This window comes from Acomys russatus, chromosome X (genome assembly GCF_903995435.1).
Source record: "Acomys russatus chromosome X, mAcoRus1.1, whole genome shotgun sequence".
Lineage (NCBI taxonomy): Eukaryota > Metazoa > Chordata > Mammalia > Rodentia > Muridae > Acomys > Acomys russatus.
This window is the reverse complement of record NC_067169.1, coordinates 77,597,962-77,742,140: the sequence shown is the minus strand read 5'-3', so window position 1 is coordinate 77,742,140 and position 144,179 is coordinate 77,597,962. Positions and strand designations below refer to the sequence as shown.

The following is a 144,179-nucleotide window of genomic DNA, read 5'->3' as shown; positions in this document are numbered from 1 at the left end:
TAAGAAAGGGCTTTCCACCAGATTCTGATTGTGAACCAAAGCTAGTCCAGATGTTAAGATGGCTCAGTGGGTAAAGGTGCTTGTCACTGAGTCTGATGATCCACACGGTAGGAGAGAACTAAATCCCACAAGTTATTCACTGACCTCCACGTGAGTTGTAAGCATGTATCTTGAAGGACACACATGCACACCTACTCCCACACACAATAAGCAAATTAAAATGTAAAAAAATGTTTTTAAAATACACTTTTTCATAGAAAAGAATAAAACTCCAAGGCAAATCGTGAGGAGATGGGTCCAGAGCCTCAGAGAAGGGCTTACATAGTTCTTTTTTTATTTAAAAATTTTTATTTATTATAAATTTTCACATTACATTCTGATTGTTATCCCCTGCTCATATTTTCCCATTCCCACCCTCCCTCCCTCTTCAGATCTCTTCCCCTCTCCTAGACCTCTGGCAGGTAGGGTCTTCCTCCTCCACTGTCTGACCTCAGCCTATCAATTCTCATCTCCCTCAGCCTATCAATTCTCATCTGTATAGACTGCATCCCCTTCCTTTGTATCCCCAGGGGGCTGCCCCATCAAGGGGAAGTGATCAAATTGCAGGCACCAGAGTTCCTGTCAGAGGCAGTCTCCTGCTCTCCCCTACCTTCCTGATGCACCAACCAAGGAATTTACAAGCAGAGAACCTAGAACCTCTGTTCTTTCATGCATAGTTCTTTCATGAGAATAGAGTACACACTGGTGAATCATATTCCTTGGGAGGACCTAGAGATCACTCCACATTTAAAAAACGCCCTGAGACAAGACAAGCATTGGTATCATTGAAACCCCAAACCATGTTTTCTCTGTAGACTGATGCTGCTAGAAGGGTATACTGTCATGTAAGTAGGTTTCCTGGTAATGGGAATGAGAAAATTCTAGAACACTGAAGATGAGTGGACGTTCTGAATAGCTAGAAGCAAAGTTTTCATACTTGTTTAGCTGGGTTGAAAGTTGGAATGAAGCTAGAAGGGCCTGGCCTACAGGACTTATCTAAATGGCTCATGGGCTATGGTATTATTTAGAACAAGACAAAAAAGGGACAATCTAAAAGATCAGCAGAAACATAGATATATGAGCAAACTAAATATAAGTACTTGTCCAGAGTGGAGGAAATCCAGCTCCAGTGGGAAAATACAATCTCTTGTCCCATTTACAGATCTAGGCCAAGTTTCCTTTCCTGTTCTAGAATAGTTTGACTGAAGAAGATGCTGGGTTTCTATGAAAGAAAAAAAACCCTGATTAATGAAACCAAGGGTATATAATGATTACTGTATTCATATAAGTAAATGTTATATAAATGTACACCTCTGAATATACTAAAACTCTGAATGAAGAATATAGGTTTACATTGATATCTAGGGATTCAAAGCATACTGGTACTGCTCCATTAGGAAAAGGACATGTGGTAAAGAGAAATTATAGGAGAAACGTAGCCAAGTTACTATCTAGTTTTAGATGTGGTGCCAGGTTGAGTTAACATAATCTTGATTACGTGGACTGCAGCCATGTATCTGGCGATGCATTCCTTTCTCAAATTCATCATATTTCCTCTTGCTAAGGAAATAGACCACCATGGTGGAGATGTTGTCTCCCAGGTCGACTCTCATCAACTAAGAGCAGTCTGAAACTGGAGTGGATGGTAGCTTCCAAGGTAGATCAGACTCATGAGCACACATGTGGAGTTTACTTATTTATTGAGTAACTCACTGAACGAAAGAAAGAGGTACAAGATGCATATAGATGGAATGGGGACCAACACATTGTCTTTTTTCATGGTGCAGAAGACAATCAGTATATGGGTGCATTTGCATGATACCCTGCACCTACTATTATTCTGTTCTTTAACGTGGTATGTCTTTAGATCCTAGGTAAATATTACAGTATCCCTGGAACCAATGCCTTGTAGGCTGATTGGAATAACTTTCTTCTCAGAAATGAGCCCTGTTACCTAGATTTGAGGAAAGCAATGTTGACACATACATTCAGACAACAAAGCTTCTGAAACCCAAAAGAGATAATCTATAAAACTGGTGTCATTTGTACAAAGATAGTATAGGGAAGAGGTAAGCATTTGGGTTTAAAAGTCACTTCTACCTTTTATTGTGTGGTCTCTAACAAAGTTTTCTATGTGATGCCTTCTCTACTGCCAATATAGAGGACTATGATATCTCATAATATATTATACATGTATAAAATTATATAAATAAACATATAATATATAATGTTAAACAATATATGTAAAACTTACAATATAGTGCCTTAATAAGTTTTATTAATGATAATGGGGGTTTGAGAGTGTACTCATCAGAACAAGGAAGTGGCCAACCTCAAACTGTTAAGAAGCATATTTAAAGAATACAAGGGAAAATGGCATGGATCTTAACAGAAGGAGGAAGAGGTTTGTTTGTTTGTTTGTTTGTTTGTTTTGACACAACAATGGAAGTGGAAGAGTAGAAGGAAGATGCTAGTTGAGAGGAGCCTCTTGTACTTCAGGCACTGGGGACTTGGCTCTGTGCTATGTCACAGGGAAGTGTCACACCAGCATTCTAAAATCACTTCAGGACAATGCACCTCCATTTCCTTAGGTTTGTTGCTGGGAGGTTCCAAAGCAATGGATCAGCTTTCAGAGTGCTTCTGATCCTGGAGAAGAGATATATAATTGTTTGAGGGGTTGCAGAAGGACACTATCTCAAAAAAAATCCACAAAGCAAATTAAAAAACTAAGAGAACAAAAAAGTATGTTTCAATAATTATATCTCATTTCTTTCTGTATGTCTCTGTCCTTTTTCTCACTCTCTTGCTCCAGTTCTCTCTCACTTTCTTTATCTCTGTCTGTCACTGTCTGTCTGTCTGTCTGTCTGTCTCTCTCTCTCTCTTTCTCTCTCTCTCTCTCTTCTCTTCTCTGTGTGCCCTTATATCTCTGTCTCCATCTTGCATAGTCTTGTTCTCCATCCTCCTCTTTTCTCTTGATCAGGTTACCTACTTGACTACTTTCCATCTCTTTTCTATTGTTTTAAAGATTTTATTTATAATTATTTGTATGTGTGGGCAGATGGGGTACGTGTGCACATATACAATTCCTGTGAAAGCTAGAGGAGAGCAATGAATATTCTATATAATTTAAGTTTAAAGTAGTTGTGAGCTTCCCAATGTTAGTGTTGAGAACCAAACTGAATAATGTTAAAGAAAAAAAAAGATTAAGGGATATAATGCCAGAAATCAGACAGTATAGCCTGGAGAGGTAGTTTAGTGGGTAAAGTGCTTGTGGTACAAGCATGTGGGTCTGAGGTCATATCCCCACAACACACATAAAAGCTAAGCACGGCAGCGTGTGCTTGAATCTCCAGTGCTGACAGGCAGAGACAGGTGGATCCTGGCACTCACTTGCCAAGCAGCTCAGCAAAAATGGAGCGCAGCAGAGAAATGACCAAAGAATAAATCCCATTGTCAACCTTTAGTCTCCACACAGGAGATGTACACACACACACACACACACACACACACACACACACGAGAGAGAGAGAGAGAGAGAGAGAGAGAGAGAGAGAGAGAGAGAGAGACTGAGACAGAGACAGAGAGACAGACAGAGAGAGCATGCATGAACATCCAAAAAGTGAATAGTCACCTGACACACATTGCAGGTGGAGACCTTACCCTCTTAGAGTTGCCTAGCCACCAATTCAGCAAAGGTTAAAAAAAAAAAAAAAGCTTCCTGCAGGGCTTGATGGCTCACACTTTCAATTCCAGCAGTCTTCAGGTACAGGCGATTTCTGTGAGTTTGAGACTACCCTGATCTATATGGAGCATTCCAAGCTAACCAAAGTAACATAATGAGACCCTGTCTCAAAAACAAAAACAAAAACCAGTTTCTTACCACGGCTCCAGTCAAATGCCAGATTTGAGAGATTTTCCCATAGTGTGTACCTACTCCAGTATTCCTGTCTGAGTTAGTCCAGTTAGATTTCATTGTGTTTTTGAGTCTCTCTTCTGGTTTTTGTTTTCTCTTTGGTTTCTGTCCTTCCTCTGCCCTATGCACCCATCACATGGCTGTTCTCTCTCTTCTCTTCTCTCCATTTCTCCTTCTCCCCTCCCCAAATCCACTTTCCATCCCCCTCTTCCTCTGCTCTGTAGATAATCAGACACTTAGAGTAGGTTCTAAATTTTCTGAAAATTTTAAGGGCTTAGTTCCAATTTTCTGCAGTTGCTCTCCCTCTGCAGTGGGATCAGAGCATTTCATAGTTGGGTCTGGATTCTTACCTACCTCTCCACTGTGTAAATATTCACTTATTTCTTTGCTGCTGAAACTACTGTTTGTTTGTCATCATCCACCTCAAAAGGACAATTGCTCTCCAGCTATTCCTTGTTAGTTACCCAGAAGATGAAGCACCCAGTTAGTGACTGTCTTTTGCCATCTTCTGAATCAGTTCAATGTTCTATGGAATCAAAACTATGGCACTGAATAATAAGAGTTATGCCCAAGGAAATGTGGGCTGATGTGACATTTGCCTCTTGTAAATGTAGTTTTTATTTCCTCAGATGAGAGCCACACCCAGGCTTTACTAATACATGGGTTGGGCTGATTTAAAAACATTTATATCTGAGTATTCCTAGGCCTAGGCTTGGAAACTTCTAGCCACCACACAATCTAATCTTCTGTAAGTCCAGACCATCAAAGCTTCAACTTCTAGCCTCTGTCTGCTAACCTAGGCCTAGAATGTTTTCAGCCTCTGATACTTACTGCTGGATAAATTCACCGTTTCCAGGTCTTTCTGAACTCTAGCTGGATGGTTCAATTCAACTGTTCTGGCTCAAAACTCCTCTACAAGCTGATTGATTCAAACTGGCTTCTCTTAGCTTCTCATTGAATTGTTCTGCTTGGAAAAACTGCCTCTAAACTCCATGAACTTACTGAACTGGCTGCACTGAACTCAACCAAATTTCCAAACTGCACCAAATTGTACTGTATCGACTACACAATCTTTACTGTATTCCTGTACTGTACTCTCTTCCATTCTCTGTACTATCTGTTCCCTACTCCTTCCTTGCACTGCTCTTAAGTAGCCTGTCCTTCCTGTCTGTTCTCATGAGAGTTGGGTGGATCCTATCTCTGACTCATTCTATCAAATCTCTCATTCCTTTGTCTGACCCTCAATTAAATATCATTGCTTGGGACTAAAGGTGTGTAGTAAATTCTAGCCAGAGAGATTAAGGGTGTATATTCCAGACAGATCATACTGTAATCCAGAGCATGTCTGCATTCCAGCCCGATCACATAGATCCTGAAGGTTTTCTGAGGTGATTCCTTGAGAAAGCAGTCATGTTACCGGATTAAAATTCCTCTACAGCCTCCTCAACATTTGGCCTCTTAGAGCCTCACAATCAATACCTTCATCCTTCCAGCAGAGACCTTATCATAGGAACTAGGAAATGGCAAAGCCAAAAGAAGAAAATTGTCCCCACCACATCCTTCCTTTTAATCTCAGTAGTAGATTGTGTAAGGTAAGGAAGGTGCAGTGTTTGCCTAATGGTTGCTCCTGAACTGCTCAGCGTGCTAATACAGTCATCAGGAAATTTCAGACCCATGCCACCATGACTAGAAGGATCCACACCTTTTATATTATCTAGCTCTGCCACACAAGGCTTCCAGCCAGTTGCAGCCTCACATCAAAATAAAACCCCATAAATTATTCATTTGCCACACATTTGCCCATTTTTTTTCCTTGTCCACTATTATAGAAAACTATATTCGAGAACATGAACTTTTCAGAGTGCAGATAAATGCTAAAGCCCCATAGGCTGGTGTCCATGGTTGTTGGTTGTTGGAGGTTGGTCTGATGTATTTTGATGCTAATTATTGCTTGCTGTCTCTGTGACTCACCTTCCCTAAGAGCCTAACCTGTTTGACCAATAAGAGGCTATCACACCTGGGCAAGGCCTATAGGATAGTCCTGGCTAAGGTTCCAGGGCTTCGGGAGACAGAGAGGATGTTGGGGGAAGAGAAACCAGAGGAAAGGAGAGGAGAAAGAGGCTGCATCATCAGGGGCTAAGTGGAGGAGAAGCACATAACCGACATGGACAGAGACTTGGCCCAGATAAAGAACATTAGCAAGTATTTGGGATTATGGATGGGAGGTAGCCTAATAGAAATTATTAGAAGCAGATGGCATGGGATTGGAACAGGTATTCCATACCTGCCCCACTAAGAGAAGTAGTTTAGGGGATTAATATTTGCCCTGGCCCAGGGTAACTAAGGCTATTTTAAAATATAACAGGTATCTGTGTCTTGATTGATTGCTAGTGGGTTAGAAAATACTTCCATAATAATAATTATAGGCCTAATAATAAGCATTATTAGACCCTACTGGTAAAATAACTGCAACAGTTGGTCATATAGAAAGTTGTGTGCCATTTGCTAGGAGCTGTGGCTAAAAGAGAGATAAAAGGAAAGAAATGAGACTCGGAGATTTTCCTAATTCCTCTCTCCCCTGTATCACCCTTTCTCTCCTATCTAGTGTTAGGGCATGAAACCAGGGGAATAAAGGGTGGGAAAAATAAGAACTCAGAAAGTAGCAAAGGCCAGCTGCAGAGATAAGTCAGGGAAGACTTAAGAGAAGGAGTTGAGGGGATGACATAAGAGAAAACAAATGTTTTAATTTAAAAATAAGAAAATCCTATCATGCTTATGACCCACACACTTCTACTGGAGGCATCTCAACAACCCTGAAAACACAAGAGGATAAAAAGGGAAACTCACATGCAGGCAAATTTAAATCTGCGAGGAGATGAGATGACTCCTTTATATTAATGTGGAAACTTGTTCCAATTTCAAAGGATTAAGACTTTTCTTTTTTTTAATCAATTCTTAGATTGCTTATCTCCAATCAATCATATAGTCAAATCTCTGCATCTCTGCCTCTGTGTTTGTGTCTCAGTCTCTGAAGACAAAAGAACAAAAGTAGATTTCTCCATTCTCCCTTAAAATTCTGCACTTCCCAGGAACTCTTATCTCCACTAAACTAGGACGACTGTCCCCAAATTGCAACGGGTGCTTTGTCACCAAGGTCACAACATTCTTATTTTTCTCTAAATTTGTACAAAATAGCCAACATACTGATAGTGACTCTTTTTATTATTTCTTTTTAAAATATATTTTATTAATTTATTCATATTACATCTCAATTGTTATCCCATCCCCTGTACCCTCCCATTCCTCCCTCCCTCCCATTTTCCCCTTACTCCTCTCCCCTATGACTGTGACTGAGGGGGACCTCTTCCCCCTGTATATGCTCATAGGGTATTAAGTCTCTTCTTGGTAGCCTGCTATACTTTGAGTGCCACCAGGTCTCCCGCTCCAGGGGACATGGTCAAATATGGGGTGCTAGAGTTTGTGTGAAAGTCAGTCCCCATTCTCCACTCAACTGTGGAGAATGTCCTGTCCATTGGCTAGATCTGGGTAGGGGTTTGAAGTTTACTGCACGTATTGTCCTTGGCTGGTGCCATAGTTTGAGCAGGACCCCTGGGCTCAGATCTGCCCATCACAATGTTCTTCTTGTAGGTTTCTAGGACCCTCTGGATCCTTCTATTTCCCCATTCTCCCATGCTTCTCTCACCTAAAGTCCCAATAAATGTCCTCTCCTCTTACCTACTTTCCTGGTAAGGGAAGACTTTCATGGGACATGCCCCTTGGGCTAGTGTCCAGATACACCATTTGACTCTTTCTGCTTCTGGGTGAACTCACTCAATATAATCATTTCTAGTTCAATCCATTTGTCCACAAATTTCGGCAATTCCTTGTTTTGAATAGATGAGTAGTATTCCATAGAGTAAATGTACCACAGTTTCTTTATCCATTCTTCTACTGAGTGATACTTTGGCTGTTTCCATGTTCCACTCCTTGGAATATATCCAGAAGATGCTCCAGCACACAACAAGAACATTTGCTCACCCATGTTCATAGCAGCCTTATTCATAAAAGCCAGAACTGATAGTGACTTTCAATGTGCTTTCTTTTGGCAACTCTGTCACGCAACAGCAAAGTCGGGCCAATTTCCCACAGTCCAGAAAAGTCTACTGGATACAAATTCAAGGTCTTTATATTCACAATAAACTAACAAGAAAGTGCTACTTCCATCTAACATATTTTCCGGTGTATAAAACAACTGGGCATATAAGATGACCCCCATCTTTGCCAATTAAAATACAGAGTTTGGGATATACTCACCATGTAAGACTACCCCTCTTCCAATGCACACTTTCCTTGTGCAGCAGTCTTGGGCATGTGTCTAATTACAGGCAGGGCACAGACAGCCAGGCACTTTAGTAAACACTAGCAGACAGCCACTGCTAGCCTTCACTCCCCCTTTAAAGGGTACTCCACACTCAACCCAAAGATGTGCAGCCCTCTAATTCCAATGGGCAGGTTCTGGTGGAGAGCCAATCCACTCTCACATTCTCCTCCTTGAGACACAGGAAGATGTGGGCAGCTTGCTCCTCCCTTCTTCATACTCCCCACACAGAGCAGGGGAATCAGCCACAGCACCCCCAACTATAAGCACCAGACATATGAAGCAAGGGGAAGCAAGCTGCAGGTAAGTCCTCTCCCTATGAGATGACTCCCAACTTTGGCACAGATTTTTCGGGGTTACAAAGTTCTCTTATACTATACCACAAAATATGGTACTTCCTGCCTCCCTCTTAGATGTAGAACCCCATTAGGTGTCAAAATTCTGCAGCAAAGTGGCCCCTTTGGGCTAACCTGTCTTCCAGATAAGGACAATGACATTTTGATTTTTCCCAGAGGAGCGATATCAAACTTCATGTGTAAGATAATGAAACACCCAAGAATGTGGTGAGCCTTGTAGCTACAAAATTTGGAACTCAGGGGGATCCTTGAGATTCAACAGCAGCAACTACATTATGCTTAATAGTCTGGGAATCATTAACAATCATGAATATTTTAAGCAGTTATAAAGCTGTTATGATCATGCCAAAAATCTACAAAGTAAAGCATGTTAGGGCATAATATATAATCCTGTGCTATGAAGGTGAAATTGGAAAGAGGATTGTAGCGCCTACTCTCTCAACTACTTCCTGCTGGTTAGTGTCCTTGGGTTCCACGGGGCACATCCAAGCTTCCTTTCAGGGATATCTCCAACTTCCTCTCTTCAAACTGCATCAACAGCAAACCAGGAACAGCAGGAAGGATCACCAACATTCCTTTTCATTCTTGGAGCATCCCTGGCTCTCTCTCCCGGCTCTGGCATGTATACCCTCTCAGAGTCCTCAGAATTAAACTATCTGCAGCTGGCAAAGATCACGCACTGCCAGAGCACAAGACTATCATAGTTAACAGCTGTGGACAAACTAAAGCAGCCCCATATCCCACACCTGGGATTAAAGCAAAAACGTGTTTATATCACATAACTGAGTTTTTAAAATAACTAAAATGTCTACTACAGAGGATACACAATGAGAAGAAAGGAAGGTAAAATGGAGGGAAGAGATAAATCTTGTGGCTGCGGGGATGACTTTGGCATCTGAGGAGAGGCTGTGGAAGCTGCTCCATCTTTTGAAACTTGAGTAAGTGTGAAAACTTAATGTGAACGCGTTAGAAAACACTTGAATCTTAAAGCTGCCAAGTATCCCATGCTTGTTTTCCTTGGATCTCAAGAAACACCTGCAATGATAATATAGGTTATGAACGTTAGTTTCATTTTCCTGAAGAGAATGGAGATCTGTGAAATAAAAGCTAGTAAGGCATTGGTCATTCATGTAGTCAGCAGGTAGCTGAGAGCCTGGCCCGATGTTGGCTACCTACTGATAGATCTGAGGAGCTTTGTACTGGGGCTTGTGGGATGGGTTGAATGATCCAGGAAAGCTACTACCAGTATCCTGCGCAACCTGAGGTCGGCTGTTAGGCAAACCCTGTGACTTGAATCCCAGATGTGATCTGTCACAGGATGTTCCAAGAAGGGCCATGGTCACACTGGATTTCCTCAGAGGCATGATGTGGAAAAGCCCTTATCTTGGACCCAAGACTGGAAAACCTTATTTCCAAGATGATGGGTGCAAGACACGCAAAGGCATTGCTTCATTAGTGTATGTGCCTGAGTTCTCAGTAGGAGAAGCAATGAGAAATGACTTTCAATATGTCTGACTTAAGCCTCACCAGGCCCCTAATGCTATGCTTCAACATCTAAAAAAGATTTATGTTCATTTGTATCCACGAGTGAGTACCAGCATGGGTTATGTGCACCCATGTCCTCTTCGGATAACCACAGCACCTACAAGACAGCATCAGGCACCCTGGAATGGCAGTTGTGAGCTGAGAACTGAATGTTTGTCTTCTGTGCAAGTAGCAAATAATGTTAACCACTGGGCCATCTCTCCAGTCCCCATGTCCCAACATTTAAAGATCCATCTGGGCCCCGGGGGCCCTCTGAGTCGCATCCCTAAGGGGTGAGCTTCACTCCAGCTCCCAGGCTCCATCCCCTGGGACCCCACCCCCATCTGCAGTCCAGGAGACCTGAAACCACCAGGGAACAACAGAGCCTGCCAGCAGAGGTGCAGTCTGCCCCTGGCCATCTGTGCCAGGTCCTCAATCAGCATCCCCATAATCTTTCACGCACCTCCTGCTTTCCATGGCACAGGTTGCTGCTTCCCAAGGAACTGCACAGCCAGCTGCCATTTTGTAATATGGACCCTCAGAGTATAACGTCTCTGAATTGACTCTGGAATATTCCCCAGGGATCTATTTGTTGAATCTTTGTTGTCAAGGTAACATCTTTGGGGAGATGCTATAACTTTGTGAGAGGCCCCCATGCCATCAGACCTGCACCTCTGAAGGGATGGATCTAGGGAACGCTGTCCTGTCTCTTTTAGGCTCTGCTCCCTAACCATAAGAGGGCAGACATTGCTCTATTGTGCACCCAAACCAAATGATGCGAAACCCAAAACAGCAGAGCCAAACAGTCCAGGACTGGAGGTCTCAACACTAGGAACAAAACTGTCCCTTTTCTCCTTATAAGCCGATACTCTTTTAGACTTGGGTATTTCTTCCTGCAGCAGAAACCTCACCTGCAAAGTCTTCTTTAGACCTATTGGGGTTGTCAGAATAACCAAATTCTGTATGCTCTCCACACAGCTGTGGAGGATATGCTGTCCATTGGCTAGATCTGGACAGGGGTTCTCTGTTTACTGCATGCATTGTCCTTGGTTGGTACAGCAGTTTAGGCAGACCTCCCCACCCCAGAGTCCATATCCGCCAGCCTTGATTGTCTTCTTGCAGGTTTCTAGGGCCCTCTGCATTCTTCTATTTCTCCCTTACCTCTCTCACCGAGAGTCCCAATAGGAAGTCCCAGTATCTTTCCCAATCTCCTGCTAAGTGAAGAATTTCGGGGGACATCCATGTTGTGCTAGTGTCTAATTAGAAGTGAGTATATACCAAGTGTTTCTTTCTGGGTCTGGGTGGACTCATTCAGGATGATCATTTCTGGTTCTATCCATTTGCCTGCAAATTTCAGGATTTCCTTGTTTTTAATAGCTGAGAAGTATTCCATAGTGTAAATGTACCACAGTTTCTTCATCTGCTCTTCGAATGAGGGACATCTAGGTTGTTTCCAGGTTCTGGCTATTACAAATAAGGCTGCTATGGACATGGTTGAGCATATTTTAAAAGATAATCTGCCTATGTCCTCAGTGGCCTGGAACTTGCAACAGACATCCAGCTGGACTCAGATTCACAGATATATGCCTATTTATGCATCGTGGGTATTGCAATTAAGAGTGTGTAGAACCGTGCCCGCTTAAACTGGATTTTTAAGGAATTATTATATGTTGATTTCTTTTTCTTTTTCTTTTTTTGGTGTGTAGAATCTAAACCCTGTGTTTGTATACGCTAGCTCAACAGAGTCTCTGCTACTGAGTAACACTGCCATCCCAGAATATTTTCGTTGTTGTTATTGTTGTTGTTGTTGTTTTCTGAGTCCATGCCAGGGGAGATTTCTATCACCCAGTACATCCCCAGCACCTGGGTTTTTCTTTGGAGCTTTCTGAGCTTTAGCTACTTTGTATCGTAGTGCCACCTAGTGGCGCCGTCCTGAAGTGCAGCCAGACGACAACAGCGACTCAGGAAGGAAGGAAGTTCACATTTTTGAGGGACATTGGTGGACTCTAGGGGGTAAAAATTAACTTCATTTTCTGTATCAAATAAAAAGTTCTGTGCTGCTGGAAGTGAAAAGTCTCGTCTGTTGCTTTTCTGTTGCGAGATCTCTGCGTAGAGATCCACAGAAATGAGAGTGAGTGAGTTCCTGACAGTTTTTGACTTAAAACCACAGCTCTCATCTTAAAGGGAACAAGAGATACTTCATGCTGGAGCCATTGTGAGTGACCATGGCCTGGAAACACAGATTTAGGTTACCCCAAACTCCATGGTCCAACGGAGAAACAGGTTCTCATTTTTAAGTTTACAGCACAAAGATAGTCGTAAGTCAAGGCGAATTTAAACTGCCTTGGTGGGCACAACAGAGAAGCAGATACATTGAGAAGGGAGAAGGCTTTGTATAGGTCTAAGACGCGGCCCCCCCCCCCCCCCCCCCCGTGACATCCTTCGCCCTTGCGTGGGGGGGCAGCTAGTGCTCTGCCAAGTTGGTAGATTCTAAGAGGTTTTGCTTATTCTCACGGAGGATAACTCTAAGCTAATAGCTTCTGGAAGCTTTTGTTCTAAGCGATGTAAGTTCCGATAGATAATGGGGAAAGGAATGCCTGTTTCTGGAGGCTAAAACCAGCCCAGGATAAAGTAAATGGCGTCTGAACCTACGGAATTGCGCTGTCTCCACAGTACTGAAATCCCAATGGCCCCAGTGCTCTCTGTGAACGTGGAGGCTCCCCCCCCCCCCCCTCAGGAGTCTTGTGTTCATGGCCACACACAGCTTCTTATCAGGAGTTTTCTTTCTCAGTCGCCATAGCTGTGTTAGCTCTTCCCACGGCCATATTTACGTAAGACTGTGCTCACCTGGCACCATTTTAAATGTTGTCAAATTTTCAGGTTTGAGTTTTATGTCAGCAGAGCGACCCAGAGGGATGAATTTGTTTTTTTGATTGTTTGTTTTTGTCTGTTTATGGTTTGTTGGTTGGTTTGGTTTGGATTGGTTTTGTTTGGGTTTGGGTTTTCAAGACAGGGTTTCCCAGTGTAGCCTTGGCTGTCCTAGACTTGCTCTATAGACCAGGCTGGCCTCAAACTCACAGAGATCCACCTGCCTCTGCCTCCCTAGTGCTGGGGTTACAGGTGTGGGCCAGAGAGCCCAGGTTGACAGAGATAAGCTAATGTCTGTCACAGCAGTGCTCAAATGATAGAGCTGTAGTTTCATTGCCATACTTTCTATTGTCTACAATGATATATCCTGTTAGCACTTGTCTACAATGGGATCTTGCAGGTGTTCTTTCAAAATCATAGAATCTGTATTTTATATTAATGCATTACATTGGAGAGCCCAATGACAAAGTATATTTCCAACAAGACAATGAGGTAGTGTCTGCTTTCCCTCACACTGGAGGCCATGAGAAGCACTGCTGCCCTGACATGCTAGAAATCATCTTCAAGTAGATTGTCTATAATCTACTCTCAAGCCATGCCTAGGATCCCATCCTGTGGGTAGGACAACCACTTATAACGCCCATTCTTTAGATAGTTCCGACAATGTACAGCGAGGGGCTACCATCCTTTCGGGTCTGTGCACTCTGACAGAGCAGAGTCCACACTGTTGCTGGAACATGTGGGGGACCCTTGTGCTGGATGCCAAGGGCTACTGGAGAAATTGGAGTCCCCCGTTTTCAGTTCTTAGTCTTGTTAATAAATTAATTGAGAAATGGAGCAAGAAGGAAGCTCAGGGACAATTTTTATTCGGCCTTGAGACAAGAAGCTCCAGGGTAGACAGGCGTTGGGTATAACAGGAGGAAGCTAGAGAAACGGGGGGGGGGGGAAGAGCCATGTTGTCTGTAGGCAGTGATATGGCAAAGGGGGTCGGGACAGCCTCGGAGAAGCAGAGAGAAAGCCCGGGGCACTGGAGAAAGCATGCTTAGACCCCAGAGAGCCTTAGAAAGCAGAACATAGGCAGGTTCCACTGTCTGACCAGGTTCTGCAGTGCTGTGGGAGGAAGGCCCTGTGAGCACCTGCATTGTCCAGGGTGGGCTTTCTGAGAAGGACAGGTGCATCCTAGCATTATGCAAATAACTCTTCTCCCAATCTCCTTAGCATTGCTTCCCAAAAATCTGCGTGCTGGATAGGCTGCCCCTTTGCCAGGTGACTGACAAGCCCAGGTGAACTAACTCTTGAGGGCCTCTGTGGTTGTGTGTTACATTCCTTCTTTAGAGCGCTTTACACTGTTGGGTTGCCAGCCACAGCCAGAGGTGGATTTCATTCTTTCAGTCAGAAGGGAAAACAGCCTCCCTTAAAGAGCTTCAGAACAGTTCCGGTATCCATCCCCAAAGGCCTCCAGGGCTCCTGTCACAATGCACCCTTGGGAGTCCCTAAAATCCTTCAAGAGGTGGGTTAATAATGGGGAATGGATACAGGACAATGTTACCATGGAAACCCAGATCCATGTTCAGAGGTGTTCTCCAGCAGGGACCGTGTGTAAACTGGAACCCCAGTCCTGTCTGCCCATGTCCTTCAAGCAGGGACGCTAACTTAGGAGGAGGAGAGAAGCTAGCTTTCTCTTGTGGCATCCCTGGTCAGAAAGCCAAGTAAACTTCCCACTCACTTGGAACGTGGGGTGGACTGGGTGTGTTTCCTTCCACATTTCTCAAGTCTCCCTCCCTCGATGTTGGGAGCCAGTGGAAGAACTCCAACAGGGCACTGACCTGTAAGCAGACACTGAAGCAGAGCCCATGGAGGACCCTTGCTCATTACATTCCTCCTCAATGCTTGCTCATCCGGGCTTCTGACACCACAGAGAAGCACCTGCCCAGGGGCGACGTCTCTCAGAGAGACCAGGGCTCTTCCACACCAATCATTAACCAAGATACTGCATCCACAGACTTGCCCTCACTCAGATGGAGGCATTTTGTCAACGGAAGTTTGACTTCGAAGGTTAATGTAGCCCATGTCAAGATGACAGATAAACAAACCTACACCGAACACGTTAGATTTAAAGTTATTTTTCTTACCTATTTTTTAGTTGTGCACACACATTTGGCGGTGAGATGACCCTCTACAGGAGTTGGTTGACTTGGAGATCAAAACATATGGGTCCAGGGCATTGAAAGCAGGTTATCAGCCTTAGGGGCGGTGACTTTGCACACTGAGCCACCTCTTGCAACATTCTTATAGGTTTTAAGAGGTTTAAGGTAGCACCAGCTGGGTGCAGTGGCACACGCCTGTAATCCCAGCACTCAAGGAGGCAGAGGCAGGTGGATCTCTGTGATTTCAAGGCAAGCCTGGTCTAAAAACTGAGTCCAGGTCGGCCAAGACTATACAGAGAAACCATGTTTCAAAACAAGTAACAACAACAATAAAACCTCAAAAAACAAGATGAAGTAGAAGAAGAAGAGGAGGAGGAGGAGGAAGAGCTGGAGGATGGGGAGATAGGGGAGGAGATGGAGGAGGAGGAGGGTAAGTGTACCTTCATTTGGAAGACAGTATAGACCTCTCTGGTTTGTCAATGGATAGTAAAGTTCAAGTTATTTATGATGAATTAAGATAATCACTTATGTTTCCATTTGTTATTAGGTCATGTAGTGGTCTGCTTTGTAAACCTGAAGTGTCTGGATTTTACTTCTCAGCCTAAACTTTCAGAATTAAGGTTCAAAAGTGCCAAATCTTGAATATACCACTCAAAGTGATCATGTCAGTATTCGTAGTCCTGTTGGGCCTGACTGAGAGAATTACTTTGGAAAGTCAAAAAAGCAAAAACAAAAACAAGCAAACAAAACAGAAAAGCAATAGCCTTGACACCCGTCTATCATCAGTGTTGAATAGGCAAGTCAGGAATACTTTGAATGAGCCAGGCAGAGTAATTTTAGAGTGATGTGAACTTTAAAGATGCAATAAGATGGGGGCAGAAGGCCCGGCTCAGTGGCGAGGAGCACTTGCTGCTCTATTCAAAGACTTGGGTTTGGTGCTCAGCACACACAAGAGTATTCACAGCTACCTGCAACTCCGCTGACACCTGTTCTGGCTGGCCCCCGTGGGTATGCGGGGGCAAGTGTGCATAAACAAACATGCAGGCAAATCTAGACAATAAATTAGTCTAGAAAAATTCACTAAAATGATGAGGCTAAACATGCATTCATCAGTCACTTTGGGGAATTCTAGAGGCTAAAATTGTGGTTTAGCTTAGGGGGTCACCGTGGTGGCTTAAACAAAAGTTAATGCCACGTGACTATTTCCAGGTAAGCATCCTGGAGTGACTGATGTGGACTTCCTTCCAGAAAGCCACCAATGAGCAAGTTCTTCCGTCTTGTGTGCCTTAGTAGTAGCCCTGTAAGCAAGAGGCAAGAGGCCTATCTCAGAGACTGGTGTGACCACACTTTGTGCGCTTCTCCCAAAAGACCTGTTGGAGGTCATATCAAGCCTTGAGGTTTGTGTCGTCTTCTGATGTGACTCTCTGTGGTATTTTGAGAGCAGATACCACCTTACACCCCTGGAAACCCTCTGCTCACTGGAGTCACTCAAAGTGGGCTGGAAGGAGCCAGAGCCATTAGCTCTTCCCTTTGGTGTCTATGGAATGTGCCTGTGGATACGTCTGGGAAGGACTATTGCTTCAGCCATCAGCTTTGCAGCCTACATGAAGCCAGTTAGCACAGGCACAGGCACAAAAATGTCAGATTAAAAAGTGAATTCATTCAGAGTGCACTGTCAAACAGTGAAAGGAGATGCCAACAGGATGTCTCCCTAGGAACCACCAAGATAGCCTAGGATTAGTACTTCTTGAGCCTTCACAAGTTACAACAGAGTTCTCTAAATAAAATTAACTCAAATTAACATCTTAGTAAAAACGTTAATCACCATCTCACAATAAAATCCATGCCCTCGTGTTTATTCGAACACCACCCAGCAGAAATAGCATCAACTGGCACGTCTTAGGGGCTCAGGATAAGTACAAACAGCCTTCATACTGCAAACATGGAGTTAAAGATTAAGCCTGTGTGCACACAGATGCCAAACCAAGCTACAGAGAAAAGCAAGCAACATGAGTGTGCTGTCAACAAAATCAGAGTGTCCTGTCACAGAAACAGCTGTCCAGGAAATGGAAAAGGCCTTCAAAGGGACAGGCATTGCACATATATGATTTTTCACGCATTGATACCAAGAGCACAAAATAAACTGGGGTCCATATGGCATGGAGTAGGGGCCAGGGGAGTGCAGTGTTATGATAAGCAATGGAGAAGCCCATTGGCAGAGGAAGATGAAAATGCTGCCTGGCCTGTACAGCAAAGGAGCTGTGTGGGCAGAGGCCAAGAAATACAAAGAGGAGTGGGGTGCCATGTCCATCACGGATAGTGGCCGAGTGTTTTGGAGCATGTGGTGTTTGCCCACTCACTAGCCCACTCCCACGAGAGTGTTCCCCTCCTACACAAGTGGTCCCTATTTCTATCTGTAGCCAGGTGTCCCTGGTCCATTTCTGTGGACCCAGACACAGGAACCTGAAAGCTTCATCTTCCAAACTGGGGCACAACTGCGCCAACTAGAACGGTGTGGTCAGGAGCTCTCCAGATCATAAACACAAAAACTGAGTTGCATTTCACAAAGGGGGCCAAATCAAAAGCCCAAGAGCATGATTCTGGTAGCAGCTCATCTGAGAGAGTCATTATGTTTGCTGTGGAAGAAAGAGAGGGGCGAGGACAGAGTGGGTGTGGGCAGAAGGATGGGGTGAGGAGGAAAGGAGGCAAGAAGGAAGTGAAAGAAAAGCTGAAAAGGAGAGGAGAGGAAACAGAAAAGAAAAGCGAATCTCGCACCCCCGCCCCTCAGGCCCCAGCCAGAGCCAACTCCGGAATTACTACATGCAATTCACAGAGAGTTTGTGGCAGGGGGCCCTACCCAGCCAGGATGTTTGTTCTCTACCTTCTAAGGCTGCTCTGGAATCTGGAGACAGACTCTGCGTGATTTGCAGGCTTCTGAGTGAAATCGGGTCACCTGGTTATAAGCCAAGCTGTTTGCTTTTTGTCCAAGCCATGTAACTCCCCTTTGAGTCCTATAGATTCACTTAGCAGAGCCATCCTTCAGAAGCGGGACACATTCAGTATCCAAACCTTACCAAGGATAAACAAAACTTGGCCAGGGAAGCTGATATTTTTACGGGTTGTGTGTAAATGGCTGAACAAATGTTCAAAATGAAAGACCCATATTTATGGAATCAACACAATAGCACAATTTCAATCAAAGGAAGTAGTGACCAGGGACCTAATAAAAGCTATACTTCCTTTTCAAAGTTCAATAAGAAGATTATACACACATAGCCTTTGACTGTCATTCCTACTTCAGGACGTAAAATCACTTACTGCAATAGTGAGCTTGTCTGAGGAGGAAGGAGCGAAGCTCTGATCTGTGGCAGTAGGAGAATGTCTTTGGAAGCCATTTGTTTCTGTGTTTTTAAGAAGGATGGTGGTATTTGGTTTCCCCTTTGGCCCATGGCCTTCGTAGTCTCAGGTTCTTGGACCCTCAAGCACTGACAGCCATGGCTGGGTTCCATTTTATGGAGCGGACATTAATTCCAACTAGAGAGGGGTCGGTTGCTCCCACAATGTTTCTGCCACTATCACACCAATGTGTCATGCAAACAGATTGCTATTGTAGATTTCAGGGTGGTGGTTCCACTTCTCCTCTGGTAGCGTGAAGAGTAACTTCCAGTACCATGAACATTATCGAGAAGGCTGAAGGCTCTTGTTACTCACCTGTTTGACTTCTTTGTGTTTAATGAGATATGTAAGTATTGTCTTCAGTAATAGAGCCTTACTGTGAGGTTGTGGAGCGCAATCGGTAGCCTTGGAATAGCCTGGGTTGCTTCTCATTCCCTCTGACCAACAACTTAAGTAGACACAATCCATTCCTGGCACTGGAAGTTTCATTCGGTGTTAAGACATTGCCTCTACCATTATTTGGTGACTCCATTTAAATTTCTTTCCTGTATGTATGTATTGTAGGAAACTCCTGCAGTAGTAGGTTTCCAAATGAGTCCTCAAATGACCCTTAGTGTTAGTTTTCCCCACTGTGGCCCCATTAATTCCCCCTCTGCCTTTAATCCTCCGGCTCCAGCGTCATCCTGTCTCTCCAGGATGCTAGTTCCCCTCGCTTGGGAGATTGGAAGGGTGACACTTGATCAGTGTTAGTTGCCGTGTGTGTGTGTGTGTGTGTGTGTGTGTGTGTGTGTGTGTGTGTGTGTTCCTGACCATTCTGATGAAGGTGCATGTCTCATGTCTTTTACAGAACCTACAACTCCAGGTGCAGAGCACAGCAGTCACCATCAGTTCTTTCAGAGAAAGCCTGTGGAATTTTATCTCCAGATGACCATGTAGGAAATCAGTTCCTCCTCTCATTACGTTAGTGGTGACCATGTTTTAGTCAGCGGACTTAACCGGTGCCTTCATTTTGTTGCATTCAAACCGCCCTCAGATGGCCCTGCATAAACTTAATTTCATGTGACTTTCGTGGTCTGTAAGTGAGCAAGAGTGGAAGACCCTTCAGCCAGGAAGATCCAGAGGTCCCACTGCCCAGCACCTCAATGACTTCAGGGTCTTAACCATTACGTGGACTTGTTAGGTGTGTATCACGTACCAGAGCAGACCTGAAGGCAATTAAGTAAGACGTTCTCCCATGTAATGAGCACCTCAAGGGGAAAATCCCGGAGGGGGCGATCTAAACATGTGTTTCTGGTCCGGGGACAGGTGGGGTCAGGGAAGCAGGAAATACTGAGCTGTTGGAAACATCAGGAGATGGTTCTCTAGCGGGAGACTCAAGGTAACGAGCAGAAACGCTGCCCACTGCCCTTTCCCCGAATGGCTTGTAGATCTCCTGGGCATGGGCATACCCTCCAGGACAAGGTAGCAGGCCTACAGATGTCAAGAATGGCACAAAATTGCCCTAAAATGTAGGTGAGCGCACTGGTTTCTTTGGCCATTACAGCTCTGTGGCACCTTCACATCTAGGTGAGCCTTGATGTCACAGCCACACCCGTAAGGTCAGACCTTCTGGCCAGTCTACCATCCCAGGTGTAGCTCTGTGGCTTAACTGACCTTCCACTTGTCCTCCATGTGTCCTCCAGGCTGACACATATGGCCACGATCTAAGCTCTGAGCAGCCACTCCCATTTCCTTGCCTATAGCTGGACATTGCGCCTAGAGGACAGACCCTGTCCCATTCAGGAGAGCCTTCTCTACTCCCCGTTCTCAAAGGTCCTGTTGTTCTCCTCCTCCCCATCTGCCATTCCAGTCACCATCAATTTGTTGGATCAAAGGAATTCTCTTAGTTATATTCTTGCAGAGGAGCTCTGAGCATTCGCTTTACTCTTAGTGCAAGTGCTTTGCCTGCAGGTTCCTACCCGAGTCCAGCAGTGCTAACAGCTGCCTGGGCTGCTGAAAACAGCTTCAAGATGTAAATGGTGAGAGATCTGACCACATACACAAAATATCTGGGCAGTGCAAATTGGTGTGGAAAGATAGGAGAGAGAGGGAGGGAGAGATGGGGGAGAGAGAGAGGGAGAGAGAGGGAGGGAAAGAGGGAGAGAGAGACAGGCAGGCAGGCAGACAGACAGACAGAGACAGAGACGGAGAGAGACAGAGAGAGACTCAGAGAGAGAGACAGAGATCCAGAAAGACATGCCCCTTCTCAGAGGCCTCAGCATGTGCTATGAATAATTGCCAAGGAAACAGCACTGAGATTTCATTGGAGACATTGATTCCTGTAACTTTCCCAAAAAGCAGAGTATGTGTGTGTGATCTGTGTGTGTGTGCATATGTATGTGGTCATGTGTAAAGATGGTTGCAGAGGTACAGTTTTCTGAAATATGCCTGTTAGTAGGAGCCCCTGGCATGTGAGGGCTTCTCTCTTCATGAGTGCGTCATGAGGGGGCGGGCAGAAGACACTATGCAAACTGTGAGGAATGGAGTCCAAAGATCCTCCTTGAAGCTATAGACCACTCACATTAGTGACTGGTGAAATTGACCATCTTGATTACCAGCAGCAGGAGGGCCTCTCTGGTGACATATTCATCATATGGTAGGCCGCACATTCCTTTACCTCAGAGCTTGGCTTGCAATGCTGAGAACATGAATGCTTCTCTGCATCATTACATCAGGGAGGAGAAGGACACATGTGGAGAGTCTAGTTGCTTGAAGGACCTGGAGGAAAACTGATTGTTTCAGAAGTGAGGGGTCAGGCCACCAATGATACTTAGTGCATCTCACACAAAGGGCTGGTGGTTTGGCATGTGGTCTTATGGGTGCAGGTCAAGCTCACACAGCCCCACAGAGCACCTCATAGGTAGAGTTGCCTGGTGTGTCCTGTGAGGCTCAGGCCTGTAATATTCCTCAGGCTTCAGGGTATCTGGCATTAGATCCCACATCACAATGCCTGAAATTTTAAATGCCTGGGCCCAGGAATTAAACTCAGGGCCTTGCAGATGCCAGGCTTTACCACTGACCTACACCAGAAGCCTTGATGTGACCTTTTCATTTGGAGAATGAAATTCTACATAAGAAGGACAGGTCAGAGCCCTTTCAATATTTACCTGGAAGCCTAGATGCCCTCAGTAGACTTTCTTGCCTCCAAATGGTTAGTAATTGCAGTGTGTGCATGCCTGCATGCATGTGTGCATACGCATGTGTGTGTGCATGTGTGCCTGCCTGCATGCCTGTGTGCATACATATTCACACATGTGTGTTTGTGTAAGTGTCTATGTGTGTGTGTATGCATCCTGGTGTGTGTGGGGTGTGTGTGTGTACCTTTAACCCTTGGGCTAGGTGAAGAGTAACATTGGTAGCAAACTGTGTGGACTCCCATGTCTGCCCTGGTCTCATATACATTGCAGCTCCCCTCCCTACTCAGATAGTGATTGCTGGAGGAGACTGTGGCACTTGCAGTGTCTTCTTGCCTCACTGTGATCGTTCACTGGCTCCAAAGTCCTGAATAAGATCTGGAGTGGAAAATGGTAGTGTGTGCTGAAGGTTTCTATTCTGACCTGGCAGGGTTGTGGGAAGTCCAGCAAGGGCGGGATATGCACGTGGCCTGAGACCTCACCTCCTCCATGCCTGTTGGTACAAGAGTAATAAGGTTTCACACTCTGGTGGACCCTGGACCCTGGCAACTGCCTGCGCACATGAGGAATCCACACTTCCCTGTGTCCTGCAGAAAGGGGCTGAGGTGTCCCAGGTGGCACCTCTCACACCTCCCGTAACCAATTAATATAAATTAATACGTGTTCATGTCGCAGGAACAAGGACACAGTGCTCAGAGGCCAGCCCGATTCTAGGGCTCACCTCCTTGTACCGTCATCTCCCCCTTCCATTTAAGTCTGCTGCGTAGCTAAGGCACACTCACTCTGGTCCACGTACGTTTTTCTTTTTCAGTCATACACCGTGGCCACAGTACCGGATCCAAGAAGGTCACAGAGTCAGCGGTGTGAGCATTGAGAACTCAGCACTTTTAATCCCAGGACCCTGACCCCAATTGGGTATATGGCCAGGAGGATGGCCCTGAACCCTGGGCCCAGCCTCTCCCAGGACAAGGACAGAGAGAGTTCTGAAGTGAGTGTCTCTTAAGCTCTTAAGCCTGAGGTGACTCACAGCTACCCTTGCAGAATTGGCTTCAGGCAGAAGGGCTCCAGAGCCATGTGGGACATTCCAAGAATTCCTTAGGGAGAGCAAGGCCTTCTCAAACTGTAAAAGGCAGTGGTGAGAAACATCCCTGCTAGCCTGAATGCTAACTGGAAGGCTCACAGTAAGCCTCTCTTCAGGGACCTCACATTCTGAACACGCAGCTGTTGGACACGAGGTCCTCATAGAGCCAGCTCTGACTAGGGCCTCTTTCTCAGAGACTTTGCCTGCCCCCTGATTCTCATCTTCTTGTGCTTTCTGTGCCCCTTGCCCTCTTGCTGCCTCATGCCAGGTCGGCCAAAGAGCAGCATCCCAATGGCTCCCTCCCCAGTCCGGGACACTGAAATCACGACTCGCATTATCTGATGTGAGTCAGTGAACAGAGTAATCCAGACAGCAGGAATTAAGCCACCCTTGGGGCTTGCTTGGTTCTCCTTTGCTGACATTGTCTCTTGTTGGCTGTCAGAGTGAACGGATCACTGCCCCAAACTCAACAGGTCCCTGTGGGGTTTCATTGACCATGAACACCTAGTGAGAACTCTCAGTCTTCCTGACTGCTTTTTCTATATGCCCATTGCTATCCTTACAGTGGATCCAAGGTGCAGGTTCTGCTTCATCCAGTTGACCCACTGTTGAAGCAGCTCTCCTCCTCCTCTTCTGCATCCTCCTATTTATCCTTAGTCAAGTAAAGAGATGCACTAGGATGTGCCAGACTCAACCAGAGAATCCCCGTGATGCAAAGGCGGCCATGCTCACGTTAATTTATTTCTCTGTCTGGCCTGGAGGCAACTTGAGCCATCTGCGGCCTTCTTTGATGCTCACTTTCGTCTTTCAGGTTTGGTCTGCTGTGGTTCTAGGGCAGATGGACACTGACTGCATTTCAAGGAATAAGGCTGCAGTAGGTGAGTCTGGCGGGTCATTATATGGGCCCCGTCCAGCCTAGCCTTCAAAGGTTTTTCCTTTCCACCAAAGACAGGAGCACCACTAGATGCTGGGATGCCCCAAGCCCTGGAGCTAGCCCTATGCAGTGCCAATCCGGTGTCCGTGTCTCCATGGAGTAGGTGGGCTAATAGAGTTTGAAAGGGGATGAAACTCTGTTTCCTTAAATGTCTGCATTTTCTGAGGAGCCATCCACTTGACCTTACTTGGAGAAAACAGAATGTTTGCCGTTATGGATGGGACGGAGTAAGGGACACAGGCAGTTCTCTGTTCCATAATCCACATTTTTTTATTGTGTGAGTGTGCGCATGTTGTGTGTATCTGGCTGTATGTGCTTGTGTAAGGGAGGGGCCTCAGCAAACAAATGTGCATGCTAGAGGAGGATGTTGGGAGTCTTCCTCTATCCATCTCTACCTTCTCTTCTGAGACAGGGTCACTCACTGAATCTCAGGCCTTCCATTTCAGCTGGGCTGTCTGGCCAACAAACTTCCAAGATCTGCCTCTCTCCCTGCACTAAGGCTGAGGTCACAGGTAACCTTAGCCATGCCTAAATTTTGTATGGAAGCATCTCGCTTCCACAGCAAGCACTCTGCCCACCGAGGCCTCTCTACATCATGCTGAGATCTATTTAAAGATTTTTTCCCTTGGTTCCCAAGTAAAAATACCATGGAGCATAGTGCCTACTTGAATTGAGAAGCACAGCCACTTGTGAGCACACAGAACATTTTCCCAGGGCTTAAGCCCTGGACATTTCCTTGGGATTCCAGCACAAGTGGTTGGTATTGCTGGTACCAAGACAACAACAACAAAAAATAGCACAGCCTTTAGGAGGTATCAGATGAGCCTGGGACCTTCTGCATAAACAGAGGTTGAAGGGTGGGGAAATCTGGCTTCTGGGGTCACAGAGGGACAGGAACAGGCAGACAGAGAAATGCTGGACAGGAGCAGGCCGACCGAGAACCACTGGACGTCCTGAATCCTCTAGACGCTCTTCAGGAACCATGGGCGGGGCTTATCCCATTTGAAGATGGAGAAGATGGAGGCAGTCTGGTGATTACCCAAGTCCAGGTAATACAGACCTTGCGTCTAGCTCTACTCTTCTCCATTTTCCATGCTGGGGGACGATATGGCCCTCACTATGAGAGAGGGATGGAGTTAGCAGGGCTCAGGGACTCGTGACTAGGAGGCCCACAGGATCTGTAGCTTTATTTGTAGGAGCCTCCAGGAGTTCTCGCTGTGGTTACAGCCTGTGTGAATCTAAAGACACTGCCGAGTTCTAGGCACTTGAGTTTCAAAGCCTAGTTCCATGGCTCTCCAGATGGCTCCTTGCGAGGACTATGGCAGGGCTAGATGGCCGAACAGGACAGGCTCAGACACAGCTCTGCTCGGTGTTTGCCACCCCTCTGAGTTGTGTCTTGCAGGATGGGGCTCACTCTGACTTCAGCATCCAGCATGTCTTACATTTGGAATCTCTCAGGAAGATGAACTTGGCACTAGTTGGCTGCAGTCATCCGTATGCTGGGCTGAGACTCCTCCATGTGGCCCTTCCCCAGCCCCAATTGCTTTGGCCCCAGGAGAAGTGCCCAATCATCCCTCCCCGGGGTCTGCCCGGGCCAGTCTCTGACTGCATGCTCCCACCTGAAGGTCTGGCAGCTCTCAGATGGACCCTTCCCCACGCCTGTTTACTGCCTGTGGCTATCGGGTCAGCAGAGCCTCTGGTGCCTCAAGGCCAATCTGGTTCCGGGGACCTCCCACATGGGCCACTTTTGTGCATGTTCCCATGCTGAACCATCCTAAGGAGCCTGTCTGGTTTAACCCATTGTCTTCAAATCTGATCCCCTGGTGATGCTTCACTTATAGGTGAGACTCCCTGGGGAACCCACACTTCTGTGTGAGATTTGCTTCCGCAGCTGAACTTGCAGGCGAGTGTCCCCTGTGCCCCCCAACCTCTCATACTTCAGTGGGAGCATCCCTGGGGCACCTTGACACCCAGATGGGACTCCCTAGTGGAAAGGCACTTTGAGCTGGGCCTGCTTATGTTATCAACTGGGGCTGCTGTCTGTGCAAATGAAGGGTCTTGGTGGTTCTGATCAAGACACGGGCCTAGATACACAGGGAGGTCTGTGCTTGCAATGCTCAGTACCTTGTGAAAAGGAAGGGTGTGCTGGAATGATTCCCAGGCCTATCGTTGACCTATCCTGGCATGTTCTCCCCCTGTGGCCTGGGTAGAGTATAGTTCCAGACTGTTCTAGAGTTCTGAAGGCTTCTGGTGGCAAAGTTACAGTGCAAGCTGTTTGTAACAACCCTTGCTGTAGCATTGCCTTCTAGTGAGAAAGCAACCCGCTCCACTTGCTGTGTCACTGCCTCAGGGTTTGTGTACAGTGTCCAGTGGAACCCACTCGAACATGAAGGCAGTCTTGCTGGCTGTTTGGTTGTCATCCCTTTACTGAAGACAGCCAGGCCATACAGGGAAAGTCTAACAGCTGCTAGTTAGGAAGCCAATTTTCTCTGCCTTCTTATTTGTTGGCGTATTTAAAGAAAAAGGAGGTATTTCTTAAAGGCAGAGTTTACAATGATGGCCTATTGTTGATGTTAACTGTGATTTATACATTAGGTAAACTCCTGCACCAGTGCCCAGGAGTAATTGGTGCCTTCAAATACCTGAATGGGGATGGGAGACTAGCAACATGGTTAATATATATATATATATATATATATATATATATATATATATATATATATATATATATATATATATATATATATATACACACACATATATACACACACATATATATACACACACAATGAAATTCACTTTTCTTTCAGAGTTCTAGACTGACTGTATTACTTAAAAATTCATATAGAGGGAGCCAAAGACAGGCCAATATCTATGAGTTTGAGGCCAGCCTGTTGAACAAAATGAATCCAGGACAGCCAAGGCTACACAGAGAAACCCTGTCTCAAAAAATAGCCCCCAAAAATCATATACTTAAGCATTAATTTCCACCGTGGTTGTTTTGTGGGACATGGCAGTTGGTGATCTTTACGTGAGGTCACAGAGGCAGGAAGCTGGTCTGTTGGAGTCACTGTTTCTAGTGAGTAGGATCCTGGGAGCCCTCTTTCCATATACCCTGCCCTCTTGCCCTCCAAGTGAGAACACAGTAGGAGGATGGGCATTCACTAGCAAGGAAGACAGAACTTACATACATCACTATAACTCTGCCTTTCCGAAGGTGTGGGGGCGGGTAACTGTGTGACTTGACCCCATTGGTTCTGTCTTTTTTTCACACACCCTTTAGGGTGACATTGCCTAGAGCAGATGTCTTTCCTTTGCGGCATTCCTCAGCGATGGTCAATGGAGGAAGTGACCACAGGCTGAGGGTCTGTTCACATGCGGGCTGCGGGTCTGTTCCCAGGCAGTAGCATATTCACCTTTTGACCTGTGTAAGTAACGCTTCTATGGCAGATGATCCACACTTCAAGGAAACTCTTTTCATTTTTCAGTGTTCTCATTAATTCACTTCATTTTGATGGGGTGGCTGTGAGCATAGGTTGGGCCCATACAAATTGAAGCCTGGGACACCATATGCCGTCGCCTGTGTTCTCCTGGTTCCTGGCCTATAGGTGACCCTGTACTCAGAGAAACCCGACCCTGCTACGCCTCAAAGGTTCCCAGTGCTGCTTTGTACCCAGGCTGGCACTGCGGTGGGACAGTGACTACAACACTTCACACAGTTGCACCTCAGGGGCACACACGTCTGCCACCTGCCCTGGTCAGAGGTCCGCTCGCCAGCCCTGAACATGAGAGGAGGCTGCCAGGCCCCCAGGCCACTACCCACAGGCACAGCGTGGTTGAGAAGCGGCTACGGCCACATATCTCACTTAGGTTTCTGCCACTGTTTAGAGCTCCATGGCCAGAAGCAGCCTGGGGTGGAAAGGGTTTCCTTCACCTTACACTTCCTGGTTAGGGTACATCAGCAGGGGAGTCAGGACAGGCACTCCAGCAAAGTAGGAACCTGGGGGCAGGAACTAAAGCAGAGGCTGTGGGTGAATGCTGCTCATTGGCTTGCTCAGCCTGTTTTCTGCTAAAGCCCAGGACCAGCTAGCCAGGGGTAGAAACACGCACAGGGCAATGGGCCCTCCCACATCAGACATGAAGGAAGAAAATGTCCCACAGCATTGCCCACAGTCTGATCTTATGGAAGCATCTCCTCCATTGAAGTTCCTTCCTCTCTGATGATTCTACCTCATGTCAGGGTGTCAGAAAACTAAGCAGAAGACAGTAGCAGAATTCTTGAAATTTCTGTGTAGGATCTGCCCAAGAAAGTGCTTAATCTGCAGGTGCCTGTGCCTTCACCTCACATGAAGGTGCCAGGCATGGATGGACACCCCTGAATGGGCTACTACTGTGAAACCAAGCAGTAGAGAAAAGGAGAAAGTCTTGGGGCCAGGCAGTGGAGGCCCATGCCTTGAATCCTAGCACTGAAGATGCAGAGGCAGGCAGAACTCTGAGTTTGAAACCAGCGTTATCTACAGAACAAACTCCAGAACAGCTAGGGCTACACAGAGAAGCCCTGTTTCCAAAAACAAACAAACAAACAAACAAATCAACAAGAGTGAAAAAGAGAGAGAAAGACAGATGGGCTTCATTGCACTGGGGACAGTGAGGGTGCCACAAAATGTTGGGAGAGTAAGAATGTCCCATACACCTGGCCACACCTCTCTGAACTTTGTAGGCTAGAACTTTGTTCCTGTTGTGTTAGGGGTGGGAGCTGAGAAAACTCACGGTAGACAAAGAAGCTTAAAAGGAAGGCTTTATTTTCTGAGTGCAGGGAGATGGCCAGTTCGGGATCTGAACCATGTCACCGAAGGGACATTGTACAATATTTTTTAAGGATGGGAAAGCAAAGCGAGGGAGCTATCCACTGTCCAATCATGTTTTGACTCAAGGGGTTCGGCAACGGGGTGTCCCTCAATCAGGACAGGAGTAGGTGCCTGGGCCTGGGAACCTGAACTTGGTTGACCCTGCCAGGAAGATGGGGAAGTTGTCCTTGAGTACCAGGCCTGCTCAGGATGTGGGCAGAAGCAACAGTAAGGAGGGAATGCATGGGAAGCGAAGCATTGACAACGTAGTAGCAATTTTTATCTTAACTTCACGGGCCAATGCACGTTTTTCCTGTAACTAGGGAGAGTGCAGCGTAGGGGGCTTCCAGCAGAATTGGAGTGGCGTGGAGATGCTCCAGGCCCTTCATCCCTATGGCTGAGGAGAGTCTGAAGACAACGTGACAGTACTTAGAGTAAGTTTCTTTTGCCCATTCCCAACACTCCTGTAAGGCTGAGCACTGGCAGATGGTCCACGCCATATGTAACACAGTCCACACCCCACAAAGTGCCTCAAGACCACAGGTCCCCATAAACAATGAGTCTCAGTCCTCCCTGTTTGGAGGACACCTGGCCCTTCCTCGTGCCTTCCTTCAAACTCACGGATTCTGGGGCCACAGGCTTATGCTGTCAGGCATGGAACCTAGGCTGCTTGCCTGGAGGAGGCCCTAACAGGAAGTGACATTGGTCTCACTGGCTGACCCTCCCAGGCCCTTACCCGTGTCCCACATGGGCTGCTGACTGACCGTATTCCCTCGCCACTGCTCCCTACATTGTGGCCAGTAAACACAGGCCAAATTAGGGGCCCAGGGGATGATGGACTCAGGGGTGCTGTCGCCAGGGACAGACACAGCTTGCAGGCTGAAGAATAGATGCACAGAGGGTCGCGGGATGACCTCAGGACACAGATGCAGGCCTCTGGGTGACACTACCTGATGACAGCCTCTAGCATTCCTGAAGTCCTAGGGGAGGCCCTCTCTGGCACTGGTGCATTCTTTGGTGGTGGACGCCCTGTGTACCTCAACTTCAGGTAAGCCCAGCTGGCTGCCTGCATTCTCAGATGAGAACCCGCGGTGCTCCTGGTCTCCTAAGTGAGAATCCCTGGTGTACTGTTCTTCTGCAGTAGACTCACGGTGCTCCTTCCCCGGAGTAAGAACACTGTATCCCCTGCACTTACAGTGAGTCTCCTGGGATCCTCTGCATTTCCGGGTGGGTCCGTCGTGGCTGTGCAGGCCCCAGCTAGACCCATGCCTACCCCTTTAAGATGAGCGGGCTTAGCAGCCCCATGAGCATTAGCAGTTTCTAGGACATGCTCCTCATCTGCTAAGGCAGCTTTACTACCATTCATGGGTTATTTGACCCCCAAGGAGGGGCTAACCCCTGCACCTGACTCCCATAAGGCAGACTGCAGCACTTGCAGTTCCTGGTGAGAATGACCCCACCGAGGACTTGGAATCCCAAGGGAGATTTCTGGGTGCACATACATTTCAAAGCTCCTGTCCTGGGTGTGTCTGCACTCCTGAGTCCCTGCAACACACCTATTGATCACTGAGTCCCACTGGAAAACACATACACGCACACACACACACACACACACACACACGCACACGCACACGCACACACACGCACACACACACACATACACACACACACTTCCACAGGAGACTTCCTGGTGAGCTCCTCTTCCTGATGAACCCTCTGCTGACTCGACGTTGTCACATGACAGTCTCTTTGTCATATGAACGTTGGCAACTGATGACTCCTGGTGCACGTGCACTATGGCATATGACAGCCCAGTGCATCTTTACTTTATGGGAAGTGACCCTGGCGTACCTCCACTCCCAGCACCTTCTCCCTAGTGAACACGGACCTTCAGGAAGAGGGCATCCTGCCACTGCACCCCCAGCTGAGTCTGTGCTAAGTCTCTCACCTTATGCTGGCATGTCCTGCTGCACCACAGCACTCTGCTGCGGGTCTCCCTGTAGTAAACACACTTTCTGCGAGGCTTCCTGAAGCACCTGTACTTCCATGGAGGCTTCCTGGTCCACTTGCACCTGCAGGCAGGAAACCCCATGGCAGCTGCACTTCCTCGCATCCTGCCCTTCAAAGCAGGACTCCCAACTGCATCTGGAATCTCAGGTCAGATTCCACGGGGCGCTTCTGATTCCTGATTAGAGTCATCCGTGCATCAGAACCCCCCCCCCCCGCCCCGTGCCTCTCTGATGCCCCTGCACTCCTGCTGCTGAATTTTGGTGCCCAGGACAACACATGACTCACCTTGGCCCACCTCATCTTTCCTGGGAAAATCCTCTGGTGGGTATGCATTTCCAGGTGAGATTACCTGGTTTCTAGCTGAGCCTTACTGCCATTAATAGATGCCTATCTGAGCATGCACTTCTAAGCCTCACTCCCTTGTGTTCCAGGCCTCTGAAATCAGCCACCCTGTTGCTCCTGCCTTTCCAGGTGGGCTTCCTAGTTGCCTTGAGCTTGCAAATGAATCCTGCTGCCATACCTGTGGGCTATAGAGTTTTCAGATGACACACTGGTGCATCCTCAGGTCTGCTTGACGCGCGCACTCCTCCAGGTGAGCAACCTTCGTGCTGATGAACTCCTAGATGAAATAGCATGCTGCCGCTTAACACACAGGAGAGACTCGCATGGTGCAAATGCAGTTCACCCTAGTATGCCAGCTTCCCAGAGACTGTGCGGCCCAGGAGACCTCCAGGTCACACTCCCATGCCTGCTTTCTCACAGGAGTCTCTCTAAACCTTCTTCGGATCAGTTTGAGATTCTCAAATGTACAGCCACTGCCAGATGTGACCTCCTGCTGCATCTAATCGCTGCCTCCCTGGGGCACTTGCACTCTCAGATGAGGCCCCTGTTGCACCAATACCTCCACGTGGAACTTCCTGGGGTACTTGACCCCAGAGGTGAGAATAACTGACGCACCTGGTGTTTGAGTTGGGGATTCTTGGTGCATCTGAAACTCCCAGTAACTCTCTCTGGACTCACAAGGAGTGCATCTATTCAAACCCATGTGATCTCACCTCGGGTGCATCTGTCCCTCCAGCTGAGCCTGTCTCTGCCCGTGCACTCCCAAGTAAGTCACCCTGGAACACCTAACAGGTCACCTCAACCGTGGTGCTGCTTCTGCGACTTGCAGGTGACACTCCTTGATATACCTGCTTGTGCTAATGGGGACAACTGGCCCTTGTGCATCCAAGTGCAATTGCCTGGTGCCCATGCACTGCTGGGCGACACAGCCTGCTACATCTTCCCACGGATGTGAGAGCTGGTGGTACACCTGCTCTGTGGGTGAGGCACACTGGTGAAAATGCATGCATGGGATGGACTGCTGCAACTGTACACACGTGCACTTCCTCCTGGATTCTGAATTTGTAAGTGAGCAGCTTATGCACCTGACGCCTGTGTGATACTCCGGCTACCTGAGTTATGATGGCTTCACCTGAACTTCCAGCTGACTCTCTTTGCTGCATCTGACCCACCCTCCACTTACGCTCTCTGGAGAAGATGACCCAACAGGTGAGCAACTGTAATAGATACAAACAGAACATGTGGTCATTACGTCCTCTCTGAGCTTTATCTCTCTTTGGTGTGAGTAAATTACAGTATTGTTTTGTGTTACCTTCATCTACACTGTTTGCCATGCAGCCTTTCCGGTCTCTGTGTCTGTCTCTGTCTCTGTCTCTCTTACTCCCTCCTTCCTTCCTTCTGAAAGAGAGTTAAAAATGAGACATACTGTGCCTTTGTACCCCTTTCTGATGCCTCTGCAAAATATGTTCATGTTGCTATCTAACTCCTAGGAAACACAACAGGGCTGTGGTATTCATGAACTCACAAAATACATGGCTGCCTGCACAAACTGAAGCTACTCAGCACTCCAGCCCCGAAGGAGGGGGACACTCTTTAGTCCCACCACTAGCTGAGGAGCTGTCAGCAGTTGCTTATGGATGCTGGGGGAGGTAGAGTCAATTATCCTCAGGGTGGAGGCCCTGGCAAAGCTGTCTATGCTCCAGGGGACAGCCCTACCCCCTTGGAATTTGCAGGGCAGTTACTAGTGGGACTCAGAGGATTGTAAAAAGAAAAGGAGAGGGGGACAGGAGATATGGGGAGGGGTGTTGGCAATGTGGTTGGAAGGGGTCGAAGAAGGTAGTAAGGGGTATGTGTGACCAAAGTGCAGTGTATTAAATTCTCAAATAATAAACTTGTAGGTTAAATCTCCCTGTAGAATAATATGTGCTGGGCATGGCAGTACATGACTATTATCGCAATCCCAGCGCTCTGAAAGCGAGGGCAGGAAGACTGTGTGTTAAAGCCACCTTGGGCTACATAATGAAGCCCTGTCTTAGAAGACAAAGAAGAAGAAGAAAGATCCACTCTACATATGTGTGCTTTGCTCGTGGTTTTTCTTTTCTCCACTTCCAGGACTGCAATGGCGAACACAGTGGTTGACAGCGCCTGGCCTCTTTTTGCCACTCCATGCAATCTTTAACTTTTCCTCCTTTCCCCCTCTCTTTCAAACTGAATGGTTTGCAATACCCTTCACCTGTTAAGTCCAGTAGCTCTTTGGTTCTCCTTTGTGGATATACAAGTCTTGGCTTCCTGAGTGGTATGCAAACACTTCACCACTAGGCTCCAGCAGCCTCAGCGATCCCTGGAATTGCAGTCTGATCAGCAGCTCATAAGGTGATGGTGAACTTCCCTGTGGAATTCTCATCTTGTTCCTTTTAGAATATTGCAAGCGTCTGCTGACAGTGTCTACCCAGATATGCACTGTGGCCACCTGGCCTTCTGGTTTCTGTACACTTACTAGGCCTCACAGTGAACCTCTGGGTAGCTCTTTCTTTTCTGTGTTTCTCTTGCTCCCACCTGGCTACTGTGTATCTGTTGACAGACAGGTCCCCTCCCCTGGTGTGTTTCGCAGTTTACTGATTCTCTACATTCAAAATGTTTGTCACAGGAGGTGACGCTGCTCTCTACTGTGCAGCATCTGCCCTGACTGCTGACTGAGCTTGGTTCTCCACAGGTTCATTTTTAAGGCTGGTTGGGATGGATGCGTAGTGTCCCCTCCTCTGGAGGCTCTCGGTCTCCTCTTCCTGCTCAACCTCCTGGTTGTGTGCCCACAACTGCCACGATGTGTCCTCTTTGCTGCCTGAGGTGCAGGCAGCCCTCAGCACTGAGGAGCATCAGGGGCTGTTCTCTGGAAGCCCAAAAATGGCTTCCAGTAAAATGAAGAATTAATATGCAACAATCTTGTTAATCAGCTACTTACCCAATGACAACCTGGAGACACCAGATATATTTATAGCGTAAGAATAGGACAACTGGCCATTAAAAATCTATGCTGATGCTCCGTTGCCATTTCTCCCCCAGCCAAAATCCCTGTAATATTTGCATTTTTGGTTTTCTCTGAGGTTGGCTCTTTTCTCATCAATCCTCCTGGACTCTCTCATGGCAGAATTTCACTTTCTCTTCCTTCCCCACGCCTCCCTGGAAATGATGCCCAGCGCTATTCTCTCCAGTGCCCAGCTACTGGCTGGCCAGCTTTTTTTGGCAAAGCAGACAATGAACTGTGAACATGTTTGCACAAACTTGATACAGGAGATTCTTAGAATAAACCTTACAGTGGGGGACTGAAGCCAGATAGTGGGATAGAGAAATCAGCATTGAATAAACAGGGTAAACTGTACACAGTGTGTGTGATAACATTGTGCCAGCAGCGTCCATTACACACGGAGAGCTTGGAGGTCTCAGGGCCTTGTACCCTTTCTATACCCACACTTTGTGCAGCCCCTCTTCTATGATTCTCTGACCCCCTAAGAATCCACCTGCCTGTGTCCCCAACAAACAAGGGAGACCGCCTCGATCCCTCTAGTGGCCCTGCGAGTCTTCCATGCAGAATAAGAGGAGCGAGCACAGCTCTGTGGGACAATCACTTGCTTCTTGTCATCTGCTGCCTGAAAAGTGTTCGTTCATTAGTGGACAGCTCGATGTGGAGGGCGTTGCCACTGTCTGTGACCTCATGTCAGAAGTCTCCAATTAAATATTTTGTTTCATTCACAAAAGTTTGAGTTCTCCATGCCTGGCTCTGCTGCATGTACATAGTTCTTTAAATGTTTAAAATTAAAGGGTAATTGCTCCTTCCCCCTCCTCTCTCCAGCACTACCATGTCATCCCCGTTCCCTAAACACGCGTAGCCTTGTTCTTGCTGAGACCTTGTTAGTGTGGCTTGTACATAGATGCTTATGGCTCACCACTTGGTGGTGGATAACCACTTAGGGGGCTCATCCCTGGGAAAGGCTAGTTACCCCTCTGCCTGGCGCTCTCCCTGGGGCCCTGGGAGTTCTCCTCCACCCATGTTGGCATGCCAACCTATGTTGTCAGTCTTCAAGTCTCATGTAAACAGCTGCATTTTTGAGATGTCATGGGTGTAGGTTCCCTGACATATAGAAGAGGCCCAATCTTGCCCTAGACTTTGCTGGACTCTTTTGTGTGTGGCGGGGGGTGGTTGAGACAAGGTCTCTCTGTTTTATCCTTGCCTGTCCTGGACTTGCTGTATTCTTAACACAATCTCTCCACACCCTCTTCTAGTATGTTCTCTGTGCTTGATGGATCAGGGCTGTGTTGGGGGAGCCCTGGGGGGCAGGGCACCCAAAATCAGTTTCCTCTGCATTTTGACCATTGTAACTTCCACTAATGGTCCTGAATGATGGAAAATAGAGCCCTCATTTAAATTATTTTGTTTTGTTTTGTTCTGTGTATGGGTGTTGTTCCTGTATCATGGTCTGTGTGTGTAGCTTGTGAACACTGTGCATGCAGTTCCAGGAGATTCCAGAACAGGGCATCAGATCCCCTGGAGCTGGGATTGAAGACAGGTTTTGTCCAACATGTTGGAGCCCGGGAATTGAATTCAGGACTTCTGGAAGAGTTGCAGATGCACTGAACCTCTGAGCCATCTCTCTAGCCCCGGCCACCTGAAAATAAGTTTGTGGTTTGTTTGTTTGCTTGCTTGTTTGTTTGATGAGGGGTGAGGCCAATTCTTGTCTGTGGGTAGGTGTACATAGAAAGCACTATGGAATTATACTGGTGTAAGAAAGTCACTGTCTTGTGTTCTCCTGTGAGGTTCTCCACGACCTCACCAGACACAGGTAGTGGGCTATAGGAAGAGGCATAGTTTCCCTCCTGTTAGTCAGGCCCTACATCCAATTATGCAAATGTTGCTTCTTCCCCAGATGTAAATGTCACTATTGCACATTTAGGAATGTGCAGGCTTTGTTATGATCTATAGGTAACACTGCACCGTAGAACTACTGAATACTTCTTCCCTGGGCTGCTTGCATAGTACCTTCCCATACTGTGTAAGCTGGACCACAAGGAGAAGGACTTTGGGTCAGATCTAGCTTGACTCCTCCCAGCTTTATGTCCAACGTGCCTGGTGCCTTCAGCAATATGGACTGCCTTCAAAGTCTGCTGGGCAAAGAAGGGCAACAGAAATTGCCTGCATTGTTTGGGGACAGTCTCTTAGACTCCTCTGAGCAATGACTCAAGAGGACCTTTCTCGTGCCTGGTACTGTGGGTTTAGGTTTCAGAACACTCTGGCTCTTGGGACAGGCATTGTCATCCCAACTGGCATAATTTTATTTAAACATATATGCCACACTATGTGCTCCCTATAATTCTGTGTAACTGTAGATGGGTTCGTTGTGGATATTTCAAGTAGCCTCGTTGCTGTGCACGTCTCGTCCCCCTGAAAGCCCACCCCATTTTTCCATTTCCCTCTTCGTATTGCCCGGCTCATGTTAAGCCCCTGCAGTCCCTTTACACTTTCATGGTTTCTGTGATGGCTCCACAATACGCGTTCACATCTTAAGAAAAAGAGTGAGGAGCCACGGATGAGTGGGAACATGTGGCCTCTGCATTTTCAGGTCTGGGTTACCTCACCCAATATATTTTTTGGTTCAAGCCAGTTGGCTGCACATTTCGTGATTTCATTTTTCTTTACAGCTGAATAGTATTCCATTGTGTACTCTACCAAATTATCGTCATCCATTAAGGACGTTTAGGTTGTTGCCATGCTTGGGTGTGGGAATGAAGTGGTAGTGATCACGGCTGAGCACATATCTGTGGAGCAGGGTGTTGACTACTTTGGCACATGCCTGCCAAGGAGTGGAAGAGCTGGGCTAAGGCCACATGGTATGTTCACTTCTAGGTTGCTGGAAATTCTTAAACAGCACTTTCTAGCAGCACAACAAAAAGGGACATGGCGAGCTGCCTGGTGCTTTAAGATGGTCACCCAGTGTCACTGTCTGTGTCTGACCCTGGGCCGAACCAGCTGGTGCCTGATTAAGCACAGTGGAGGCATCTCCATTATACTGTTACTAATGCCACCAATGGGAACATTCTTGGTCATGTGCTCTTCCCGTTTCTGGCAAGTCACGGTCCTCCTGCCTCAGTTTTCAAATGGTTGGGAGTACGTCGTGACCGCGGGGAAATGTGTAAGGCTTGGCCAGAAGAACACTTGCATCTGCCCTTTACTTATATCTTAAACAGTCCCTGTAGCAGCAGAGTACTGCCTGCGTTCCATAGGAGCTGTGCTGTTGTTGCAAATGCTGTCCACATGAGTGAGCAGACAGACCTCTGCAAAGGCAGGTGGGGTGGACCAGCCTTGGAGCAGAAGGGGCCACATGGGGAGAAGGCCACTTTGCAGCAGCTGGAATGCATATTTGTCCTCCTAGAGACTGGGCTTGGCCTATTGGATACAGTTGGGGGCCACCATGCTTTTCCATGTTTCTCTTTCTGACCCTTGGCTGCTTGTTTGTTCCTTTTACCTAACAGTTTCCTTGGACACAAGGTCACACTGTCACCCAGTCTAGCTAGCCACCCTTGATCTTCCTGCCTTAGTTTGTGAAGTGTGGCTGTCATAGGCACGGGTCACCACATCACCTCCATCAGACTTGTCGCTTGGTTATATGACATATAGCTTGGTTAGATGTCAGGAATATCAGACTTCTTTGTGACAAGAAAAGGGGGAATTCTCTCTTTGTTATAAACTCTCCTGCCCTTTTAACTTCCTTTCTGCCACTTTCTCAAACTTCCGTGTAGGGTTATAAATTCATAACTCACTACTCCCACCATTTTCGGTCATGGGTTTCAGCTTTTGGGCCATATATAGACACCTTCTCTCTCCTGGATTGTAAGAGACGTCCCCCATTGCAAATTCCTCAGGTCAGTCTACAGGTTCATTGCTACGTACAACCTGTAACCTGTTGCTATTTGTTTTGAGATATGCCAAGGAATTCAAATCCACTTTTCTCCTTCAAATATCCAGGCAGTGTTTTCCAGGATATTGGACTTGACCTGCACCCAGGACTCCTGGGAAAATACCAGAGACTATGCTACCCTACCCTGTGTTCTAAATTCAACTGATTATAGGCACACACCCCACCCCTGTGACTACAGCAGAGCATTAGCCCTTTTCATCTGTGATGATACTAGGCTCAGAACCTCCAAACACTTGGTTCCCTGAGGATGAGCTGTGGCTCTCCTTCCCATTGAGTCATCAGAAGAAAATGCCTGTAAGCCACCACTCCTGCCAGGCCTTGAGAAGGGGCCCACTTGACCCCGAGAGCTGCTCCCTCCCCTGCAAAGAGCCCATCTTCAAAGGAGAATTTCCTGCTTCCATATTGTCCAGAAGCCCCTATTGCCAATCTCCACTGACTGCTCCTTTAACTACCCTTGCTCCTGTCTATAATAGGAAAACTGTCCAAACGTGGGAAGCCTGCTGGTTGCTGGGTCACAGCACTGGCCTTGGCCACTACTCACAGAACGTTACACAAGCCTTTCTGGCTACGGTGAGCCTTTTCTGCTTCCTTGGTCCCCTCCACACTTCAGTAGTTGCCCCTCCAATAAGTAACTGCCCCTCTCCATTACAGAGATCCCTCCTTGATCCCTTTAATTTCTCCATTCAAATGAATCTCCTCCCAGTGGAGTCCAGATATGCTTATTTGACAGTGGTGCCATTTCTTAAAGTCCTTCTCTCCCCAGCAACCCGAGACTCCCTCCTCAGTCTGTATACAGTTATCAGCCCAGGCTTTGTTCTCATATCGCCTCCTCTGAATCAATGTGATTTATGTACAGCACGTATCCACAGCAGCAGCACCCTCTGACCTTCTGCAACAGTGTTTCTAGTACATTCTTTGTTTCTCCTAGCCAGAAGTGCAAGTGGCTTGCCTTTAAAACTCTACTGCTCTAAGGCGGAGCATCTTTCAGGTATATGGCTAAGAGTGGTATAGCCTGGTCTTGAGGTAGCACTGTTCTGAATTTTCTGAGAAAGTGCCAGATTGATTTCCAAAGCAGTTGTACAAGTTTGCACTCCCACCAGCAATGGAGGAGTGTTCCTCTTTCTTTACATCCTCGCCAGCATGTGCTGTCACTTGAAATTTTGATCTTATCCATTTTGACAGGTGTAAGATGGAATCTCAGAGTCGTTTGGATTTTCATTTCCCCGATGACTAAGGATGTTGAGCATTTCTTTAATTGCTTCTCGGCCACTTGATGTTCTTCTGTTGAGAATTCTTTGGCTAGCTCTGTAATCCCATTTCTCAGTTGGGTTACTTGGTTTGGTGGTGTTTAATTTCTTGAGTTCTTTATATACTTTGGATATTATCCCTCTGTCAGATGTAGGGTTGGTGAAGATCTTTTCCCAGACTGTAGGCTGTTGTTTTGTTCTGTTGACAGTGTCCTTTGCCTTGCAGAAGCTCTTCAGTTTTGTGTGGTCCCATTTATTCACTGTTGACCTATGGGTGTTCTCTTCAGGAAGTCGTTTCCCATGCCAATGAGTTCAAGGCTCTTCTCCACAACTATGTTCACAGCAGCTTTATTTGTAATATCCACAATCTGGAAACAACATAGATGTCCCTCAACCAAAAAATGGATAAAGAAACTGTGGTACATTTACACAATGGAATACTACTCTGCTGTATTAAAAGAAAAAAGGAAATCTTGAAAATTCAGGCAAATGGACGGAACTAGAAACGATCATCCTGAGTGAGGTAACTCAGATCCAAAAAGACATGTGTGGTATATAGTCACTTATAAGTGGATATTCAACCATCATAAATGTCCTCTGAGAGACTACACCCAGTGGGGGATTGGGACAGATGCTGGTACTCCCTACTATACTCCAGGTAGAGCTCTGAGACTGGTAATGGAAGATGGGGGGATGGAAGGACCCAGAAGGTTCAAGAGCCCCACAAGGAGAACATCAAGGCAGGCAGATATAGCCAATGGATAGCTCATTCTCCAAGGTTGGTGGGAGAGTAGGGAATGCCTCTGACATGGACTCTGATACTCCCAATTTGAGCACTCCAGATTTAATCACTTCCTCTTGTTGGAAAGGCCGGCAGGCACAGAGAGGAAAGGGAAGCCAGCTATCCAGATGGGACCTCATAGGCCATGGTTATATGGTGGGAGAGGAGGTTCCCATCTGTCAGAGGTCTAGGGAAGGAGAGTTGGGTAGAAGAGGCAGGGATGGTGGGAACGAGAAGATACAATTGAGAGGATAACAACTGTTGCAAGTGAAATTACAATCATGCTAATGGTGTATGTTGAGCTGTGGACCATTTTTACTTCACTCCTCTTCTGTGTACTCAGAAGATAGAAGAGTGTTTTCATTGTTCAAAGATCCTTGACTGTCTCCTTTCATAGTTTTTCTCTGTTAAAGAGTCTTCTAGAAGGCCACTGTTTTGGAGTGAGGTCCTTTAGAAGGCCCTAGGAGACAGCCAGCTGCATCCTGCCTGGGTATAATGGTCTGCTGCAATCTTCTTCCTCCCTCAAGAGCAAGCCCCAAACTGGAGGCTCTGTGGCAGAGACAGCTGCACCTCTGACCAGAATACAGGTAAGGGAGGTACCTGTCCCTAAAGGCTCCCCAGGAACTTGAGATGCCTCTCCAAGGAAAAGGAGGCAGCATTTGCCCAGTCCCTGGCCCACAGCCTTCAATAGATGCAATGAGTTCCCAACCCTTTGACATGTGAATTTCTTTGCCAAGCATTGATCAGTTTTGTCACTATTGTCCACGCAGCCTGGGGAAAACATACAGATGCCCCCTGAGGCGCTGCTTGTTCAGATGGGGCCTGGACATACTCAGTAACAGTTGTCAGGCTATCTGCAGCACTATGGGGGTTCTCTGTCATGGAGGCTAAAGGGCTCTGCTCAAGATGTGCTCCAGAAGTCCAATGACTAAATTAGTAGTCCTTAAATCTGTTCTTTGACAGTTTTATTCAGGAAGTTCATTCAGACAGTATCATTCAGGCTTACAGTACATCCTGTTTACTTTCAACCCCACAGCCCCCTTCATCCCCCCTTCCTCCTTACAGGCCTCTTTCCCACATGCATGCTTGCACTTTTGTTTTGTTTCCCGACAAATCCTCTGATTTGGACCAGAACTATCTGCGTGGTCACGGGGTTGGAACTCACTTTCTGGTCCACAACTCAAGGCAATGACTGCCCCTTCCCAGAATCCGGCAGTTGGCTAAAGCTCACAGTGAGTGGTAGAGGCCCCATCACCCCTTCCTCACTCTATGATTTGCTGCTGGCAGCAGGCCCAGCTTTGTACAGGCCTAGTGCAGGCAGCCACAGCTGCTATGACATCATGTTCAAAATGGCTGTGTAAATGGCCTGGAGACAGCATTTCACATCTCTGACACTCTTTCCCCTCCTCCCTCCGCAGTGTTCCCTGGGCCTTAGGGGCTGAGGTATAAGTGATGTGTGAACCACTTCACAGAAGGAAACACGTGCCTGGTACTGTAAGCCCAGTCTAAAGCCCCTGGCCAACACCCGTATGCATAAAAATTTTTAAAGTTAAAATATTTTTTTAAAGAAAATAACACCGACTAAGGTGAATGGTACCCACTGGCAGCTGGTGGAGCTGATAAGCAAGTCTTGTTGCCTCCTTCCCAGAAGCCTGGCACATCTTCCCAGTCCTGAAGGTGTTCTTGGTTGGCTCTGCTTTTCCTTTTGACTAGGTCACTTTTACCTCAGGTGACAACTCTTGAGCCACTCTGGGGAGCAGATGGGGTTTTCAGTCCTGGGAAACCACTGCTCAGTGAGGCTGCATTTCCAAGGACACACAGCGACAGAACCACAGTATCAGTGCGGGTTTCTCTGTTTGCCCCTTCCTCCCAGATGTCTCTCACTGAGAGAGCTGGGCTCCCATACAGGACGTGTCATGGGAAGTGACCATGAGCACTGAAGGAAGTTGCAGCCTATAAGTCACAGTGACATATTTGGACCACGCCAAGGTGAGTCATCACGAGCTCTTCAGGGAGCAGTGCAATTTGCTGAATCTGCCACACAGGCAAACTCTGAGATTCCTTCGAGGCACTTGCCCCAATTTGTCACCCACGGGAACAGGCTGACTGTACCTGGGCTGTAGTTGGGGATCAGCTCTTTTCTGTAGGCAGAAGACCCATGAAGCAGCTGTGGGTCACAAGACTTATGGTCTACCCAGGGCGACAGTCCCAGAGTCACTAGCACTGTTAAGGATGCTCAGAGGTTCATCATTCCCTGACTCACTCGCTCCCTTTAATAGTGCTGTGTGTCCAGGCAAGGTAGCACACACCTGTCATCCCGGCACTCAAGAAGCAGAGGCAGGCGGATCCCTGTGAGTTCAAGGCCAGTCTGGTCTACAAAGCGAATCAGGACAGCCAGGGCTACACAGAGAGACCTTGTCCTGAAGGGAATATAGGCTGTGTGCAGCTGGAGAACACACATCCCAATCCCTGGGCAGGGTCTGAACTCAAAAGTCCAAAATGAGGTCCTAGCTGCATCTCCTCAGCTCCTTTCTGGTGGGAGGCCTGAGCCAGCACATCCTGTCTGAGGAATGCAAAGACTGCTCTGTAGGTGGTGATGGGATTAAGGGATCCCTGGTGGGTCTATGCCCAGGAGCAAGCCACACCCTGTTCTGCACTTCTAGGGTTGGGGGAGGGGGCAGTCTGAGCATCCCTAAGTTATGAGACAGATAGCCCAGAGTTCAGCCATGCTGCTCCCCTCTCCTGCTGCCCTCTGCCTCCGCATAGAGAACCATTTGCTTGTGGCCCTCCCATTGTCCATTGCACCTCCTGCACAGGAGTCAGGCGCTCTTGGCTTCCCAGACACATGAATCGATCGTGAAGCCCCGTTTACATGGGACTCTAGTACTATCTACTATGGTGATGGTGTGTAACCCACACAGATCTCCCAGAATGACACGAAGCCAGGAGACTCCGAGGATAGGAGTGCACGACATTTGTGTGGTCCAGTCACTACTTATCACCATTAGTGCAGGGAAGGAATGATCAGGCAGCTCCCTGACTGACTTGTCTGCAAACTCAGTGAGGTGGGTCTCCTTTGACTTTCTGGTATACCCAGTGCCTGCAACTCTGCTGGCCACATGGCCCTTATCCTAGTCTAACTTGGCTGCCCTCATCTTCCTGTGCACCCACAGTCAAGAAAAGCCATATATGGTCCTTTCCCCATTCCCTAGTTTCCTTGGCTCTAAGAGACATCAGGCACTCTGACTGGCTCTTGTCTGTCTCCTATCCTCTGGGGCACAGTGTCAGCAAAGCCTCAGGTTCTAGGTGAGCCAGGCAAGCCAGCTGTGTCACTGTACATGAATTTGTGACATCATGTCCGGCCAGCCGCATGATCATCCCTTTGTACCCAGGGACAGGAAGGACGATGGGAAAGGGCTGGTTCCAGGGCCTGTAATGTCCCTAAGGGCAGCAGTGGCCTGAAATGTGGAGAGAGTGGTTACCCCTCCCCTGAGGGGAGTGCCCTGTGGGCCATGCCTAAAAGAGATGCCTCCTTTGAGCTTGGCCACACCTGGCATTCTCTCCCAGTTGTCATTGTCTGAAGGCTCCTGTCTGAGGACATCAGTGATACTGTTTAGCATCTTCTGCTAAGCTCAAGAAATAAGTCCGGCTACAGTGCATTCATTGAATGAGTAATGAGTGAGTGTGTTTATATGTGAATGTGTGAGTGTGATTAAGTAGTGGGTGAGTGACTGCACATGTAGGTGAGTCCTGCAATATCTAAGTTTATAAGGACAAGGCACATTTGGCTCCTCTATCCAGCCAGATACTGGGTTGTCTCTGAGTATTTAGGAATGCTGTGCTGTCACCCACTGACCAAACCAATCAATCCCTGTTCTATAGAAGAGAGTCACTCTTCATGGGGAATAAAGCCGCGAGTGGTGTTGGCGTGATGGGTGGAACTAGAGCCATTCACCTACTCTGTCTCTGACCTGCTATGGTTTCCTGGGCAGGTAGTTTTGATCCGTGGTTCCTTCTGTCTATAAAATGGGCTTGGGGAGGAAAGAGTCATAAGGATTGGATGATTTGAATTTTAGGGGGAGGGCAGGACAATGCCTGGCATTTTTGCAAGTATACATATGAAGGAATAATTCTGTGCCAGGCACCACTAGTAGCTTCTTGATGTGTCTGCCTTCTCAGTCTGCAAGGCTATTGCCAGGAAGCTTGTCACATTCTGAGCGGAAGTTCTGCAGCATCCATCTACCTCCCACATTGGCTGCACTGACTCTTCTGAGTCCTTGCAGTAAGGTGCTACCTCCACGCCTCTATTTATTATCAGCTGCCTAGTTTATTATCTTCTCAGTGGAGTCCCTTTGGCTTTTCTATTGCCTGATTGTCCCCTGGAACCAAGCAGCCAGAATGGCCTGTCCCAACCCTCTCTTCTTCACTCTTCCTTGTCTGTGTATGGCCTGTCCTTTCTCTCGTTTGTCTGTGTGTTTCTGTCACAGATATACTGACAGTTTTCAGAGGTTGCTGTCTGCTACTTTAGCATTTCCTGCACACTCAGGGTACCTAATCTGTGAGGGATAAAGAAAAAGATGTGGGACTGAAAACTATTTCAGGCAGGGATGAACTGATTGGTGAAGATGGCCAGTCTAGTGTTCCAAGAGAAAGGAAGCTCCTTGTAGTTCAGAGCCTGCCCAGGTGTGGGTGATAGGGTCTAAAGCAGTGTTGTTGTCCCTTGGGCAGCAACAACAGAGCCAGAGTAAGTTTAGGACAGAAATTCGGTTGGCATCTGGGCATTCTCCTGAAGACAGCAGAGAGCCATGAAGTTCCTATGACATAGAGCCATTTTGAGACCATGCTTCTTCAGCATAGGGGGGCTCCTTAGGACCTCAGTGTTGCATGGGGGGATGACAAGGAGCTGGCCCTAGGCAAGTGGCCAGAATGGAGCCTACAGCCACGCATGCTTAGATGGTAAAATAGTCACTGGGAGGGAAAAGCTAAAGCCAGTGCACCCTGACCCTGCTGGACACAAAGCACTAAGCAATTGTCACTGCATTACTCCAGGTCATCCCTGGGGCCGCCATGTCCTAGGCCCAGCTGCTGCAGGCATGACACTCTCTACATCCCTGCTGGAGGCAGATACCTGATGACAGAACTAGGACAGAATGAAGCCCTGAGATTCCTGCGCTGTGTCCTGTTGTGTGAGAGGGCAAGCGAGCCAGGGGGAGAGGAATGGGCTACAGCAGGAGCATTCCCCACTAGATGAAGCTTCCTGCAGGACTAACGCGCTCACTGACAAGGGAGATACAGGAGTCACTTGGGCCCATTTGATTTGGACTGTGCAGGCAGAGAACCCAGCCCTTCCTGGGAGGGGTGTGTTAAAATATACCCAAGGGATCAAATCTACTAGCAGGGCCCGAGCAAAGTCCAGGGCACAGTGCCATGAAGGAAGCAGTGTTTGTAGAGGCAGAAGTGCACTTAGGAAACCTCCAGTAAAGTAGAGCTATGCTGTTACCCCTGAGCTCTCAGCTCCTAGCCCAGTACATGGACACAGAGAGAGGGGAGAGATGCAGTTTTTAGAATGGATAAGACAGCTGGGCGGTGATGGCACACACCTTTAATCCCAGCACTTGGGAGGCAGAGGCAGATGGATTGCTGTGAGTTTGAGGCCAACTTGGTCTACAAAGCAAGTCCAGGGCAGTCAAGGCTACACAGAGAACCCCTGTCTCGAAAAACCAAAAAAAAAAAAAAAAAAAAGAGTGAAAGATTTATACGATCTGAAGAGAAACCAGCATATACAGGGGGAGGTAATCCCCCTCAGGAACAGTCATAGGGGAAGGGAATAAGGGGAAAAGGGGAGGGAGGGAAGAATTGGAGGATACAAGGGATAGAATAACCATTGAGATGTAACAAGAATAAATTAATAATAAAAAATTTAAAAAAATGGATGAGTCAATTTTTGTCACCATTGCTGGATCTCCTGAGTCCATACATCTCATGCTGAGTGGAAATCCTCAAGGCAGTTGTGCTGTTGTCTGTGAGGGGCTGGTTCAGTGAGGAGGGCTTCATGGAGATAACAGGGAGGATGGAGATGGCTTGGTGTTGCGAGTAGTACTAATCGTCACCATGACAGACTCTAGAATTCCTTGGGAGATGGACCATCCACATGCCTATAGGGTATCATCTTCTTTATGTTAATCGATTTGGGAAGAATCTATTTCATTGTAGGCCATGCCATCCCTTAGACAAAGGATCCTGGGTTGTATATGTGAAGAGATGAAACTGGGCAGTAGCATATGGTCATTGCCTCCATTCCTGCTTAAGGATGTGCCGTGACCAGCTCCCACAAGCACTTGCCACTATGACTTCCCCTCTGTGATGAATTATAACCTGGAACGGTGAGATAAAACAGACTCTTTCTACTTCAAGTTGCTTTTGTCATGGTATTTTATCACAGCAACAGGAAAAGATACCAAGACACTTGGTCACCATGCCCAAAGGACAGGATGGCCTCCAGGACTTGAGTCTATAAGTGTAAACCTTGGGGAGCCCCAGGCCACTTAGCTGCAGAGTCTTGCCTTGATCTTTTGTCCCCATCTCAGAGCTGTATAAGCCAGTTAGTCAAACAGACCAGGGAAGGAGTCTATAGGCCAATTTTGACCATACGGGTAGGGGAAAGTGTCTTTTTCCGTTACTGTTCTATTGCTGTTAAGAGGCACCGTGAGCAAATGCAATTTATAAAAGAAAGAATGTAACTTGTTCTTAGTTTCAGAGGCTGATTCCATGATCATCACACTGGGGAGTATTGGAAGAACCCTGCTGTTCACGCTTGCAGACTTCTCAGTCCAGAAAGCCATTCTGAGCTCAGCATTAGGTGCAGGACGCCCCCTCTCCCCAGCAGGGCCTCTTACTCTCTGCCTGACTTTATTTGGAGAATGTCTTTAACCATAGATTCCCCCAACAACATTTGATTTAAGGCCTTTGACACACTTCCCTGCTAGCTTTCCCCTCTCTGGGCCTATAAGATAATTAGGTAGCGTGTTCCTGTTCATATGATAGGAGCATGCTGCCAAATGTAAACCAAGCATCTTTGAAGTGCCTAATTCCAACCAAGTATGTACATATATCCTGGGAGACCCTTCCCAACATTCCCCAAGGATTATAAAGCCTTTGTTCTTCCTGAATAAAGTTGAACTATCTCCCTGAAGTGGTTCCTGGAGGGTCATTCTGTGTCACATTCATGGCATTTAGAGCTCTACAACTTGCCTTCTGTTCCTCCTGTCTTTGTGGGCTGGTGGCCAAAAGCCCCCCAAGGAAAAGGAGACCAATAGGGAGCATAGCGTCAGGCAGTAGCTGAGAGCTCACATCTCACTGAAAAGCAGCAGGAAGAGAGGAAGACTGAAAATGGCACTGGTTTTTGAAACCTCAAAGTTCACCCCCTGTGAGATACTTCCTTTGACAAGGCCATACCTCCTAATCCTCCATAGCAGATAGTCCATCAACCAGGGACTAAGCAGTCACATATATGAGTCTATGGGGGACATTCTCATTCAAGTCACCACAGGAAAGTTACCCACTGGCCCCCCAGGTAACTCCTTGAATCAGGTAACTAAGGCAAAATGAGATCATAGTAGCTTTGTCAAGTAAGAAGTCAAACATAGGCTGAGACCCCCTGGAGCCAGTTCTGCAAAGATATCTGTACATATACAACTGTTATCAACACGGTTTTTAGTTATGGTTGGTTTCAAATCTACCAATGTGTAGTTTAGAGGGTGGCCTTTTTAGTCTCTATGACCCCCCCACTACTAGGAGCCTCAGCTAGAGTCACCCCTATATACTCCCAGAAGTCTACCCTGTTGTAGGTCTCCAGCTTGTCTCAGAGATGACCCCACCCATGGTTTCTCTTCTCTGTACCATCTGTCTGTCCTCCCACCCCAGCCCACCCATGCCCCCTCCCTGCTTTCCCCACATCTGATGCCCACCCTCATTTTCCTCATCAGCTCTGTCCTATCCTGTTCCCTCTCTTCAACAACTTCCACCGTTTATTCTATTTCCTGTTCTGAGTGATATTCAAGCATCCTCCCATGGGACTTCCTTGTTACTTATCTTCTTTTGGTCTGTGGATTGTAGTATGGTTATTCTGTATTTTATGGCTACTATCCACTTGTAAGTGAGTAATGTACCATGTGTGTCTTTCTAAGACATGCATTACCTCACTCAGGATAATACTTTCTAGTTTCGTCCATTTGCCTGCAAATTTCATGATTTCTTTGCTTTTAATAGCTGAATAGTATTCCACTGTGTAAGTGTACCACAGTTTCTTTATCCATTCTTCAGCTGAGGGACAGCTAAGTTGTTTCCAGGTTCTGCTTGTTATGAATAAGGCTGCTATGAACATAGTTGAGCAAATGTCCTTGTTGTATGGTGGAGCATCTTTTGGGTATATGCCCAGGAGTGGTATACCTGGGTCTTGAGGTACAGCTATTCCAAATTTCTGGGAAACCTCCAGATTGATTTCCACAGCAGTTGCACAAATGTGCATCCCTACCAGTAATGGAGGAGTGTTCCCCTTTCTCTGCATCCTCTCCAGCATTTGCTGTCACTTGAGTTTTTGATCTTAGCCATTCTGGCAGATATATGATGGAATCTCAGAGTCATTTTGATTTACATTTCCCTGGGGAACACTACCCCACCCACAAAACTTTGACTCAAAATTTACCCTGCCTACAGGATGTGCAGAGATAAAGATAGACCAGAGACTGAGGAAATGTCTAACCAATGCCTGGCCCAACCTGATACCCACCCCATGGGAGATAGCCAACCCCTGACACTATTAACAACACTCTGCTATGCTTGCAGATGGGAGCCTAACATTGATGTCCTCTGAGAGATTTCACCCAGAAACAGATTGAAACAGATACTGAGACTCACAGCCAAAAACTGGGAGGAGCTCAGGGAGCCTTGTGGAAGTACAGTAAGGGGAAGGATAGAAAGGCCCAGAGGCTAGGAGCTCCACAAGAAAACCAATAGAGGCAACTAACCTGGGCTCAGGTAAGAGTAGGAGGCTTGTGGAGACCAAAACACCAACCAAGGATCATGCATGGCCTGGACCTAAGCCTAGTACAGATATGCATGAATAGACAGGTTGGTCTTCATGTGGGTCCCCTAGTAAAGGTAGTGGGAGATGTCCTGTTCCTGAATGGACTCAATTGGTACTCTAGTTACACCAAGGAGACTTGCCTTGAAAGGTAGGTATACACCAGAGTCTCCTATGGAAGTTTAGGTACATGGACTCTGTTGTCTGCTTTTTTTTTTTAATCACTTCTCCCTGGTGGGGCTGCCTTGCCAGGCTGCCATGGAAGAGAATGTGCTCAGTTCTGAGGCAACTTTATGTGCTGGGGTGGATTGGTGGTTGGGGACCTCTCCCCTTTCCTGAGGAGTGGAGGAGGAGGAATGGGGAATAAGGAGGGAGGGTAGGACTGGGAGGAGAGGAGGGAGGGGGCTATGATTAGGATTTAAAGTGAATAAATAAATTTAAAACAAAACAATAAAAACCACAAAAGACTACAGATGTGATTTGTCCTATGGGAATCATCAAGTGCAAAACTCAGAACTCACTCAACCTTTGTCCCTGGAGGCAGTTATTAAGCATTTAGCAGTCAATCACTGCAAGGAAAAAGCAAAGCAAGAAGTCCTAGCCATGAAATGTTGTGAGGAAAAACCACAAATACATGCAAAGGCTCAGATATATAGCCAAAAATTCTCATAATGACACCCAGACAAGCAAACAAATGAACTTCCCTACACAGTTCAGGCATAGAAACACCCTCCAAAATACAAACAAGCACGTACTCCAACATATCTATATACAGACACAATCATAAACATATACAAACTATCAGGCACACACATACATAGATAAACATATTCATGAAAATGAACAGGTGATAGTCAGCCAGTTGGTCTTTCTTCCTCCTGTCTTTCTCTGATAGCTGGTCATCCCAACCCAGGCTACATTAACTGATCCCTGTTAATTGGCTGCACTATGCTATGATATACAAATAAATGTTAGCTCCTGTTTAGGCCCTTGTTAGACTCATTGTTAAGCATCTCCTTACTTATCAAATGCTTATCTTTTATGTCCCAGCAATTCTGCCCTCCCATACACTCACTTCTCCCTTAACCCATCCAATCACTTTCCCATTCATCAAACTGCCTATACATCTACCCATCCCTACTTCCATTCATCTATCCACCTACCCAACCATCTACCCATTAACCCATCTTTCCACCCATTCCCACTCATCCACACATGTAAATGAATATTTATTACTCTTTCACACTTACCCTTCTGCTAAACCATCTGTCCTCTTTCTAGAAACTCTTCTGGGATAATATTGTGTTGCGTCTGGAAAAAGCCTGCATTCTGCTTGCTTGTCTGTAATTGCTCCTAAGTGAGTGTAGGCAACAACTAATATCTACAGCCTTTTCAGGCAAAGCATTCTCTGGAGGTGGCCCACCCACTGTCACTGTTTCTATACCAGAAGCTCTACCTACATATGCATGGTCTGTGTTGAGTGGGTTTGTGTGTGTGTTCATCATATATATGTGTTGTGTTTGTTATGTTTGTGTGTGAAATGTATTGTGTATGTGAATATTGTGTGTTGTGAGAATCTTATTTGTTTAGTAATGTATAGAATGGGTTATGCTGTGTTAAGTGGTGTATTGTGGTATCTATGTTTTCTGTGCCTGTATTAACGTGGGCTGTAATATGGATGTTGAATGCTGTATTTTGTATGTGTATTAAGTAGTCTGTTGTCAAGTGTTCTGTGGAGTTTCCTCTCTTCTGAGTCCTGAGCCATTTTCCCCAAAATTCCTTCCCAATGACACAGCAAGATGTGATGCTACCAAAGTTCACACTGGGGAACCAAGGAGTTTACTAGTCTCACTTACAGAACACTGCATGACGGGTTACATCCAGGAGCATGTGTGACTTTAAAGCAGCCACACTGGAAGGCCTTCAGTATGCATGAAGACTCCACACCATGTCTGTATACATGGAGTCCTCTCCTCTCATCTTTCCCCAACTATATACTCCAGGCCAGCCAAGAGATTCAGATGCCACAAACAATTCCAGGTAGGATGGCATATGAGCTGGGAGGGGTGGTTGAGTACTCAGGTCCCATAGCTCCCCTTAACCCTTCTTCCAATGAGAGAGCATCAATACTCACCAAAGCAGGCTGTGATGATCTTTGGAGAGCAGCTGGACTCCTAAAAGTGACATCCGTTTGGCTGGGAGGGTAGTACAATAGCCACCTTCCTTCCCTTTGCTCTGCTTCTTGCTGCTGCAAGGGAGGCTTCTCTCACAAACTGTGTTTAGGAAACCCCCTCCTCTGCCTGAGTGTCTAGCAACAGAATATGGCTCTCGTGCTTGTCCTTCTCCTTCAGTCCTTATGCAGACTGAGCCTTTGAACAAGGTAGCAGTGGAATGGGGTTTAGTCAGCCAGGTACCCCATTTTATTCATACATGATCCAAGCTCAGAAAACCAAGATGGAAACAGGAAGGAAACTTTCTTGCCAGCTGACAAAGCCAGAGTCTAGCTTGGAGCTACCCCATAGAGCCCCATTTATCCTATATCACTGCCCCTCAGGGTGGGCATGATATAGTCTTGGTAGACCCCAAGATTGGAAACTATACAAGCCTCTCCTTTGGATTGAAGAGGTTTTCAAGAAGGAGTTCAGGGAGTACACTGAGGGGCTGGAGAGGCAGGCAGGAGTTCAGAGGGGAGAGACTGGCTGCTTGGAGAGTGCTGTCATCTGAAAGGCACAGTGGGGAGCCCCTCTGCCTGAGAGAGGCTAGCCAGTAATCTTGTGGGAATGCAGAGTCTATGGAATTTAGGTTTGAGTGTAGCCTGGAGGGTGGGACTGTGCCAAGGAACATCAATGCACTCCCCACATAACTCTGGGAATTTGGAGTCTCAATACAAATGGCTTTCATCACTGTTTTTTATTTATTTATTTATTTATTTGTTTGTTTATTTTTATTTTTTTATTAATTTATTCATATTACATCTCAATGGTTAGCCCTTCCTTTGTTTCCTCCGACTTCTCCCTCCCTCCCACTTCCCCCCTTCTCCCCTCCCCTATGTCTGTGATTGAGGGAGACCTCCTCCCCCATATATGCTCTTAGAGTATGGAGTCTCTTCTTGGTAACTTGTTATCCTTCCTCTGAGTGCTGCCAGGCCTCCCTATCCAGGGGACGTGGTCAGAAAAGGGGCACCAGAGTTCGTGTGAGAGTCAGATCTCACTCTCCACTCAACGGTGGAGAATATCCTGTTTGTCAGCTAGGTCTTGGTAGGGGTTTGAAGTTTACTGCCTATATTCTCCTTGGCTCCTGCCTTAGTTTGAGGAGGACCCCAGGATCCAGATCCGCCTGTCATAAAGTTCTTCTTGTAGGTTTCCAGGACCCTGTGGATCCTACTATTTCCCCATTCTTCCATGCTACTCTTACCTAAAGTCTCAATAGGATGTCCTCTCCCTTGACCCACTTTCCTGGTAAGTAAAGTTTTTCATTGGACGGGTCACTTGGACTAGTGTCTTGATATAAGTGAGTATATACCGTTTGTCTCTTTTTGCTTCTGGGTGAACTCACTCATTATGATAATTTCTAGATCAATCCATTTGTCCACAAATTTCGGGAATTCCTTGTTTTTAATAGCTGAGTAGTATTCCATCGTGTAAATGTACCACAGTTTCTTTATCTATTCTTCTACTGAGGGACACTTAGGCTGTTTCCATGTTCTGGCTATTATGAATAAGGCTGCTATGAACATGGTTGAGCATATGTCCCTGTTGTGTGCTGGAGCATCTTCTGGGTATATTCCAAGGAGTGGAATAGCTGGGTCTTGAGGAAGCCCTATTCCCATTTTTCTGAGAAAGCGCCAGATAGCTTTCCAAAGTGGTTGTACTAGTTTGCATTCCCACCAGCAATGAAGGAGTGTTCCTCTCTCTCCACATCCTCGCCAACATGTGGTGTCATTTGAGGTTTTGATCTTAGCCATTCTGATGGGTGTAAGGTGGAATCTCAGTGTCATTTTGATTTGCATTTCTCTGATGACTAAAGAGGACAAGCATTTCTTTAAGTGTTTCTCAGCCATTTGATATTCATCTGTTGAGAATTCTCTGTTAAGTTCCAAGCCCCATTTCGCAATTGGGTTGTTTGGTTTTGTGGTGTTTAATTTCTTGAGTTCTTTATATATTTTGGATATTAGACCTTTGTCAGATGAAGGGTTGGTGAAGATCTTTTCCCAGTCTGTAGGCTGTCGCTTTGTTCTACTGACAGTCATTACTGTTTTTTAAAGGCACAAGGAAAGGTGTATATGGTGGCTGTGGGGTTGGGAGCAAGGACAGAGAGCAGGGCCTGTGGGGAGAGTCTCTGAGATATGAGGACAGGTGACTTTGTTTGATGAACCTGGTGTAGAGAAGATATGACACTATCTCTTAGTGGCATTGCCTCCTGTGGCATAGAAAGAATAACAACAAAGAAAACAATCTGCAGATTTATAGAAAAGATGCAATATGTTTTTAAGTGGTTTTGTGATCAGTTTGTTTACTCGACGAATGTGGACTTATCTAATTGACAGCTATTGACTATCAGCCAGTCAGCAAGCTGGATGGCCCCCATGTCAGCATTGACTGCTTCAAACACTCCAGATACTTTGAGGAAGTTACATGGCAAAACCAGCTGCTTGTTGTCAAAACAGCAGAAAGAGCAGCAGCTAAAGGCATGGTGCTAGCCAAAAAGATGGAAGCTAAAGATTTCCTAGTAGTTTCTATGGAAAAAAAAAGGACCAGAAAGAGAAGCATCAGAGGCAATCTGAGCTGAAAGAAGTAAAGAGAAAATGGTAAAGGAGAAAGAATATTAAAGAGAAGTATGAAGATATATATACATACTATGGACTCCAATTACTGGAAGAGTTTCAGAGAGCTGTCAAGACTTAATTTCACTTGATGGTTCAAATTCATTGGGGGAAATAAGGGTAATGTTGAGTCTTGCCTAGCAGTTCAGGTGTAAGAGGGAGTCTTGCTCACATGGGAGTCAAGTTCACCAGGGACTCCCGCCCTGTTGTTCAACTGCACCATGGAGATTCAGCCGGTATTGGAAGTGTACCAATGTGGACTCTCACTTAAGAGGGCAGGTAAATGAAGCGGATCTCACTTGGAAGTCCAGGTGGACCAGAGAGTTTTATTTCACAGCACAGACATGCCAGTGATTTCTTCACGGAATGCCAGACACACCTGGAATCATACAGGAAGTGCACAAGCATTAGAATATCTCCTCTGGAAGTGAAGTCACAAGAGGAAATCTTACCTTTGTAAAAATGCAGTGCCCCAGAGAAGAGAATAACACCTCAAGTGAAAGTGGATAGGGGAGAGTCACGTGGACATATATTGTAGAGAAGAGTGACTTGTAAATTCTATTTTACTAGGAAGACTCAACCGGTACTCTAGTTACAATAAGGGCACTTGCCTGGAAGGGCAGGCATACACCACAGTCTCCTGTGAAAGGTTAAGTACGCCAGAAAGTTTAAATGTTGGCTTCAAGTGTAAAACCACTGACTCAACAGATTTGCAATATATTAGGGAGATTTAAGTGCAGGCACAACAGTGGTTTTTAACTGGTAATGCAATTTCACCAGATAAACTCACCTGGTGTAATGGTTCCTGTTGTCAGCTTGATGAAATCTAGAAACAACTGGAAGAGATGACTCTGAGCATGCTTGTGGGGGAATTGCCTTGATTACATTAGGTGAGGTGGAAAGACTTGTCTTACTTGGGGGCAAGAACGTTATCCAGGCAGGAGGTCCTGGACAGCATAAGAGTGGGAAAAGGGGGGTGACCTCTTGTATGCATGTGGTCATCACTCTTTTCTTCTGACTGCCAACATAATGTGGCCAGCTCCTTCAAGTTCCTGATGCTACCTTTTCCTTGCCACGTTGCACTCCAGCCAAGAGCTGTGAGCCAAATAAAGCTTTTTCTCCCTAAAGTAACATGCCAGAATATTTGAACGTAGTGACTGGAAAAGAAAATCACCTGGCAAATCAAGGTCAATAGAAATCTCATTTGGAAGTGCAGGTTCTTTGTGAATTTCACCTTAAAATACAGATATGCTAAAGAGTGGGTTGACTATGGGACCCAGCCAAAGTATTGGTTCTACAGGGAGATTCAAGTGGAAGTGAAGCTTAATCAAAAAGACTCACCTCAAGGGGCAATGAGGCCCAATAAAATAGGGTGTGTTTGCAGAGACTCTGGGGTATTTGACCTGGAAGTTACGACTTATCAGGGAGAATTGATGGGGATGCAGGAGCAACAAGGAAATTCACCTGAAAGCACAGGTGATTCAAAGAACCTCACTTTGTATTGCAATTGCACCAAGACACTTACCTGATCGTACAGATGGAAGAGGAAGTCCCACCCAGGAGTAAATATACAACAGAGTCTCATGTCAGAGGTGCATGCGAACCAGACTCTCTAACCTCTTACTGCATATTATGAGGGACTCTGACCTAGAACTGTAGGCATGCATTGGAGACTGACCTAGGAAGATGGGACAGCAAAGAGCATCAACTGGACATACAATTGCACCAGCAAGTCACACCTGGAGATAGAGGTGGAACAGAAGAATAGTATTTATTAGTGAAGATGAACCATTGAGTCATATCTAGAAGCTCTCATGGTATATACGAACGCACCAGAAAGTTCAGTTTTTAGAGAGAAGACCTATTGAAAGAGCTTTGGACAAGGGAGACTAACATTGGTGTGCAGACCCCCCAAGGTGATTCATCCACAAATTTGGCTCTATTCTGAAGGATAATTAGAGACGTAGTAGGGATACACAAGCCTGAAAGTGATGGCACATCTGACAGGAAGATTTATCAGGGCATCTCTCCTGGGAGTTTGTGTAAAAGAGGTAGTCCCATCTGAGAGGCAAGTTGCACCAGCGAGTGACATTGTGTTATATAACTGCATCAAGGACACTGCCTTGGAAGTCCAGGTACAAAACTGAGACTCACCAAGGAGAGCAAGTGAATCTGCAGATCTTGCTTGAAGTACAGATACACTAAACAGTTTTTTCTCAGAGTGCAAGGGCCCACTGAGTCTTTTGAGAAAGCATTGCAATTTCACCAAGTAAGACTCACCTGGAAATTCAGGTACAATAGGAAGTTTTACTTAAATGCGCAGGTAAATCAAAGCATCTCACCTGCTAGCGCATGTGCAGCGGGGAATCTGACTTAGAATGTTAAAACCAGAAACATCTACCTTCAGAGTGAAAGTGTACCAGGAAGTCTTCATTGGAATTTCAGGTACAACAGCCTGTGGTCAGTCTTTGCTTGGAACTTCACTGGAGGGCAGAATGTGATCAATAAAAGAAGCAAGGGTGCATTCTGCACTGACAACAGGATGGGTACAAAGACCTTCCTGAGACAAGAATATGGCACAATAGTCATTGTGAAAACGATGCCTCTAGCTTTGTGGAAATTAAAGCCAGATGCTCTGAAATCCTGCAGGGACACTGCCAATCCCCTCCAAGTTGTATAGTTCTGGATGTCCGGAACAAGCTTACAGGCTTACAGTGAAAGCAGTCTGCAATTTTGCATTTTCACAGCCATGGGAGAATCTGAGATAAAACACGGACCAGAAGCAAAATCCAAACACATCAGCTCCAGAGATACACAGAGGAAGAATGCTATGCAAACATCTCCCTAAGGGCCCATGCTGGTATGGGGGCAGTGCACTAAGAAGACCAGGGTACACAGCATGGGGGGATAAATGTGGATGCCTGGGGTGTGTGGTGAGTTTCTCAGAAGTCTGGTAACTATAGACTGTTGTAACTGGATGCCTCACCCAGCCCTGGCCAGGTGCCAAAAGGTGTCAGTTGAGTGAAAGCAGATAGATTCTTTGGGGGAAAATGTAAGGATGGAGACAGACCCTGGACCTCAGAGTGCAGAAAGTTAGTAGCCTGAAAGGGAAACAGAAAAAAAGAAGGCAGACTACTCCAATGAGATGAGAGGATCCTACGTCATAAACAGTTCCAAACCCCTATGGAGAGGCTAGGTGAGGAGCAGAATGGGAGGTCAGGCTCCAAGACTCTTTCAAAGTCTATGGAAACCAGGCCTGAAATGAGTACCCCCCCCAAAATGCCTCTGTTTCCCATGTCTCTTTCCCCTATGACTGGCAGGGAAGACTCCACTGCAGAGAGAAGAGTGGAAAGAAGTTTCCTTCAGAAACACCTTGACCCTGGATGTGAACATAGGCTGTCTGTTTCTTGGCTATTCATCCTGCCTGTTCTATGCTTGTGGATGGGGAAAAATTAACACTGAGTTATAAAATGTCACAGCCAGCGTGTTTAGGTCAAAAGCTGGGAGAAAGATGGCACAGAAATTGTGGGAGTGGCCAACCAATGACTGGTCCAGCTTGAGACCCATTTCACATGAGGGAGCCCACCTGTGACATTGCCTGGAGGGTCAGAACTGGGAGGTTTGATGGCCCAGAGACCAAGGACAGAAGCTAATATAAAAAGAAAAAAAAACAGACAATGAAACTATTCCTAATTATATTCTGTTACACTCACAGATAGGTGTCTAACCCAATTATCATTAGAGAGACTCCATGCTGCAACTGATGGAAATAGATGCAGAGATCTGCAGCCAAACATTAGGCAAAGCTCATGGAATCCTGCAAGAGAGGGGAAGGAAGGATTGTAGGAGCCTGAGGAGTCAAGGGCACCACAAGAAAACCCACAGAATCAATGGGCTTATAGGGGCTCACAGAGACTGAACTGAAAATCAAGGAATCTGAATGGGACTGACCTAGGTGCTGTGCATATGTGTTATAGTTCTGTAGCTTAGTCTTGTGGAACTCCCAACAGTGGGAGTGGGTATGTCTCTAACTCTTTTGCCTGCTTTTGGGGCTTTTTCCTCCTATTGGGTTGCCTCGTTTAGCCTTGATGTGAGGGGATATGCCTAGCTTATTGCTGTGCCCTGTTCAGTTGCTATCCCTGGGAGGCCTGGACTTCTCTGAAAAGAAAGGAAAGAGGAAGAGTGGATCTGGGTTTGGGGGAAGAGGTGGGGGAGGGGCTTGGAGGAGAGGATGGAGGGGAAACTGTAGTAGGGATGTGTCCCCTTGATGGGGAGGCCAGATGACACTAGGAGGAAGGATAGCAGACTACCAAGAAGAGACTTGATACCCTAGCATCATATTCAGGGGGAGGAGGGCCCCCTCAGTCACAGTCATAGGGAAGGGGAATGGGATGAAAGTGGGAGGAAGGGAGGAATGGGAGGATGCATGGGATGGGATAGCAGTTGAGATGTGATATGAATGATTTTATTTTTCAATTAAAAATTGGGGGGGGGGGAGGAAGAAAAGATGTCACAGCTATAAACAAAGGGGCTGGTGTCAGGAAAAAGTGCTATCCAAAACCTTGGAAATTAAGCTGGTCTGAGAGCTGGAATCTCTGGAGCCCATGCCTCAGCACCACATTTCTTATCTCCTTTTCTAGCTTTGAAAACTCCAAGAAAAATGATTGAAAGACAAAGCTGGGGAGCTGTACCAGGACCTGTCATATAAGAATGATTAGACACAGCCTAGAGACACAGTCAAGGCTGCTGAGCACTCATGAGGCCCAGCAGCCAAATGAAAGGGACAGAAAGTTCCAGGTATATGGAGAAAATGGAAACAAGCAGACTTACAAAAGTTTTTTCTTTTTGTTTTTGTTTTTTGGATTGTGGGCCAAACCCGGAGTCTCATCTTCACAATGAGACCTTGGTGTATCTTGTTCCCAACCTAGGCAAGAGCAGCTAGATAGAAAAAAATCAATCAGCATAAAGGACAGGAACATGCAGGCATCAGATAGAGGTGATAATGATAGGGCCACTGTATGTTTTATATTAGAAGAGCACATCTGTTCTTCATTGTATAGGAAGAACTCTGCACATAAACACTGCACATGTTTTATCTGTTTTGAGTAAGCCTCCCAACACACAGAGAGAGAGAGAGAGAGAGAGAGAGAGAGAGAGAGAGAGAGAGAGAGAGAAAGGGGGGACAGAGATAATGATACTGGAGAAGGGCATCTAAGAGACAACAGACAAAAGCCACAGGTCAGAAAAAGTCTGAGCTTTAAATCGATTTCCTCTGTTTTGGTTCCCTGTCAAAATGCTGAGACAAGGCTTGGATGGTCAATAGATCTCACTCCAGTTTCCTCAGATTGCCAGTTCTCTGACTAAATCACAGTTTTTAAATATTTTTATTTATTTATTCACTTTACATCCTGGTCATAGCTCCATCCCTCCTTTCCTCCCACTAAGTCACACTTTAAAGAATCAATTGCTAGTTTCTGTCTACAGTGTAGGCAGCAGACAAGATTGCAGTAACAGGAGAGCATACAGGACACACGCAGCGTCAAGAGGACATTGTTACACAAGTAATACCATGTGGACTACTCCTCCCTGGCCTACTCAGCTTCCTCCCACAGTGTCTGGAGCCTTCATGAAAGTTGTGCTGCCATGGAAGAAAGCCAAGAAAGATGTAATGTAGTCCAGGGAAGCAGAGGCAACCCAGTCCGGGCTCACTAAGCACCAAGGGGTGATGTGAACTTGGGCCTCCTGTAGACAAGCATTTGCGAATATGAGTTTAGGAAAAGAAAATAATAAGAGCTCTGCTTTGGCAATGTCTCTTCCTGGCCAGCCAAGTCCAACAGTATGCAGTTCCTCGTCTAGGTGCAGATGTGGAGGTTTCTGTAGCTGTGGTCCATCACAGCCAGCTGACTTTCATTAAAGAGATTCCCTCCATCATGTGGATAGGCCTCATCCAATCTGTCAAAGGTCTCAGAGCAAAACCAATTTTCCAGAGGGGAAATTCTGCCTCAGGGCTGCCGGGGCCAGCTGCAGACCCGAGTTCCCAGGCTTGCTATTTTGCCATAGCATTTTACACCATTGCAGTTTCCTGTGTGGATGAATCCTTTTTAACAGTATGTAAGTATAAATGAATATGCAATAACTCTTTATATGTAATCTATGCCCAACATGCCCACATCTACTTCTCTTTCATTAGAGAATCTGATAGGTGTATATAGAAGACAAACAAATAGGGAGAAGGAAAACACAGGAAAAAATATCATGGGAGAAAAGAATGCATAGATAATAATGTATGTTTGTGTAGTTCTTTATACCAGGAGATTGTAAATAGTCTCCCTGTACTAACACAACTGCTTTTCACAAGAATTGAGCTCTTACAAGCATATTTAGTATTTTATACATGTTTAGAGATGGAGGACCAGAGGCACAGAGAAGCTAATTAACATGCCCTGGACCACACAGCTATTAGTGTCAGAGCTTTCTATGATGAACTACATCCCCATCTGCTAAGCAACATTTTCTGCTAATGTTTTGGTTAGTTCTATGACAAGTTATCAGCATGTAGACACCGCTGGCCTTGAACTCTAGCTTCTCCTACTTTAGCCTCCACAATGCTTTAATAACAGGTGTGTGCCCCCTTTTCCAGAGGGAGATCTGTAAATCTTAAAAGGCTGGTGAGAACTGTGCCAAAGAAGGTCACATAGGAATGAGTCATTGATCATGTCTGAATCATCACTGCTGCAAGGGAACCAAAGGGCCTCAAGAAAGCTGGATCTGCTAGTAAGCTGTGTGGCCTTAGGACCTCTCACAAAAAGCTATTTCCTAAGTCTGTGGCCAAGGTGATGATATCCTCATGGGGGTAAATGAAATGATCAGGATATGTCTCAGGGACAATAGTGAAACCCCTGTGGAATAAAATCAATACACTACATTCCAGAGGGTGACAGATGTCACGGGTCCTTTATTCTTGAGATTTGCCAGCTCCTCTCTTACCTGTCTCTGACTTTGTCCATCTCTCCAGTTCCAATGTCAAAGTTTCTTCCCTCCACTTCTGTCCTGGAGCTGAACATTAACAGACCCTACAGAGGCATTAGGAAAACCTTGATTTTTATCTCATTGAAAGTGTTGGTGGGGGCTGGGCAATGGTGGTGCATGCCTTTAGTCCCAGAACTCAGGAGGCAGAGGCAGTAGAATCACTGAGCTTGAAGTCAATTTGAGCTGCAGAGTGAGGTCCAGGATAGCCAAGGATACACAAAGAAACCTTGTTTTGGAATAGAAAGACGAAAGAAAAGAGAGAGACAGAGAGGGGGCAGGGGGGAGAGGGAGAGAGAGAGAGAGAAAGTAAATAAAGAAAAGAAAAGTACTGGTAGGACCAACCCTTGCCCTGGGTTATTTGATGTTATCTTCAGCTAGTGTCATCACTGAGGCAGGTGTGGAAGGACCACTCTCCCACCCTGTACAGCTGATTGTGGTGATCAGAAACTCACTGTTCCACAGCCAGGAGAGGAAAGTAGAAGTTTTTCATTTCTCTCTGGTTTCTATCAGGACCTATGTTTCTTCATCATAACAAGGGGGAGTCGAAGCTCCTCCCTTCCTCACTTACCCCTTCATCTCAGTCATCACCTGCTTTTTGGATTCCTGTTCCATCCTTGTTTGTGGAGCCTGGGCCTTGATCCTATTTCTCTTTGGCCTAAGATAAGCATGCATTTCAGATTTCTGGTGACATATTTGCAGAGTGCTTTTACAGTTTGTTCTTTGAAATGATCTTGTTATGGAACATAGGGTCAGTTCCATGAGGGTCCAAGGAGCAACCCACAAGCCCTCCTGAGGCCCCATGCCTAGTACCTTCCTTGGACTCTAAGGTAGTTTTGAGCAGGCATCCAGTTAGGTTAGGGCATGCTTCATCAAGAAATGAGGGTAAGCACCTTGCTTCTGGTTTGGCTGCAGCTCAATTGCCTTGTTGTTTTCTGAGCAGAGTTGCTGAGGATCATTCTAAGGATGGCTAGGTGGCCAGGGCTCACACACATGCTGTCTGTCCAGTGGTACACTCCACTCTTCCACTCAAATCCAAGAGCCATATCCTCAGAAGTCACACCTACCACTGCATTGAACTCTTGTGTAGCCTGGGACAAAGGATTTACCTTTCTGAGTCTAGTTTCATCAGCGCTGATCACAGGCTGATGTTGAGAATGACATGACATAAAGAGTGTGGTTAGCACAGGTCTAGGCATGAAGGGAGGAGTCCAGAAAGGGACTCTGGATTAGAAAAGGGCTGGATCAAGACCCATTTCATTCACTGACCAACTGGTCTATATTGAGAATCCTATGTTCCTTCATTCAGGCTCGGGTCTCCCAATAGATCCTTTCCCAGATGGAAGGATAGACAAAGGAAGCAGTGCTGGAGCTACTCAGCCTCACATGCTGGAGACAGCCAGGCTCCACTCAAATCCAGCTCTGGGAAGGCCCCACAAAGCCTGTTGTTCTGTGAAATGCATCCAAAGCTGACTGATACAAGGCAGTGCACTCCCCATGACCTCCAGGGTTTGGCTTTCCAAGAAGCCTATAGCTTTGGATCAGAGCCAAGACCAGGACTTGCTCGTTTGCTCCTCCTCACTTGTTCCATGTGGCTGAGCCAGTTCAAGCTCCAGGACATGTACTTCTCATTCAGGGTCATGAGCAATCTCCTGGCAGAAGAACATGGAAGAACTGCTAATAATTACAGCACCTTCCACCAGAAAAAGGAAGTTGGGAGTAAGGGACTATGGATTAAAGGGTGCATAGAACACTAAGGTCTATAGTCCCCTGAAAGCTGATGAGGTTATTGTCCAGGAAGGAATCAAGTCAAGCCTGGATCTGGGTGGCAGAGAAGAGTTGAAGAAGAACAGGGGGTGGCCCTGGGAACCTCTGTCCTGGACACTGGCTAGAGATCAGCTCGTAGCACAAGTGAATGTAGAGTGTAGATCTACCTGAGACACTGGAGACATGAGCAGATGGCACAGACAGGGAAATGTGAGTGTATTTCCAGCACTGGGTTGATAAACTGGGTCTGTGACAGACTGAGCCTTATGATGGGTTATGAGTATGTATGGTCAAGGATGTATGCCTCTCCACAACAGGACCCCGGAGCATTGTGAGTCTACAGAGAAGCCTCAGCCTGCTTTCTCCTGAGTGGACCACGAGGAGAACTAGTGATGGGTTTCTATGGCAACCAAAATGTTAGTCACTCCCAAGTCTGGTTCCAAGGTGGGCAGGCGTAGGAGTTCATTGTCACTTAGGAATTTAGAGCTCACATGTCCATGGCTGCTGTGGGTAACTGCTGCCTCCCTATCAGGCCACCAGGGAATCTGAAGCTAACTCATCCCATAGGAAGCAGGGTCCTCCTTCCTCTGTGGCCAAGGACAGCATCATTCATTGCCCTCTGCACTCTGCGTCTATCACACAGGGTCACCTGTCCTCACACAGCAGGAATCAACCCTGGGTCCTGTCCTCCATATCTTATAACAACCCCTCAACAGCCACTGTATCCCTGGCTTTAAAAGAACTCAGTGACAAAGCTAGTTCTGGCAAAGTGACCTCAAGTCTCTAGAGTTATGTGGAGCTTTCCACATGAAAATATGGAAATTAAGGGCCTTAGTGATGCTCAGAGCACTCTCCTGCACCCTTATACTTGCATGTCTCCCCAGGTCTCCTAGAATCTTCTCCCACAGGATATTAAAGGTCCTTGCTTAGGAAACTCACCACTGTGCCCATGGAGAAATAGCACTCTCTGAGAACCCTACCCCTACCTTCAACCCCCACATCCCACCCTCTGCTCCCCCACTCTGACTCCTGCCCCAGATTCTCTAGCCCCTTGGTATAGTGCCTGAGCATTTTCCTCATCCATACACTGGCTTGCCTCTCTAGCCTGTTGGTGTAGTGCCTGAGGATTTTCTTTGAGAAATCACCCCCAATAAGAAGAAGACTCCCATTTTCCCCTTGTCCTAACAACTGCCAGGGCTTCCAGCTTTAGAGCAAACCCCTACACTAAGCCACATCCAGCCCCAGGTGTAGAGTTCATGGGGTAAGGGACTCTCAGGGTACCTCCAAGCTGTATTCTGGTTTTAGTGAGACAAAGACACAGAGCTCTCGCTGTCTTGCCCAGCTGAACATTCCTGTAGGCATCAAGTTAGAAAAAAACAGAGGACATTTGGCTAACCATTTCTTACCATTGTTGCCCTATCAAGGGCCCTTTGTGCTTGGAGATTGAAGTGCAGGGCCTTGTACAAAGGCAAAGAGTATGCCTATAGGAGCCAGACACAGTGGTCAGCTACTGGGATGATTAATGCATGAGTAAGTGGAAAGATGGATTCTCAGAAAGGTTCCCCAGGAGAGGCCTCCTTTGGAGATGCAAGAAGAAGAGCAGGAGGAAGAAAGGTAACTTAGGACAGTTCTGGATAGCTCTGTCCAGTAACATAAACATACCATACTCAACATGGGCACAAAACAGTTACACACATCATAAACACAACACTCACCCACCAAACACAACACCCACTAGTCAACACGTAACACATACATACAACAAACAGCACATTCCATTTACCATATAATACATGTCTCTGTCATACCAACACTCAGCAAACAGAACACACACAACACTCAACCTATAACATACACAACACACACATATAACAAACAGGACACACAGCCTATATACATGTTTAGACACACAGCACAAACCTCACAACACATGAAAAACATAGGCACGTAGAGCCTCTAGTTCTCTGGGGGACAGTAATATTGAATACTCAGTTTAAGATCAAGCTTTGCCTATGATAGCTCCAACTGTTTCTTCCTGACTCAATTTGGGACAAGTGAGTATATGCTCCAGCCAGCTGTAAAAATGTCCTGTCTCAGGTGAAAGAATTCCTAGAACAAACACGGATGAACTATAGAGTAAGTATTGAAGAGGCATAAAGGCTCATTTGGATGAATGGGTGGGTGGGTTGGTACATAGATGGACAGACAGAAAGCTAGATGGCTATGTAAATGGACAGGCACATGCTGGCTAGATAGGTATATATGGTGGGTGAATGGGAAAGTGGATGGATGGCTTCTGTATAACTGAGTAGATGTGTTGGTGGATGCATAGATGTATGATTTTTTTAATTTTTTTAAATTTTATTAATTTATTCATACTACATCTCGATTGTTAGCCCTTTCCCTGTTTCCTCCCATTCTTCCCTCCCTCTCACTTCTTCCCTCCCTTCCACTGATGTATGATTTGATAGGTAGAAAGATGAGTTCAAAAATGGGTAAGTGGCTTAAAGGGTGGGTAAGTGGACAAGTCGATGCACACATACATGGGTGACTAGACAAATGGGTGTCAATCAGCCTCATGGACCGCAAGGCTCTTTCCAGACTGAAGGATATGCCGAATATCTGTGTGGGTAACCAGAGGACTTCAGGTCTTTGAGATCAAGAATAGTGCAAACAATCTCTTCTCATTTTTGTTTTTCTTTCCTTCTTCTTTTTTTTTTTTTTTTTTTTACGTTTTTCAAGACAGAGTTTCTCTGTGTAACAGTCCTGGCTGTCCTGTACTCTCTTTTGTAGACCAGGCTGGCCTCAAACTCACAGCAATCTGCCTGCCTCTGCCTCCCAAGTCTGGGATTAAAGGCTCATTTTTCTTATTAAATCAAGAAAAACATGAGGTCATTTTTATGGTTAGCTTAAGCAAATATAGGTACAGTGAGGAAATATACTTGATGGTATAACTTATCTTTGGTCATGTGAAAAATGCCAAGAATATTCCTTCCAGGCCTTTGTCTTTCCCATAGAGATAATATGGACATCCCAGGGCGTTCTGTTCAGGTCCTTGATTTCCAGGGCATTCTCTTATCATAATTTATGCAGTTCTTTCAAGAAGGCCACCTTGTGGGAAGAACATTCTGCACTGTGCCTATCCATAGTTCACAGTAAGACTACAACTTTCTTTACACAGGCTCTCACAGATGGAAAGTCTGATGAAGCTATGGGTGGTGTGGATGGATGTGTGGATGGATGACCTGGAGATGGGTTGAGGAGTGGGAAGGTGGGAGTTTGTGGGTGGTGGTGGATGGCTAGAGCACAAAGAGTAAGTGTTGGTTCAGTAATGAGACACTTGGCAATGAGTTTATCAATGGCCCAAATTGGGTTAAATCCTGTTTATCCATCTAAGAATTATGTGTGACCAAAGAGGAGGGACAAGATCACATAGCTTGGGTATGGCTACTCAGCGACTAGAAGCATCTCCTGTCAAAAGGAGGCATGGGAAAGAAGAAAAACATAGACTGGCTGAATCTCACTTGCTTTTGTTCACGTTTGTGTGGGCAGGGGACAAGGAGCAGGTGAGTGTGAGTTTATGTACGTCTCCGACTCTGAATCTATTTGTGAATGTGTCAATGTGCTGGGGTATGTGTCTGTGTATGAGTATATCTGTGTTTGGGGAGTATGTTTGTGCCAGGTCACATAGGCTTGTGAATGTGTCTGTCTGTCTGGATGTCTTTGTGAAGTATTTGGCTGTGAGTCTCTCTGTGTTGCGTGTGTTTTCCACGCCTTGTGGCTGGGACTCTTGCCTTCCTTATTTTATCCCTGCTCCCTGCCATTTGTTAAATATTTAATGTGTAATGTTTAACAAATGGCTCTGAGGGCAAGTTTTCCTATTTTGTCATTTCTGTGAAAGCAAAATCACAGTGATTGTTTTCTGCTTTGCCAGCTCTGAATGCAGGGCTGGTCAGAGATATGTGGGTAAAGGCAACTTGCCAGAATTAGCACTAGCTAGCTCCAGGCAGGATGCCTCACCTATGATTGAGTCTTCACTTGTTAAAACTCCTGCCGCCTCATTCCACCTCCATTCCGTGATCCAAGGACTGCTTCAGGTATCCTGGGATGCCAAGTGACTGTGCAGGCTCTCCTGAGCCAGGCTGGAGAACCCTTTCTAGGCCTGCCTGGTCTGCTGAGGTGCAGGATTCTGGGTAGGTGCACAGAGGCAGAGCAGGGCTCTACTGGAAAGGGGCCAGGGCCTCCCCCACGATCAGCAGCTGTCCAGCTACAGCCCTGGACTTCATCCTGCTCCCTAAGCATAGATGCACTGCCAATCTGTTCCTTCCTCCTACCCTGCAGGGTGCTGTCTCTGCTACAACAGTTCTGCCTACTATCACAGACAGCAGTGTAAATACCCTCATGTCTCTCACTGCATATGTGCCACAAGGAGCTGAGGATCCCAGACATGGTGGGCGATAGCATTCATCTATCCAAGTCTAAAAACTGAATGGTTTCTTACCATGTGCCTCACATTATTTGGGAGATCTTGAACGTACAGAGATGGTGACACACCCCTGTTTTCAGGAATGACCCACAAAAGGACCAGTCCCTATTACAAGCATTTGTTGCTTCATGGACAATGCCTTCACTGCCTCCTAGATCTTGGGAGGAGACATGAACTCACGGGGCGCAGGTTAGCAAGCAACAGCTCTACCAGGGCCGAATCTTGCATCTACACAGTCCACATCAAGTGCATTCAAGTTCCTGCTGCATCTGACTTTGTAGTGAAAAATACTAGCCCTTCAGAGTACCCTAGGCTGGACTCTTCTCTCATTTCTTCCACTGTTGTCATGGAGATGGGGCAGGTGGCTCTTTGCTCCTCTACCCAGGGCTGCTCTCAGAGGTCAGGAACAGCCCTCATCCTTCAAATGGAGACATCAGGAGCTTACTCGCAGACAACGGGTTTGGGAAATGGTGGCCCCAGGGTCTACGTAGATGAAAGAAGCCTACCTCCTTCCTCTACATCCATCAGGGTGAGGTGACATGTATTATAGTCTTACCCACCCACAGCATGTCAGACCATTTGCACATCCTTAGTTATCATCTCTGCCTCTTTGATCAGGTTAGCACCAGACCCTTCATGTTCCTGCCACAACTATGCCTTCTCCAGTAAGCATACTCTCCAGTACGTGTATGCCCCCATGTGTCCTCCCTATGGCTATCTATGGCTCTGTAGTGTCCTCAACGCCAAGCCCAGAGATTTTGTGCTTGTTGTACTCTCCCTGTCCATCCTTCCTCCCTTTCTCCAAGCCAGGTTCTAAGGCCCACAGGGATGATTTATTTCCCTTGGATATCTCCTGATTGGCAGCCATCACACTTCAGCCCATCTTTGGATAGAACAGCATATATTTATCTATTTCTCTTTTCTATATACACATTTTTAAGTGGTCAATACGTGTCCAGAAGAATTAAGGGAACATGGAGTAGGAGGGACCAAAGACAGCATATCTTTCAAGAGCAGATAAACTAAGGGAAAAGGCAAGCTGAATGCCAACAAGGACATAGAGAAGATTAAAGCAAAGCAGGGCGGAGGTTGGTACTCCAGTTGCCGTGGAGAGTTGCCAAGGGCAACTGTTCAGTAGTGGCGTCAAAGGAGGCCTTTTTCAGAAGATGGGGTGTGGCTAGAGACTGAAGGTGGGCTAAAGAGTAACTCAATCACATGGATAGGGGAAATGTGCCCTAGGAAACAAGTGCAAAGTCCCCTTTGTTAGAGTTTTTCAACAAGGTCTGAGAAGAATCAGATAGATAGTGTAGCTGGATGCAGTGAGGAGGGGGCTGCAGACGTCACACTGAGGAAATGACAGTCTGGCTGCTTTGCTGGATGGTTGAAATAACTCAGCAGAGGTTTCAAGAAGCCACCCTCTGGCCCTGCATGATAGCAATTCCTCCCTGTGTATGTATACTTAGATGCCAGACACTGTCCCCCAAATTCATATGCCACAGTTATTTAACCCTTACAAAAAACTTCCTCCATAAGCCAATTTTGCATATAAATTAGTGAAAGCACACTAGTGTGTGTGTGTGTGTGTGTGTGTGTGTGTGTGTGTGTGTGTGTGTGCATGCCCACCATGAACCATGGCTTTATTTCCCATGACATTTCTGGGTGCTGGTGCTGAGGTGACAGCACAGCACTAGGCGTGCCCAAGGACCAGCCAAGACCTACCTAAGCAAGGAAGCTCAATGTGCCCAGTTGTTTATTAGCTCACTTACACTTTGATTTACTCTACTGTACAGGCCAGTCACTATCACCAATTTCAGCATATTTTCCCTCATGTCTCTCATGGAATTTTCATTCACTCGCCCATTCATTTATTCATTTACTCACTCACCCATTTAGTCTTTTCTGTATTACTCACTCAGTACAGCCTAGCTACATGTATTCCATGACCCTAGCAGATAACACTGGCATGAATCAATGCCATCCTCAGGCAGAAAAAATCAGACAGAGACAATTGGGAGGGAAGCCCCAAGTTTAGAGGAGGACTGTTTCATGGGCAGGAGTCACAGGGTACTCCATTCCTAAGTGGGATGACTAGAGTCTTCCTCCTTAAGGTCATTGGTTCTATTCCTGCTCTAGATATCCCAGGAATGCTACATAACATGGAATCACCTATCTCCCACGAAGCTGATCCATAGCCTTAGCTGCAAATAGAGGAGGCCACATGATGTGACCTCATGGTGCCATGTATAGTAGCATGAAGTCATCAGGCCTCCCTGTCCCATCCAGAACCTAAGGCTGGGCTAAAGCTCAGCGCCATAGGCCAGAAGATAGACACAGAGCAGCATTCAGTGGAGCCTGGTGGTCTTACAGTCAAGGCCACTAAGTAGTAGAAAATGGCCACATGTCATGGTCTCAGTGCACTAGGAAGACGAATATGGCCAAGTGGGACAGAGGCAAGTTTCCCTACCTGAGAGGTTCTAGACACAAATTGTGCCAGAAGCAGAAGTCTTACCGAGCCTCACCCCACAGAAAGAGTCCAGGTTCATGAGGAACATGTTTTTCTAGCCATCTAGAAGGTTGACTAAAAGCCATGGCCATCAGATATTTCTGCCCTCTCAGGATCACAACTTGTGAGGTCTCCAAGGTTCACACACCATAACCCTGACTCAGAGAGTCCCCGGTTCCCCTTCAAACAAAGCTCTAAGACTTGCATGACTGGAGAGACAAAAACTCCTGACACCTGCTTGGTCTAACCTTCACTGAGATGAGGGTAGCCACCAAGGATAATGGAAAATAAGGGGCCCAGAGACAAGTGTTTCACTGTGGGAGATATGGGCAGCTTCAGCCAGGTTGGCCTTAGAGCTATCCACCCATAAGCTGGCTATGTCCAGACCCACGGCTCCTGAATGCCAGCCTGGTAGGGCTGTAGGCACTCTAGATATGTCCCACCTGCCCCAATGACTTGATCATCCAGGTACCATGTGCTTCCCCACTGTTACTGTCCAGAAGATTCCAGGCCTCTTCCATATATTCCATAATCCAGTTTCTGGTTCTGGGTCACAAAAAGCCCTTCATGCCCACTTATTTTTTGCAAGTGTTCCAAGGGACCCCAAAGCAGGAAAGGTTTAAGGGGACATTGTAGGTAAAGTTTCAGGCTGCTGGTGGCACTGAAAAATTGCAATCACATCCCTTACTCTTGAGGTGCTCTCAGCTGGCCATGGTCTCTCATGCCCAACTGCCAGTATTTGCTAACGGCCCTTGGGGAACAGCCCTTATGAGGAGAGGACAGAGAAAGCTGTGGTTCAGCCCCAAATGCAGACCTGCCTGTTCTCATTATCTTTATCCATGTATAAAAGCCAGCTTCCGAGTTCCCCAGGGGCGAGCTGCATGCTGGGTACTCAGTACAGGCAGTGACCTGAGAAAATGTAGTTCCTGCTGCAGTCCCACTTGGCCAGTCCATGTCCACCATGGGACCTGGGCACCTGCACGCAATGCCTGCAGAACTCACCACATTTTTTTCTTGCCCTAGGAGTATCTGGGTTAATTGCTCCAGGCCTTTCCTGGAGACACCTGCCAGTCCTGAGTCTTGACTTGGGGATGACCCGATGTAGTTTCTCAGCGCTGACATGGCCGTGTCATGAAGTAGGGACTTCAGCATCTAAAAAGTAAAGAAGGATATCTATGGATAAGCATAATTTTGTCTTAGGTACAACTATGACAACAGGTGAGGGTGGCCAAATGGGCCAAGATTCACCCTTAACTGGGCTATGGCCTGAGTCTCGTGTCCCTGGACTCCTCACTATTATGCACATGGATATGTTGACAAACATGACACTCTAGAGCTTCTGTCCGATAGGTCAAGCATATTAGAGTGAGGCAGCCCAAGAACACAACGCCCAAGCCTCTTCCCTGAGGTTGTTTAGAAGCAGTAGGAGTGCTAAAATTTTTTTAGAGGCTGGGACATACATGAGGGCACATATGGTAGACAGCTTTGTCCCCATTCTTTTGCCTCCCGGCTCAAGTAACACAGCCTCCCACAAGGCAGCAAGTACAAATCACCACGAGAACAGAGTCCTGTGAGGGAACTGAACTGAGGAATGTGTTTCTAAATGAATATGGTTTATATTCAGCTTAGTAGGGAGTCCATGCTAGAAAGTAAAAGGCTCCTTTAGCCTGAGGGTGTAGATCAGTTGGTTCAGCACTTGCCCAGCATGTTCATGACCCTAGGTGCAATCCCCAACATCATACACAGAAATTAATTAATAAGGAAGCCAGTCAGAATGCTTGCTATGGCTCTCGACTTCCAGGTATTCAGGAAGATTGGGTTACAGAGTGAGTTCAAACACAGCCTGAGCAACTTAGTAAAACCTTGTCACAAAAAAATGGGCTTATAGTTTGGTGCCAGGGTGCTTGTGTGACATGCAAAATGTCCCGGGTTCAATTGCCAAGGCTGAAAATTAGCCCTATTTTCTGAGGTGTAGTGTGCAGCCTTGTTCCACCTGGCTCTTCTTTGAGTCGCTATCAGCTCAGGTTTCTTGGGAGACCCCAAAAGGGCTAGGATCCCCATATAGCTTCTTCTGAGCTCTGGAAAAAAACACACATAGGGTTAATGTATATGAGCACCCTACTGCAGATCAAACTCTAAACTAAAAGAAAATAGAGGCTGTCACATGGAAAGTGTGACATTAGGAAGGCCCTGCTGGGGCTACTGACCCAAGCTGAATGCAGAGTGGCTCGGGGAGTAAGAGAAGCTCCAATTCAAATCCTGGTCCTTGACCAGCTTCTCTTCCCACTGATGTGGATGACCTGGAATGGTCCTTGTCTTCAGTCCTACCAATCTTCATATTCGAACTGTCTTCCTGTCACCCATGCCCTGGCCATGGGAAGAGAAACCCCAACATGCCTAGGGTCCTGCTAACAGGAGTATCTAAAACACTTCAACACACATGTACCCATACACACACACACACACACACACACACACACACCTGTGGACACTGCATGCAAGCTTCAGCCCCTGAATTTCATACCACAGCTTGTGGGGAATGACAGGCATTGGTGTCACCAATTTCACCTCTAAGCAGTGTCCTCAGCAACCTCTTACAACACATGCTCCCAGTCAGAGATTCCTAATGTTGATATGTGGATCCCAGGACAGGTTTGAGTAGGACACTTACCCTTGAGTTCTACTGTGTAAGCTGTGCGGGCTTCCTGCAGGAAGCTGGTGACAACTCACCTAAATCAGTTTGGTGGGACCCAAGAATGCCACATGACTCCCTGGGAGAAAAGAAGAGGACTCTGTGAAAAGGAAATGGAAAAGGTAATATGCAAAAAGAATACATGAAAGTGGGTGTAGGAGGCTTGTTGGGAAGAAGGATTTGAAAAGGGGAAGGACAGGATGAGAGAGGGATATGGGGTGAAAACAACTAAAATTTTTATATAAATGTGTGAAAGTGTTGAATAGTAATAAAATCAATCAATCAATGGCTGGCCAGGTGTGGTGGCATAGGCCTTTAATCCCAATGTTCTAGAGGCAGGCAGATCTCTGTGAGTAGGAGGCCAGCCTTATCTACACAATGAGTTCCAAGCACTACATAGTGAGAAATGTGTGTGTTCTCTCTCTCTTTCTCTCTGTCTCTGTCTCTCTGTCTCTCTCTGTCTCTGTCTCTCTGTCTCTGTCTCTCTCTGTGTCACTGTCTCTTTCTCTCTGTCTCTTCCTCTCTGTCTCTGTCTCTCTCTGTCTCTCTCTGTCTCTGTCTCTCTGTCTCTGTCTCTTTCTCTCTGTCTCTGTCTCTCTCTGTCTCTCTCTCTTTCTCTCTGTCTTTTCCTCTCTGTCTCTGTCTCTCTCTGTCTCTGTGTCACTGTCTCTGTCTCTTTCTCTCTGTCTCTGTATCTCTTTGTCTCTCTATGTCTCTGTCTCTTCCTCTCTATCTCTCTCTGTCTCTCTCTGTCTCTGTCTATCTCTTTGTCTGTCTCTCTCCCTCTCTGTCTGTCTCCCTGTCTATCTCTCTGTCTCTGTCTGTCTACACACACACACACACACACACACACACACACACACACACACACACACGAGAACTTATGGTTACCAGGAAAGAATGTTTTAACAAGATGTATTCTGGGTGGGGCAACTTTAGTGAGCTCCTATCTCAAACTGAAATTTTTAAAGTGTGTGTGTGTGTGTGAGAGAGAGAGAGAGAGAGAGAGAGAGAGAGAGAGAGAGAGAGAGAGAGAGAGAGAGAGGGAGAAAGATATTTTGTGGAGTTGGTCCTCTCATTCCACCTTTACATGAGTTTTGGGGATCGAACACATGCCGTTAGGTTTATGTGGAAAGACCTTTTACCTGCTAATCCATTTTGCTATCCCCTAGACTTTTACAATTTAATTATAACTTTTCTAGAATAGATTTAGTTTAGCACTAATAATGATTCCGGAGCCCACTATAGCTTTTAAGCTAGTTAGGATTTTTAAGTTTCTGGTTGAAATACTTAAGTGGGTAGTATGGAGAGTTAAAGGCACCTTTGCTAGGGTGCTTGGTTATTACCTGGCATGAAATCCACCCACAGCATAAGGCTTTTACCTTGCGGACAAGGAAACTGAGGACCGCTGGGTGGCGCAGGCATATCTAAAGGTGCTTGCCTGTAGGAGGGAATGTGGGACGCTCTGAGAGTCCAGGGCTCAGTGATATGCTTCCCAAATCCCCGGAAGGCCCCTGTGAGGAAAGGGCGCACAAGGATCAAGAGCCTGAGGGAGTTAAGGCTGTTGCCTGTGGCTGCCGAGATGCAGCAAGCGACTGGGTGGACGCCACGTGGGGCTACTAGGAGGTGGTTCCGGGAGCGCTCCTCCAGGATCATTGCCTTTCTCCATCTGCACACTTGCAGGCCAAGCGGGACCACTCGGAGGTGCTAGAGCTGATGGCGAGCGCGGCGGCGAGAGCGGTGAGTAGCCGCGCACCAGCAAGGGAACGGGCCACTGGAGCCTGCCAGTAGACTTGGAGTGCATTTACTCAGCCGGCCCAAGTAGTGTCATCGTCCGGTGTTAAAAGCCTTGGAGCCTAGCTCCCGCTAGATGGGCGGTAGCAATAGCTGCTCACGTTGCGCGGGAGCAGTGCTTTCGATCTCCTGTTTCGAAATGCGAGCAGAAACAGCTCCCGGGAGAATCCAGGGAACTCCTTGCCGCCTAATTACATACAGGAGATATACTTGCCCGCATACCAGAAGATCGGAACCACCTACTCTGGTTCTGCCACTATGTAAGGTCAGCAGCTTTTAGGGTCTGCTGGGAGACACCCTGGCTAGGCTGCCTGAAGCCCCTGACCTGAGGACCGGGCTCCTGTAATGCCATTTGCTTAGCCTCCAAGGACCAGGGGACAAACCGTTCTACAACCAGAAGAAAGCCGAATAGTTTAAGCAAGTCAGGAGCGCTTTGAGGCTGGGTTTGACGCTTGTGGCTCTGGGCAGCTCAACCACTGATACAATCCCATGTCTGCAGGCCCTGATGACCAACATCGACCTAAGGCCATAAGGAGTGTGTATGTCTTCCCAAATATTAAAACCCTATGCCCAAAGTTCAGATGTGGCTAGGTGCAGGATGCCGCCGTGCCCCGCTCCTCTCTCCTCCACCAGTAATTTGGCTTGCTAGACAGCCTAGGCTTTATCCGTGTTTCAGAGGGGTGTGGGTGTCTGTATATTGGTGTATTGAATTAGTATACAAAGTAATGGATTTCATTGTTTTTCATATGTATTTAAGTATTTTTTCTCTTCTGTTTTTTAGTTTTTCGAGACAGGGTTTCTCTGTGTAGCCTTGGCTGTCCTGGATTCTCTTTATAGACCAGGCTGACCTCGAACTCAAGCGATCCAGCTGCTTCTGCCTTCCTGCGTGCTGGGATTACAGGCCTGTGCCACCTCACCAGGCTACATAGTTTTTGTTGATCATCTTTTCCCCACTGCCCTCTCCCAATTCCTTGTCCCCTCCTCTTGTCATCCAACCCTCCCCTCCCCACCTCTGCTCTTCTGCTTTTATGTTACACTCATTCTGTTACCCTCTTTTTTTCCTTGTACACACTCCATATAACCTTCCCTTCCCTTAAGACCTTTTTTCCTGCTTTTATGATCCTCTTTCTAGTTTCACACACACACACACACACACACACACACACACACACACACACACACACACCCTGAAGTAATATATTTATGGATTCTACACCACTGAGGTAGATGGATAAGGGAATCTTGTAGCAAAATCAAAGCTTCCCACATTTGAACAGACATCTGGTTCAGCAGGTAAGGGTGCTCACTGCCAAAGCCCGACGCCTGAATTCCATCCCTGAGACCCAGAAGTTGGAAGAAGAAAAAAAAAAACCCAACTCCTAGAAGTTGTTTTCTGACCCTCCACAGGTGCCCCAGACACACAAATAAACAATTATGATTAATTTTTAAGAAAAACTTTCCATCTTTGCCTGTGCCAGTGTTAAGTGCCAGGCACTGTGTGGGAGTCAGACTGAACCTCCACTGGACTGGGCACTAGTACCTCTGTGGCCAATCAGGTCTTGGCTCACCTGACCTGAACAGAAACTTGAATTTGTCATTTTGGCCAGATGACTAGGGCAGTCAGGTTTATTCTACAGCATTGCTTATTTGCCAGAAAGGAGAAAGGCTCGCCGTACAACTTGTGTGCCACACACTTGAGTTTGTGTTCTCAACCAGCTGCCGCCAAACATCTCAACTGTATTAAGTGGGAATTTTCAAATTTAAGTTTGAGAAAAGGCAAAGATGGGCATGCTGGTGCATACCTGTAATGCCAACTTCCAGTATACTAAGCCAGGAAGATTGGGCATTGGAGGTGAGCCTGGGTAACACAATAAGTTTAAGTCAGAAAAAGAAAGAAAGAAAGAAAGAAAGAAAAGACAGCAAGAGAGAGGAAGTGAAGGAGGGGTCAGTGAGGAGGGGAGAGGTGGCATTGCACAAGTTGAGAACACAAGCATAGACATTCTAGGTATTGCGGCACTCTGCTTTCAGTGCACTAATCAGATAGTGCTCTTTTGGGGTGAACTTTTGCTTGACCTTAGGCTCTTTGTCAAGTGAACTGGCTTTAGGAGTCACTACCAACCCATCCATTAACACCCTAGATACAACTCTTTTGCATCTTTTCTAGGTGTCATCCTTTGTTCATCTGGAGTTAGAAGGATGGAGGTTGTATTACTTCTGATGCTTCCTTTTGTTCTTCACTCTGCTGCCCCAACCCAGACTTTGAATAGGAAGTGATTAAAACTTCTGGGGCGACACCTTAGTTTGAAAATTCTTGTTTACTTCTACAGAATATGAGGCAAATTTAGAGATTCATGATGTTGTTTAGTCAGAACTTCTTAAACCTGTTGTGGAAAAAATTAAATAGACTTAAGTGAAAGAAAAAATGCTGTAAATCCTCTGAATTTTTTATTTAGTAAAAATTACAATATTCAAGACCAAAACATTCCAATTTTTATGTAAATTTAGCACCTATCAGATCTCCTTGACTGAGGTGTATTCTTTTTGGAATAGTGTAAGAAATATATTAAATTTGTATGCTTATTTCAATATATATTTTAAAAATTAAAATATCAGTTATTTTATAGTGGAGAAAGTATTACATATATAAAGTATTTTACTGATGCAAGAGTGAATAGTTCCACACTTCCATAGCAGTGAAATGCAGCATAGCTCTTTTTAAAAAGTTTGCTAGTCTTTATTTTGATTGCATAGGTGTGTCTGCACATGTGTATGTGCATGTGAATGCAAGTGCTCCTGGAGGTCAGAGACATCTGATCCTCTTAGAAATGGAGTCCATGGACAGTTGTGAGCTGCACAACATGGGTGCTGAGAACTAACTCAGATCCTCTGCAAAAACAGTATGCAGAAGAGCCTTTACCCACTGTGATGTTTTGAATGAGAATGGCTCTCCTATAGGCTCACATGGTTCCCATTTGGTGCAACTGTTTGGGAGGTGTGTCATGATGGGTGAGGGGAGCTTTGAGGTTACAAAAGCACAAGCCATCCACAGTTAGCATGCTTTCTCTTTCTCTCTCTGTCTCTTTCTCTCTCTGTCTCTCTGTCTCTCTGTCTCTCTCTCTCTCTCTCTCTCTCTCTCTCTCTCTCTCTCTCTCTGTTTCTCTGTCTCTCTCTCTGTTTCCTGCTTTCCAATAAGGATATAAGCTCTCAGCTACTGCTATAGTGCCCTGCCTGCCTGCCTGCCATGATGGTCATACTCACCTTCTAAAACTGTAAGCCCCAATTACTTCTTTCTTCTCTAACTTGTCCTGGTCGTGATGTTTTGTCACAGCAATAGAATAACTAAGATACCTATTAAGCCATCTTGTGGGCTTTATGTTTTCTTTTCTTTTTTGTTTCTTAAAGGTAAATGAAAGTGGTAGATTAAATGCTGGAGACATGGCTCAGCAGTTAAGAGCACCATCTGCTCTTCTAAAGGTCCTGGGTTCAGATCCCGGGAAATCTAATGCCCTCTCCTCATGCGCAGGTGCACATTTGGGCAAAATACTCTATCAATAATAATAAATAAGTAAATCTTAAAAAATAAAGTGATAAATTAATTTATATCATACTGCATTTTGTATGATAGGTATTTATAAAAATGTACACCCATATACAAACAATATGGCTCTGTAGTACAGATTTTTAAATCAGATATGCTAGCTCCAGTATTTCTCTTTTGACTAACTCTTGATTGCTTTGAATATTCAAGAGTCTTTGATGCTTTCATATATATTTTAGGACTGGTGTTCTATTTCTGTAAAGAATGTCATTAAAATTTGGGAGTGGGGTTATTGTATTGAATCTGTAGAACACTTTTGGTAATATAGCTATTTTCACAGTGTTCAACCTTCTTGAAATTCTGCTTTCTATCCTATTAAGTAGAAATGTTAAAAAATCACTGTAATCAGCTGATATAAAGTTTAAATTAGATACTATATTATCTAATATATAAGATAATCAATGGCACATGGAATGGAATATGTAAATACTAAAATAATTGTTGTTGTTATAACAATCACCCTGTAGTTAATGGCATGGAGAATGAGATCTCTGTCCTACTCACATGAAGACAACCATTACTATATATTAAAGGCCACTTTTATACCCCTTGTTCATTGTGTACAATGTAAGAAACCAGAGTGCATTCAGGCTCTAGTGTAGGGCCCCACAGCAAAGTCCTGACTTTGAATATCTGTTTCTAAGATGTCCTGAACCACACTCTCTTTCAGCCTGGGAAAAGAAGACTCTTTTCTAATCTCACTCGCCACATGGTCTAGATGGGTTCCTCATGAGAAGAGACCCACTTCTAAGGACACAAATAGATCCTTCAGGGAAATTAATTTATAGTCTATTACAATCTTCAAAGAGAATAGAAAGAAAGGGAGATACATTCAATTTTTTTTATCCTAAGAGATCAAAATTATTTTTTATTCAAGGTTAAATTTTTATTAAGAACTGGAATCAGGCCTTAAAATAAAAAAAAAAAAGGTAACATTACAAAACATTTTATATCTTTGCTTTTTTTATTACTCTGATTTAAAAAAAAATTCCAAGCATTATAAACTGAAAAACAAATCCAGTGAAGATGGTGTGATGTGGTGAAACATAAAGAGAATATGAATTCTAATCTTGGATTTGTTGACAACGGGCCACACAAGTCTGGGAAAGTTCATCACTTTATTAGAAATCATTTTCAAGGAAACGATAGTGACTGGCTCATCAGTTTGTGTTAGTTTGTTTACTTGAAGTTGTTACTTAAGTTGCCTGGGCATGGATGCAGCTGGTATTTACTAGTTACATCTTGTTTGGCTTAGCTTGATATTAATCCTGAAATGGCTTTGAACAGACATCAATGTGTCTTGTATTTATCTTATTTTTGCAGTACTATGGATTGAACCTAAGTCCTCACACATTCTCTTCTGGGGCTTTGCCACTCAGTTATTTCTTCTGTCCTCTTTTCACGTTTTATTTTGAGGTAGTCTGTTTAGGTGGCCAGATTGACCTTCAACACACACTGAGCTCAGATAGACCTTGATTTTCTAATTTTCTTGCCTCAGCTTCATGAGTAAGAGGGACTACAAACCTATTGCACCAAGTCTTACAAGATGTCCCTTTAAAATTTGATACACAATTAGATGAGTAGTTGAAGATAGGATTTAAATTATAAGCTAAAATCCAGTTGTTCTTAGAAGCCGCACTGGACCAAAAGTTGTCCCCCAACAAATTAACCGAATAATCTAATGTTCTAACACAACCAGTCTTTGATTTCATTCATTCATTCACTCACTCACTCATTCATTCATTCATTCATTTCTATTGAACATACATATCAGCATTAAAGATAGATCTGGTTTACTTGGACCAAAATTTAGGTGTTGTCAAATTAAAAGTTATATGTGCTGGGAACAGTGGTTCATGCCTTTCATCCTAGAGCTTGGGAGGCAGAGGCAGGTGGCTCTATGTAAGGTAGAGGCCAGCCTGGTCTACAAAGAAGTCCAGGATAGACAGGTCTCTGTTATATAGAGAAACCCTGTCTTGAAAAAAAATAATAATAAAGTTATATGCAACATTGGGTTAAATTTTTTGGTAATTAATATGTTTCCAAAAGACTTGTTCCAATATTAATCAGAAATTATTCTTGTCATGTGTCATTTAGAATTGTTCATCCTTTTATTACTTAAAGATAATCAACTCCTAAATATATGTGTAGCTTAGAAAGTCCTTGTTATCACGACCAAACTATTGCTTTATTGGACATTTACTTATGGTGAGTCTGGAATAAGTGAATGTATGGCATAGATTCTTGCTAAAATAAGTCAAAGTGTCATTAACCATGAAGATTATCTATTACAACTCATTTAGGGGACTAGTAGTAGATCATTGTCTTTGGCACTGCTCTCTGCAATCTGGGAGAGTCTTTTAATTCATGGAGTTTGAATTTCTCTCTCTTTTCCCCTTACCTTTCTACAGAATTGAGCTCTAAGCCCCAGACAAGATCAGAGAGGGAGAGGCAAGCAGCTAAGAGTATCTTATATCAGTGTCTCCAAAGTCCATAGGGGCTGGGAAAGCTGCTCTCATATGACAACACATGTGAACTATCAGAAAAGATACCAGAGGATACTTGAGGTAAAAGACAACTTAAAGGTATGTGAATTTATTCTGCCTTGGTTTTTGTACCCATCTTTTCTAGGATCAAGAAGAGTGTTTATTTTGCAGTTAACGGTAATTCACTTCTAAAATAAGTGTCTCAATTCTTGGGATGATACTGTGTAATGATGGACAGAGCATATGATGTAGCTCTGAAAAGGCCTAATCTGGAGTCCTGCCTTCCCTGTGTACTATATATTAAGGTTTAAAGCCACTTAATGTTATCATATGTAAACCAGGACTCAAATAATTACTAGATATGATTGTTATAAGAATTGAAAGGGATAATATAGGTAAAGTTGTTGATATATACTAGAGAAACAACAAACATTGCTATCCTGGCTTCTTGCAGATTAAAATGACATTGTTTGAATTTTTGTGATGGGCATGTGGACTTCTTTTGTTAGTTCTATATCTGATATGGATACCACAGGGTGGGACAGAGCACAAGATGGGTGGGCCTGGTTGGGCATGAAGTGTTGATTTGGTTTGGGTGGGCACAGGGGGCTTTGCTAGCACACAGGATTGTACATCCTGGCCAAAACCTTGAGGATGGGGGCAGCTCAGGCAGAGCTGACCAGACTAGGCTTGGCACTGGGTATGGGCATTGGGGAGGGTGCCAGGATGAGAGGATCAGGTGGACTCACCAGGCTGGACCCTAGAACAAGACATGCAGGACCTGGTTTGGCAGAGAAGAGGTTGGATGTGACATTGTGGGGATGACATGTCAAATATTAGGGGCTCCTGCTCCTACCACAGGGTACATATTAGGGCTAAGACTTTCTTCTGTGAAGTTATTTTGTCAGGTTCTGCTATATCAACACTATAGGTAATTAAAACAAGGTCTTAACACACATACTACTACAGGTATTTCTATATACTTAGCATGTACACTTCTGAAAATAGCCATAGGAAGCTAGTTCTAGTTGTTTCCTGCAGAGGGCAAAAGAGGACATAAGCTCCCCTGGAACTAGAGTCACAGATGGTTCTGAGCAACCATGTGGGTGCTGGGAATCAAACCAAGGTCCTCTAGAAGAGCAGCTAGTGTCCTTAACCACTGACCCAGCTCTTCATCCCCTTGTTTTAATTTTCTGAGGAATCTCCAAACTGATTACAATAATAATTCCATGAATTTGTGCTCCCATCAGTGAGAATAGGAGTTCTTCTTTCCCCACATCTTCTCCATCTATTGCTAGTTTTCTTGATGATAGCCATTCTGACTGGGATGAGGTAGTAAATGCCCTACCATAGAGATATGTTCACATCCATGCTTATTGCTACTCTACATGCCATAGCAAGGAAATGGAACCAGCCTACATGCCCATTAATAAATGAATGTATAATGAAAATGTGGTACATTTATTAAACTGTAAAGAAAAATGAAAATTTCAGGAAAATGGATGGACTCGGAAAGGATAACATCAAATGAGATAACAAATTCAAAAAGAAAAATGTACATGTGCTCCTTCATATATGGATGTTAGCCGCGTATGTGTGTGTATGTGGTGTTTTAAGTATATGCATAACATAAAACTTAGAAAGGAGACCCAGAAAGGATAAGGTTCAGTGATGAGGAAAGGTTGCAGGCAAAAAGACACATGTGTCATGAAAGAGGATATAATGCTATGTTTTCTTCTAGTTTCAACTCCATCATGTTTCTCTCTTTTTGTGGAGAATATGAATACAAACATACACTGGATAGTTAAAGTTTAAGACCCTACAGGAAGTTCCATGGCTTCAGAATGGCCATTCTAGCCATACAAAAGCTCACTGAGATGTATGGAGCTTAGGCTAGGCAAATGTTGGAGTGGCTACCTTTGTGTGTGTGTGTATGTGTGTGTGTGTGTGTGTGTGTGTGTGTGTGTGTGTGTGTGTGTGTGTTGGGTGGGGGGTCAAAACGGGGTTTCTCTGTATAGCCCTGGCTGTCCTACTCTGTTTGCAGACCAAGCTGGCCTTGAACTCACAGCAATCTGCCTGCCTCTGCCTCCTAAGTGCTGGGGTTAAAGGCGTGTACCACCATGCCCAGCTTTTATTTTTTTTTAATGACTACAGGAGCATTTATTGTTTTTGCTTTTGTTTTTAAAGATTTATTTATTTAGTATTTAGTATTATAGATACAGTGCTATGCCTGAATGTGTACCTGCAGGCCAGAAGAGGGCACCAGATCTCAATATAGATGCCTGTGAGCCACCATGTGGTTGCTGGGAATTGAACTCAGGACCTTTGGAAGAGCAGCCAGTGCTCTTAACCTCTGACCCATCTCTCCAGCCCTGGAGTGACTACCTTAACTGAAATGTGTAGTGCTTTTTAATTGTGAGTTCAGTACAATACAGTATTTTGTTTAATAATAAAGTAATTTTAGACTTCAAGATCATTGGAGATTAGTATTAATAAAGAAAAATTGTGAGACTTGAATAATTCTTGAGTAACAAAGAAATAATGAACTAAAAATGAACATGAGCAGATTGTAGAATATATCTGTGGTAACAACCAGTGTTGGGCATGATCCACTTATAAATGTAGGAGCCTTTTGTGGCAACTGGTCTCAACACAGATACAGCAAGGAAAGCATAAACAACTACCGAAATAGCTTGGCTATAAGTTAGCAGAAGGTTAAATAGAACTCTAATGGGTAAAGTGACATTTTTCCTCTTTAGATTCTGTTCTAGTTTGGAGGTCAAATGTCCCCAGAGTGTCATGTGTTTGAACACTTGAGCCTTAGCTGGTGATACTCTCTGGTGATGTGGAATCTTTACAAGTTGGGGTTTAGCTGGAGAAAGTACATCAGCTGGGACAAGCCTTGAGGGTTATAACCCAACCTTGCTCCCAGTCACATATTTGCTTCACAGAGCTATATAACAAGCAGATGCTATATGCTCTTGCCATCTTAGATAGATCCCAAAGCACTGTGCCTTCCCTGCTATGGTGGCCTACATACATGCAAACCTCTGAGACCAATCAAATCCTTCCTTCCTTAAGTTGCTTCTGTCAACTATTCTGTTATAGTGAGGAGACAAGTAAATAGTGTAGAAAATTGGTATCATGAGTGGGGTCACTGTTGTGACAAACCTGGCCTTCTGATTCACAGGTCTCCAGAACTGGTAAGTGAGAAGAATGTGAATGAGTATGGAGCTACATACTAGAGAAGCCCCAAAATATAGGCAGTGGAGTATAAGAGGCCATTCTAGTGGGAGGTCAGAAGACCAAACTCCAAATAGAATGGTGGAAGTGAAGGCCTGGCATCTGAGGTTTCAGAAGGGAATAAGGATGTTACTAGTAATATGGCCTCAGGTGACTCATGTTACATTCTGGCAAAGAATCTGGCTAATATCTTAATGTCCTGAAAATCTGAGTGAGGCTAAACTCAAAGACACTACACTAATATATCTTGTGAAGGAAATTCTAAGACTGCATAACATTCAGCTTACCACTTATCTGTACTTTTAGCCAGGCTACAGTGAGAATGGAGAGAAAAGAGCTGAGCAGAAAGATGTGAAAATTTACTATTTGGTAAGGAAAGGAGTATGAACATATTTAAAATAGTAGACATGTCATGTATATACACTGACTATAATTATTAAAGAAATGGATATCATTAAAATGAAACCACACAATTTGCACTTAAGGGTAAAACCCCAACTACCCAAAGTTCTAAGGTATAACAGTGCAAACTCATTTTGAAAACCTTAATTTAATATCAGAGTGCTAGAACTGGGGAGATGTTTCGGTAGCTAAGATCACATACTGCTCTTGCAAAGGACCTGAGTTCAGTTCGCCGTTCTTCGGTTGGGTGGCTTACAACTGCCTGTAACTCCAGTTCTAGGAGATCCAGTGCCCTCTTCTTATCTCCCTGAGCATCCACATGCACATGTTCACACCACAGCCCATCCCACACACCAATTAAAACCAATAAAAGCAGAATGTTTGAAAAGGGAAGAACCCACCCCTGGGAACCCTGCTCAAACAGGGAAATGCATTCCCTAGTTTGGCCACTCAAGCACTTGGAGACCACTAGAGCCATTGTGAACCAAGGCCAGGCTACATTTCAATCTGGCAGCAAAACTTGTTAATATCATCCATATGGTGCTAGTTTAACAAGCCTACACATTGTAATAGTTATGTGACCTAGAAGACTCTATCTAAACCATCAGAGGAAAAAGTCTGTGAAGCTAGGCAATGTAGAAGAGTCATACTCTCTGAAGAGAGGCCCTGATAGACTGGTCTATGAAGCTGTTAAAGTGAGTCCCAAGATTGAAATGGAGACACTAGGATACAGGAGATGTCAGAAATATCAAACATCCGCTGAGGAAAGTTGAAAAAGCTGGGTAGAGTCAGAGAGGGAGAGAGAGAGGGAGAGGGAGAGGGAGAGGGAGAGGGAGAGGGAGAGGAGAGAGAGAGAGAGAGAGAGAGAGAGAGAGAGAGAGAGAGAGAGAGAGAGAGAGAGAGAAAGAACATATATATTACGAGAAACAAGGCTGGAGAGTCAAGGTTCCCCAAGGCATCAGAACCTACATGATGCCATCATGAGCTCAAATGCTGGACATGGAGATGCAGAGACTAATGATTGTCCTGAGGGGTTCTGCTCTTGCTTTTCTCTGCTCTTACCTTCTTCCTCTTCCATTCCTTACTTTTGAAATGGGAATGTTTATTCTGTGTCATTGTATATTGGAAGTATGTAACTTAGATCTCTATTTTCTTTATTTTTATTTTATGTGTATAGGTGTTTGCCTGCATGTAAATGCACCGGGTGCATGCACTACCCACAGAGGCCAGAAGAGGGTGTTATATCTACCGGAACTGGAGTTAGAAATGGTTGTGAGCTGATATATAGGTGCCAGAAACTGAACCTAGGTTCTCTGCAAAATTAGCAAGTGGTCTTAAACACTGAGCCATCTTTCCGGCTCCTGGATTTATTTCATTTCATTTCATTTCATTTCACTTCATTTCATTTCATTTCACTTCATTTCATTTGGGCTTATAGCTAAGAGTTTGCCTGAGACTTTGAACTTTTAAACAGTTTGGTCCCCTTATACTGGCATTGAGAATATTAAGACTGTGGGTATTTTTTACATTGGACTGAATACATTTGTATTATGAGATAGCCATGAGCCTATGAAAGATACTGCAGTTTGGATATAAGGCTCGTGTGTTTGAACACTTGGTCCCCAGCTGGTGGTGCTGTTTGGGGAAGTTTCAAAACTCTGAGAAGGTGGAGCTGAGCCGAGGAAGTCCATCACTGGAGGCAGGTCTTGAGAGTTAGAGCCTGGACTTGCTTCCAGTTTCATCTCTGCTTCCTGGCCCAAGCTATGCACCAACAAGCTGCATCACGCTGCTGCTGGCATGGATGGAGCCCTCACTGGCATGGATGGAGCCCCCGCTGGCATGGATGGAGCCCCCGCTGGCATGGATGGAGCCCCTGCTGCTATGCCTTCCCTCCCAAGATCAACAATATCTCCTTAAACTGTAAGCCAAACTAAACCTTTCCTCTTTTGAGTTGTTTCTGTCAGATATTCTCTCACAGTGAAGAGGAAAACTAATACAGATGCTAACCAGTTTGTAATATTTGGTCACCATTGTTTATGATTTAGACACATGGACTGATTCTTTAGCATTGGTTGAAAGCAGAATGCTTTTCAATACCTGGTTCCCCAGTAGATTTGGAAGATAGCTTAAGAACAATCCCATATTCTGCTAGTGCGCCGTAGCTTAGGCCAGACAGGGAGATAAGGTCTTCTTGGACTTTACATCTCTATGGGTGACTCCACAGATGCAGATGCATTTTAGACAGTGGCCATAACTGCTCTTTGAGTCTAAAGCTCTATGGTTGGTGATAACAGAGCTACTGTAGTATTTCTACTTATAAAAGGTAAATAAACCATTTTCCCTTCCAAGATCCTTTCTTTGTGAAGCCTAATTAACCATGATCCTTTCCTCTAACATTTTGAATGTAAATGGCTCCTTATAAGGCTGTGGATTTCATCTATGTAAAATGTAAATTTCTAAGAAAGTCTCCCTAGCAGCACCTTGAGAACTTAACCAAGGTATCATCTCAAACTGTAATCCTTTGCTTAAAGAGGGGCTGAGAAGTTCTAGTATTCCTTTGTGTGAATCCAAGGACTAAAACACCTACCTCAATTTGCAAATGAATTTAGGAAAACTGTGCCACTCTCTTACAAGAGAAACAAGATACAATGAAATCTGGAAGACATGTTCTATACTGGTTAAAAACTGCCGTATAACATGCGCAAAATGTCCTACTTTATATTAGATAAAAAATTATAGGAGGCCATTTTTGGATTCTGAGCTCCTGCCTGAAGCCCCCACAGAGCATAATAAATATCAAAATATTGTTACTCATACGGAAGCAAGTTATCTGACCTTCCAAAATGAAAGATAATAGTACAATTTCTCAAATAGGCCTGTTTCAGTAGTCATGATAATGAAGTCCTCTCTGTTTTCAATCTTTATCCCCCAAAGTAACCTGAAGTAACCTAAAGTCATCCAATCAGTGCATTTTCTTTTGTTCTCTCCATACGTCTTCTGCCGAAGGACCTTGGAACAGCTTACCCAGCTGGTTATTTGTGTATGATTTCTTCAGTTTCTCTTCCTTTATAAATCTGCTCACTTCATTGGAGTATTTATTCTGTTTCATGAAATGATGCATTGCCTGATTCACATACCAACAAATCACTTAAGACCTTTAAGATAAGTTTGCTGTGCTCTCCCTTTTCTTAGCAGTCTCATTCAAATTGCTTATGTGCACATAACTTGAGTATGCTTATCAAATCATCAAACAATTATTTTCTGTGCTTCACAGGGAGTATTCTGTGTCAGCAGCATTTTTATTTCTTGAGTACGAAGGATACCCATAGATATGAAATAGGGTGAAGAATGTGAGAAGTCGTTAGTCCAGGCAGTATATGTAATACCTGCTTACCTAGACTTGAAAGCAGCTAAAAATATGAGTTCCCATGCAAATCAAATCCCAAGTAGAACACAAAGCTAGAAACCATGCTTGCAAGGAGAAGTCATTGAATTGTAAGGTATGTGGAATGGAGCAAACCTGGTAACAAGCACAGACAGATATGTCAAGGACATTCAGGGGAGAATAAACCTGGAAAGACAAGGAAAAGACGGTGGTCAGATATTCAAGCATAGTCACCATTTCTTTCAGGGCCAAAGTGAATGAGGTAACACAAAAAGCAGATATATTGTTCCCTATGTTGAGAGAACAGTGTGTACAAAGATGTCCTGACCAGAGGATTGATGCATACTCTGTGAGCAATCATAGGGCTGACTAGGCGCACGATGAGGCAAAGAGGTTATTTCTACCAACAATGTGAAAGTATTTCTGTTCTATTAAAACTAACTCCAATTATTCTTCCCCCCTCTTTTTTTTTTTTTTTTTTTTTTTTGTAATTTTAGGATGAGATTTCACCAGGCGACATCTGCCACAAATGTGAAGAGAACTCTAGTTTACTTAATTCAACTAAAAAACAAAACAGACAAAGCAACTGGCATAAGTACAGATCTAGTTAAAATATGGTAACTGTATATAATGAAAAAATGATGTAGCTATTTTAAAAGGATAAATACAAAATTTTGCACATATATATATATATATATATATATATCATACATAATTTTTAAAATGTAGTCACCACACTATATTTATATATGACTTGTGTGTCTATTCTCATGATTTTCTGACTTATGCCAGTTATTAAATAATTTCAATGTCTTCTTTCTGTATACATAGAAAATGTTCACTGAAGATATAGCTGTGATATTGCTCACTCCTACATGTTCTAGAAATTCTACTTTATTGTCCTTTAAATAATGAATAACAAAAGCACTAAAGAAAAAAAAAGGGTGCCCATGTCCCTCAATGTGTAAGCCAGTGATTCTCAAATCTTACACTGCATTAGAACTATCCAGGAACCTTAAGAGCTTTTCTTTTAGTTAATCATGGTAGGTATAGACACAAATATATTGTACAAATATTCCAGGTGAGTCTAATATGCAGTCAGAACTGAGACTCCACCAGGAACACACACTAGAAACCAGACTCCTTGAATTTGAATCTTGGCTCTGTCATTTACTCATATAGACAAAATAGCTAATGCTCTCTGTGCTTCAGATTGCTCACCTGAAAAAACAAACAAACTGTGACTGCTCGTGACAACTATCTCTTAGAGTTTCATGAGGTTAACCATATATATATTGCACATATACTGTTGTATAAAGCTTCATCTGGTAAGTACTGTCACCCTGGACCTGGTAGCAGTTCCTCATTCAGTGCCTGTGATAAAGTACAGCCAATATCCTACTTCATTATTAGCTACAAAAATAATTTGGAAACATCTTTCTTCTCTAGAGAATACACACACTTGAACATGTGGATCTCCTTTCTGAAGACAGGCACATTCAGCTAACTGAACTTTCAAATCACCATTCTGGGGAATGACAACCTACTTAAGCTGAAACAGCACCTTGGGGTAGAAGGAGGTTCTGGATTTTCGAGGGGGGGGGCTCATTCGTTTTATTATCTGTCCTCAACGCATGTGCTAATCTGGCATAATTTGATGATGGATGATGGAGGGCAGAATGAGGAGATGTAATTAGTGGGCAGTAGTGCTACATTTGGGTATTGTATAGCTGCATTCATAAATGGGAACTACCCCTCTTATACCCTTCTTATATGATGACAAAGGTTTAAAGAACAAAAAGGCAAGTTCAAAAGAAAACTAATAAATAAAAACATGTCATGAAATCCTATTTCTTTTTTTTAATGTCTGATGACAACCTCAAAATTTAAAATCTTAACTCTTTTTTAAATTATATTTTTATGTTTTGCATATACATTTATATTGTTACACCTATATATAATAAACTACATACAGAACATTCAGGAAATATATTCATGTTACATTCATAGTGTTTTGGCTACTTGTATTTGGCAGCTTTGAAGAAAACATCTCTCCTATCTTGGTGAGTCTAAAATTGTGAATGTAACTCAATATCTATCATATCTCATCTCCATCAACTTAAAACATCTATCTAGACCTAAAGACGTCTTAATCCCTAAATGACTAAGCTTAATTGTAAAACTCAACTATTTGGTCTTTAACCCCATCAGAGACTTGAAAAGGAATAAAATTAGTTACCTGAGTAATCAGGAAGTGCAGGTTAGCAGCTTCCAAATTTAATTTTTGCAGAGACAGTTTGCTGTCTAAACAGTCACCTATACTCTCTATAATGTTGGAGCATCATCTTCAGCTTTCTGGCCCAATAAATCTTGACAGACATATTTGTGAGGCAGGAACTATTGAGGACTTGCTTGCCCTGTCTTGGCAGAGTTTGGCTGTCGACTCTGCCTGCATCCAAGCTTGCCAAGTTTTAGGTATTTCTTCATCTATAAAATAGAAACTAAATTGTACACAGGTAAAGAAACATTTAAATATACATATATTTAGAGGTTTTATCCTAGCACTTAAGTTCTGAAATTCTCAGCACATGTTCTTTGCATATCATTAGTCCTTCCAGCTACTCAGGAGAATGCAGATGAGTACAGACTGGGGAAATTTAATCTATTTTGTCTAACCCAATGCCCTCTCTCCTTCCATAATATGAATAGAGACTATATAGATTCTCTGATTTTGGTTAAAATGAGTAGCCTAGGAAGTCTGATTGCTCTGCTCTGGTAGTAAGTGGTTAACATATTGGCATTTTTGTGAGACTATTTAGGTTATCTCTAAAGACACTGAGGCTTTTTCTATACCTTTCTTCTTAGCTCTTACCAGAATGATTCTTAATGCCATGTTCATAGCAAAACAGGGTTTTTTGTTTTGTTTTTAGTTGCCTGTTTTCTTCTTTTGAGACAGGGTCTCACTATTTGCTCTGATTGTCCTGTAACTCTCTCTGTAGACCAGGCTGGCCTCGAATTCACAGAGATCTGCCTGCCTCTGCCTCCCGAGTGCTGGGATTAAAGACACTTGCCACCACAGCTGGCTGTGAAGTAGTTTTGTTTCAACCCCATTATACTGCTTCAAATTATTCCATCTTATACCCATGAACCAGTTTCCAAGCCCTTTCAACATTTTAAGATATTTATTCTGTGGATGACTTTGTACCTTGGTCTCTTCAAACTGTGAACACCACAGCCTGAATAATTAATAAACAACAAAATGGAATGCCCACAGCCCTAGGGTTTCTGAAGTGGAGGTGCCAGTGGATTTGGTACTTAATGAAGGGTCATCCACCATTGAATCCACTTTCCCATGGCAGAAGGGCAAAGGGGGCAAAAAGCTATATCCAGTCTATTTTATAAGGACACTAATACCATTTGGTTTCTTGCAAAAAGTCCCACCTTTTAATACCAGTGAGAGTTCTATTTTAGGGTATGAATTTGGAGGGACACAAACATTCAGATAAAGCATATGCTGAAGAGTCTGTGGACATAGTTTTTGTCATCACACTTCCTTCTTCATCTTGATAACATCTACCCTTTTATCCTACTAACTTTTCATAAGAAATACACAAACAAGTAATATTACCTTAAAATTATTTGGTTGCCATTATTAAGTTCCTATTGGTATTTGTAAGAAATGAGTAAAGTATGGTGATTGTGCTATGGGAACTCCAGGGGATGCTGGAGTTGTGCCAGGTTCTATGCTTGGTCCTTGAAAAACTTCTTCCACTTATTCCCTACAACTTTGATGTACTGCATTATTATTTCTATTCACTAGATGGCAGTCTTGGGAAACATAGTAATTGCACTGAAGGATTTATGCTGTAATCGATCCATGGCTTCGTGATACTATAGACAACCTTACTGCCTTTAGAATTGCTCATTAATCTCGGGTGTAAGTATTGGAACTGACTACATAAGTCATCTATACCATGTACTTGAGTGTTGGATATGGAAGGCTATTAAGAAATAAAGAGGGTGGTACATGTTAGTAGGATTTGCTGAAGGAGGGGAAGGTAGGAAGATCATGAATTCGAGGCCAGATTGAACTACACATTTGAGCTGGACATAGTAACATGCACCTTTACTGCCAGTACTTTGGAGGCAGATGCAGGTGAATGTCTGTGAGTTTCAGGTCGAAGAAACAGATTGGGGGTGGCTGAATGGATGGATGATGGATAGAGATAGGAGGTAGATAGATAGATAGATAGACAGACAGACAGACAGACAGATGTGAGGAGAGGTGATAAGTGTTTGAAAGTCATCAGATTCTGGAAAACTAAAACATGGCTTCATTTTGCATTAAAGAAACAGCTGGATAGAAAGGCCGAGTTATCATCTGAGTTCTTGTGACCCTGTGCAGTTATGGGTTTTTGAGAAACAAAGTAGATAAAACCTTGCTGATATGTGAAGTAAAGGAGAGAGGTGATTGGTCAGGCTTATACAAAGTTGCTAAAGTTCCTTAGTTAGGCCTATAAAAAAAGGTGTTCTGAATTCACCTTAGTGGCCTCACTAGCAGTCAAAGTATTTGTTCTTTGCTAAATCCTTTTTTCACCTTCCCGAGAAATTCTCTTAGTACATATGCAGGTATGCATAGCAGGTGAGAAGAGAATGTCACATTTTCAAAATTCAGTAGTCACAGGATTAATTACTAGAGTTTGGAAGAAAGAAAATGATGCACTTTAAACATTTTCCTTGTGTTTTTCAAACCTCTGGGCTTACTGTTATTCACTATAAAGTTTTCTTTTGTGTTCTAAAAGTAAAAGATGATGGTCCAAAAGATTATATAGCACAATGCTAGAATTGCCAGACAAATAAATGCATTCAGGAAACTCATGCTGTTTTTACTCAGCTATGACCTCCATGCTGTTTTTACTCAGCTATGACTGCCAATTCACTTTGTGTACTTGAGTTTTTATTTCTCACACCTTAGTAGACTGCTAATAGTAACCTGATGGTGTTAATGTATTACATTATTCCTTCTATTCACTGCTTACTATCTTCTTGTGGTATATGCTCTTTAGTGAGCATTAGTATACACTACAAATAATTTCAGTGTTTACTGACCCCTATTCGCCCAGTTCCATGTCTTCTTCCGTACATCATCTCATACCTGATGCTTTACCCATTTCCTCTGAAGTACTCTGATCAACTTGATAAGCCATTTTCCACTATCTGTAAATTTGCAAACATTTTAGTGTTGCTTTGGAACAAAGTAAATGATTAGATGTCCTGGCGTTAACTTTGTACTCTCATGCTGAGCACTGCCATCCATAAATCAGGTTTGTTCATTTTCCTTTACTATTCACTGAGCCCTCAGTCTCCAGTGTAAGTACTGGTAACATGGGAATCTGGAACACCATGCCCCCTGCACACACATTCTAGTGCTGCATACTCCAATCTTAAAACAAAACAAAACAAAACAAAAAGCACATCTCACAATGAATTGTCATTGGGAACATTCAAACAGATAATACTGTGGGCCTAAAAGTATTCAAGTTTATGGTGGGAAATATCTGATCAATACTAATATTTTGCTAAAGGATCAGATGTTCTGTCTCTGCCAAGGCCCTATAACATGCCAGAGACTCCTTTCTAAGTTGTGTCTAATTCTTTACTGCAGACAGCATGCCCTCATTCCAGACCATCAAAGATTATGTTGTAAATTTCCTGTAATAGTTATTACAAATTATACATGGAATCTATTTCATCAATGCATAATAAAAGCCCTTAGATTCATGGTTCTCAACCTGTGGGTCGCGACCCCTTTGCGGTTTGAAAGAGTTTTTTTACAGGGGTCACATAATCAGATATTCTGTGTATCATATATTTACATTATGATTCATAACAGTAGAAAAATTACAGTTTTAAGATAACAATGAAATAATCTTATGATTGGGGTCACAAAGTGAAGACCTGTATTAAAGGGTCACAGCCTTAGGAACTGTGAGAACCACTGCATTAGATTATATGGCCTAATTAGCAGAGTTACTTTCATCTCAACTTAGACCTGCTGAAGGGTCTCTTCCTGATTTTGGTCCTGCTAGAAGCTGGTATACTTGCATGTCACTCACTCAGTAAATGTATCTGAGCAACAATTCCAACTTACAGTATTTTACCTTAAGGAAACGAGGTCCAGGTGTGGTATTTTCTACTTAGTGGTGGATAACACCAAAAATGTTACAGCATGTGCTGTGGTTTTCCATGCTAGATGTAGTATATTCTCAAAACTATTGGGCCTCTCAAATTTCACCTACATGAATCTCAGAGATTTATCCCTCACATATGCCCGTACTTGATTATAACTATTAATTTTTTACTCACTCGGTCCAATTGTTGGTGTTATCTGCATAGTGGATCAAACAGTGGATCAAACTGCCCTTCAGAATACCCATATGATCCACTCCTTTATAACAAATTGGGAGTGTTACTATATCCCTAGGGCAGAGCCAGCAATTGTTCATGCTATCAAAATAGTGTGAGTGTAGCCTACTCATGTTCGTTTTACACGGGAAATCATTTCATTGGAGGACTGGTGGCCACAGACCACGCAGCTGAAATCATGTTAATAGCTCCCAGCATACACATATCTAATACCGACAAGGAAGTGGTTTTGAGGTTTTGGTTATTCTCACCTTTCTCACAATATTGTGGGATTTTTAAAAAATGGTCTAGACTGGCTAACTAAATAGGGAAGTGATTGGCAGCAACCCCCAAGCATCATCAACTTTTTAAAGGATGGCATGCATTTCTGCTGTTCTCCACAGAATTCCGTATAGGCATTTGTTGTTGCTCTGGATTATACTGTCTTGGCTATAGTAGTAGCATCTTCACAGTTTCCACTTACAGATACTCCCAGAGTCAGAACAAAATTTTTCTTCACAGATTAAGGATGTACAGGTTAGCATTAACTGTCAACTTGATACAACCCAGAATCACCTGGGAAGATTTGTAATGAAGAATTATCTGGGTCAGATTGGCCTGTGGGCATGTTGCTGGCGAACTGTCTTGATGGGTACCTTGTATGGGTAGACCCAGTCCACTATGGGCAGCATCACTTCTTAATCTGGGCCCTGAACTGTAAGGACCCATGTATTTATTCGTTCCCTGCTCTTGACTGTGCATGTGATCTTTTAATTTTCTTCCTTGACTTCTACACCGTAATGGGCTATAACCTGGACTTGTAAGCCAAATAATCCCTTTCTTCCCTAAGTGGCTTTTTGTCAGGGTATTTTTCACAGTAACAAAAATTGAAGAACACTGCCCTACAATCAGATTCTCAGCACCAGTAAGCTTAGGTTAAAGGAAAGGGTTTGCATATACTTAGAGTTAACAAGTAGAATATTCTGATGTGGTGTTTACAAACATGGGAAATTTTTGGAATAGATTCATATACTAGACATGTTAAGATATTTCTCTTAAACTCTAATCTGATGTGTGAATGTGTAAGTGTATGAGTGTGTGTGTGTGTGTGTGTGTGTGTGTGAGAGAGAGAGAGAGAGAGAGAGAGAGAGAGAGAGAGAGAGAGAGAGAGAGAGAGTGTATTGGGGGTGAGGAGCAGAAAAAAATGAGACTATATGAAAATGAGAGTAATCAGGCATATGAAGATATATTTTTATAAAAAGGTGTCTAAAGGGTTGAGGCTATAGTAGATGCTCTGTGGCCAATAGCTAAGTTGGTAAAATGTTTGCCATGCCATCATTAGAACCTGAGTTTGATCTCCAGAACCCACATACCCAAAAGTCGGGCATAGTGGCATCTGCTTCTAATTCTAGCAGTGAGGAGGTAGGGACTGGTGGATCACTGGGCTGAAACCAGCCTGTCCTTCTCAGTGGCTCCTGGCTAGTGAGACACTTGTCTTTAAAAAATGCTGTATGTACCTGGGGAAGGACACCTGAAGTTGTCCTCTGTCCTCTACACATGTGTGCACGCATATGCTCACAGACACACAACACACACGTGCACACACACGCACAGTACAAATAACTTATTTTCTTAGTATTTGCCTGGATTTATGTATGTGCAGCACATGTGTTCCTTTGTCCCTGTGCAGGCCAGAAGAGGGAGTCAGATCCCTGGAACTGGAGTTACAGGTGCTTGTGAGCTGCCATGTGAGTGCTGGGCATAGAACCCAGGTCCTGTGGAAGAGCAGCCAGTGCTCTTAACCGCTGAGCCATCTCTCCATTCTACCTCCAATTTTTTTGTAAAAATATTATTTATTATTCTGTATGTATCAGTGTTTTGCCCGCATGTAGGCCTTTGTATCACATGTGTACAGAGACCAGACGGAGGATGGGATCCCCTGGAACTGGAATTACACATGTTTGTGAACTACAGTGAGGTTTCTGGGACTTGAGTCTCCATCCTCTGGAAGAGCAGCCAGTGCTATTAACTGTTGAGCCATCTCCAACCTCTCTGTATTGCTAGCTTTTAATTACATATTCAAAACTGCCAATGCAAATAAATATCCCTTTAATTTCCTTTCTATAACATCACTTCCTAACCAGGTACGTCCTATGATTCCATAATTTTATCTATTCATAATATTATTTTTCAAAATGGAGAAAAGATATTTTTTCTCCATTTTTTCTGAACCCTAACTTACCACATATTTTTCTTTATTTTTAGTTATATTTTTTGTGCATGTAAGTCAAAGTATGCCAGTTCTTTTTCTTTTTGTTCAATGATGAAACACATGTAATGCTAGGTCTAAATGCCCTCCACCCAAATTCATGTGTTGAAAGTTAATTGTCAAGGTGATAGTATTAAAAAGTGGCAACGTGGACTGGAGAGATGGCTCAGCAGTTAAGAGGCCTAGCTGCTCTTCTAGAGGACCTGGGTTCAAGTCCCAGGAGCCACTTATGGGCAATAGACAACCACCTGCAACTCCAGTTCCTAGGGACCAAACAGCCTCCTTTGGCTTCCATAGGTATTGCACAGATGGTGCAAAGATATACATGCAGGTAAAACACCCACACATATAAAAATATTTTTTAATTTTAAGAAATTAGTGGTACCTTTACAAGATAATTAAATTATGAGAGCAATATTGCTAGCAGGGCTTGAAGGCACAAGCATACAAAAGCATGTGCACCTGTATACATACACACACACACACACACACACATACTTTATTTTGTATGCTAATCTAAAATCATTTCTTAAAAAGTCCTTGAAGGAGTTCATTTTCTTCTGTGAGAACATACTATTCTTCCTTTAACCTTCCTTCATCCTTTCTGCCTGTTGATCTAGAAATCCCAGCCTTTAGAACAGCAGGAAAAAAATCTTTTCTTCCTTTTTTTTGCTTCTTTTATTTTGAGGCAGGATATCGCACTGTATGTAGATTAGCAATCTTCCTGCCTCAGCCTTCCAGGTTCAAGGATTTCAAAACCTATAGATCTGTTTTATTAATTATTTATCTACATAAATACATATACCATTTTATGCATTTCCATTTGTGTACCTCACTATGTCTATTTGACTTCCTTTCAATGCTATTGAACAACTTTAAATGTTTCTATCACTTGAGTTTCTATCACTCTTGAGTCATTTGTTGATAAAAATTGAGCATTTCTATTCAGTGTAGTAAGACTCATTCTTGTCTTTTTAGTTGGGAGTTGTACCTCTAAAGGCTGAGACATCTCTCCAGCACTAGTTATTTTTTTTTATGCATACAAGTGTTTTGTTGCATGCATGTCTACATGCCAAATATATACCTGGCTCCCTCAGAAGCTAGAAAAGAGTTGTTCATCCCCTGGCATTAGAGTTATAGAGCCACCATGGGGGTCATAGGACCTGATCTTGAGTTCTCTGCAAAAGCAGCAGGTTTTGTGTAGAAGAGGGTAGCATTAACTAAAGAGGCATAGAATACGTAACCTGGAAGAATGCATGATTATCTGAGTTATAAGGAGTATGTAGATTTTATTACGCAGTTACCTAATATGAGAGGCTCTGGGACATGTCAGCAAGAGAAAGGACAGATTTAAAATAAAAAGTGTCACTTTGTAAAATAACATGATTTTCACAAGGTTCACCCCCTGGGGACTATGAACTCCCCAGCCACAGGTTCTTGGAGAGATTTACAATACTGGGCTTGTGTTTCCTTTTTAAAGAGATTATTTTTTTATTTGTTTGTTTTTCAAGACATGGTTTCTCAGTGTAACAGCCCTGGCTGACCTGGAACTCACTTTGTAGCCAAGGCTGGCCTCAAACTCATAAAGATCTACCTGCATCTGCTTCCCAAGTGCTGGAATAAATGGCATGTGCCACCATCACCTGGGTTTTTAAAAGATGTTTAATTTATGGACCTTTACAGTGAGAATATAAGCAGTAATTTACTTGAAAGAAGAAAGGATAAAATAGTTTCTTTTACAATTCATTTCTGGGGTCTGGAGAGATGGTTCAGCTGTTAAGAGCACTTACTGCTTTTGCAGAGGACTTGGGTTTAGTTCTCAGCACCCACATGGCAGCTCATAACAGCCTGTTTCCTTTTCCCGGGTATTTGACACCTCTCCTGATCTCCTTGAGATCCTGCATGAGTCACAGTGTCCTTACATACACTAAAACACAGACACAGTTACATATAAAATTAAATATTTTTAAAATTAAAAAATAAGTCTCATTGCTGGAAAACAGAATCTTTCAAATTTATTTTGGTATGATGATAAGCATTATTTGAAGTCCAAAACAAATTTTGTGCTTAAAAAATGAAAAAAATGGTGCCTCACATTTGACCATGTCCCCTGGAGGGGGAGACCTGGTGGCACTCAGAGGAAGGACAGCAGGTTACCAAGAAGAGACTTGATACCCTATGAGCATATAAAGGGGGAGGTAATCCCCCTCAGGAACAGTCATAGGGGAGGGGAATAAGGGGAAAATGGGAGGGAGGGAAGAATGGGAGGATACAAAGGATGGGATAACCATTGAGATGTAACAAGAATAAATTAATAAAAAAAAAAAGAAAAAAGAAATGAAAAAATTTTTTTTGCAAAGGCGGGCAGATCATTGTGAGTTTGAGGCTACCCTGATCTACAAAGTGAGTCTAGGCAGCCAGGGCTATTACCCAGAGAAATCTTGTCTTAATGAAAAAAAAAATTGTGGTGGTGGTGCATGCCTTTAATCTCAGCACTTGTGAGGCAGAGGCAGGCAGATCTCTGAGTTTGAGGCCAGCCTGGTCTACAAAGTGAGTTCCAGGACAGCCAGGGCTACACAAAGAAAACCCTGTCTTGAAAACAAAAACAAAACAAACATTGTTCTATTTTTAAAACAATTTCCTTAAGAAGCACTTATAATTGTACTTACTTTAAATACTAATATGGCTGCATATGTGATCATTTTGCAAAATCTTTCAGATCTAATTCTTGGGTTCAACAAACTGAAATATTATACATGGGGATTATAAACTACAAGTAATGTTTCACTCTATGCCAGCCAATTAGACTATTTCCATTAAATGCATAATTATATTCAAATTTTAAAGCAAAAATATTATGTTGTTTAGTAATACCTGGTTATAAAAGTCTGTGGGTTTGGTTATAAAAATATAACACTATTTAGGGCATCTATCTGTGACACTTTTAAAGGAAGGGAAATAAATATAAAATAATTGAGTTCTGAGGGTTTTGGGTGAAACTGATATGAGAATTAAATGGTCAGTAATATTTCAGTTCTTCCACTAAGTACCAGACTTACTGCAATTTAGATGGCAAGGGGTTGTTTAAGGGGCCATGAAAACTCAAGTACCAGTTTCTGCTTATTCCAATTCTTTGTACTAAGGTTTATAAAACAGGAGAAAATGTCTTTAGAGATATTTTGGAGGTGGGATCAAGAGATATCTTGGCATTTTTAAAAAATGGTGTGAGATTAACGGTTCAGGCCCCACCATATAAGGACATTTGTTTTTACATCCCGCGCTTTTTGCCCTTTGCCCTTGGCCATCTTTTCTTCCTCTCCAGAGGGAGGTCCATGATGCGGAGCTACAGGGGGAAGGGGGAGGCGTCCTGCGGGTGCACGGCTCTCCTATTGGCGGACAGGGCAAGCCCAGATGGAGGCACAAGCTGGAAAAGAGGAAGCTAGGGACGAGAGGCGGAGCCAGGGGGAGGCGGTGCTAAAATAGCCTAACGGAATCCAGACGCCAGTGCAATTGTGCGCGCCAGGCTGCGACGGCGGCGGCGTAGCAGAAAGCTGTAGCTCAGCTGGCGAAGTCTTCCCCTCGGGAAGCTGCCTAGTCTGTCGCCTCCGCCGCCGCCTACGCGGCGGCAGCGGCGGCGGCCTTGCTGGTGCCTCCCTCCTCTGCCACCTCCACCCCTGCCTGCTCACTTGCCGGTGCTGTGGAGAAGGCGGCGGCGGCTTTGGCGGCTCCACTATGGCGGCGGCGGGGAGGGGGGACAGTAGTTTTAAAGTAGACACCTGCCCTTGCCTCAGAGAAGGTGAGTTCCCGTCCCGGGACGCGAAGGCGGCCTGTTCGCCTTCGCCGCCAGTCTGCAGCCGGCCCGAAACCTGGGCTGGGCACGGTTCGACACCGCCCCACCCCCCACCTGCTGTGGCGCAGTAAAGGCCAAGCTCGCCCCGCCCCGCCCCGTCCCGCCCAGCTCTGCTGGGCTTGGTCCCGTCCCACCCCACCCTCCCCCACCCCACCCTCCCTTATTAGGCCCTAGAATGCCAGAAGGACTGAAGCGGTGAAGGGCATCCCTAAGCTCCCCTTCCCCAAAGTTCCCTTCCCCCCCACCCCAGGCAAAGAAATGGCAGATACTCTTGAGGCAGGAGTTTGAAGAGGAAAAAAAATAAACATAATTTTTTGTCTTAGCCAGAGACGCTTGAGTGTGAAGTAGCACTGCGACGCTGAGGTGCTATTGCGGAAGAGGAGGCAGAACAGAAGTGCTGTGGATCTCGATGGCCAGGGAAAGGAAAGGGAGAGCAAAGAGAGACTATCAGAAATTTGACAGGAGCCCCCACCTGCCCACCCTGGTGAGACTCAGCTTATTGCAGTGTAGAAACTCAGTGAAGAAACTCGGCAGTGCGATATTTACAGAGAGATGGAGTTAGCAATTTGGATAGGTTAGCATGCTTACTCGAGCTTTCGAGGAGAGGTTGTTGTATGGTAGGGTCTTAGGTTCCTCTGGAGCACTGAGGCCCGGACTGAAGAGAAACAGTGTTTGACAGAAGCACAGATTTCAGAAATCATTTGGAGAATTTCCTTTGGTATTTGAGGTTATGACCTAGTAAAACAGGGTTCAAGGGCTCATCTTTAACATTTCTTTCGGTTCAAGTAAGTGCTGTTGTACTTGTGAACACTTAACTATGCCAAACATGGAGAGATAGCTCTTGACTGTTTGAGTATAAGCGGCCTTCACACAGACTATTCTATATCTGTAAACAGCCTAATATTAGACTGTGAAATTTGCCATTGCAATGTGTTTTAAAGCAGTTTTGAAGATGTTCTTAAGTGCTTAAGACGACTTCTGCTGCAGAAGCTCTCAGATTTAATAATTACTGTAAAATATTTGCTGGAGTATCGTATCTTGCTCATCCAAAGTGAAAGACTGTGAATGTGAATAGAGGAAGCGGTTTAAGTACTTTTTCTTGGATAAGGACACTCATTAAAATTAACCTCATAAAATAATTTCACACTCATAAATTTTGTACCCTGTGTGCAATTCCATAATATTTCACACCTTTCACTTTGGTGGAATGGCAAAACAATAAAAAACCATATTTGTAATAGGCACACTTTATTAGTACCACCTACTAAATACAGACATTGGGAATCCACTGTGATATGGTCATGCTTTATTTATCAACAGTCCTACTGAAGACAATTTTTGAAAGACTTCAATCAGCCATGAATTATACCATTGTTTGGAAACGCCTATGCTTTTACATTTTCAAGGGGATTTTGTGATTGCTATTTTTTTCCTTTTTTTTTTTTTTTTTTTTTTTTTTTTTGTTTTGTTTTAAGACATAGTCCCATGTAGTTCTCACTGGCCTCAAATTCACTGTAGCAGTGAACTGATCCTCCCTTCTCCCCTCCTGAATGCTGGGATTACATGTTTATGCCACCAAGCCTGGCTTTAACTTGTATAACAAACTTTGTCCATAACCAGCAAATAGGTGAGAGTGGTTTTATAGGCATCAAACAGTTTGGCTCCGGTGACCTGTTCATAGTAAGCTTTAGATACAGTATTTCATAGAAAAAAATGACTTTTTGCCTCACTGTGTAGCTGCTTTGGTTACAGTGTCTTTGAATATATGCAAATAATAAAAGCATTGTAGGAGAGAGTTTCAGGGGCCTGCATGATAGCACTGTAGGAAAGGGACCTGTACCAAGCTTCAGGACCTGAGTTCATTTCCAGGAACCCACATGATGAAAGGACAGAACAAACTCCTACAAGTTGTTCTCTGACCTACACACACACACACACACACACAAAACACTGTTGCAAATGTGTCCTTACACAAAATGAGTAAATGTAAAAAATGATAAAGTCAAAACAATATTGGAGTATGGCACAGTCAATATAGATTATGATGCCTATAAAAACCACTAGACTTTGTGATCCTGAATTGGTCCCATGTTTCCTTGATTTGGGCTTCCATTTCTGAAATAAGGGACTTTCAGGACAAACTCTGAGATTCATTTCTGATCAGAAAACATGAATGATGACTTTGGAGTTTACATTGTTATTCCTTTTCTGGACTTTCGTAGCTGTATATGAAAACAATTCATAAATTATTTTTTAAAAAACTTAACTGTACTTATCACTTGACACTGAGTAGCAGAATCTATGCTGAAATACTGTTGAGAACCTTTACTAGAATATAAAAAAACAAATGAAATTGTTAAATTGTGTTTCCTTTCATTTTAGTTAAGTATCTTTCATTAACTCTGAAGTCCAAGCTAAAAATACCTTACATTTTCACTTTAAAATGGTTAATATTTAACACATTATAATATTCAAAACACTATTAGGCTTCAGAATTTTGTTTAGATATTTATAAAACACTTATTTTTCTAGCTGTAGTGTACAAAAGACAAAAAAATTACTTGGTTGTGTGCCAATACCTTTTTTCTAAATTTTAATTAAGATATGGCTCTGAAATATGTCAGAGTATTGTCAGGATCACAATGATCACAATTGCTACCGATAAGATCATTAATCATTAAAGTGGTTTTAAAAGGCATTTGCTGGCCCTTATACAACTTGTAGCCAACACTCACAAAGACCTTTTTCTCCCTTAGGGTGCATAATGAGCAAATGGCAATAGACATAAAATTTTTCACATAGGGAATATTAAATTTTTTTCAAATTTTTTTCTGGGATATTGAGCAACAAAGTTGAAACAAACAAAAGAAATGCCAGAAAAATACTATGTAAAAAATGACACACACAGAATTCATGGAAAAGGGGAGTCAGGCTGCTTTTTAGGACTCTTTATATTTCATTAAGTGAAAAATTTCAAAACTATTTATGACAAAATGAATTCTGATCCAGTAATGATTCTACATGTATTTGTAGTTTCATTAACCCTCCTTGCATGTTTGGTTTTCTCTTAAAAAAAAACAAACAAACCAACAAACCTCTGAGTTTGTATTTTAGATGGGAAAGCACTGTGGGTTTCAATTTCATTGTAAAACAGGCTTTCCTTTATCTCCCTATTGTTCAGTAAAACTTTGGGTCATATGTCACTAAGTCCTCCAAAGAAAATCTAGTTAATAATCTTTCCTTCATTTACTAAGTAATTACTGAGTGCTAGTGTGTGTGTGTGTGCACACATGCTTGTGTGCCATACTGGCTAGTACTAAGAACCTACAGTTGAATTACAAACATCTGTGATGGGCCTGGACAGATGACTCAGTCAGTGATTAAGGGCACCTACTAGTCCTCCATAGGACCCAAGTTCAGTTCTAGGACCTACATCAGGAGGCTCACAACTGCCTGTAACTCCAATTCCAGAGAATCTGATACCTGATAATGCATGCATATGACATACATTTATATACCTACACACAAATAAACATAAATAAAAATAAATCTCCAGTAGCTAGAAAAAGAACTCAGTAATGGTCTGTAGACACAGCTCATTTGGTAAGTGTTTGCTTCAAAAGCATAAGGATCTGAGGTCTATCCCTCAGAATCCATGTAAAAATGTGTACTATGGTGCACAGTTGTGATCCCAGCACTGGAGAAGCAAATGCAGGAAGACCACTGAGGCACAGTAGCCAGCCAGTCTAGCCTAACTGGTGAGCTTCAGGCCAATAAAAGACCATGTCTCAAAGGACATGGATGGCATTCCTGAGGAAGTATCGAGCTTCAGAGATTAAGTGATTGCCAGATTCTTTCTCTCTTCTGCATTCAGACAGCCATTGCTAGAATACCAGCCTTTATATGGTAAACCAAACTAATACACACACACACACACACACACACACGCGCGCATGCATGCACACGCATACCAGTATACACACAGATGCATAATAAAAAAGAAAAGAAGAAAAAAATAAGCTCAGGAGTGCTTGATAGTAATATTATAACATAAATCAAAAAGTAGGGAAAGTGTAGTTTTAAAAACTAGCATTCCTTAGCTATATATGAGTGCTGTTCAAGTGTTTCTTATGTATCTCCTTCTGTGTTATCTTGTGTCTTCTAGGCACACCAAAGCACATTATATTGTGAGTATAATATTAGTGTCTGTCAAAAATAACAAGTAAACAGAATGAATTTCCATTTTTTACATTTGGCAGATTGGAGACATCTAGAAATTAATGTCCATTTATTGGTGTCTGTCCCCTTGAATTATATCACTAATCATATTCTTAGCCTAACTTAAGGACATTTCCTACTATAAATTACAAATATACTAGGATAGAACTTTAATTATTTTCCATCTGAAACAACCTTGCACATTGATTCACATGTATTAAACTGTTGGCATGAGCAGTATATAGTTAGTGGCTATCTTACATAAAACAGCTGTCATGGGATCAAGAAAATTAATATTACTCAGGGGCCTTAGCTATATTTCTGGCTTCATAAGCATGATTCCTGAGCTCCCTAACCACAAAGGCTTATTACAAAGGTCAAACACTTCCTGTGCATAAAGACAGCACAAATATCCATCATAAACATAGTATTCCTAATCATTTTAATTCTGTTTTATTTTGGTATTGTTGAGGTACCATGGAAAACCCTGCACTGTGATGACCTGTGTAAAAATGGAAGAACTTCTCAGACAGACTCATAAGGCAGAAGCTATTTTAATCATCTTATTAAAGCCAAGGATGCAAAATAGCACTAAAGACAGGTACATATCCACATTTCTAGTAAAGTTGGTATTTCTGAGTACTCTTTAAATGGAATATGGCCATTAGAAAGAAAGGAGTCTTTAAAACACTGTGGTAAGTCTAACATGCCTCATTTCCTTCCGCCTCAGGGATATGCTCTGCTGATTTTTTTCTATGATTATGATTGTATTAAAGGAATACAAAAGTCACATCAACTCTTGTCAAAAATTCTATTTAATAAAGGATGTTTGAGGAAGATTCACAGAAAATATAGCACATACGTTCTTTGCAAACGCAAAATTGACATTTCACAGATTTCTCTCTGAGTAACAATGAGATCTGTGTATACAGTACTGCAGTTCAATCTTTTGGGATTTTCTCTACTCTGTCACTATTAAAGGGAAATATAAGCCAAGTGTGGTGGCACACGCCTTTATCCCAGCACTCGGGAGGCAGAGGCAGGTGGATCACTGTGAGTATGAGGCCAGCCTGGTCTGCAAAGCAAGTCCAGGACAGCTATGGTAACAAAGAGAAAACCTGTCCCCCCACAAAAAAAACCCACAAAAATAAAAGTGGAATATATAATCTCTTTATAGTGCTATGTTTCTTTACATCAAGATCATTTAGACTATTCACAATTCCGCAAAGGTTTAAAATAGCTAATATTAAGTAATCTTATAAACATCTAGATTTTCCTAAGGATAAAATTTTGGTATTTTGCACAACAAAATCAAGTTATCATTTGAGAAATGCGAAATTGGTTTTATTATATATAGCCAATTATATCTAGATTCGCCTAATTTGAATAAGTTTTAAGTTATCAGACTAACTAAAGAACATTTCCTTACAGTAAACAAAGAAATTTCTTATTCCCAGAACTAAAAAAAGGAATAACTTTTCATAGCCTTTCTTCAGAAATATTCTATGGTTTATAATACCATAAGTGAAACGGAAGCAAAACTGTTATTCTTTTCTGACTTCTGCCTTGTTAACTTTTGTTACAAAAATTTTTATTTCATCCAAAATCTCCAGGTATTTAATATTAGAAGAAAGTTCCAAATCATTTAGATTTCATATGCAGTTGTATTATTTTTTGATTCAGAAGTTAGCCAGGCGTGGTGGTGCATGCCTTTAATCCCAGAACTCGGGAGGCAGAGGCAGGCAGATCTCTGTGAGTTCGAGGCCAGCCTGGTCTACAAGTCCAGAACAGCCAAGGCTACACAGAGAAACCCTGTCCCCCCAAAAAAACAAAAACAAAAACAAAAACGAAACAAAACAAAAAACAAAAACAAAAACAGAAATTAATGCCATTTTACTCTAACATGACAGCTTAGCTATTTGCAAAAGCCACAATCCAACAGAAAAAGTGTTTGTAGAGTGAATTAATTTTATAGCATTAAAACATATATTCTGTTATAAACAAAATGAGTAATTCAATCAATATATAGAATTCTATTAAATCCTAAGTGTTGAATACTACCAATATTATTATTCATAATTACAAATCACCTAAAAGCACTTTATTGTGATTACCATTGTCTAGACTGTTGGAATTTTTTTTTTTTTACCAAATCCACATAAACTTACAATCACAAATTCAACATTTTAGCTCTCCCAATACTTTATTTCTTCCATGGCCCATAGCTTTTTGTTTTTTGAAGTAAAGTCAGAGATTGGATCGGTTCTAAACTGTAGGAGGTTCTGCCCCACAAAGATCATTTGGCAATGTTTTCAGACATACTTGGTTTTTATACTAAGGAATCCTACTATCAGCTTACTGGTCAGAATCCAGGGATGCTGCAAAATCCCTGCAGTGCATAGGACAACCTTCCAACAATGCTATGTGCCTCAAAGTGACTATACTGTCATGGTTTAAAATTATGCATTAGATTATCTCTTACTTAAATAACATTGAAATGCTCTAGGATAATTTTATCTACTAGTAAATAAAAATTCCAGAGCTTCTAGATGAGTAAGTAATTACACTTTTATTGAGTATATAGCATGTGTAATAAACATGTTTGTCAGATCCTGCAATTAAAATTATGCACTATATTTCTATATTATTTGATGGAAATAGTTTAGAATAGTTGAATGACTTACTCAAGGTTATAAGTCTTTTTACTAATATAACATTTTATTTTTTCTTGTTATCTAACACTACAGATCAAAGTCCCTAACCTCGTTGCAAATTATTTTGCAAGCTGTATTTTCTCAAGTTACATAAACCTTCCATGTAGGAAGGAAACAAAACAGTAAACATGTTTTTGAGGTATGCTCTCACTGTGGTTCCCTAGCTGGCCTAGAACCTTCTATGTAGACCAGGCTGGCCTCAAACTCAGAGATCTGCCTGTTTTCTGGGATTAAAGGCATGAGCCACTAGATACCACTAAAACATTTTTGTTAATAGGAAAATAGTGTTGACCCATTCTCCAAAGACTGAAGCCACATTGAAGTATAAATACATTACATTGAATGGATGAACTCTCTGATTCGATCCCATTTATAATATGTCACAAATTACTGCCTTATTCGAGATAATCCTCCTAACTGTGGAAGAGAGAATCAGTGACATCATGATACCAAAACAGAAGCTTATCAGATAAAGTCAAGTACAACATAAACTTTAGAAATAGAAATCTGAAAAGTTAGTCTTTGTAAACAACTAACTAGTTAATAGCAGAATGAAATTGACCATGCTGTTTCTCTTGGTCTACTGCTTATTAGAACTTATTTCTTTTAAAAGTAAATACCTTTATAAGGCCCACCAACCACTAAAATGTTTGTTTTCAATAGTAATAAGGAGGAGGAAAAGGGGAAGGGTATAAGGGGGAAAGGAAAGAAAATAAGATACATAGCCCTCAGGCTTCTTCAGCCATGCCTCAGTTCCTGAATCCCAGTTTCTATACAAACACTTCAGTTTAGGGGCCCAAGAGTTCTCCAGGAGCTAGTGCTTTCAAGGGAAGGTTTTCTTACACTATGGAGTGCTAGTCACATGGGTCATATAAGAAAGATGACTCTTCCTCACCCAGCAGCTAGCGGATGCCAATAGCCTCTCAGCCAGAGTAGCTTCTCTTCTGAGCCAGACTTGTTTTTTTTTTTTTTTCCAAATGTCTAAAGAAGTCAGCCATTCAAATTTCAATCTTTTAAGAGCTAGCTCTCTAGCTCAATCCATTTATCCACAAATTTCGGGAGTAGTATTCCATAGTGTATATGTACCACAGTTTATCCACTCTTCTACTGATGGACACTTAGGCTGTTTCCATGTTCTGGCTATTATGAATAAGGCTGCTATGAACATGGTTGAGCAAATTTTCTTGTTGTGTGCTGGAGCATCTTCTGGGTATATTCCAAGGAGTGGAATAGCTGGGTCTTGAAGCCCTATTCCCAGTTTTCTGAGATAGCACCAGATAGATTGAGCTAGAAATGACCATAATGAGTGAGTTAATCCAGAAGCAGAAAGACTCAAATGGTATATACTCACTTATATCTGCATACTAGCCCAAGGGGCATGTCCCACGAAAGCCTTCACTTACCAGGAAACTGGGACAGAGGGGAGGACATCCTAGTGGGAATCTAGATGAGAGAAGCATGGGAGAATAGCAAAGTAGAAGGATCCAGAGAGTCCTAGAAACCTACAAGTAGAACATTATGATAGGCAGATTTGGGCCCAGGGGTCCCGCTCAAACTAAGGCACCAGCCAAGGACAATACAGGTGGTAAACTTTAACCCCCTACCCAGATCTAGCCAACGGTCAGAACATTCTCCACAGTTGAGTGGAGAGTGGGATATGACTTTCTCACGTACTCTGGTGCCTCAAATTTGACCATGTCCCCTGGAGGGGGAGACCTGATAGCACTCAGAGGAAGGACAGCAGGTTACCAAGAAGAGACTTGATACCCTATGAGCATATACAGGGGGAAGTAATCACCCCCCAGAAACAGTCACAGGGGAGGGGAATAAGGGGAAAATGGGAGGGAGGGAAGAATGGGAGGATACAAGGGATGGGATAACCATTGAGATGTAACAAGAATAAATTAAAAAAAAAGTAGGAAAAAAGAGCTAGCTCTCAGGGAACTCTTGGGCAGAATTAGATTTGACTCCTAGCTATAATCCATATTAGATGTGTGGCTTGGAGGGGATCAATCATCTCTCCACACTTCACATCTCACTTTTGAGCAGATATATTCACATCCGTGATGAATACAGGGGCCATGCAGCTTAAGGGGAAACTGGACAGCATAGAATGGGCCCTAAGGAACAATACATTTGTTCTCAGTGAAAATCCAACTCTCAAGGTCCTCCTGACAAATTTAAGACAACAGTTTTTGTTTGTTTTTTCGTTTTCATTTGGGGGAGAGAGCATGTTGACATATGCCACAGCATGCATGTGGCAGTCAGAGAACAACCAGTAGAAATCGGTTCTGCCTTTCCACCATACGGTCTTTAAGGGAATCCCACCCAGGTCTTTAGGTCTGGCAGCAAGCACCATTACCCACTGTGCCATCTCACCAGTCCAAAAGAGATCTTAAAAGCCTGGAGTTGGTTGAATATAGCAAGACAAAATATAAATGGAATATAAATATATATTGGATCTGCTTTGGGGTCCAGAAACACTTCTGTCCATATAATTGTGTTCTTAAGGAGTATAGTTAAATCAACTCCAGGTGGAATATAACCATGTATTTGTCAGAAATCAGCTGAGTATGAGTCAGCAATATGGTATGATATTGTTTTGAACTACATTAGCATAAGGTATGTATTCAAAATAAGGATTTAAATATACTTAACACCATATATTTAAAATAGTTACAGTGCTAAATTTTATGTTTTTAGAATTAAAAAAAAAAAAGGATGGAGCAGAGTGTAGTTGTCACACAGCACTGAGCACTTAGGAGGCTGAGGATATAAAGTCAAGGCCAGCCTGAGTTACATAGTGAGATGCCTTCTCAAAACAGAAACAAGAACAAAAGGACAGTCCCTTTTTGCTGGTCATTATTGTGACATTGTTTTTTTTTAATTTATTCATATTATATCTCAGTTGTTAGCCCATCCCTTGTATCCTCCCATTCCTCCCTCCCTCCTGCTTCCCCCACTACTCCCCTCCCCTATGTCTGTGACTAAGGGAGACCTCCTCCCACTGTATATGCTCATAGGGTATCGAGTCTCTTCTTGGTGACCTATTATCCTTCCTCTGCGTGCCACCAGGCGTCCCCATCCAAGGGACATGGTCAAATATGGGGCACCAGAGTTTATGTGAAAGTCAGATCTCCTTCTCCACTTAACGGTGGAGAATGTCCTGTCCATCGGCTAGTCTGGGTAGGGGTTCGAAGTTTACTGCCTATATTTTCCTTGGCTGGTGCCATAGTTTGAGGAGGACCCTAGGGCCCAGACCCACCTGTAGTTTTCCACGACCTAGAACATGGAAACAGCCTACGTGTCCCTCAGTAGAAGAATGGATAAAGAAACTGTGGTACATTTACACTATGGAATACTACTCAGCTATTAAAAACAAGGAATTTCCAAAATTTGTGGACAAATGGGTTGAACTAGAAATTATCATAATGAGTGAGTTCACCCAGAAGCAAAAAGAGTTAAATGGTATACACTCACTTATATCGAGACACTAGTCCAAGGGGTACGTCCCCATGAAAAACTACCTACCAGAAAAGTGGGTCAAAGGGGAGGACATCCTATTAAGACTTTAGGTGTGAGAAGCCTGGGAGAATGAGGAAATAGAAGGATCCAGAGGGTCCTGGAAAACTATTGTGACATTGTTAAGGAGATTGTGGTTAAGTTCCACACCATTTGAAAGAACTGCAATTAGCTCAAAAAAGAAGTAAAGAGAAAGGGAAAGAAGAAAGACATAATATTTCTAAATATTGAAGGAATGTTATACTGGACAAAAGGGAATTTCTATCTATGCTGTGTTAGGAAATCAAAGTAGACCATTGGAAGCTCTAAGTAGTATTCAAAGTATTGTTCCTGTACTAGTACCATTGGTATTACCAGGGAACTGGTGAGCAATGTTTAGCTTGAGCCTCACCCCAGAACTATTGGATTAGAAATTCTAGGTGTGTGTTTTCATACTGTTTCTTACTATCTCTCTACCTCCTGAGTGCTAGGATCATAAGCATTTACCTCCATTTCCAGTTTAGCAGTGCTTGGGATTGAACCCAAGGCAGTATACACTGCAAATGACTCCCATTCCCTCCCTTGAAGCCCTGAATCATAATAATTTTGTGTGAGAATGTGTTCCAGAAAATTTGATATTCAGTTACATTTGAATTGATTAGGACAACTTGCTATTTAGATGCAATTAAAGTAAATCCTAAGTATCTATTTTTGTTTGATTTTTTTATTGATATTGGTAATTTTTAGTTAGAATACAAAATAATGGATCTCTTAATGACATTTTATAAAATTTATTCCATATCAGTATTTTTAAATTTAATATAATTTATTCAGATTACATCCCAATTGTTATCTCCTCTCTTGTACCTTTCCATTCCCATCCCCCCCCCTCTTCCACCCTATTCCCCTTCCCTAGGCCTCTGACAGAAGGGGACCTCCTCCCCCACTATATGACCACAGCTGTCAGGTCTCATCTGGGTAGCCTGTTTACCCTTCCTCTGTGTGCCTGCTGGGCCTCCCTACCAAGGGGAAGTGATCAAATCTGGAGCATCAGAGTCCATGTCAGAGGCAGTCCCTGCTCTCCCCACAACCATGGAGAATGAACTTTGCATTGGCTGTATCTGAACAGGGGTCTAGCTTTACTGAATGCAATGTCCTTGGTTGGTGCAACAGTTTGTGTAGGCCTCCCTGGGTCCAGATCTGCCTGCCTTGATGGTCTCCTTGTGGGCCTCCAAACATATTTTGTGATTTATTCATACTCACCTTTTCTTACCTACCCTTGGTTTCGTTCCTTCTTTTTCTTTGTCCTTTTCTTTCTGCCAAATATATATGTTTAATATTTATATTCATATTTCCCTCATTCACTTTTTGTCTCACCTTATTATCCCTATTTAGACTCCTTCATCCCTTGACATGGTCTGCCTTTGACTTCCATTTCATGTGTATAAATAAAAATTAAATATATGTAGAGTAAAAAATATAGAATAAAAGTATTTCAAGTAAGCCAAGTGTATGATAACGTAAGTCTTGGAGTGGAACAAATAATGATAGGATTCATTAGGGCATTGAATTTAATTCTACATTAAATAGGGGAAAATTAATGATTTAACATGAGTCTTAAATAAAAAATTAAATATATATCTGGGTGGTGGTAGTACGTCTTTAATCCCAGCACTTGGGAGGCAGAGGCAGGTGGATCTCTGGGAGTTCAAGGTCAGCCTGGTCTACAGAGCAACTTCAAGGACCTCCAAGGATACATAGAGAAACCATGTCTCAAAAAACCAAAACAAAACAAAAATTAGATATATGACATATATACATTTCATATATATAATCTAGATTCTATATAGAAGAAAAACATAATATTTGTCAGACTCTAGCTAATTTTGCCATTCATTTTCTTGCAGTGGACAAAATTCCACTCATGTATGAATGAATCTCTTTGTTGTATATAAATACTGTATTTTCATTATCTTTTTATCTGTTGATGGGTATCATAATGAGTTCTGTACTTTGACGATTGTGAATAGTGCTCTAATAAATAAGGATGTGCAAATTTCTCTGGGGTATATTTGCTTTAAGATTATAACAAAGGATTGGGATATTAAGCTTACTTCAAGAGTGAATCATCACTTATCTTCTTTTATAATTTCTTATTTTCATGTATTTCAATTTTTATACACTAAACTCAGGACTTAACATTTTCATGCTATACAAACAAAGAAAATTTGCCACCGATGATAACTGTAGATAGATGTTAAGTTTGAGTCTCCACCTCTTATCAGCAACAGCATTACTTAAGCTTAAATGTAATAGATATAAATGACTACCATATTAATGCCAAATGCTAAGCTCAGCCTTTAATAACCTTTGGTTTTGAGAGATGGTCCTTTTCTTTATGGCCACTTTCTGGTTGAAGCCTCAAGCCTATGACCAACTGCTAATTGAGATACCCGTGTTGAGTCACTCATTTCTCTCTATGTAATGTAAATTCATGTGCCCTAATAGGGATTGTCATCATTTAGCTCAATTTTAAGCTTTTCACTTTTATTTATACTCTTACCTTCCTTAAAATACTTTTATTCTGTTCTTTTTATTGATTTTAAAATATATGTATTAATCTTTTTAGTTAACACACAAAGTAAGTTGTTTCATTTTTACTTTTCTGGTAGATGTATCATTATACATTATTCTATTTTGTCTCCTTTCCACACTGCCCTCCTCTGTGCCCTTACTTCCCATGGTTTGTTCTCTGCCACCCCTGGAAAGTAATCCCTTTTCTGCTTCCTGTCTCTCTTTTCCCCCACCCTCTAAGATCTCTTCCTTCCCTTTTATTATCCCCTTTCTAGCTTAATGATCTGCACACATACATGCATGTTTATGCACACACATATATACAGGTATATACACATACATATAATTTTAAATCTAGCTTCCACATATGCCACAAAACACAGAGTATTTTTCTTTTAGAATCTTGCTTATTTTACCTAGCATGATTTCCAGTCCATCCGTTTTCCTGCAAATGTCACAATTTCATTTTTACTTATAACCCAGTGAGATTCCATTGTTTCGTGTATTTTAAAGCATAGAAAAGACTTCTTATCTATAATTTTATTCCCAATTCCATCAGCAAGATATACTGTACCTTCTTACATCTTTTATCACCTGAAACATCTCATTCCGGGCCTTATAGTTTTTCCATAGCCACCTTATTTTCCTTATTAAATTGTCATCTCCTTGGAGTTAGGAACTAATCATTTCCAACATGTATAACAGTTATGTATATGTAATGGAAAGAGCCAAGGTAAAACAAAGGTTTATGTACCACCCCCAAAGAAAGCATGGCACTCAAAATGGACAAAGTACTACTTACAGTATACATTTCTCTTAAGATCTAAGAGTTTAACACGGAAAAGTCCTCGTTATATTAATCTTTTCTCTACTTTCTTCTAGATTTTGTAACATGAAGTTAAGCTTAATTGTCTATAAAATTAAGTCATATTGGAATATATTGAGGGAATGAACTCAAGTATTATTATGTGTAATTCAAAGGACGAAGTAGATAGGGAAAATATTATGAGTCAGAATTGTTAAGAATAAGTGAAGAGAATGGTTGAGATTTTTAAACCCAGGTATATTATGCCATTTGATAAAGAAAAATAGATCAAATGTTGGTTGAGGAAATAAGTTAAGGACAGTAAATCTTGACAGTACTGTTCTAAAGGAAAAAAAAATAGTGGAGTAAACATAACTTTATTAAGGAAATGTGAAGAAAACTACCAAGAATGGAAGAGGCTCCTAGACAGGGAATGACAGTTTCCTCTTTAAGAAAGTTTCCTTCAGTGGAAATGTTATTTTGCCACCAAAGTATTGCCTGTTCAAAATTTTATGATAGCACATGGTGTGATCTTCAAGAAGGCTCACTACTAGTGTCCTTGTGCAGCCTTTTTTGCTTAGGTCAGCTAATGCACATGCCCAAGTTCTCAGGATTTGCCCTGAAATTTGAATCTAGTATAGTAGATTTACTAGTCAGTTATTTAGGGGATGGACCTAGAACCTGGGTCCACAGGGTAGTCCTGGGTCTTGTGCTTACACTGACCAGCTTGAAGTCTGGAGATTTCTGTTCCTGGTGACTGACTAATTAAATCAGGGCTTAGTCTAGGTCTTGGAGCTCCAGGGCCCAGTCTGGGAACTGGTTTTACAAGAGTGATGCTAGAACTTGGGTTTGTGGGGAGATGCTCGATACTAAGGACTAATAGGACAGACCTGAACTCTAGAGAATAGGACTGCAGGTTCTAGCATGGGGGGTGATGCCACAGGCATTAGCCTAGAGGTATAAGATCCTAATTGGCACTGGGGTAAGCTAAAGATTATGTCTACAAGTACAAGCCTGGAGCTTGTATTCACAGTAACTGGCGTAGAGGTTGGGGGGTTGGGGTCTATGTGAGGTGGCTTGATGGACCAGGGCTTACAAAGAATCAGCCATTTGTCAGGCTAACCTGGAACTCAAGTTTGTTGGTATTAGTCTGGTGCTAAGGGGAGGCTGGCTACATATTACAGTAGCCTAGACACTAAAATTATTGTACATCCCTAGAGTCTGGGATGCCAGGATCCAGGCAGTTCCCAGAACTGGCTTGAAAATCAAATCTGGAGACACCTGCTTAAAGTCTGGAGCTTTCAGGGGCCTGCTAGGTGCTAGGCTTTTAAAAAGTATGCCCATTAATAGGGTTAAAAGTAAAACATTATTTTCATTACCTGCTTTTTCCTTCACACAAAAAATATCTTCCTTCATTCTATGCCATTTAGGTTTGGGAAGGAATGATATAGGTAAAACAAAAGTTTATATATTGTTATTCAATATATTTTATTTATTAAATATACCCAAGTACTATAATCTCTAGCCTGATTTTCTCAACTCTGCCAAGGTATTTTGTGAGTGGATAATTATTTGAATTGAGGTTCTCACATTTTGGTGAAATCTATCCTAACCATATATAAAAAGCCCTACACACTTTTTGCAAAATAAAAGTTATAGTGAATAAAACATTAAGTATTCATCTCTAATCTGCCTCACTTTTGAGAACTAAATGCATTTAAATTTAGTTTATGTAATTCTGTAACTTTCTTTTTTTTTAATTTTTTAAATTAATTTATTCTTGCTACATCTCAATGTTTATCCCATCCCTTGTATCCTCCCATTCTTCCCTCCCCTCCCCCATTTTCCCATTATTCTCCTCCCCTATGACTGTTCCTGAGGGGGATTACCTCCCCCTGTATATGCTCATAGGGTATCAAGTCTCTTCTTGGTAACCTGCTGTCCTTCCTCTGAGTGCTATCAGGTCTCCCCCTCCAGGGGACATGGTCAAATTTGAGGCACCAGAGTACGTGAGAAAGTCATATCCCACTCTCCACTCAATTGTGGAGAATGTTCTGACCGTTGGCTAGATCTGGGTAGGGGTTTAAAGTTTACCACCTGTATTGTCCTTGGCTGGTGCCTTAGTTTGAGCGGGACCCCTGGGCCCAAATCTGCCTATCATAATGCTCTACTTGTAGGTTTCTAGGACCCTCTGGATCCTTCTACTTTGCTATTCTCCCATGCTTCTCTCATCTAGATTCCCACTAGGATGCCCTCCCCTCTGTCCCAGTTTCCTGGTAAGTGAAGGCTTTCGTGGGACATGGCCCTTGGACTAGTATGCAGATATAAGTGAGTATATACCATTTGAGTCTTTCTGCTTCTGGGTTAACTCACTCATTATGATCATTTCTACCTCAATCCATTTATCCACAAATATCGGGAATTCCTTGTTTTTAATAGCTGAGTAGTATTCCATAGTGTATATGTACCACAGTTAACTTTCTATGTGTATATGTATGTTAACAGTATTAGCAATGGCGTATATTGTATTTTAATAATTTATTTATTTGGATACCATTCATGAACATATGTATGATACCAACTTACTCATTTAAGTAGCCAAATAATAAACAAAAGTTTGGTGTTTTTGTTTAATTACCTATAGATAAGTCAGGCAGTAATGGTACACACCTTTAATCCCTGCACTCAGAGGGCATAGGCAGGTGAATCTCTATGAGTTCCAGGCCAGCCTGGTCTACAAAGAGAGTCCAGGACAGCCAGTGCTACACAGAGAAATCTTGTCTCAAAACAAAACAAAATAACCTATAGATAAATGAATAAATATCAGCAGTGGAATACACTGAAGCTGTGAAGGACATTAGATATGCATGCAGACCTAAAGTGTAGATACATAGATATTTGGTAAGTGCTATTTATTGCAGACACTTGCACTATATCGATATATATACTGTATTGATTGTAACATGTGAATATTACTTTATATATCTAGAGGGGCACTTATGTGAGATCTGTGTGTACAAATAAGTACCCTGGTATTTTTAGAACAATAGGACAGATTTGCCTGTCATAGACAATGATGATTTTTAGGTAATATTGGAACTACATCTAAAATATGTGACAGTCTTGCATACCTTAGGATTGTCTTACATTTCTTAGAGTTGTTTTCTGTAAAACAAAATATCAAGACTATTTTTTTTCATTCAGCCTTTCATTATTGATTCCTTAAATCATTCTATGAAGTTCATCAAGTTACTGGTATCCATTTAACTATTCCTTTAGAATGTTATTGCTTAGACTTAACCACTTTAAATTGGTAACTATTGTCATATTATACATATTGTGGTATGTATGTATGTATGTATGTATGTATGTATGTATGTATTATATGTACATTGAATGGAATATTTGAGGAAAAGGCTGTTGCTACATACTACCAAACATGAAATTTTTGTAAATTCAGATATCATTGATATGATAGATCTTTTTCTTTATTGATAGATGCCACCTGTGATAGACAAGAAAGGTCTGCCCATTTTACAGATGACTTTTGTCAAGCATGTGGAGTGGTACTACAGCTTGAATCAGAAAAGATTTCACATTATGAGGTTGGTTAAATACAGTGGGAATAAGGATGAGAAATCACATTTTTAAATGTAGCAAGTCAACTTCATATAAATCATCTTACTTCATTAGTATAAGAACCCAAAACATGACAGCATTTCTGTTTGACAGATGAGAATACTGACTCAGAAAAGGATAGTCACGTACAAACTTAAGTTTAGAAAATCTAAACTAAACTCAGTGGTTTTGACTGCAAAGCTTCTCTTCTCTCCTTCACACCATTGTGCCTCCCTTTGTCTTTCCTGATATTGTAGTAAATGTAATGTAGGTGTAAGCAAATTTGAGAGCTACTGTAGACCTCCTGGAGTCTCCCTTTATAATAAATGTGGATGACAGATTTGGTTTGTCAGCATCCTGCCATTGAAGTGGGAGAGGCTTGCAAGCCCCCACCCCCAGATCATTGACAGTTAATAGTTGCTGGGAGGCAGGAGATGAGGCCTCCATCACTCCCCATGGATCTATTAGCAATTGATAATTGCTGAGGAAGGGAGAGATTTCTGCAGTTATGTTGTCCTACCAACTGCTCACAGTTCTGGCAGTCTCTCTTACATCTTTGTGGAAACAATCCTAATGAGAATCATTGTGTCACACATAAAAGGATATGAAAGTAGAAGGGGTAGTGAGTTGGAAAGAGAGGGAATTAGCAGGCACTGGAGAAGAAAAGGGACAATAATGGGGACTATGTAATTAAAGATAAACATGCATGAAAATGTCATAATGAAACCCATTAAATGTATACCTAGCATGATAACAAAAATACAAAATATTGAATTTTAAGTTATAGAATCATTTATAATTTAATGTTAACTGCAGTTTAGAGATTTGAAAGAAGTGAAACGCTTTCATAGTTGTTGCAGTCATGGATTAAGGGTGTAGAGCAACAATATGTTACTTACCTAAGCCTGTTCAAGGCCCTGGTTTCAAACAATTTAATGCAAAGTCCGCTAACTCTCATGTTTCCTGCCCTCACATTCAGAGAGGTCTACATTTTAGGTGTCTCTATTGTTTAATAAACAAAGCCATATCTTTTTTCAGAGTGAAATGCATGCTCAAAATGTTAAGTTCTATTTTCAAGTGCATGGGGAACAAAACGAAGTGCCTGGTAGGAAAGTGAGCATGCATGTTGAGAATTCGCAGGTGAGTTGTCTATGTCGAATGTTGCAATTCTGAATTGTATGGTTTTGATTCTTTCAAAAGTAAAAGGTTGTGCCTTTTACAGGTGTACGAAAGTGGAGAAGTCAACAGAAACAAATTTAGTGGTCTCTGCAACATGAGTTTTGACTCCTCAGCTGCTGCTCAGTCTCACTATGTGGGAAGGGGCCAGATGCAAAATCAGAAGCAGTTACCAGAACAATATGACCGAATGTCTCCATCAGGATGTCAATCAAAGATGGGTAAGAGTCTCTTCATCTCTATCTCAGATGCATAATATAGCTTTTCCCCACACCATACCATCCCTTTAGGGAACTAACTTTTACTACAGCTTCAACAACTTGCTTATTCTGCTTGGTGAATCTCTTTCTGTGTCCTGGTCTATGGAGATAATTGCCAACTGAATTTTAAGAAATATTTATGACCACTATTCAGTTTACTAAATCCAAATATAAGCATGTGATTTCTGTATGTTATAAATGATATAAACAGCTAGTGAAATAAAAAATCTAAAATTTTTATTTTTTATTATGTTCCCCCCCCCCATTGTCAGCATATTTTGATGTACTACTCTTTAAAACTTTCATCTCACTTGTCTATTCAGAACACTGGTTTCACTATAGTATAGTTATATACTACACTGTGTATATTTTATAATATGCTTATCACCAAAGCTTTCAAAACAAGCCAAATTGCTGACTTTCCTCCAATCCTGATAACATATTCTTTTATTTCTATAAATATGAAGTACCAGTTAATAATTAGAGTATGCTTAATCCCAAAAGTACTGAGGTGCATAGAGCATTGCCTCTTTATTCCTTCTAGTAGTGTTCCAATGAACAAATGGAGATGTTTCCACTGAATTACCTGACCTGCTGGAGTACATTCTAGAAAACATAGCTCATCTTTTGAAAAATGTACATGCTACCACACAATTCCTGAAAAATATTCATCAGTATTCATGTCTAGAACATCATATAGATATTGTCCAGAGCAAAGTCATTGCCTCATCATATTATTAGAATTTATTTTTCTTAACAAGCTAAACTATAATTCATTTTATATTCTATTCTCTAAAATTTTCATGTTAGTGAAGAAAAGTATTAACTCAGAATTTCATGCCATCTGAATTAGCCTGTGAGTTGTATAAAATCATCTTGAAATTGCTTCCATGCTTCTGTTGTTTTCTTAAATGAATATGGTCAAACAATATTAGATGTAAAATATTCCTTCCTTCCTATATCTTAAGTGTACAACTAGGTGAGAGCTTAGTATTTACATTTATCTCACAGAAGAGCCTTTGTGACGGTTTCCTTAATCCAGAAGCCCTGTACAGAAAAAAGTGCAAAGATCATAGTTTTTAGAGAATTTCTTTAATACTTTATAATGGGTACAGTTCTAATATCTGAATACATGATAATAATTTCTCAGTATAAATTATTTCCGCAGATAAACCCAATACTACTCCAGCAGCACCAACCTTCCTGAAGTCTGTTATTGTGAAGCCTCCTCCAGGTAGGAATAAAAACAAAACTCCTTTTTCCTCCAGCAGCACTTTGGATCAAGACAATCCAAGCAGATAGTAAGCTCTTCCCCGCTTCTTCAATAATCTGCCAATGTTCCACAGCATTGTATTAGGGACACAAAGAAACGAAGCTAGGAAAACACAGCTGGATAGCCGAGAAATGTCTTCCAACTAAATCAAATGCAAATGGCAAACAGGAAAAGCACTGTACCCTCTTTCATAGGGAGTTTGTATTTTATAAAAGATACTAGTTTACTTATAAACCACTGTCTTTTTATTGATTAGAGAGCTGATAATATTCAAGCAATCAAGAATTTGTAGTTTGATTTGTTTTTCTAGGACATAAGAGAAAGTCTTTTATGCCTTTTAATTTCAAAATCATACATGAATGTGTGTGTGTGTGGTGTGGCTCCATGTTATTTTAAGGAAGTACTTCAAATTAGTATGCTATAGTGACATTCATTTGGGGTGTTAAGCTAGTCGTTCTTGGTAGTATAAATAGGAATATACTTACTATTTCTTCTTCCCTAAAGAAGAATATATGTAAGCTAGTTAATAATACCTCACTGCAGAAGAGTACAGGTAAATGTTTTTATGCACACATTTTGCTAACAGAGGAAATGAAACATTATAGCCCATAGATTTCTATGATTTTGATTGATAGAAGTGTAAAGGTTAAAAAATAACCAGATGGCTTAGAACTAAGAAAGTGCAGCAAAAATTCAGGGACAGCATAGAGACTGCCCTTTACCTGAGCAATATATCTGCTTTTCTCTCATGTTTTTTCATCCCCAGCACATCCACTACTAGTGTGTCGTACTGCCCTTTATTCTCTCTTCTACCTTCTTTTCCTCAGTTCATAATGTTTCACCTCTTAACCCTAGATAGACTCTGCTCCACATGAAAATGGTCATTATTCTTGACTTCGTTTTTTAAACATATATACACTTCCGATTTATTAAAATATAAAACAAGATGTCTATAGCTATCAATGTAGTCCTGTCACTGTGAACCTTGTTATTTCCAGTTTCAAGGATTTTATGAAAAGTTATTTGAAGTTATACATCTTTTGTATTATACACACTTCATTTCAAGAACTTTAAAATCACAAATTAACATAATTTTTGGATCACCTAGTGACTTACTCTTGACTTCTTACTATTCTGTTCTTTAATGCACAGCCTCTCACAGCCTGGTTCTTCTTTATGTCTGTTTATTTGCTTTTGAATATCAGCTGACAGTTCATTGCCTAGATTTATGTGTTCCTGTGTTCCATTATTGACCTGACTCTACGAACACAGTTCTGTGTAGTCCCCTGATTTTACCTGTCATCTAGACTCTCACAACCTTTCCATCAAACTTTAGACTACCTGTCAAAATGGTAGATATTATTTGACTTGGACACCTCAAAGCCATTTTAAATCAATACTCTTCCAAAGTAAAAACCTATAGTTAACTGTCAACTCCCCAATATCATGTCATCATTAGTTTCTAAAAATAATGAAATGCCAAAGTTGTGTTTGTTTTATCTCCTGAATTATTACTGTCTCCTTACCTCCATCCCTACTCTTTCTACACTATATCTTCACATATTCCTAGAGCTTTGTTAGTCAGACTGTACTGTATGGGCCAGTGTGCTTGGTATCATTTGAGAGCCTATTAGCAAAAAGAATTCAGCCCTATTTAAAGATCTACTTATTCAAAATCATTTATTTAACAAGACCTATAAATGATTTGTACTTAGGAAATTTGAAGACACGAAGTGATAGTCTTCTAAATATTTTCCCTCCCACTGGTTTTGTCTCCACAAATGCACTCTCAGTTTAATTACTGGAGTGTTTCGATCAAGATACAAATATTTCCAAAGCACTGTCTAACTAGAAAATTCTTCACTCTCTTTCCAACTTCTAAGTATGAAATCTAAATGCTACAGTTCTCTCCTTTTCCCTCTTTGTTTTCTTCATGCTTGCCCTCTACTACTGACCCACTGCTCTCTCTGTTGCAAGTTGTATGGCTTCCAAAGACCATCACCTCACTTCTTTTATTTATGTATTTCCATAGCCTGCTTTAGAGTAAACTCATACTCATTCTTAAACATACTGCGGCTGACTGGAAGCCTTTTTACTTCCCTCAAGGTTACCTACCTACTTTCTTTATGTCTTTAACCGGTGTGTCTACTTACCTCTCTATGTGATTTTTCTTCCAGTTCAGTTTTAAGTCTTTAATGGAGGAAATGGCCTCTCTATTTCTAGTGCAAGACATCCAGCCCGGCATAGAACTACTCCTACCTCAGTAGAGACTAGTTTAATGTGTGAAATTTTGTCTGAAGTGCTTTCCCTTTGTTTGTACTATTTCAGTTTCTTACACAGTATGGTTCAAAGTGCTAAGAGATTTTGTAGGGGCATGTAGTTTTACCTAGGATTTTAAAGACTATTGACCTAAGTAAGTATAAAAGTAGAAATGGCAGTTGATTTTAAAATAAACATCTGAAGAAATGGTCGATTACCACTTTTTGGATATTTTTCCTAGTAGAGAGCTGAGGGTATCTGAACTGTGTGGCTTCTAAGTAAATTTGAGCTGAGTCTGCATGAGGAGTGCTTGGACTGTTGTTACTGTGGGAGATAGCGTTTGAGCACTCTGCAATGCCAAGGTTCTTCTTGCCATTCCCCCAAGAGGGAAGAAGAATGTCTTAGTTTGCTTTCTGCGATAAAATACCACAACCAAAAACAACTTTGTGAGGAAAGCTTACCATTTACAGTCAACCATGAAGGAGATTCAAGGCAGGAACCTGAGGGCAAAAACTGAAGCAGACACAATGAAGGAATATTGAGTACTGGCTTGCTCGCCGTGACTGGCTCAGTCTGCTTTCTAATACCAAATAGGACCACTTGCCCAGGGGTGGCACTGTCCACTGTTCCATATCAGTCAGAAATCAAGAAAATGCCCCCCACGGTCCAATCTGATCAATTTTTTTCAATTGAGGTTCCCTTATTCCAGAGGACCCTAGCTGTGTCAAGGTGACAAAAATTTTACCAGCAAAAAAGAATTTTGGTGAGGTTCTTCTCTGATCATGAAATGTCATCAGTATAATTTAGTCTGTTTATTGAAAGGAAGCATTTTATGCTAATCTCTGAAGCTCATGCTAAAAGAATAGATGTGCCCTGATATAACCCCTGTCTCCTGAGCAGTAAAAATTTGAGCATTATGAAAACAGCTAGTTCAGCTGGGTATAGTGCTACATGCCTATAATGTCAGTGCTCAGGAGGGAGAGGAAGGAGGATTACTGTATATTATATGTTTGAGGCTAGCCTGGGCTATGTAATGAGTTCCACACCATCCAAGGCAACATAACAAAACCTTTCTCAAACAAGAAAAACAACAAGAAAGCCAGCAGCAACAACAAAAAAGCATATCTAGAGAAATTAAATTAGCTAGTGAGAATTTCAGAGAACACAGACAACAGAATTCTGTGTTACAAGTGAGCCAGTGTTTTTTGTTTTGTTTTGTTTTGTTTTAAAGTAATTATGTGGTTATAGAGATAGCTCAGGAGTTAAGAGCCCTGGCTGCTCTTGCAAAGGACCTGAGTTCAATTCCCAGCATCTACATTGCAGCTCATGACCATCTATAACTCCATTTCCAGGGGATCCACACCCTCTTCTGGCCCCTATGGGCACTGCATATACATTGTACACAAACATACATCTAGGCAAAAAACACCCATTACATAAAATTTTAAAAAGAAAAAGGCAGTTTAATATCATATGCCACTTTAATTATTCCATTGTTTTAATTTTCTCCTTTCTATTTTGCCTCTATTTATCTACTATTATGTGCATGTCTCTCCATATTTGATCTTTTTTCTTCATCATTATCACTGCTTGCTTTACTCCCTAATCCAGGTTAGCTATTAAAGCACAGAATTGGCTCCAATGCTAACATAGAACTAAAGTGTGTGTGTGTGTATATATGTGTGTGTGTTTGTTTTAATTATCTTACTAATTCTAGCTCCAATATTTGACTTAGATGCTTCAACTTTACTTGTAAGCCAACATACCTACTATTAAATGAATGATTTCTAAATCTAACTTAAATTGAAGAACTTTTGTCTTTTCCAGTATTACTGTTATTAGGCACCTGCACTTGAATCTTTAACTCTATGCTTTCTATAAGCAAGTATCATCAAATCTTCTGTTTCTCTTTTCTGTACTTTCATTACATTTCCATTACATCTCTTCACATAGTAACACTATTGGAACCATTAGTGCAAGGCCATCTTCTGCCTTTTAAACTCCTTTGTGTATGATAATTAAAAATTTAATTGAGATTTCTTTAAAAGATCCAAACAAAGCTGAGTTTCCAGGTGAACTTAGAAACAATTTCAGCAGGTGGGAGTATAGCAGAGCTAAACAGCCTCAAGGAGATAAGGAGAATATAAGAAACATTAGAGACAGGTTATAAAATTAGGCCAGGGGTCCTACCTTGGCTCATCAGGCAAAGATGCTTGTTGCTAAGCCCAACAACTTGAATTACATTCCTGAAACCCACATGGTTGAAGTAGAGAACTAACTCTCCAAAGTTTCCCATGCATGCCATGGCATATGCATGTACACACATACACACACATGTGATGACTAGTGATGTTCTGTAGTTTTACATACTTGTTAGACATTTGAATGTCTCCTTTTGAGAAATGACAAGAAGGTGTTTTTGTTATTAAGGTTTTGGATTTCCTTATGTATTCTGGACATCAATATATAATATTTTTGTCATTTGTAGATTTCCTGTTAACTACATTGTGTGTTTTCTTTACTGTGCAGGAGCCTTAACAATTTTTAGAATCCTATTTATCTATGTTTGCATTGGCTTCCTGAATTTTGGGAGCCTTACCCAAAAAGTCTTCATGTTTTACAGTGTCCTGAAGCATTTTACCTGTATGTTCTTCTAGTAATTTCATAGCTGCCAGTCTTTTTGCTGTTGCTTATTTTTGAGATAGTATTTTAGTTACAACATTTCTCCCTTCCCTTTTCTCCCACCAAGTCCTCCTATATGCCCCTCCCCACTCTCCTTGAAATTTATGTCCTCATTTTTTAAAAATTGTGATTACCTATGTATATGCCTTTGCTGTATACCAATGTTAATATTTAATTACTTACTCTGTTCTGAGTTGATCAATTTAACTAGTGAGAAGCCATTATTTGAAAGACTGTTCTCTATCAAAAGGATGTTTGAGTACCCATATCAAAGCATTCAGTCAACTTTTAATGATACCTTTTGATTGCTGGTCATTAACCGTGTGTATTAATAGTGAACATGTTGTCATTACTTTTATCCTGTAAGTAGTCTCTAGTTTCCATAAATAATTCTTGTTCAGCAAATTTCAATACACTTAATTATGATTAATTTATCTTTCTTTAAATGATCAAGCTGCTGTTTCATTTAGAAGAAGGTAATTCTGGTTATCCTTAACCTTTATATGGTACCAATATATTGTTTCATCTCTAGAAGAGTGCTGATTTTTTAGTTGTCTCATGAAAGTTGTTGATATTCTGATCAGGAAGAGAATGGAAGGAAGAAAAAAATTAAAAATATGTTTATCAGCTGCTTCTAATTCTAATGTAGAAGCAGGATCATTTTTCATTTTTAAATTTAGTTTTTAAAATGTATTCACTTTACATCCCAATCATAGCCCCCTCCCTCCTTTCATCCCTGTCCCACCCTCCCCTCCCCCTCTTCCCCTCTTGTAGTCCTCAGAGACAGGGAGCCTTTCTCCCCACCAACTAACCCCAGCCTATCAAGTCTCATCAGGGCTGCCTGCATCTCCTTCCCCTGTGGGCTGGTAAGGCACCCTGCCAGGAAGAAGTGATCAAAGAGCAGACCACTGAGTTCATGGCAGGGATAGCCCCTGCTCCCCTTAATAGGGGATCCATTAGATACTGAGCTGCTTATCTACATGGGGGGGGGCTTAGGTCTTCTCCATGCATGGTCCTTGTTGGGTACATCAGTCTCCACCGCGGGCCCCCCTTCCTCCCACCCACCCCCGGCTGTGCCTCGATTTGTTGGCTTTGTTAGTCTTCTTGTGGAGCTCCTGCCTCCTCTGGATCCTTCTATCCCCACACTTATCCATAGGACTCCCTGCACTCTGCCCAAAGTTTGGCTGTGAGATTCAGCTTCTGTAGAAGCAGAGTAGTTAGGCAGTTGTTATTCAACTTCTTTTTTATAGTATTTTTTTTTTTGTGCCCATTTTAAATAGCAGCTATTATTTTGGAATTTTACTTTCACCTTTTAACCTATGTGTGGGGCTCACTGGTTCTCTTTTCTAAAATTTGTGGGAACTTTTTGGGTAGCTACAGTGATTGATGAATTACAGTGATTGGTTACAGGTAAGATAATAAAATTTTGCAATTTTTTATTAGCGTTTTGAGACATTTCAGTGCTTGGTAGGGTAGAAAAATAACTAACAGCAAACAAAAAGGCTGTTGAAGAACTATAAATAATAAGTATTTTAGCCATGTTAGGTTTGAGGTCCCTGCTATATAGTATGTATAACAACAGAGAGCACACAGATACCATATTCTTAGGAAATTAATAAAGACTATGAATATATTATATAGTATAAAGAATTCTGGGCATTAAATTTAGAGCCATGGGCATAAAGATTCTAACTCTACTATTTGCTCCTATGACTATCAGCAAATGATTTTGTCTTTTGTGACCAGTCTTTCCTGGGAAGTTTCAAGTAGATTCCTAACAAATTCTTACTTGTCACTGATATTATATGATTGTGTTTCTGATCTTTATAAATTCTATTATTTTTATAGCATATAGAATGAGAACCTACGTGTGCCATATCTGCAGGATCACCTTTGCATCTTTACATATGTTCCGGTCCCACATGCAAGGAAGTGAACATCAAATTAAGTAAGTGGTTTTTCTTATTTAAAAAAAAAATACATTCTTGTGTTGTCACAGACGAAAGCTTCTAGTCACACACTCTTTAATATGTTTTATAAACTTTCTAGATAGTCATTTTCCTATGACCTGAACCTAGAAATGATAGGTGGTATTTATAACATATCAACACTAGTACCAAGTATATTTTCTCACCACAGTAATGAACTGGCAGATCCGTCTGGCAAATCGGTACCCCTTCTGAATAGACAGTGTTATTTTTCTTTGTAGATGTTTTAAAAGATCATTTTTTTTTCAGGCTAGCCAGGCAAATTCAAAGCATCTCAAAAAGATTTTCTTTAGCTCCAAGAATTCAGTGATTCAATCATCATCTTTACAGTGAGGTATAATGATTAAGAACAAAAGTAATGCTGTTATACCTAGAATGCAGAACCAAGATCCATTTTTAGTAAATATTAATATATGGTTATAAGAAGAGAAGAAACTGGTGGACAGTTGCATAGTAGGTAATTCTGGTAGCAGAGCAAAGGGTCATTATATCTTGCATATTCTGGTTAGTTGATGTTAAAATCAAAACATGAGATTATTATTTTATTCTATAAAAATTATTTATAGTGTTTGAGTGTGATTAGTGGGAACTGTCTTAGTTACTTTTCTATTGCTATGACAAAGCACCATTATCAAGGCAGCTTATGAAAGAAAGTGCTTAATTGGGCTTAACGGTTTCAGAGGGATAAGAATTCATGATGATGAAGCAAAGGTCTGGTGGCAGGAACAGCTGAGAGCTTACGTTTTGATCTGCGAGTAGGATGCAGTGAAAGAGAGAACACTGGGAATGGCCAGAGTCTTTAGAAATCTTAAATTCTTCTCTCAGTGATACACACCTCCTTCAACAAAGCCACACTTCTTGATCCTTTTCAAACAACTCCACCATCTGTATATCTATATAAATAACTGATTTTAAAAGCATGCCATTCAGACAATTTATTACGACATTGGTTATTAATTTGATTATACCAAAATACATTTAACATTTGTGGTATTACAGTAACATGAACTATTTCTACTTTTATGTCCATCCTCCATTTTATCCCAGGTCTGAAATTTTTTTTTATTAATTTATTCTTGTTACATCTCAATGTTTATCCCATCCCTTGTATCCTCCCATTCCTCCCCCCCCATTTTCCCCTTATTCCCCTCCCCTATGACTGTTCCTGAGGGGGATTACCTCCCCCTGTATATGCTCATAGGGTATCAAGTCTCTTCTTGGCTACCTGCTGTCCTTCCTCTGAGTGCCACCAGGTCTCCCCCTCCAGGGGACATGGTCAAATGTGAGGCACCAGAGTATGCGAGAAAGTCACATCACACTCTCCACTCCACTGTGGAGAATATTCTGACCATTGGCTAGATCTGGCTAGGGGTTTAAAGTTTACCTCCTGTATTGTCCTTGGCTGGTGCCTTAGTTTGAGCGGGACCCCTGGGCCCAAATCTGCCTATCATATTGTTCTACTTGTAGATTTCTAGGACCATCTGGATCCTTTTATTTTGCTGTTCTCCCATGCGTCTCTCATTTAGAGTCCCAATAGGATGCCTTCCCCTCTGTCCCAGTTTCCTGGTAAGTGAAGGCTTTCGTGGGACATGCCCCTTGGGCTAGTATGCAGATATAAGTGAGTATATACCATTTAATTCTTTCTGCTTCTGGGTTAACTCACTCATTATAATCATTTCTAGCTCAGTCCATTTGTCCACAAATTTCAGGAATTCCTTGTTTTTAATAGCTGAGTAGTATTCCATAGTGTATATGTACCACAGTTTCTTTATCCACTCTTCTACTGAGGGACACTTAGGCTATTTCCATGTTCTGGCTATTATGAATAAGGCTGCTATGAACATGGTTGAGCAAATTTTCTTGTTGTGTGCTGGAGCATCTTCTGGGTATATTCCAAGGAGTGGAATAGCTGGGTCTTGAGGGAGCCCTATTCCCATTTTTCTGAGATAGCACCAGATAGATTAGCATCTATTTCTTATGTAAAATAATTAGTTTTGTTGTGACATTTTCATGTACTTATAAAACACACTTGGATCATATTCATTCTCCCATTATCTTAATATGTTCCCTCTTCCGTAATGGTCCCCCTTTTACTGTGATGAGAATTTTAAAAAAATATCTAGATCATATATATATATATATATATATATATATATATATATATATATATATATATATATAAAGTCAATACTTGTCTTTCTTAATACCATGATCTCCAGGTCTATCCTTTTCCCCCTGGAAAACAATATGATTTTTATTTTTCTTCGTAAGAAAACATTTAATATCTGCTGGTGATCACCTAAACTATTCTGTAACTTGGCTATTGTAAATGGTATTGCATTAAGTATTGCTGTATAGGCATGTCTCTTGTAGACGATGGAGGATTCTTTTGGGTATATGTCTAGGATTATACCTTTAGTTTTTGAGGAACCTCCTCCATATAAATTCCCATAGTGGTTGCACTAATTTAAATTCCCACAAAAATGTATATTAATTTTTTTCTTTGCATTTTTGTCAACATGTGTTGTCTTGTGTTTTCCTTTCTTCATTTGTTAATTAGTAAATTTTGTTCTTTAACAATTTTGTGCACTATGTATTCTTTTTACTCCCCCTACCTCTTCTAGTTCCCTTCCACCCTACTATCCCCATGTTTACTAGTTTTGGTTCTGTTTAGTGTTCCATGCAGTTTATTTAGGGCTCTCTGTGCGATCTTGAGTTTAGAACTAACCATAAGAACCTTGTGGGATCACCATTGGGTACATATCTGGATATTATGCTTACCCCTCTTCAAGAATCTGTTGGTTGACAATGGATCAACAATATGTAGTAGGACCTTGTGAATCCTTTTCCTCTCCATGGCTGACTGTTAGGAGGGCCCAACTTTTCTGAACCCAGTCACAGTATAAACAGCTTCTTTATGTTTGTAATTGTCACATCTGTGTTGTGCTTAAAAGATAGAATGTTCAACCCCTCTCCTCATTCACCATTGCTTAATCATTTTTTCTGACTAATCTTCTACAGAACTCCTTGACTCTTAAGTGGGTAGTATGCATATGTAGTCTAGGGCTGAGCCTTTATTCTCAGCATCTTGTATAGCCATGAGTCTATACATTCATCTGCAGTGGATGGGATTTTCTGTTTAAGGCAGAGAATAACCTGTGTGTGTGTAAACATAGATGTTTATAGAATTATTTGATGCTGTGTCAGTTCAACTCAGCCATCTTACCATCCCTTCCCAGGGTCCAAGACTTCTTCCATCATGGGCTTTGGAGCAGATTTATATAGGCATAGCTCCCTCTTACAAAGCAAGCCCCAAGTCCAATTTAGAGAACAGCTTTTCTATTCTCTCTAATGTTTCCCTCACTATACAATTCCAGAAGATGTTTAATTGAATGTATATTCTGCAGCTGTTCAATTAGTTGCTATGTGTTAGTCCATTTGTTTTATGGTGTGGTTTAACTCTAAAGTCTCTTCGTTGATCTTTTTAGTCTGGACAGTGTGTATATTCAGTGAAGCAGTGGGACAGTTGGGATTAAGGGGTATTGAAATGCATGGATTTATTCATACAGAAATAAGGCTAGACCACATGATGAATTTTTAGATGGTTTCTCATTTTAGCAGTAAATTACTTAAGCTGAGGCATACAGGAGACTTCTTTAGGGGCAGCTTACTAATATAGATCACACATAGGCCTCTATCTTAGACTGTATTTTTTGCAAGGTGCTGGTTTCTCCTGCTTTTACCAAGAGTTTCCTTCTCTTTTCTGCTAAGAACCCCACTAATGGGCATCTCCCCATCCCTATTTTATTGTTGTACACTCGTCATTATGGTTATTATTTTTTTAATCGCTGCTTCTAACATTCAGTGTTCCCATATATCACTTTGTTATTGTCTAATGTTGTACTCTGGTACCTTTCCACAGCACTCTCTTCTGCCTGGAGCTGTGCACCTGCTGTTTTATTTCAGTATCATGGAGAAAATGAATGTGTTGTCTCTACTCTGCCATCTTCTAAGAAATGTTTTTGCATAAAATTTGTGAAATTCTAGAGAGATATCTGACTAGCCATACTATGCCTTTTGAACATCACATTCATTTTTTTATAGTTTTTTTTTTTATTTCAACCTTTATAGATTCAGTTAAAGTAATGTTTTAGAACAAAGAAAATATTCATGGTGATCAAGACTTTCTATTATTTTCTTTGTAGAGAGTCTCATGTTATCAATCAAGTGAAGAATTCAAAGAAGATACAAGAATCTTACCAAGGTGAATGTGTAGATTACATTAAAGCGAAGAAATCTGGAGAACTAGAGTCCAAGGCTCATTTCAGGAAGATGGAGGATAATTACATGGAAGCCCATGGATACACAGAAATGTTTGATTCCAGACCCAGACATAAAATGCCTGAACAAAGACATTCACCTGAACATTTCTGGACACACCCAGGACCATATAATTCTCAAGCAATAGAAGAGCAGTTACCTCATTGCTTACCAGCACAGTCAAAGACATATGACTCTTTCCAGGATGAACTTGAAGATTACATCAAAGGGCAGAAGGCCAGAGGACTCGATCCCAATATTAGTTTTAGACGGATGTCAGAAAACTATAGGTATAAGGATCATAGATACAGGGAAAGGGTTGATTCTGGACATAGGCAAAGGATGTGTGAGGAAAGATTTTCATTTGAGGTGCCACAGACCTACCAACAAGAATACAATGGTTCACCAGTGGAGGGCCAGTTACCTCACTGGTTGCCACCTCATTTAAAGAGGAGAAATGATGATTTCCAAAATGAATTTGACGATCACAACAAGGTGCAGGAATCTAGAGAATTCAAGCCAAAGACTTCATTTAGAGGAACTGACAGCTCTTTTGAAACCCACAATTACAGAGAAATGGTTGACAGAAGATCCAAACATGGAATGGTTGAGCAAAGACTCCCCTGTGAGACTTTTCAGACTTACACAGATCCATACAAATACAACAGTGCACAAGCAGTAGAAAATAGGTTACCTCATTGTTTACCAGCTTATGAAAGCCAACAGAGCCTAGACTCTGATAGCTTCTATCAGCTTACCCAAGACTGTATCTCTGAAAAACCTGATCCCTGGAGCCTTAGTCAGCAAGAAAATAACCCTGGCACATACAGTGTAGAAGATGACGACATTTACAAGCAGATGCCTCCAAGTGACAATGCCAGTGCCCATGAAACAAGTCATAAAAGGCGACATCAGAAGAGAAGACGACACCTGGGGGAAAGGAAAGAAAGGCCAGAGAAGGAGCAATCTAAGCATAGACGGAAAAGGAGCTATCAGGATAAAGATTTAGATGAAGACAAGAGTATCAAGCAAAGTAAAGGAGAGGAAGATAAAACTAGCGTTGGCTCTGAAAAAGTCAAGCATCGCAAAAAGAAAAGGGAAGAGCACAAGCACAGGAAAGCAAAAAAGAAAACTGTTGAAGAAAGAACAGAAGAGGAAATCCTTTGGGATGAGTCAATTCTTGGGTGCTGAACCTATAGCATATCCAAGAAGGGTTAAAAGAAAACAATATTGATTTAGATAAAGACAGGAGTAACCGGTGAAGTCAAGGAAAGGTACATTGTCAGCTCAGAAAACCTTCGGGTTGTTTTGTTTGGAAAAGTTGAAATTGACCACAAGAAACGATATACAAGACATCTAAATACAGCCTTTAAGAAACTGTTTTGAGGTTAAATCTACTCAAGGATTTTGAGCTTTTAGTTTTACTTACAGAAGAATGAATCAAGAAAATCAATGGAATTTAGATAAAACCATGCACTTCAAATGAAGAGAAGAGGTAAAAATCAGTGTCAGTTCAAGAAAGCAGTCTCTCTTTTTCTCTCTCTCTGTGTGAATGTGTGTGTGTGTGTCTGAATGTGCATATGTGTATATGTGTATGTATATATGTGTGAGTGTGTATGTGTGTATATATATATAGGCGTGCAAATGTGTGTATGTGTCCTCTGCTCCACTCTCCTCTCTCACCTACTTTCCTCCTCTTTCTTTCTGTCACTCCCTCCTTTCAAAATGTAATTGAAAGAAGAACCACACAGTCTATACCTAGTTTTCAAAACGCAAGAACATAATACTAAGAATGAGAGAGGAAGAAACCTACTGAAGAAAAACCAGAAGATTCAATGCTTTCTATTTTGCAGTTGTGTTCTCTTAAGGTTGAAGAAGGCTTGAAAACTTTTGGTTCCACGCAATTTGTGTTATTTGTGTATTTGTACATGTGTACAGTTAATTGCTGACAAAGTAAGCTTATTCAATAGGCTTTTTAAAGTTACTTTCTCTGATTTTCTAAGAAAAAAACTTATTCTATTGCTTATATATGATTTTCCTAAGTAGAGGTGTTTCTACTTTGTCCATCAAGTTGCAATGAAAATGAATTGTTTGCTCATGGAAATAATGTACTTAAAATGGTGAATTATAAAACAGTATACAGCCATACCACCATGAATTTTCCCAATCTTGTTTGATTTTGGAAGAATGGTCAGGCCTATGGGAGACCAGACTTCACAGAGTCCATTCCTTTTAGAATTTGTTTTAGGATTGGTGGTGTTTTACTACTGTTGTGTGTTTATGTTTCTGTTTTTCCCAATGAAAATACATGAAGCAATGTAAACTTTTTTGTTAAAACTAATTTGCAGTGTATTTTTGTATTTTCTAGTTCTGAAAGTGGAAATTTAGTGTATAATGAATTAGATGAGATATACTTTTAAAATATCCTCCAAAAGGGCTGATAGAAATCGGTCTATATTCTGAAAAATGTTTATATTAAAGTGTTTTAATTTCTAAATACTGCATTGTGATTATTTCTATCAAAAGATGATTGTTCTCACCATGTGAGGACAAGAAATGGAGTTTGCAGCTAATTCTCTATGAAGACCACATAGTAAAGCTATGATTTCATTTAGTCTACAGATTGCTTAGTAGAAGTTCACATTCTCTTTTGAGCTCAACTTTATGTTAGAAAAAGACCATAAACTTGAAACTGAAGTAGAAAAATATTATAAGTGGTAAAGGAGTATGGGAGAGTATTAACTTTAAATTGTTTGATTTTAAATTTTTTATGCTACTGCACCGTGTTTTGTGATCAGAACTTTCTGTAAGCATTTGAGCATTACTTTGCCATAGGAGGAAGTGTAAAGGCCTAAGATTCCAAATCCCAGGATTATGATCTTAGTTGTACCATCTGGTTACTATATGCGTTTGCCAAGATACCACCGGAGTCCAGTATGCAGCCCTGGGACAGAAAATATAAGCCATAATAGGCCCTGTATATGCTAATCCTACCAAGATCATGCCAAATATGATGGTGATATATCTTCATTTGGGCAAGCTATTTTATATTTTTCCTGAGGTTTGAATTAATTACAAGTCATCTACAGCCAACCACCCTGAACGCACCTGATTTTATCTGAATTAATGACAAGTAGATGCTAGAACATAATGATGGTTGGCTCTACACCTAGATGAGCTAATGGTTCCAAAGCATGTTAAGATGTCATAAAATCATTTCTTCCGTGACTCTTTTAGTATAAGATGAATTTATGTCAATGCATTAACACTGTCTTTTAACAACATATGGTATACTGATGAAAAAATAGTAAGTCAGGTATAGAAAGTATAATTAATTTTCAGCCACAGTGCTGGCAAATTTTTCTTTTGATCACTTGTGCCCACCCACATGTGAACACACACACACACACACACACACACACACACACACAGTGTTCACATAAAATGTTGAAATCAGAATTTTTTAAAATTAGTAGATTATTTTTGGAGGTCCATTTTGTATTCAAATCTGTTGGAGACATTTAAAATTATATCGTATTTTGTAAGTGGACAGGGTACAGGTGTGGATGGGAACATGTTGGGGGAGGATGGAGGGAGAGAGTACTGGGAGAGATAACTAGAGCTGGGGAGCATTTGTGGGTTAAGGTAGAAACCTAGCACAATGGAAACTCCCAGGAATCTAAGAGGGTGGGTGTTGGAGCCTGAACTAGCTATCTCCTGTAACAAGGCAAGTCCTCCAGTGGAGAGACTAGGACACCTATTCAGCTATAAAACCTTCAACCTACAATTTTTCCTGCCTACAAGATGTGCTGGGGTAAAGATGGAGCAGAAATTGTGGGAGTGGCCAACAAATGACTGGTCCAGCTTGAGATCCATGTCATGAGAGGAAGCCCACCCCTGACACTGCCTGGAGGGCCAGGACCCAGAGACAGGATAGCCCAAAGACCTAGGATAGAACCAAACACAACTGGCAAAAAAATTTGAACTATGTGGCACCCTGTCCCAAAATTACATGGCATTATTATAAAAATAGGCATATAATGATCAATGAAACAGAATAGAAAGCCTAGAAGTAAATGCATCTGTAGCCAATTGATTTCTCTACGAAATGCTAAAAATATGAAGTGAAGAAAATGTTATTTTTTTAACAAATAGTGTTGATAAATTTGTTATTTTTTTACGGAAGAATGAAATTAGGTCTCTTTTCTGCACCCATTAAAACCACCAACTCAAATAGATTAAAGACCTGCATGTGAGGCTTAAAGATATGAAACTATAATCCAAAAATCCTCAGAGAAATTATTAAAGACATTAGAATAGGTAAAGTTTTTGAACACCCCAAGTCACAGGATGTACAAGTAGAAGCAAAAACATACAAGTGTATATGTATGTATATATATATGTATATATATGTGTGTGTGTGCATATACATGTATATATGTATGTATGTGTATATATATATAATATATATATATATTAAAACCAGTACTGGGGAGGTAGCTAAATGGTTAAGAACCCTGGCTGCTCTTCAAGGAGACATAGGTTTGGTTACCAACACCCACCCACATAGCATCTTATAGCCATCTGTACCTCTAGTTCTGAACTCTTCAGGCACTGCATGCATGTGATACACAAACATACATTCAGGCACTCAAACAAATAAAATAAAAATAGAATAATACTTTTACAAAGTTAAAACCCTCTTGACCACAAATGAAACACTACACAGCATAAAAACAGCTTAATGAACGGGATAAAAGAGTTAGAATGCATGTATCTGACAAAGGGCACATTCCTAGAACATAGAAAAAAAGGGTGCTAGAAAACTCTAATGCAAAAAATAGTAACCTGATTAGAAAATTAACAATATCCTTTTTTTCTCTCAATTCTCTCCCTTGACCCCTCCCACTCTTCCCATACCTGATCCCCACCCCAGTTACTGGAAATTGATGGGGACATGTCTTGTTGGGGAGGGCTCCTGGGAGTCTATGGGGCTAACCCGAACTGAAACTTCTACTAACTGGGGTTAAAGTGTCTGAAGTCACCACCTCCTGTAGCCAGGTGGGACTTTTAGTGCAGAGAGGGGGACACAAACACACTCAGAAAACCTTCACAAAATATAGCCTGCCTATAAGAAATGTAGGAATAAAGATACAGCAGAGATTGAGGGAATGGCAAACCAATGACTAGCCCAACTTGAGATCCACCCCATGGGAGAGAGCCAACCCCTGTCACTATTAATGATAATCTGCTTTGATTGCAGACAGAAGCCTAGCATATCTGTCTTCTGGGAGTTGATGGAACCAGATGCAAAGACCCACAGACAAACAATAGGTGAAACTTGGGGAATTTCATAGAAGAGTGGGAGGAAAGATAGAAGGAGGCAGAGAGGTCAAAGGCACCACATGACCTACAGAAAAAAACTAACCTGGGCCCATGGGGGCGCACAGAGACGGAACCACCAACCAACGAGCATGCATGGGCTGGGCCTAGATCCCCTACACATATGTGTAATATGTGCAGCATGGTCAACATGTGGGTCCCTTAACAATGAATGGGAGTTGGGGCTATTATGAATAAAGTTTCTATGACATAGTTGAACAAATGCCCTTGTTGTATGGTGGAGCATATTTTAGGTATACACCTAGGAGTGGAATACCTGGGTCTTGAGGTAGAGCTATTTCCGATTTTTTGAGAAAGTGCCATGTAGATGATTTTTTATTTAGAATATGGCTTCTCTGGCAAGAGATGACATCCAAAGACCTTCTAGGTCTGTGAGATCCTGCTGGAATACAAACATGCCTTTAATCTAGGAGACACAGGTGAGAAGATCTGAGTTCAAGGCCAGCCTGGTATAGAGCAATTTTCATGTAAAGAAAAACTTAGGTACAGGCGTGGTGGTACACACCTTTAATCCCAAACAGTGAAGGTAAAGATAGTTTGTAGAAGGAATCACCCATATTTGAAAGTGATGTTTAATTGAGTGTCAGAGAAAGTGATGAATCAGAGAAAGATTTGACAGAATAGGTTATACCCAACTCTTACGAGAAGAGGGAGGAAAGGGAAGTTATTAAAGGGGCAATGTAGAGAGAGAGGAGGAAGTTTTATTGGGAAAGTTTTATAGAGATAGTTTGAAGGCAGAATGAGCCAGAGAATGAGAAGGAGCCAGAAGATTAGAGCAGATTGCTGGAGTTAGTTTAAGATCAAGCAGAGCAATTCCAGGCTGAGAGAGAAGCCAGGTTGAATAAGTCAGCTGGGAGAAGAGTTTGAACCAGAACAGCTGAGTTGAACCAGCCATCCAAGAGCTCAGTAAGAACAAGAAAGGGTGAGCTTATTAAGCAGTAAGTCTCAGAGGCTGAAAACATTCTAGGCCTAGGTTAGCTTGTATGGAGGCTACAAGGACTAGGCCTAGGTTAGCAAAAGGAGGCAGTAAGCCTCTGAGACAACAATTTTAAACAGGTGGATAAAAGTTCCTTTTATGAATAGAAGAAGAAAAAAAGACCAGGGTCGTACAGCCTTCTGCTAGATTACTAAAATGGCATAAAGAAACAGAAGGTAGAAGGAGACAGGAGTTTGATCTTTAACAGGACTATGTTTATTAGCACAGTGAGGGGCAGAATCTCTCCTATGGAAATTCAGGGATAAAAGCTGGCTGATGTAGGAACCAGGCCCGACTGGGCTGCCTGCCTGTCTTGCTGTTTCTAGCAGCTTCCATGTCTATGATTATCTTGGTTAGCTAGTCATGTTTACTGCTCTGAGAACACGCCCCTCCCTTCCTCGAGACTTGTCCTCCTGTGTGCAATCACTTCTTGAGGGATTTCACCTGGGAGGAGGATTCCTGTTTTGCTGCCTATAAGAAGGCTCTTTGGAACTCTGGGGGACAAACGAGAAGAATAAACCGCTGCTGCAGCTGAGGCGGCTGAGGCGGCTGAGGCGGCTGAGGCGGCTGAGGCGGCTGAGGCGGCTGCGGGTGTTATTGTGTGTGTGTGCCTGTGTGTATGTGCATGAGTTAAATCCACAGTCCCTCGCCGCCGTCGACTCGGTACCGCGGTGGCTCAGGCACCACAGGCTGAGACCCCTTAGAGGTATGAGATAAGGGGCTTAGAAATGAGGAAATTGTTACAGCATTGTAGCCCTCATTTCTCTCCTGCAGCCTTCTTTCGTGAAGCTGTTTGTCCAAGGTGAGGCAGGATGTCCCAAGAGACAGTTCTTTTTATGATGCTCAAATAAGGTAACCTGTAATCTTGTAAAAATCCTGTTTTTTCCTTTTTTTAAATTAATTTATTCTTGTTACATCTCGATGGTTATCCCATCCCTTGTATCCTCCCATTCTTCCCTCCCTCCCATTTTCCCCTTACTTCCCTCCCCTATGACTGTGCCTGAGGGGGACTTTCTCCCCCTTTATATGCTCATAGGGTATCAAGTCTCTTCTTGGTAGCCTGATATCTTTCCTCTGAGTGCTACCAGGTCTCCCCCTCCAGGGGACATGGTCAAATGTGAGGCACCAGAGTATGTGTGAAAGTCATACCCCACTCTCTACTCAATTGTGGAGAATGACCTGTCCATTGGCTAGATCTGGGTAGGGGTTTAAAGTGTACCGCCTGTATTGTCCTTGGCTGGTGCCATAGTTTGAGCAGGACCCCTGGGCCCAAATCTGCCTATCATAATGTTCTTCTTGTAGGTTTCTAGGATCCTCTGGATCCTTCTACTTTGCTATACTCCCATGCTTCTCTCATCAAGAGTCCCACTAGGATGTCCTCCCCTCTGTCCCAGTTTTCTGGTAAGTGAAGACGTTCATGGGACATGCTCCTTGGGCTAGTATGCAGATATAAGTGAGTATATACCATTTGAGTCTTTCTGCTTCTGGGTTAACTCACTCATTATGATCATTTCTAGCTCAATCCATTTGTCCACAAATTTCAGGAATTCCTTGTTTTTAATAGCTGAACAGTATTCCATAGTGTATATGTACCACAGTTTCTTTATCCATTCTTCTACTGAGGGACACTTAGGCTGTTTCCATGTTTTGGCTATTATGAATAGGGCTGCTATGAACATGGTTGAGCAAAGTTTCTTGTTGTGTGCTGGAGCATCTTCTGGGTATATTCCAAGGAGTGGAATAGCTGGGTCTCGAGGAAGCCCTATTCCCAGTTTTCTGAGATAGCACCAGACAGATTTCCAAAGTGGCTGTACTAGTTTGCATTCCCAACAGCAATGAAGGAGTGTTCCTCTCTCTCCACATCCTCGCCAGCATGTGGTGTCGCTTGAATTTTTGATCTTAGCCATTCTGATGGGTGTAAGATGGAATCTCAGAGTTGTTTTGATTTGCATTTCCCTGATGACTAAGGAAGTTGAGCATTTCTTTAAGTGTTTCTTGGCCATTTGATATTCCTCTGTTGAGAATTCTCTGTTTAGTTCCAAGCCCCATTTCTCAATTGGGTTATTTGGTTTGGTGGTGTTTAATTTCTTGAGTTCTTTATATATTTTGGATATTAGACCTTTGTCAGATGTAGGGTTGGTGAAGATCTTTTGCCAGTCTGTAGGCTGTCGCTTTGTTCCCTTGACAGTGTCTCCTGCCTTACAGAAGCTTCTCAGCCTCATGAGGTCCCATTTACTAATTGTTGACATTAAGGCCTGGGCTGTTGGTGTTCTGTTCAGGAAGTTGTCTCCTGTGCCAATATGTTCCAGGCTCTTCCCCACTTTTTCTTCTAAGTTACTTAGTGTCTCTGGTTTTATGTTGAGGTCTTTAATCCACTTGGATTTGAGTTTTGTGGAAGGTGACAAATATGGGTCCAGTTGCATTTTTTTACACATAGCCCTCCAGTTAGACCAGCACCACTTGTTGAAGATGCTATCCTTTTTCCATTGAATGGATTTGGCTTCTTTGTCAAAAATCAAGTGACCATATATGTGTGGATTCATATCTGGGTCTTCGATTCGATTCCACTGATCAACCAGCCTGTTGCTGAGCCAGTACCATGCTGTTTTAATTACTATTGCTTTATAGTACAGTTTGAGATCAGGTATGGAGATTCCTCCGGAAGATCTTTTATTGTACAAGATTGTTTTAGCTATTCTGGGTTTTTTGTTTAGAAATCCTGTTTTAGGATAGAGGTAGTCTATTATTCCAAGGCCTAAAAGGGTAAAACAAAACAAAACAAAACAAACAAAGAAACAAAAAAAAAAAAAAACTAGAGGACATGACCATAGCTCCTTTCTTAAGCTGCTTCCCGCTAAGGAGGGACATCATCAGGAGGGGGTAGTTTAGGGATCATTAAAGAGGAGGGCCCTCTGGTCATTTAGAAGAAGAGCTTTAACTTGATCAGCTGCGGTGGATCAGATGATTGTCGTCCTGCATTCCTGGAGACTCTTGAAAAAGAATCCTTAGAGGGCTGTACCCAGATCTGGTTACAGAGTAAAACTGAGAGATTTCCAGGAAAGTGGAGAGAAAGGGGTGAGTAGAGGTAGGAGAAACAGAGTAAGCCAGTCAGAGGAAGTGGCTATAGAGTTGATTCCAGATCACAGTGATTAGTCTCATTGCCGGGAATGCTGAACCAAAATGGACTAGCAGAAGCAGCAAGGAACTATAGAGCATTGAAGCAAGGGAACAGTAGAAAGGACTAATGTACCGAGTTGTATCTGGCCTGCAGTGAAAGGGATAAAGGTCCCTTGTAGCCAGAGTTTCTCTCTGGCATCTAAAGGGTCTTCTTTTTTTCAGATGCCTTAGGGACAAATGGAACCGATGGAGCTGATGTAGGGCGGGAACCATTGGAGAAACTTACATAGAATATTTTTGGGGTATATGGGGGAGTTCAGTAAGTAAAGCTTTTAAAAGACAGGGTTAAATCCATTCAGTATGAGGATAAGAAAGAGTAAAGAAGTGACCAAGGGAAGGACCTGAGTGAGAGGGATCCAGAAGCCCATACACTGACAAAGGCTGAGGTTAAACTTTGTCTGAGCCTTGTGCCTTTGGGCACCATATGAAACTAGTTAGTCCCCCTTCCAGAGGTCACCCAAACTGTTTTCAGGGGGTTGGGGCCACCAACCTCTTTTAACTTCTTCCAGCTGAAAAAAAAATGGATGATATAAAAGAAAGCAGTTAGAATGCCTCAGAGGAGGGCTCATCCAAGGGGCCACTATAAAACTTAACAGATGGCAAAGGTCCTGAACACAAGTCAGGAGGTAATAATTAATTATACAGTCTTATGGGGAACATTAAAAGTCAAAGTCAGTGAGGATAATTTTACAGCAAAATTAAAAGTACAGTTTGTTTAGTAAGGTGGAATGCAATTGTACAATTGCCTGGACTATGTCCCAGAATTCTGTAGAAGAATAAGATAATTGGTTTTCAGATTCCTGCATAAGGAGCAAGCACCTCAAAGCTTTGTAAAGGGAGTCAGTTAAATTCAACATCTGATTGACAGTTCTAAAGACAAATAGAATCCTGTTGAGTCATTTTTATAGGATGATCTAGCAATGTTTCCAAAGACACTACTTGATATCATGAATGATTTTCCAAAGTGTTGAGTTTGATGACAGAGTATCTGGTAGCCTCATTATTCAAGGAACATGGGTGGTTAGGGTATGGACCCTGAAATTAGCTTTTGCTAGGAGGAAAAAATGAAATCCACGGTAAAAAGCATGACCAACTGAACTAACAATCAAGTCTCACTCCAGTAGGGTGGTATGAGTAGGTGGATAAGGTTCTTCTGTTTCCAGCATCCTCCTGTGTCAGTTTGGGAGACAGGAAGACAATTGTGATTTATCTCTCTGTTGTTCAGACTTTTAGGATGTTGGTACAGTCTCTAAGTCCCTCCACTGGGAAAAAAATCCATCCCCCTGTCATGTTAAACATGAAGAGTAATTCACCTCCCCTTTAGATAAGGAACAGATTTTCCTAGTCTGACCTACACAGCCAGAGACAGGATTAGCAGACTGCTAGCAGGTCTTATTTCCCCATGAATCCTTACCTGTAATGAGGTTAGGATTCAATTTTCTCCAATGGGAAAGGGTTCTAATTGAGTCTAAGGGTGTCCTACCACACAAGTGTATGTAAATTTAACCCATTTTACTTAAGCATTCCATTTTTTGCAACCGACTTCTTAAATATTGCTTATTTTTAACATTATTTTATATTAAACAAGTTTTTTTTTACTTTTTTATTAATTTATTCATATTGTTATCCCATCCCTTGTATCCTCCCATTCCTCCCTCCCTCCCATTTTCCCCTTATTCCCCTCCCCTATGACTGCGACTGAGGGGGACCTCTTCCCCCTGTATATGCTCATAGGGTATCAAGTCTCTTCTTGGTAGCCTGTTATCCTTCCTCTGAGTGCCACCAGGCCTCCCCATCCAGGAGACGTGGTCAAATATGAGGCAACAGAGTTCATGTGAAAATCATACCCCACTCTCCACTCAACTGTAGAGAATGTCCTGTCCATTGGCTAGATTTGGGTAGAGGTTCAATGTTTACTGCACATATTGTCCTTGGTTGCTGCCACAGTTTGAGCAGAACCCCTGGGCCCAGATCCGCCCATCATAATGTTCTTCTTGTAGGTTTCTAGGACACTCTGGATCCTAAGTTACTTTAAACTTGTTTTGAATTACTTGCTTTAGGTTTAGCCTTGGCAACACAGACAAAAGTCTCTAAATTGGGAGATATAAACTAGTTTTTGCCTCCAAGTTTGTCTCTATAAATGAATTCATTTGTACTTAGTGTGGCTAGAAGCAGTTCTGAGCATATTAAAGATATTTAATCATTTATAAGGTGAGTGATCATTAACTTTTATTTCTTCAAACAAAGTGACCAAAACCAGAAGTGATTAGAAATACATCTTTAAGTCAGTTTTTGCATGAATAAATCCTTATAATCCTAAAAATTTATGAATCTTAATTGTTGACAAACATATATCATATTCCAAAAACCTTATATAATTTACTCAGATCTTCTGTGGCTTGGTTGTAAGCTTCTGTGGCTTTGTCCTCATCTGTTTTTGTTTTGTTTTGTTTTTTGGCTTTTCCAGGCAGAGTTTCTCTGTGTAGCCTTGGCTGTCCTGGACTCACTTTGTAGACTAGGCTGGCCCAGAACTCACAGCAATCCGCCTGCCTCTGCCTCCTGAGTGCTGGGATTAAAGGGGTGCGCCACCGCTCCTGGCCATCTGTTATTTCTTAAGACAAATTTTCATTTCATCATACAAAATCCATCCTTAGCCAAAATATTTTAACCCTTTGTAAACTTTGTATAAATTACTTGAACCTTCTGCAACTTGGATTTAAACTTTGTATTTTATATCTGACTAAACATTCCTCCTCATACCTATGCACTCTTTCTTTCTAGTTCCCTAAGCAAGAGTTGAATCAAAGTTATATATATGGTATTCTGTAGCGAATTAAATTTCCATACACAGACATTTATTTATTAGCCCTTCTTGTTGTAAGTTTTAAGCTAACTTTTTTCTTCTTGGAATGTTATGGCTTTTTAAAACAATCCCTAGATAGTCTTGCAGATCCTGAGGGAAAGTAAGTGTACATTCCAGAAAGGGCTTCAGACATATACATGACCTTAAATGGAGAAACAATTTTGTACACCACCAACAACAACAACAACAAAGAATGCTGTGGAAAATATAAATAGCTAATAATATTTATTATTAAGCGCCTATAACTATTTACTCCATTATCATATCAATAAAAGACACAGATACCTGATAGATTTTTATAAGCCTTATTTCACCTGAGGCACAGTAGATTCTAAGCTCCTAAACTACCCTTTAGGGTAGTCCCATATCCTATGGCAGTTGTTCTAATTACTCCTATCTGGGTTACTTCCCATCTATACACCATAAATACTAGCACATATTTCTCATCTGAGCTGCTTTCCTCCATCCATGCTGAACTGGTCACATGCTTCTCCCCACACCAACCCATGGCAGCTCTGCTTCCTCTCACATCTCCTATCTCCCCCTGTCCTCAAAGCC

General features: G+C 42.7%; 1 protein-coding gene across 8 annotated transcripts; it reads left to right on the top strand.

Moving 5' to 3' along the window:
- Nucleotides 1–80,168: 80,168 nt before the first annotated feature.
- On the top strand, nt 80,169–132,654 carry Zmat1 (zinc finger matrin-type 1). 8 transcript variants are annotated; one of them, XM_051141067.1, is made up of 9 exons: nt 99,451–99,760; nt 100,142–100,298; nt 104,505–104,633; nt 117,125–117,231; nt 118,283–118,384; nt 118,467–118,641; nt 119,849–119,914; nt 126,743–126,842; nt 131,088–132,654. In XM_051141067.1, exons 5-9 carry the CDS (start codon nt 118,289–118,291, stop codon nt 132,391–132,393), a joined length of 1,743 nt encoding a protein of 580 aa, XP_050997024.1. In that variant the 5' UTR covers nt 99,451–99,760; nt 100,142–100,298; nt 104,505–104,633; nt 117,125–117,231; nt 118,283–118,288; the 3' UTR covers nt 132,394–132,654. The 8 variants fall into 8 exon arrangements, with proteins under 8 accessions (XP_050997025.1, XP_050997028.1, XP_050997020.1 ...); XM_051141065.1 differs by having other exon boundaries at nt 100,138–100,298; XM_051141066.1 differs by lacking the exon at nt 104,505–104,633 and having other exon boundaries at nt 100,138–100,298.
- Nucleotides 132,655–144,179: the final 11,525 nt, after the last annotated feature.

Excerpts from the sequence above, each read along its gene's own strand:
- Zmat1 (XM_051141063.1), top strand. The coding sequence starts at position 99,697 with ATGGCGGCGGCGGGGAGGGGGGACAGTAGTTTTAAAGTAGACACCTGC. Across the intron at positions 118,642-119,848 it reads AGGATGTCAATCAAAGATGG|ATAAACCCAATACTACTCCA; the intron begins GTAAGAGTCTCT and ends TTATTTCCGCAG. Across the intron at positions 119,915-126,742 it reads TATTGTGAAGCCTCCTCCAG|CATATAGAATGAGAACCTAC; the intron begins GTAGGAATAAAA and ends TTATTTTTATAG.